The sequence below is a fragment of the Tursiops truncatus genome, chromosome 9 (genome assembly GCF_011762595.2).
Source record: "Tursiops truncatus isolate mTurTru1 chromosome 9, mTurTru1.mat.Y, whole genome shotgun sequence".
NCBI lineage: Eukaryota > Metazoa > Chordata > Mammalia > Artiodactyla > Delphinidae > Tursiops > Tursiops truncatus.
Genome location: NC_047042.1, coordinates 74,353,813 through 74,497,991, shown reverse-complemented (window position 1 = coordinate 74,497,991; position 144,179 = coordinate 74,353,813).

Here is a 144,179-nt window from a genome sequence, read left to right as displayed (position 1 = left end):
TATAAGGATGGTATCTTAAGCCAATAAATTGGTGGTGTAATAAGATTATAAGAAAAGGAAGAGAGCACTCTCCCCCCACCCTCTCTCTCTCTCTTTACTATATGAGGACCCAACAAAAAGGCAGCCACCTACAAGGCAGGAAAGAACCTTCATCAGGAACCGTATCAGCCAGCACCCTGGTCTTGGGCTTCTAGCCTCCAGAATTGTGAGAAAATTAATTTATGTTGTTTTACCTAGTCTATTATACTTTGTTATGGCAGCCTGACCTGACTGATACATACTTTATTGAGTTCCTGGCACTGTCCTAGATGTGTTATGGCCATTACCTCACTTAACCTCATGCCAGTGGTAACAAGTATTTTCTCTACATTGTTAACAATCAAGAAATTGATGGTCTGAGAAATAATGTTTTGAATTACTCATAGATTTGTTTGGCTCCAGTGATCTTTGTATATAATATAACAACCACTCAGCAAATGAAGGATTCAGGTTGGAAACAATTAAAATACATTAAAAGGAAAAGAGGACCCATTGCACTAAACCTCCTGGACAGGGGAGACTTGCAGGCTTAGTAACCCAGGATTAATTAAATATTTCTCTTCATTATTTGGATGCATTGCATGACATAATCTCCTCCAACTCCCTCCCCCAATTATTATATTGTAATATAAGTACAAAAGCCTATGTATAGCATTTTAATCATAAATATAGAAAAGTTTATCTGAATACTCCAGATCATGCTATTTTTAGATGGATTGTAAGCTTACTGTGGACAAAGACAGAATTTCATTTTTATTTGTAGCTATCATAATTTTCGTTCTAATCCCATGAATAAAGAATGCTGTTAGTAAGTAGTAAATCTAGTGTTTTTGGCATAGTAATGAAAGGAGTTGGGTTTATTTTTACTGAGTGCCTCTGGGAGACATCAGATTGGATAATTATTTTTAAATAGAAATAAACTTTGTCCTGTATTGTTTGTTTTATTTTTTGGGCCACGTGACGTGGCATGTGGGGTCCTAGTTTCCTGACCAAGGATTGAACCCTTGCCCCCTGCAGTGGAAGTGTGGAGTCTTAACCACAGGAACTCCAGGGAAGTCCCAGATTGGATAATTGACATGTTAGCATAGTGTACTATTTGAAAAATGTCCTATCTTCCTTTAAAATTATTTTTTGATTGATGAATTATCTCAAGTTTGACATATTTGTGTTAGATTTCTAGCTCCAGAACTTACTGTGTAGTCCTGGGCAAGTTACTTAAAAGCCTCTGTTTTGTGATCTGTAAAATGGGGAAAAAATGTATTCATAAAGACTGATATAATATTTAAATAATGTATAAAAGTTGTTTAGCACAGGGCTTAGTAACTATTACTCAATATTGTTTGTTTTACTATGTCGTTGTGGTTATAGCCTAGAATTTCTCAAATCAGAGTGCCCACAAGTGGATTTAACAATTGGATTTAGTTCTTTCAAGATGCACAGCATCGTAAACATACATTTGATACAATTAGATATTTTACATTCATCCACTCATCAAACTAATCAGGACATCTATTTTGATACATTTTAAGGATCAAACAGAACTCTATCCTAAGATTCCAGCTTAGATTTTAAAAGGTTTGGATTATGCAAAATACAAGACTAAAATATACAGATTATAATTGATTTGTTAGTGAGATCTTAGAGAAATTTATTTAAGTGGAAAAACATTGACAATTTTTTCAAGTAACTTTTGAACAAGATCCATGACAGTGAACATGTACTAGTCATGTTGTACTCCTTTTGTTCAAGGTGCATTTGAGGATACCACTTCCCCAGAGGATGATCACCCTGCATTCTTTTCTCCATGAGGTTATAGGTACAAATTAATGCACATGGCCATAGCTGCTTCTTTTCTACAACAATATGTACTGAAACAAAATATTAGTGTTAGTTCAAAATATTGAGTTAAATAAAAAATACTTGGCAGAAAAAATAAATCATTTGACAGTTTAGAATTTGTAGGGGTTTTTTTTAAAGTAGCAAAACTGTTAAAGGTAGGGAGAGTTTATTAAGCATAGAAACATAAACTCTTGATGACATCTCATTGGTACCCATTTAATTTTTTCTATATCCAGAGGATGTCTCCGTGAGTACTCCTCCATTATTCACCAGAAAAAAAGTGCTTCATAAAAGCTGTCAAAATCAATTAGAGTTTGTCCACTCTGGGGGGCCAATGAGGCAGAGAACTAACCTCCAACTAATTTCCAAAGTCATTTACCAGCTGATGGCTTAGTACATTTTCTGCCACAGGCACCAGGCACTTTGGAACATTTGCAAAATGCATGCTGTAGAGAGCAGGAAATGTATCTTCTGGGTCATGATAGATCCATGAGCAATGTTTGTTTATTTTACACTCATCAAGTCACCTGAGGTCCAGGAAATATACAATTTAATTTTACTATTAAATAATTTATTATTAAATAAAGTCAATAAGGAATTCTGTGCTCTCTAATGCAAACTAAAAAATTTCCAGTCACTTTGTTAAATTATTCTGAAGGGCACAATGCAGATAGAGCATTAATATGAGTCCAAAGAAGATATACAGATTGCCAACAAACACATGAAAGAATGCTCAACATCATTAATCATTAGAGAAATGCAAATCAAAACTACAATGAGGTATCACCTCGCACCAGTCAGAATGGCCATCATCAAAAAATCTACAAACAATAAATGCTGGAGAGGGTGTGGAGAAAAGGGAACCCTCTTGCACTACTGGTGGGAATGTAAATTGATACAGCCACTATGGAGAACAGTATGGAGGTTCCTTAAAAAACTACAAATAGAACTACCATATGACCCAGCAATCCCACTACTGGACATATACCCTGAAAAAACCATAATTCAAAAAGATTCATGTACCAAAATGTTCATTGCAGCTCTATTTACAATAGCCAGGACATGGGAGCAACCTAAGTGTCCATCAACAGATGAATGGATAAAGAAGATGTGGCACATATATACAATGGAATATTACTCAGCCATAAAAAGAAACAAAATTGAATTATTTATAGTGAGGTGGATGGACCTAGAGTCTGTCATACAGAGTGAAGTAAGTCAGAAAGAGAAAAGCAAATACTGTATGCTAACACATATATATGGAATCTAAAAAAAAAAAACGGTCATGAAGAACCTAGGGGCAAGAATAAAGACACAGACCTACTATAGAATGGACTTGAGGATATGGGGATGGGGAAGGGTAAGCTGTGACAAAGTGAGAGAGTGGCATGGACATATATACACTACCAAACGTAAAATAGTGGGAAGCAGCCGCATAGCACAGGAAGATCAGCTCGGTGCTTTGTGACCACCTAGAGGAGTGGGATAGGGAGGGTGGGAGGGAGGGAGACGCAAGAGGGAAGAGATATGGGAACATATGTATATATATAACTGATTCACTTTGTTATAAAGCAGAAACTAACAAAAAAATAATGAGTTCAGATGAATTTTATCTTGAATTCCTTTTATAATAACCAGGAACCAACTCCAGATATTATGACTTCTACCGATGATGATACCTCTTATAATAATCAATTGCTTAAAGTAAAAATAAAGTCATAATGACCTAATAGATACCGTGGTCTAATTACCTTCCAGGTTCTAAATTATTGGAATAGCTATTACAAACATATTAACTCTCCATGGGCACACTCTCTAGTTGTCTAAAGATTTAGTCAAAATCTAACTATTTTATATATTTACAGACTAGTTTATATCATTTGAGAGTCTGATTTGGACATTACTCTAAAATTTGGAAATTTTTAAATTATATATTTAAGCATGTATATGTGGTTAATAAGTATCACTTTATAAAAGCATTAACTGAATATGAGATAAGCTAGGAAGAAAATTTCTCCAAAGGTGTCAGGATAACAGGATGAGAAAATGTATCCATGTGCTCAGCATCAACACGTCTAAGAAAATCCTCCTTATGCATTCTGCCAGACAGATAAATTAATCTACATCAGCCTCTAAGAAAGATAACCTAATAAAGATTCAGTGTGAAAGGAAATTGACATTGGGCTGGGGAAAAGAACAAATGAAGTATTTATTAGGATTTATTCAGACTAGCATTTCCAATACTGGTTGATCAAATGAGACTTTAAATTTCCACATTTTCAAAAGACTGAAAACATTTAATAGCATTTGTTTTGTTTTGCTACTGCAGAGTCTAACCATGTATAATGTTTCCTAATTCAGTCTTGATAATATTTATCTTATTAATTCAAAGGCCTTTGGTTTATAATCATTATGTTATACATATAGAAAGAGCTCTCAAGACAGTCACAACATCAGATAAATCAGATAAATATATTCAGAGGGCTGGTGATGCACTTCTGAAGATTTTGATACTGAGGCCTTCTCAAACCAGGATAACTAGCAGCTTGACAGAAGAATCTAGTATAAACTAAAATACAAAATCTCTGTACTTTTTCACATAAACAGGAAATACCAAAAGAAATTCTAGTTTTCAATGGATTACTTTGACATATATCTCCCCCCCATATCCTATCAATAGGGATTCATTGCCTCCAGTTAGAGGGTTATTTTATAAAATAGTTGAGAAATATTATTAAGAGAAGCAAAACTACCAGGATTCTCATTTAACAGTTTTTAAAGAGGGAATTTTCTGTGTTGTTTTAAAATGTGTATATCATCGTAAATAAAAATGATATACTCACACAATGTTCTCCTCTTATAAATTACATACATATACAACCACACACATTGTCATGTGATTATTATCAAAACCTAAGTAAATCAAGCACCGTCTTGCTTATTCAGATCTTCTCTTTGAAAATATCAGTGAATTAAATCCAGCAAATGAAGCAGATGGCATAAATAAGCTGCTTATACCAATACATAGCATGTGCAAAAGATTAATTGAACTGCCTCATCATGAATTATATATATGTGTGTGAATTTATATATATATGTATATATAGACTGATATATATTTAGAACTAAATGATGTTATTCCCATAGTTTAGTGTGATGACATTAATTATAATAATAATTCTAACACTACTAAAAATAAACCATGAAACCATGAATCTATTAAAACAATTAAATCTTATTTAACCCCTCATGGTATTGGAAATGCCATTTAAATGGGCTTTAAAAATTGAAGAGTCACCTTAATCTAAAGATGATGGCATTCTGCTGGTTGGTGTTCTGTGCAAAGGCCATTGAAGGTTGCAGGCTCCGGATACTTTTTCAAAAATGATTTACCCAGAAAAATATACAACAATTTCAAAACGGCACTAAAGAACTAGTGATACAGTTGGCTGGCTCTTATTCTCAAACATACGAAATCAGATTAGAGCTGGTTTCGTGTCAGCTTTTGATGATGTTTCACAACTGAACTCTCAGCACCACTGAGAGATGCCCTATTTCCAAGATCCCATATTATGAATTCCACTTTCTGACCCCAATATCTTTTTTCTTGTGGGCTTTGGACGCAGGTAGATGGGGGTTAAAATTCTGACTGTCATAATAAATCATCACCTTGGACAAATTACAGAATTTCTCTGATGATAAATTTAAATTGATTCTCAGATTTTTTGTAAAAATTAGAAAATAAATTATACGTGAAATTGCCCTCCAAATAGATAACATTCAACAAATGCTCTTTCATTTTCTTCTAGAACTCTTCACCCTGATAATTAACAATAATCCTTTCTTACTGTCCTTTTTCCCTTGAGTGCCTGACCACATGTGGACTCCATAGTCAATCATTTGAACTTCATTCTCACTTTAGATTTAATTTTTTTAAAACTCTTTTCTTTGGTATCCGTCTCTTGTTAAACCTATATTAATCCAGCAATTGTTTTTAGGTTTTGAAACTGCACCTATTACTGGCACACTTAGCACAACCAGAGGAGATCACGTACCATCATGTTAATTACATATGCTATTCAATATCTTTTCCAAAATTGAGGCTTATGTTTCAGAATTGCTAATGGATATTACAGTAATGTTTCAGATGTACCTCAAACTCCCAGTGTCCAAATAAAATCTTTTTTGCATATCTTTTCTTTTTTTTCCAAATTCATTGAGATATAAATGACATATAACATTGTATCAGTTTAAGGTGTACAACATATTTAATATGTGTATATATTGTGAAATGATTACCATAATAATTTTAGCTGACATCTGTTACCTCACATAGTTACAAATTTTTTTCTTGTGATGAAAACTTGTAAGACCTACTTTCTTAGCAACTTTCAAATATTGTTAACTATAGTCACCATGCTGTGCATTACATCTCCAGAACTTATTCATAACACAAAGTTTGTATTTTTTGACAACCTTCACCCATTTCACCCACCCCTCCCATCTCCCAACTCTGGCAATCACCCATCTGTTCTGTTTCTATGACTTTGTTTTTTCTTTTAGATTCCACATATAAGTGAGATCTTGATCATTTTTTGTCTGATATTTTTCACTTAGCATAATTCCTTCAAGGCCCATCCATGCTGTTGTAAATGACAGGATTTCCTTCTTTTTTATGGATATATATATATGTATAAAACATTCTCTTTATCCATTCATCCATCCATGGACACTTAGGTTGTTTCCATGTCTTGGCTACTGTAAATAATGTTGCAATGGGGGTGCTGATATTTCTTCAAGATAGTGATTTCATTTCCTTTGAATATATGCCCAGAAGTGTAATTGCTGGATCATATAGTAGTTCTATTTTTTAATTTCCTGAGGAACCACTGTTTTCCATAGTGGTTGCACCAATTTGCTTTCCCACTAATAATGCACATTTGCATTTTCCTGATGATTAGTGATGTTGAGCACCTTTTCATGTACCTCTTGGCTCATTTGTATGTCTTCTTTGGAAAAATGTCTATTCAGATCCTCTGCTCATTTTTTTAATCAGATTGTTTTTTGCCATTGAGTTGTATGAGTTCTTTATATATTTTGGATATTAACCCCTTGTAAGATATATGATTTGCAAATATTTTCTTGCATTCAGTAGGTTCCCTTTTCATTTTGTTGATAGTTTCCTTTGCTGTGCAGAAGTTTTTTAGCTTAGTGTAGTCCTACTTATTTATTTTCACTTTTGACACCTTTGCTTTTGGTGTCAAATCCAAAAATCATTCCAAGACCAATGTTAAGGAACTTATGCCCTATATTTTCTTCTAGCAGCTTAATGGTTTTATTTCTTATGTTTAAGCCTTTAATCCATTTTGAGTCGATTTTTGTGGAGAGTGTAAGAAGGGGTCCAGTTTCATTCCCTTGCATGTGGCTATCCAGTTTTCCCAACACCATTTATTAAAGAGACTCTTCTTTCCCTATTGTATATTCTTGACTCCTTTGTCATAAGTTAATTGATCATATATGTGCAAGTTTATTTCTGGGCTTTCAATTCTGTTCCATTGATCTATATGTCTGGTTTTATGATAATAGCCTCCTGTTTTGATTACTATAGCTTTGTAATATAGTTTGAAATCAGGGCATGTGATGTCTCCAGCTTTGTTCTTCTTTCTCAAGATTGCTCTGGCTATTCAAGATCTTTTGTGGTTCCATACAAATTTTAGCATTGTTTTTTCTATTTCTGTGGAAAATCCCAGTGAGATTTTGATAGGGATTGCATGCATCTATATATTTTGGGGGTAGTATGGACATTGAAATGATATTAATTATTCCATTTCATGTGAATTAGATATCTTTCCATTTATTTGTGTCTTCAGTTAAAATCTTATTACCTGTTTCTCAAATTTGCTGTGTTTGTCATTCTTCCAGTGTTCAAGCTTGAATAAATGAACTGATCTACTATCCTGATTGATGATCTTGAGTAGATTTAACTACTTCCAAAATTATTAGCCCCATTACAGTTCTCAGTTTGTACCTGAGGCAGAACAATACATAAACAAACAAAATGAAAACTCAGTTGTGAAGTTAGTTGTCTAATCATGTCTCCCTTAAAGTTATCCAAGAAGATAATTTCCCAGTTTTCATCCTGGGTCTCGGCATTATTCCCTATTTTTTTAAAATGTATTTTCTTATTTATTAAGCCCTATACCATCTTCTTCTTATAAATCTCTCTATTTAAAATCAAGCTTTAATTTTGATGTCCAATCTGAGCTCTAATCAATGATCCCTGAAATGATGAGAACACCACCAAATTTTGTGACTCTCCTTCTGATATTGGAGACATGTTCATTTAACTATATGTTGTCTGACGTCTAACCTTATCATCACATTTCCATTCTCACAAAATCCTAATGGTGGTACATGTCAGGTTTTACCCTAAAACTGTCTTAACATATATAAACTATCTCATCTTCCTGACCAAAATATGGGAAAACAAATCTTATAGTTATTGATGTTTAAAAGTAGTATGAGGGGATCATGTCCAAGTATTTGTTTTGGATCTTTTCTCCCACAATTAAGAAATATAAAACTGGACAAATGCATGGAGCACCTCTTCTCATACAATGAACAATGGGCAGCAAAAGACTATTATCTTTGAAAGAAGGTAAACATAAGAGGTAAGCCCCACAGTTACTTTAGTTTTTTCCTGGTAGAACTTTCCAGATCATAGCACAGGGAAGAATAAACCAAACATACTGGGACAACTGGATAGAAACATGCAAAAGAATGAAGTTAGACCTTTATTTCACACAATATAAAAACATTAGCTAAAAATGGATCAAATATCTAAATGAAAGAACTGAAACTATAAAACCGTTGGAAGAAAACATAGGGCTAAATCTTCAAAACCTTGATTTGGCAAAAAAATTCTTAAGTATGACACCAAAAGCCTGATTCAAAAATCACCATCAATCAACAGTGAAATTATGTGAGAAAATAAGCCCTAATTTTAAAACCACTTTTAGATGCATATTATTTTTCTTGAAATTAAAAGCATCATAACTGAAACTGAAGACTATGATGAAAAGACTGTGAATACCATTGTAAAGTACCTGTGGTAGACAGAATTCTCAAATGGCCCCCAGCATTCCTGGCCCTGCTATCCAAACCTTTGTGTCATCACCTCCCCTTGGGTGCAGGTAAAACTGACTTGCTTCTTACCAATGAAATATGGTGAAAGGGATCAGATAGTTACACCTCTGAGTGTATTATGTTGTATGAAACTCTGTCTTTAGCAGATTGAAAAGAGATTTCCTGTTAACCTTGAAGACACGAACTGCCATGTTGTGAAGGCCATGTGATGTGAAGTAGGGGAAGCCTCTAGGAACTGCAGACCTCATGCTTCAATCGCAAGGAAGTGAATGCTGCAGACAAGTACCTTGGAAAAGGGCCAACCCTGAACCTCAGACAAAATGCCAGTCCTGGACAGCACTTTCAGCCAGGTGAGATTGACTGTGAGCAGAAGACACAGTTAACCTATACCTGGACTCCTACATAGGAAACAGTAAGACAACAAATAGGTGTTTCAAGCCTCAAAGTTTGTGGTAATTTGTTATGCAGCTTTAGAAAGCTAAAACAATACCCCAAGGGAAACAAGCTCTCCAGATAAAATAAATTGGTCACATATTTTCTAGTAAATATTTTGAGGTCATTATTAACTGTCCCCATGAGTTCTTAATTTTCTCATTAAATATTGGTATATACATGCTTAAAAATATCCAACTTAAACATTTAACCTTAGCTTCATTATTATAATACTGCTTATTAAACCATCCCTTGGGCTTTAAACTGCTCTAAAATGCAGACTTCTTCAAAGGATGCACTTTATCTCAATTTTTTTCATTAATAGCTTATCAGTATGTCAAACTTGACTCTGCTACTTTTCAATATTAATTTAGTGATGAAATTTAAATTGTTTGTCTAAGAATGAATTAAATTACCAAGTCAATTGTGTTTATAAACCCAAACATAATGGTACCCTAAAAACATCTGAGAAAATGATCTCCCAATGGGAATTTATACTTCTGTATACTACTATACACTCAGAAGGATGACAAGAGTACAAGAAAGGGAAGGAAAAAGGAAATGGGGAAGGAATGAAGAAAGGGAGAGAAGAGGAAGGATAGCAATGGTATTCATATTTTTATAACCCCCATAGGGCTAAATTTAGAGAAGGGCACAGAATAGCTTGTTAGTAAATATATGTTGCATGATAATTTAAAATAAATGTTCAATTAGCACTCAGATGAGGAAAGTCCTGGAGTTGGGGAAAGAAAGATAAATTTTTCACATAAATGTGTGTGGTTGAGTGTTAGTGTGTGTTTGTGGATGCGTGTGTGTGTGTGCGTGCATGTAACTCTAGAGGAATGGTCTTTAGGGGAAAGACACCAAGAACTCTAAGTGCTGTTTAGCTGGACAAAAATGGATATAATTGAGGTAAATTTTCATTTCATTTGTACCTCTTTTGTTTTTTAAAGGACAGTATTGTTTTTGTTCATTGATTTTTCACATATAATTGAGTCATGTTGACATGTTAAGAGTTACCTCATTATACTCAATGATAGTTTTCTCTTAAACTATATGGTCACCTGAACCTTAGTGCTTACTATAATGCTAATAGCAATTTTCTTTTGAATTTCTAATTTTTCTGAATCATATCAGATTCTGGTCATGATGCCTTGGCGTCTAAAATGTACAATAACTTCATAAGAGAAAATAGATAAAGCTTATAAAGCTTTTGAATCATCTACTATTAGGCTTAAAGTTAAATGATTTTTATCACTCTTAGAAATCAGTGACCTAGTCAGAATGAAAAACTACCTTTCCTTTGGAAGATGTCAGAAACTGGTTAAAGGAACTTACAGAAGAACTCTAAAGAAAATAATTTGAAGACGGAAGGAGACAGATTTTCTTAGAAATACCATGGCCATGTAATTTTTTAAAACTGTTAAATTTATGAAATAACACGTCAGTATAACAAATCATGTTGGTAATTTTATAGCACTTTTGAGTGCTATAAAATGCCTTTGATATACCTGAGGTTTGAATTCTAAAAAAATCTTATATTTCTGAATCATTGGTTGAATTTTTTGAGCTCTTTCAATACTAGGAGGCGCAAAGATCTATGAGAATCCACTAGAAACTGAACCAAGAGACCACACTCGAAAGAAATGTTATTTTCTTTGTAAAAATAAGTGACGATAGGAAGGTGAAGAAAACAGAATAGAATTTTCTTTTTTGCATGTTTTCAGTCAACAGGTACTAAAAGAATAGAACAAACCTTTCCAAAATGCTAGTAGCTAAGCGTACACCATAGTCCTGGTGCCCAAATTCCATTCAAACTGGAAATTCTAAGGAAGTGAAAGGCCATGTATCAACACTCAGGAAGCTGAAAACCATGAGCCATATTTAAGTTCATATAAAAATACTCACAATGTGCATGAATATATATTATCAGATAGCATTTCTAATGATGCCTACTCCTCTCAAAAACATCATTACACAAATAATGGACATGTTGCTTGTAATTTGTTGTTACCTAGAAAAATTTACTTTCTTATTCCAATTGGAGGATAGCAAAACCCCTAGAGGCACTAGACTGTGTGATTCCTAGCTGACCATCTGCTAGAGATGGACACTTGCTGCTTCTATCACCCAATATGACTTGTGCATGTACCTCTTACAGATCCATTAACACTATATTTGCAGTTGTAGTTTATATATCATCTCTATTTGTCTCTAAGCCCGGTTGGGGACATTTCTTATTCTCATTCCTTTTAGGGTACCCTAGCACCTTTACAAGGCCAGGCACACAATAAGCACCAATAAAAATATATTGAATAAATATTAACAACTTTCAGGACTAAACCCAGCTCAGTCTCACTTTCTGTAAAGTTATGTCCCACCTTTGAATGTATCCTACCTTTAATATTTAGTTCAGGACAAACTATATAGGAAGGTAATCTTTTCTCAGATTTGCTTGCTGTTACCAACATTCACACACTATTTCTTTTCTGTAATTGTTTTTATCACTCAGCTATTAAGAAAGAGCCCAAGGTAACTTGAGTTACCATAAGGACTTAGAGAATTGAAAAGGTGATTTGCTTCAGCCACCATCCAGAGTCTCATAGGTCCTTCATTCATGAAGCAGCTTCCTTAGACTGCTATCGAAAGTCATTTAGGCTACGTATCATTTCATATTGCTATCTTTAATATGTGCAAAGTCAAGGTAGCGCTACCTAGAGCAGCCCTATCCAATATATATAAATATATAAAAATTTATATTTATTTTGAGCCACATATGCAATTAAGAAAATTTCAATAGCTCCATTAATAAGGTAAAAAGTAACAGGTGAAATTAATATTAATAATGTTTTAATTACTCAATATATGATATTTGAACATGGAATTTCTTTAAAGAAAATATTAATGAGATAGTATAAATGACACTATTTAAAGTCAGAACTAGAATATTCTGCAAGTGTTGGTCACTGTACTCTAGAATGTTTTCAAGATTTGATTTATCCAATGGCAGTTTTGATATTTCCTATTCAAGCTGCTTTAAGCAACAACAGTGAATCAAACTCATTGAGCTGTTTCCATCAGTCTATTCTGCTCTTGGAAAAGTCATATATGCCTCTTCACCTTTCCCATACATCTAATGTTATGAAAGAGAAAAATCAACAACCCATTAGCTCAAACCTTCATTAAAATGTTGCAACACAAGAATAGGTCCAAGATCAGTGTCCTGAAGGGAGCAAATAGCTCAAAGATTTCATAAGATAGATTGAGGAAAGTCAGTTAAAGTTCAGTTTGCTCTAAAAATTAGGCCCTGCTCATATTCTCAGAAAGTATGGAGAATCTTATGCTTCCTGTCCTTATGCATGGATCATGGGATGGAAAGTATGACTAAGGTCATGGTTTAGCAAACATTGCTTGAACAATTTAGTCTCAGTAAGGGATGGAAGGAGAAGAAGTGGGAGGATAGTAGGAACTACAAGGGTCACGGTGGCTTTCAAGATCATTCTTAGTCCTTCCTTGAGGCCAGCATTGGCTTCAAGGTAAACATATTGAGGTCAAATTTCAGAGTCCAGATTTTTACCACTAGCTGATGTTTCTGAGTCTGAAGAACTAATAAGCGTTGAGTGCATTCAATAATTCCTCCTCTGACCTTTTGTTTTATATAGTGATTCAGTTCTCATTTGGGATGGCAGTTACACAGAAGCATTTAAGACTGGAAAGAATACAACATAGGGCTGGGATGGAAAATAAGTAGAATCATTAATAACCAATGAAATGCTCTGCTTAGCTCTCCAACTATTTTCCCTATTTCTATTAAGGAAAAGAAGTCTCATATCCTAAATTCTATCTGAATCCTCCCTCTGGATGACCCAGAAAGTGGTACAGAGGCCAGGTCTCCACTTTCTTAAAAATAAATCTCTTCTGTTGTATCTTTTATCTTATCAGTCAGATTTTGTGAAAACATCAAAGATTAATCTGTGGAAATCAAGGCGTTAGTATTAAGGGGAAAAAATCTTAACTTTTCATTTTTTAAAATTAACAATCTGCTAACTAAGAAAAAGTTTTAAAATATAATAGTAACCCAAAGAGGAAGTGTATGACAATTAGTAGTTCCCAGAAGTGGAGGTCTTGGTTCTGGAATCTTGGGCCAAAGCTATTTATACCTGGAAATCTACTGCTTGATGTGAGATTCTTGGAAAAGCTTTCTCCTGCCTCAACCCTTCTGCTTTGGAAAAATCATGTGAGATTCTCAGCTTCAGATCTCCAGATAGTGACAGCATCCTATTATGGGAGCATATATTTTTTGAATTAGGAAGCATGGATCCAGAGATCTATGCCTTGTAAATTTCCTACTGTATCAGCAGTTAATAATATCTGAAGTGGTTCCAACAAATTTCAAGACCAGTCTCATGTTGGTGTTGCTTCAAGTAAAACAGGGTTCTGGGCTGAAGGTCATGGAGAGATTCCTGTGATTTCTCTTTAGGAAAAGCCAGCTATGCCTTCTGATTATAAACTTGGGTATATTGCATCAGTCAGTTATGGGAGGTGTAATTCCAAATCCCACAGGGTGACCTGTGATTTGTTCATAATATGATAAGTTATGATTTCTTGTGGATGAAAATGATAGCTTTTAAAAGCTGAAGGTAGGGGGCTTCCCTCGTGGCGCAGTGGTTGAGAGTCCACCTGCCGATGCAGGGGACACGGGTTCGTTCCCCGGTCCGGGAAGATCCCACATGCAGCGGAGCAGCTAGGCCCGTGAGCCATGGCCGCTGAGCCTGCGTGTCTGGAGCCTGTGCTCCGCAACGGGAGAGGCCACAACAGTGAGAGGCCCGCGTATCGCAAAAAAAAAAAAAAAAAAAAATGCTGAAGGTAGTACTTTGGCCATCACTTTTATACTTCTTCAGATAATTTCACAAGATTTACTTTTAGGGTACCATCTTTTTCTTTCAATTTTCCCCTGACAACTGGGGAAGATAAAGACAATATATTTATTTACTTATATTCATAGTATATTCATATTTACAATATAGTTATGTGAGTATAATATCTAATTATATTCAATATATGTATATCAATGTGGAGAGAGAGAGAAGGGGAGAAAGGGAGAGAGGGAGAGAGTGAACACATCTGAGAATGCTGAGAATGAACAACTTAAAAATGTCATAGATGGTTTATTTAGACATTTGTCATGTTATTTACTAATACTTTGGTATTATAGATATCAAATCTGTAGTTAATATTTGTATATATTCATCCTTCCTAATCTCTATGTTCTGGATGGACATGCCATTAAATGCCTTCCTAAGATAAGAAATAGATTGTAATCCATAATATCTAAGATATTTTAGTGCTTCAGATTAAATGTAACTGAAAGTCAGTAAGGGAGAGTATTATTATTATTATTATTATTATTATTGCGGTACGCGGGCCTCTCACTGCCGCGGCCTCTCCCGTTGCGGAGCACAGGCTCCGGACTCATAGGCCCAGCGGCCATGGCCCACGGGCCCAGCTGCTCCGCAGCATGCAGAATCCTCCCGGACCGGGGCACGAACCCACGTCCCCCACACCGGCAGGCGGACTCCCAACCACTGCGCCACCAGGGAAGCCCAGGGAGAGTATTATTAATGAGTTATATTTTGTAAAAAAGAATAGAATCACTCATAATTATGCAGCAGGTGACTCTCAAATATATGTACCATAATTAAAACCTGAGTATGTTTTCTGTATATTTGCAGTGGGGATTAAATCGTAGATTACACTTAAGTGGGTGATTCTATTTAAAATTTTAATTCAGTTTTAATTTTTATTTAACTTATGGAGGCTGTCCTCTTTATAACAAAAATAGGACTGAAAAGACACACTATCCTTTTTATTATATGTAGGAACAGAAACAGATTCACTTAATTTAATCTATTCCGTATTTCATTTCAAAATACAGATATGTCTAGGTGGCAGGATCAGAGGTCAGAGCTGAGGTAAGTATATCTAATGGTCTCACAGTCATTCACAATAGTGCCAAAGCAGTTTTGAATATTTTGAGTCTCCCTGTACATTAGTCTGCACTTAACTACTATTCTCAAGGTATATCATAATAAAATGCAAATTAATAAGTGTTTATTCAAGAAAAAGGCAGAACCACAAGTCAATGTCATCTTGACAAAGTTGCTGTGGTTTTTATTGTTGGTTTATAAACTTCAGTTTCCAAAAAGAGAGTATGTGTCAGTAATATGATGGTTATTACATACTAGGGTAAATGTACAATACTATAAATATAGATTCAAAGGAATGGCTCTAGTTAGCAGATCTGTTTACTGAGATGCTCAGATCTGATCCAGGGTATCACTGGGAGTACTTGGGATACCTGTCCTCTCTATTCTCCTCTTAGTTGAAGACTTTACTAACTTCTCCAGGAAAACCACTTTAACCCTTCCTTCCCAATCAAAGCACAATAACACTTTGTGTATATATAGATATTGATACAGATATAGATATAGATAGATATTTTAATGTATATATATCTATTATAATCTGTTAGCCTATAGGGAAGCCCACCTTTCTCCTTCTACCAGTCTTCCTTTGTTCTACCCCCAAATAAGAATATTATTTACGCAATTATTCAAGTACTATGATTTGCCTTTAGTGTGGGTTTAGTCTCTTAGGAGACTTGCACTTTTCCTAGAAGACTAGAGCAATGGGAAAGCTTGGGAAGACCCAACATTTTTCTTGTCTGTCTGTTGAGTTCCTTCCTTCTACGCTGTCCAAGAAGTGAGCAAGCTGAGACCCAGCCTCCTTCCTCAGAGCTCTAATGTCTGGGGCAAATGCCAAAAACCAGCTCTGCAAAGGTGTGGAGCAAAACCCTCGCTGAGTCTTCTGTTTTTGCAGTTACAGTGTCTTTATGGATTGTGAGCACTTCTTTCACAAATCTTTTCTCACCAACATAGTTGGAAACATAACGAGCTAAAGTCCAGGTGTATGTTCAGAAAGAAACTGGCAAAAAAAAAAATCTTACTTACTTTGATTCTCAAGTCGCTGTCATCAGAAAGAGAAGTTTCTGTGTGGACCAGTCATGCCAGTGTTGAAATAGAGGTTTTAAGACAAAGCGTCAAGTAGAAACAGTCTTTTTTGTTTCTTTCTTTTTTTGTTTGTTAACCACATCCTTTGTCCATTTATCTCCTTTGAGGCCCTAGATAAGTAATAAGTGGCTTATTAAGAATAACATTCGAAGTTTCAGAAATCTGAGTTCTGGATCCTATCTTTTGATGTCTTCACACTCCCAGATATGTGTTTGTCATATCATGATTACTTTTTCATAAGTTTGTCTTCTCCATCAAAGTAAACTCTTTGAAGTCATGGGACATTTGTTATTCACATTCTCTTTGCAGGTTACTTTATTGCCTAGCAGGCACTTGATGTTTGCTGAATAAAAGATCAAAAAATTGACAAAAGTACTATAGGACAGGCCACTCAGGCAACCTGGAGAGCATTTGACAGATGGAATTCAAAAACTACTACTTGAACGTTCAACTCACATAAAAATATGCTTTGAAAAATAAAATGCTTGGAAATTAATTGTTGAAGTCAATTTGGTTTGTAAAGTATTGACATAACAGGCTTAGTGTAGTATCAGTTTCTTCCTACTTTTAATTACAGCAAAATACTTCATGTAAGATAATTAACTACTGAAGATCACATGCAAATTTCTTTATCGGTTCCTTAAAGTCTTCTATCTAGCTACATCTCTCTAGTTCTGTGGGCACAAGTTATGGATCTTCTTTCAGAAAATGTTTACCAAAGATGATAGATCTATACCTAATATCTTATTTTTTAGATGTAAGTCACAGGGGTCCCAGAAATCAATGTTTCTTTCATCATTGTCTTATATAATATTGAGAGATACACTCAAGCATCATTCTAGGCAAATAAAATTTAGGATATAAAGTGAATATTAAGACGAGTGGTTCTAAAATATTACAGCTTTAGCAGTTTGCAAAAGACGATTTCTGAAAAGCTTTGTGAAAATGCAAAATTGAATAATTTCTCAGTTTGTTTACTTCACCTTTTCTTTTGGTAATATTGATTGTTTTGTATGTTTGTCCTTTGCAGTTTTAATTCATTTAGTGAAAATAATATTTATCTCTAAGACATCATTTTCTATTCAGAGTCATTATGTGAACAAGAATATGAATTTGGCATAAATAGAAGTGAGAACTGCATTTTAACCAGAAACAAAAGTGATGCTTTGCCCACCTGAAAAGCAAAGTAGCTATTGCAAGCCGTAAGGAAAAAGAGGCTTAACTGTCACAGCATTCACCTAATTCTTATTCAATAACAAGAATCTCATTTTTTTATATTCAGTGAAAGAGTCTGCACTGATGTTTTAAAACATGGTATCTGATATTACTCTCATTTGTTTTGTCCCTTCAGCTGTAAGAGAATCAATAAACAACAGGCATAATATTAACATTTTAGGTTGTATGTAAAGTGATTATTCAGCTGGCCTAGATCTGTAAGTCCGGGTGGTGATTTCGCAATTAGTGTGTTGTGATGTTTCTAAACACTGATTCCTTTATTAAACACTGGTTCAGTTAAGCACTACTATGTTGGATTGATTCTAAAATGCCTTGTTCCAGCTTGGAACAGTGGATGGGACTGTGAGTTTGTTGTCATTTTAATTTAATCTCACACCCTGGCAATTAGCCCCACATAGCAATCTTAATCATGTTCCAAAACAACTTTGTTAATAGTTTATTTCAGTAAAATGCACTTTAAGGCAAGAGGAATTGCACTGCTAACCTACAAGGTCTATATTGTACTTTTCTTTAAAGACTTGACCAAGTTCATATGGCACTCATTAACTATTTTCCATTTCTTTCTTCTCTTTTAGATTTCTAATCTATTTGGGAAAGCTATTATATTAGCAACTGCCTTCTAAGACCAATATACAGATCCTGAAATTACTTCTGATATTCTCCAAGTCTTGATCTTCATAAAATATATAATTGCTGAACTCTATTTTATCATGTAAAAGCTATTATGTCACATAATTTAATAAGGATAAATGGAGTAACAATATAAACACCTGCCTACAATAGACATTATTTATCAAACATTAACTCCTATTAATGCTTTTTGTTCTGAAACTTTAATTTTTACTCATTCCAAACCTCCTTCTGAAGGAAAATCAAATGCAGTAAGCTCAGGCACAAGAATGTTTTATTTAGGTTAAGAGGCTCATGTTTCAATCCTTTCAATACGTAACATGCAATGAAAGCATGAATAGAACTAGGTCCTGACACACTTTTGGTGTTTCCTTTCCAGGTTCAGTGTCCTGTCTAGATTTAGATGGAGAAGGAGAGGAGGAGGAGGAAGCAGAATGTCAGAGGTCAGATGACCACAATCACCTAAAATCCAACCATCTGTCACTTCTACATTGTGTGTGTGTGTGTGTGTGTGTGTGTGTGTGTGTGTAGTGATTATGCACACAGCTCATGTCTGAGTTTGCATGTTTAAGGTTTGAAGGCAGGGTCTTGCGCAGAGGTAAAAAAAATATGGGACAAATACCCTTCCATTTATATGAGATATCACACTTGTGAGAATACTGTTTTTCTCTAACTTAAGTGCATGATCCCCACAACCATTTGAAAAAAATGTGGAACTACCCGGTATAAGTAGAAAAGGAGGAGCATATTTGGAGCTTAGCATTCATTCCTGCAGAATAAAACAAGACATGCCTGGCTCTCAAACTAGTCAGTTACCTAGTATAATTCTGTTTAGCTACATCAGACGTAATAGCAACATGTGTAATGTTGAAATGCACCTAAATACATTTTATGAGGCTTGAACAGTGGGACACAAATTTATCATTATACACAATTCTTTGCTACCTGAACTCAATCAAGACCACTAAAGTTCCATAACTTAATCTCTTCCAGGCTGTAAATAGAAAGTGTCTTGAAAATACACATGCACGTTTTAATATATTTTTCTAACACAAATACTGTATTACAGAAGATTTTGTTTCAAAAATGAAAGGATGCTCAACTCTGAAAATAATTTGTAGTTAAAAATTCAAATCTTAACCCAAGTTTATTTATATTGGCACTTGTCTGTGTTCACGTTTTATTACCCAACAGTTTCTTAAGAGGATTTAGAGTGCTCCAAATAATCTCAAATTTCAGTAGTTTCTGCAATTATTTTTTAAATTTTTATAAATTGAACTTGTTTTCTGTAGAGAAAATGAATAGCTAACTTGAAAGCCTTTTAAAATTATTCTCCTTTATCATATGAATTTTACTTTTAATAAGTTCAACCTTGTTTTCAAAAGTTAATTTCAGATATTTCTGTTATTTAGAAATCGTTTGAGTCTTTTATGTTTTAAGATTAGTATGCATATCCTAGAAACTAAGAGTACATTTGGTATGCCAATTGAAAGTTGTGTTTACAATGCACTCATATATGTTAATAAAAGCTTACACATCTTGCTTACAGTACCAAAAAGTTGCAAGAACTGAACAATGGAATAAAATACTTAGAAACATTAATAAATAAACAGTTCAAAGGGCTTGGGAATAATGAGAGAGCCCCTGAATAATACGGAGATAAGACCAGTGCAAATGTGCAGGAGGATAGTTCTGCAGATATGGAGATGTCACACTGAGCTTGAGCTGTTCTGTCATCGCACTTCTCTTCATTCCCCTCAGCCAGGCTTCCTATTGATCCCCTTCTCTAGTCAGGTGTCTACTTGCAGCCTGTTTCCAATAACGATCCTCTTTGCTTTCAAGACCTCCTACTCTAAGAATAAAAAGGAAAAAGAAAGCATACACCTGCTTGTAACAGATTTTCCAAATCTATAATCAAATTCAGTGTATCTTTGAAATCGAACGGAAATTTTAAAAATAAAACAATATTTGTCTGTCTTTTTTCCTACTTACAAGATTAGCCTGAATCTATTATATTATTTCTATTATTTCAGTTCCTGTGCTTGGTATAGGAGAGAAAGCTTGAACTTTTAGCCATGAATTAAGTTCTAATTCTAGAATTTTAAGTTACTATTTTGATGGGCACTCAAATGCCTTAGTATTCCCATATGGAAAGCAGGGAGAGTAATATTCCCTCATAAAATGATACTAAAATGTAATATATGGCTGTATGCAAAATACCTGGAAAGTATTTGGTCTTTGTACTGGGTTGAATTGTGTCCCCCCAAAAGATATGTTCAAGTCTTAACCCCCAGTACTGGCGAATGTGATCTTATTTGCAAATAAAATGTTGGCAAATGCAATTAAGTTAAGGATCTCAGAATGAGATCATCCTGAATTTAGGGTGGAACCTAAATCCAATCACCATCACCGGTGTACTTACAAGAGAAAAGAGAGGGAAATATGATACACACAGGGAAGAACACCCCATAAAGAACATAAAGATGGAGGCATAGATTGTAATTATGAAGCCCCAAGCTGAGGAACATCAGGGGTTTCTGGTGGCCACCTCAAATTAGAAGAGAAGTTTGGAAGGGATTCTCCCTCAGATCCTCAAGAAGGTATCAATACTGTCAACACCTTGACTGTGGACTATGAGAGAACAAATTTCTGTTTCTTATACTGTCTAGTTTCTGATTATTTGTTACAACAGCCATCGGAAACTAAAAGTCTTCAAAATTGATTCTAGTTCTTTTGTTTTACTATGAACTTGTATATTTTCAAGGGTGAGATCTATTCAGTGTGCACCAATATGGCTGTATCGGTTAAGTGTGGCTGGCATTGCTTTGTTTAGTGCTCAGCTTGGTAAGATTTGGCCTGTGCCATAACTAGTACATATTTTGAATATTATTCCTCTCTATTTATTTGACTGATTCATCCAGAGCACTGAAAAAGTACCGACTGATGGGTATAGAGATGAATTTAGAAGGAGGAGAGGAATGCAACGAATTGTGGAAGGCAGAGGATGAGGTCTAACCAGGGTTATATTTTGCCTGGTAAGACAGGACATACTACAAGTCTTCAGGTAAGAACAGAAATGTATGTAAGCCCGAATAGCATCTCCCTGAAAACAAAAAGTATTAATATTAAGCATGCCAAAGGGAGACGTAAGAACAAGAGTATCTCTTAAGGTTTTTTCCTAAGGTAATATATGACCAAAATTCTGTGACCTTTTGGCTAGACTCCAGCTACTCTAAGGCAGCTTCATACAACATGCATAATTAGCTTGGCAGACTCAGACAGTGTTCTAGGTATTTATGGGAAGTGGAAAGTGGACAAGACATTTCTTGTCCTCAAGGATTTTACAGTCTAATTAGAACAGTGAGATATATACACTAGAAAATGTTACAGCAAGCAATAACAAGTTATACATGTCATCTAAGAGTTAGTGACAGAAATCAATTACTGATTTCATTGTTCATCATGGATATAGACCAAGAGCTTGCTGTAGGCTATAGATACCGAAATGCACCCATGTAATGCATATGGCATTTCCTTTGCAGATTGGTATATTACTAAACACTCTCCCCAAAAACATACCTCTGGAAAATTAGACAAGAGCTGCTTGTTGATAGTAACATTTTATATCTAGCTGGATAGTATTGAATAGTTTTTTTAAAAACTTAAATAACTGAGATTTCCTATTGAAAAACACAATTTTTCCCCTAATGAAATCTGTTTATTTATTGACTATTCCTACTTTAGGAACTGAAGATAGAATTTTATATTTAAAATCATTTCTGTTTTGCTTTCTTGCTTTATTAAAATGTAAGATTAAAAAATAATATATAGAAGAAATAGACATGATTTCCTATAAGTACAGTTTATTGCCTCTCTTTTTGCTTCTCTTTAAGAACTAATTACCTAAATGGTACTTATTTAAACATATTCTTGCTCCATACAGTAAAAGGGAACAGAAGCAATATTTTTTAATATAAAAAAGGAGCTATTATCCACACTGAAAAAAGTAGGGGAGCAAAGGGAAAAATAACAATTGTCTTAGTTCAGCTGCTATAACAATTTACTAAAGACTAAGTGCCTTATAAATAACAGAAATTTATTTCTTACAGTTCTCGAGGCTGGAAGTCTGAGATCAGGGTGACATGAATTCTCTGGTGAGAGCACATTTCCTGTTAATAGAAGGTTGTTTTCTCATTGTACCCTTACTTGGCAGAGAGCAAAGAGAAACAAGCTCTCCCTTGACTCTTTTAAGGACACTACTCCCACTCATGAGGCCTCTACTCTTATGACTTAATCTAATCTGAATTATCTCCTAAAGGCCCAACCTCCCAATATCATCACATTGGTGGGGGCAGGGTTTCAACATGTGAATTTGGGGGGGACGCAAACATTCATCCATAACGGTAATGCTCTGTAAAATAAGTTTTTAAAGTAAAATTTATTACTGAGTGGAAAATTCTCTGAATATAAAGCAGATACATCTTTGTATCTTTGATTATTTTTATGTCATGAAAAATAATTGGAAACAGTTACGTTTTCAGTTATGTTTTAAAACTAGAAAATATGCTCCAAAATATATGTGTCTCTGTGAAACAGATAAATATTAGAAATTTGTAATAATTTTCTCTACACACTCCTATTTAAATGTATATGGAAAAGGAAAAAACATACAAAAAATAAGAAAAAGAAATACAACTGTATTCTGCTCTGGTCTTAGTTAGGTCTGAGTCCAATTTTCAGTGCCTTCCATGTGAGACCAATCTAATTTGGCAAAATTGATTCCTAGGCACTTTAGGCAAGAGTCTCTTTATTGGGGATATTAATTAAAATGAGAAAATTGTATAGACCATCTCTTTAATTCCATCTTCTCCAACAGTCTTGAGATGCTGTGCACTCCATTGATGAAAGCTGCTAGTCTGTGGATCGTTTTCCATCTAAAACAGCATCTTTCATGGACCAAACATTCTAAAACAGATTCCAGGAATACAGTTTTCTGTGGCACCAACAGTTATTCATCCACTGATAATATCCAATAACAGAATTTGTCTCAGTGTATTCTGTGCAAAACAAACAAACACTGCTTGAGTACTCTGTGACGTGACCAAGAGGCTCAAGATTTCCCCCTTTCTATAGAGGCTGGGACAGGGAAGAGTCTGATGTCCCAGCTATACTAAATGCCATTCTTTAATAATTATTTATTACCCTGAAGATCCTCCTTGTGAATACTCCTGACCCTTGTTCAGACTAGTGATTCCCAGCATAAACACAATATTAGAATCACTTCTGGAGTTTCTAAACCTCCCAAGATACAAGCTATACCCCAAATCAATTAAAGCAAAATCTTGGGAGTTAGATCCAGGCATCAGTTAAATTTTAAAACTTCGAGACAGAGGGAGACCTTCAAGATGGTGGACATGGAGATCACCTTCCTCCTCACAAATACATCAGAATACATATACATGTGGAACAACTCTGACAGAGCACCTACTGAACGCTGTCAGAAGACCTCAGACTTCCCAAAAGGCAAGAAACTCCCCATGTACCTGGGTAAGGCAAAAAAAAACAAAACAAAAAAAAACAGAGACAAAAGCACAGGGACAGGACCTGCACCTCTGGGAGGGAGCGTGAAGGAGGAAAAGTTTCCACATACTAGGAAGCCCCTTCACTGGTGGAGATGGGGGGTGACGTGGGGGAAGCTTCAGAGCCATGGAGGAAAGAGCAGCAACAGGGGTGCAGAGAGCAAAGTGGGGAGATCCCACACAGAGGATCGATGCTGACCTGCACTCACCAGCCCGAGAGGCTTGTCCGCTCACCTGCCGGGATGGGTGGGGCTGGGAGCTGAGGCTTGGGCTTTGGAGGTCAGATCCCAGGGAGAGGACTGGGGTTGGCTGCGTGAACACAGCCTGAAGGGGGCTAGTGCAACACAGCTAGCCAGGAGGGAGTCCAGGAAAGAGTCTGGACCTGCCTAAGTGGAAAGAGACCATTGTTTCGGTCTCTTTCTCTGTGCGAGGAGAGGGGATTCAGAGCACTGCCTAAACAAGCTCCAAAGATGGGCCCGGGCTATCAGCGTGGACACCAGAGATGGGCATGAGATGCTAAGGCTGCTGCTACAGCCACCAAGAAGCCTGTGTGCACGCACAGGTTACTATCCACACCTCGCCTCATGGGAGCCTGTGCAGTCTGCCACTGCCAGGGTCCCGTGATCCAGGGACAACTTCCCTGGGAGAACACACAGCACGCCTCAGGCTATTGCAACATCACACCAGCCTCTGCCGCCACAGGCTCTCCCCGCATTTCGTACCCTTCCCTCCCCTGCTCCCCTCAGCATGAGTGAGCCAGAGCCCCCTAATCAGCTGCTCCTTTAACCCTCTCCTGTCTGGGTGAAGAACAGACGCCCTCAGGCAACCTACAAGCAGAGGCGGGACCAAATCCAAAGCTGAGACCTGGGAGCTGTGCAAACAAAGAAGAGAAAGGGTAATCTCTCCCAGCAGCCTCAGGAGCAGCCGATTAAATCTCTACAATCAAGTTGATGTACCCTGCATCTGTGAAATACCTGAATAGACAATGAATCATCCCAAAATTGAGGTGGTGGACTTTGGGAGCAACTGTAGACTTAGGGTTTGCTTTCTGCATCTAATTTGCTTCTAGTTTTATGTTTATATTAGTTTAGCATTTAGAGCTTATTATCATTGGTAGGTTTGTTTATTGATTTGTTTCCTCTCTTCCTTTTATATATATATATATATATATATATATATATATATATATATATATATTTGTTCCTTTTCCTTTTGCTATTTTTGTGAGTGTGTATCTATATGCTTCTTTGTGTGATTTTGTCTGTATAGCTTTGCTTTTACCATTTCTCCTAGGGTTCTGTCTGTCCGGTTCATTTTTTTTTTTTTTTTGTATAGTTTTTAGCGCTTGTTATCATTGGTGGATTTTTTTTTTTTTTGGTTGCTCTCTTCTTTCTTTCTTTTCATTTTATTACTTTATATTTTTAATAATATTTTTTATTTTAATAACTTTGTTTATTTAATTTATTTTTTTTCTTTCTTTCCTTCTTTCTTTTTCTCACTTCTGAGAGCCATGTGGCTGACAGAGTCTTGGTGCTCCAGCAGGGTGTCAGGCTTGAGCCACTGAGTGGGAGAGCTGAGTTCAGGACGTGGGTCGACCAGAGACCTTCTGGCCCCATGTAATAACAAACAGCAAGAGCTCTCCAAGAGATCCCCAACTCAATGCTAAGACCCAGCTCCACTCAATGACCAGCAAGCTCCAGTGCTAGACAACCTATGCCAAACAACTAGCAAGACAGGACCACAACCACACAAATTCTCAGAAAGGCTGCCAAAAATCATAAGTTCACAGACACCCCAAGACACACCACCAGATGCGGTCCTGCCCACCAGAAAGACAAGACCCAGAGTCATCCACTAGAACATAGGCACCACTCCCCTCAACCAGGAAACCTACACAAGCCACTGAAGCAACCTTACCCACTGGGGGCAGACACCAAAAACAATGGGAACTAAGAACATGCAGCTTGCGAAAGGAGACCCCAAACACAGTAAGCTAAGCAAAATGAGAAGACAGAGAAATACACAGTAGATGAAAGAACAAGGTAAAAACCCACCAGACCAAACAAATGAAGAGGAAATAGGCAATATACCTGAAAAAGAATTCAGAGTAATGATAGTAAAGATGATCCAACATTTTGGCAATAGAATGGAGAAAATACAAGAAACTTTTAACAAGGACATAGAAGAACTAAAGACCAAACAAACAATGATGAACAAAACAATAACTGAAATTAAGAATTCTCTAGGAGGAACCAACAGCAGAATAACTGAGGCAGAAGAATGGATAAGTGACCTGAAAGATAAAATAGTGGAAATAACTACCACAGAGCAGAATAAAGAAAAAAGAATTAAAAGAATTGAGGAAAGTCTCAGAGACCTATGGGACATTAAATCCACCATCATTCAAACTATATGGGTCCCAGAAGAAGAAGAGAAAAAAGGAAGGGAATGAGAAAATATTTCAAGAGATTATAGTTGAAAACTTCCCTAACATGGGAAAGGAAATAGTCAATCAAGTCCAGTAAGCACAGAGAGTCCCAAACAGGAAAAATCCAAGAAAAAACATGCCAAGACATATATTAATCAAAGTATCAAAAATTAAATTCAAAGAAAAACTATAATAAGCAGCAAGAGAAAAGCAACAACATACAAGAGAAACCCCAAAACCCTATAAGGTTAACAGCTGATCTTTTAGCAGAAACTTTGCAAGCCAGAAGGCAGTGGCAGGACATATTTAAAGTGATGAAAGGGAAAAACTTCAACTAAGATCTCATTCTTAGAGGATCTACCCGGCAAGGATCTCATTCAGATTCGATGGAGAAATTAAAACCTTCACAGACAAGCAAACGCTAAGAGAATTCAGCACCACCAAACCAGCTTTACAACAAATGCTAAAGGAACTTCTCTAGGCAGGAAACACAAGAGAAGGAAAAGACCTACAATAACAAACCCAAAACCATTAAGAAAATGGTAATAGGAACATACATATCAATAACTACCTTAAATGTAAATGGATTAAATGCTCCCACCAAAAGAGATAGACTGGCTGAATGTATACAAAAACAAGACCCGTATATATGCTGCCTACAAGATAGCCACTTCAGACCTAGAGACACATACAGACTGAAAGTGAGGGGATGGAAAAATATATTCCATGCAAATGGAAATCAAAAGAAAGCTGAGTAGCAATTCTCATATCAGACAAAATACACTTTAAAGTAAAGACTTTTACAAGAGACAAAGAAGGACACTGCATAATGATCAAGGGTTCAATCCAAGAAGAAGATATAACAATTGTAAATATTTCTGCACCCAACATAGGAGCACCTCAATACATAAGGCAAATGCTAACAGCCATAAAAGGGGAAATCAACAGTACCAAAATAATAGTAGGGGACTTTAACACCCCACTTTCACCAATGGACAGATCGTCCAAAATGGAAATAAATAAGCAAACACAAGCTTTAAATGGCACATTAAACAAAATGGACTTAATTGGTATTTTTAGGAATTCCATCCAAAAACAACAGAATACACTTTCTTCTCAAGTGCTCATGGAATATTTTCCAGGATAGACCATATCTTGGTTCACATATCAGGCCTTGGTAAATTTAAGAAAATTGAAATCATATCAAGTATATTTTCTGACCACAGTGCTATGAGACTAGATATCAATTACAGGAAAAACATTTGTACTAATACAAACACAAGGAGGCTAAACAATATGCTACTAAACAACCAACAGATCACTGAAGAAATCAAAGAGGAAATGAGAAAATACTGACAAACAAATGACAATGAAAACACGACAACCCCAAACCTAAGGGATGCAGCAAAAGCAATTCTAAGAGGGAAGTTTATAGCAATACAATCCTACCTCAAGACACAAGAAACATCTCAAATAAACAACCTAACTTTACACCTAAAGCAATTAGAGAAAGAAGAACAAAAAAACCCCAAAGTTAGCAGAAGGAAAGAAATCATAAAGATCAGATCAGAAATAAAGGAAACGATAGCAAAGATCAATAAAACTAAAAGCTGGTTCTTTGAGAAGATAAACAAAATTGATAAACCATTAGCCAGACTCATCAAGAAAAAAAGGGAGGAGACTCAAATCAATAGAATTAGAAATGAAAAAGGAGAAGTAACAACGAACACTGCAGAAATACAAAGGATCATGAGAGATTACTACAAGCAACTATATGCCAATAAAATGGACAACCTGGAAGAAATGGACAAAATCTTAGAAATGCATAACCTTCCAAGACTGAACCAGGAAGAAATGGAAAGTATGAACAGACTACTCACAAGCCCTGAAATTGAAACTGTGATTAAAAATCTTCAAACAAACAAAAGCCCAGGACCAGATGGCTTCACAGGCGAATTATATCAAACATTTAGAGAAGAGCTAGCACTTATCCTTCTCAAACTCTTCCAAGATATAGCACAGGGAGGAACACTCCCAAACTCATGCTATGAGGCCACCATCACCCTGATACCAAAACCTGACAAAGATGTCACAAAGAAAACTACAGGCCAATATCACTGATGAACATAGATGCAAAAATCCTCAACTAACTACTAGCAAACAGAATCCAACAGCACATTAAAAGGATCATGCACCATGATCAAGTGGGGTTTATCCCAGGAATGCAAGGATTCTTCAATATACGCAAATCAATCAATGTGATACACCATATTAACAAATTGAAGGAGAAAAACCATATGATCATCTCAATAGATGCAGAGAAAGCTTTTGACAAAATTCAACACACATTTACAAGAAAAACCCTCCAGAAAATAGGCATAGAGGGAACTTTCCTCAACATAATAAAGGCCATATATGACAAACCCACAGCCAACATCGTCCTCAATGGTGAAAAACTGAAACCATTTCCACTAAGTTCAGGAACAAGACAAGGTTACCCACTCTCACCACTCTTATTCAACATAGTTTTTGAAGTTTTAGTCACAACAATCAGATAAGAAAAAGAAATAAAATAATCCAAATCGGAAAAGAAGAAGTAAAGCTGTCACTGTTTGCAGATGACATGATACTATACATAGAGAATCCTAAAGATGCTACTAGAAAACTACTAGAGCTAATCAATGAATTTGGTAAAGTAGCAGGTTATAAAATTAATGCACAGACATCTCTTGTATTCCTATACACTAATGATGAAAAATCTGAAAGTGAAATTAAGAAAACGCTCCCATTTACCATTGCAACAAAAAGAATAAATTATCTAGGAATAAACCTACCTAAGGAGACAAAAGACCTATATGCAGAAGACTGTAAGACACTGATGAAAGAAATTAAAAATGATACAAATAGATGGAGAGATATACCATGTTCTTAGATTGGAAGAATCAACATTGTGAAAATGACTATACTACCCAAAGCAATCTACAGATTCAATGCACTGCCTATCAAACTACCACTGGTGTTTTTCTCAGAACTAGAACAAAAAATTTCACAATTTGCATTGAAACACAAAAGACCCCGAATAGCCAAAGCAATATTGAGAAAGAAAAATGGAGCTGGAGGAATCAAGCTCCCTGACTTCAGACTATACTACAAGGCTACAGTAATCAAGACAGTATGGTACTGGCACAAAAACAGAAATATAGGTCAATGGAACTGAATAGAAAGCCCAGAGATAAACCCACGCACATATGGTCACCTTATCTTTGATAAAGGAGGACAGAATATACAGTGGAGAAAAGACAGCCTCTTCAATAAGTGGTCCTGGGAAAACTGGACAGCTACAAGTAAAAGAATGAAATTAGAACATTTCCTAACATCACACACACAAATAAACTCAAAATGGATTAAAGACCTAAATGTAAGGCCAGACACTATCACACTCTTAGAGGAAAACATAGGAAGAACACTCTATGACATGAATCACAGCAAGATCCTTTTGACCCACCTCCTAGAGAAATGGAAATAAAAACAAAAATAAACAAATGGGACCTAATGAAACTTAATAGCTTTTGCACAGCAAAGGAAACCATAAACAAGACGAAAAGACAACCCTCAGAATGGGAGAAAATATTTGCAAATGAAGCAACAGACAAAGGATTAATCTCCAAAATTTACAAGCAGCTCATGCAGCTCAATATCAAAGAAACAAACAACCCAATCCAAAAACAGGCAGAAGATCTAAATAGACATTTCTCCAAAGAAGATATTCAGATTGCCATCAAACACATGAAAGTATGCTCAACATCATTAATCATTAGAGAAATACAAATCAAAAATAGAACTACCATTCGTCCCAGCAATCCCACTACTGGGCATATACCCTGAGAAAACCATAATTCAAAAAGAGTCATGTACCAAAATGTTCATTGCAGCTCTATTTACAATAGCCAGGACATGATAGCAACCTAAGTGTCCATTGATAGATGAATGGATAAAGAAGACATGGCACATATATACAATGGAATATTACTCAGCCATAAAAAGAAATGAAATTGAGTTATTTGTAGTGAGGTGGGTGGACCTAGAGATAGATATCTGTGCTCAACCTCTGATATAGAACCACAATTGTTCCTTTAATATTAGTTTATTTGCATTTATTACTTTAATCATTCTTTATTGTAAATCATGACTACTAAACATCATGAGATTATATCTGTATCAATCAGTTAATTCAAAAGTGCGACATTTAGTAAACCAAAGAGGTATGATTTAAATGAATAAAAAACAGTCTGGGGCTTCCCTGGTGGCTCAGTGGTTGAGAGTCCGCCTGCCGATGCAGGGGACACGGGTTCATGCCCCGGTCCGGGAAGATCCCACATGACGCGGAGCAGCTAGGCCCGTGAGCCATGGCCGCTGAGCCTGCGTGTCCGGAGCCTGTGCTCCACACCAGGAGAGGCCACAACAGTGAGAGGCCCGCGTACCACAAAAAAAACCGAAACAAAACAAAAACAGTCTGGCATGTCTCTGATATGTCTCATGTTTTGACTTATCGAACTGTTTTTTAATTTCAGTTTGTATAATGTTCTTCAGAAATGTATTTCCCTCTAGTTGAAAGCTTGAAATCCAATCTAATTGTCTTATTGTTAGTTAGCTTCACATTCAAGATATTGAGCAGGTTTCTTGATACTAATTACTCTTAACATCCACAATTCAATAAATACAAAAAGGATCTGGACCCATATTTTCTTCTTTTCTCATGATTTAATATTTTTGGAAAAATGGACTATAATTTATTAGGAATAATCTCTAACCCTTTGAAATCCTAGGTATTATTTCATTATATAGTCTATTTCTTCCTTTAAATCATTATTTTCTATTATCCCATGGATTAAATTCTGTAGTCTCTGAAGCAAAATGTCTCTTTGGTACATTTTAAGAAATTTTTCCAGTGTGTTCATTTTCTCAAAAAGCTACTCAGTTGAAGTCATTAAACATATCTTCTTCTTACCACTAAGGTTATTTTCTTATTAATGACCTATATGGGAGGCATGACCTTTAGGGGAAACTTGGAGACATCATTTCATTATAAGCTTCTCATTAAATTATCTGGTTTGCCAATAGTTTATTTAATTAATGCATTTTTTACATTCTGAATGTTACAATGAATTAGGAAAGTATCAGAAAAAAGTACCAACTACTAATATTTTGTAATAAGCCAAATTGTAACTATGTAGTCATCACTATCCGTACTCACTATCATGTTTAATAGCAAAAAAAAATTGCTAAGTAACTCTTATAGAGAAGATATCTGTCCCCTATGAGTCAATTTTACAAAGACTTTTGAAGGCACAATAGCCTGAAATGTTAAAAATTTTAGCAGCTTTATTTTGGTGCCAATTCTGAGTAGAATGGAGGTACAAGCCATTTTCAAACCTAGGTGTCATTCTTTTATACTACTGGCTTTAGAATTCAAATATCAGAACATCTCATTAGCCTAATAGTACTGTAAACTTATTAAGTTTTTATACATTAGTTTTTCTTAACTGATCTTCCTAGACATGTTCTTTGAGAAAAAATATAAAATTATTTTACTGCTTTGTAGCTCATTTTCAACCATTATTGCTAAGATGGATCATTTTATATTCACCTTTCAAACCTGGGCTTTAGAAATTCAACAGTTAATCTAGTGCAATTTATGAATGCAAAAGTGAGGCTATCATCTTGGTTATTGGTAGCTGTGGTTAAAATTTTCACCAATGAGTGATACATTGGTCAGGTTTTCCAATAATGGAATTATAAGTTCAAAAAATATATAAAACTACTTAAAGAATACTTTGTACAATGTGCTATGAAAGAGCCTAAATCCTAACAATAAGACTAGAATTGAGAGAGCTCATATTAAGAGATTAAGTAGGACTGTTCTTGACTTCTTCCCGCATGGCTGTGAAGGCTCTGTGTCAATATTCCACCTACATTGCTTAAGTGGTTAATTAGAGAGCTATAGAAATATAAAATAAAAGAATAACCTTCAGTTTTCCCTGGAGAATATATTGACTTTTTCTAGGCTTTAAGCTCACTTTATTCTTGTTAATATTTAATTCATACAGCAAATGAACAAAAAGGTAAAGCTTTCAGATTTGTCAAACATCGTTGAGCATTGCATAATGAAAAGGAAACCTGACTTGGTTACTTTCTCTGGTTTTCATATTGAACTAAGTCAATTTCAGAGCAGCCACCACGGCTTTTTCGATTTGTGAAAAGGTGAGGCAAACATCTTACCAGTTATATTTGCTATGCCTTTCATAGTTCATATATATCTGTGATCATAATCTCAAATTATTTTCTTTTAATAACTGTACCAAGAGACAGATATATTTGAATAGTAAGATGTTAGAAGAATATTCAAAATACCTGCAACAACAAGAATCACACAATTAACTAGTTGGGTTGTGCTCACTGAAAGAGAATCCCTAAACTTCAGAATATCTTTTTCTAAAATAGGCATAATGCCATGTTCTTATTCAAAGAAAAGAGCAATGACTAAATTTTTTGGAACATTTTGAACTGTAATGAAAAAGTGAAGATGATTATTTTCTTTTCCACAGTATCTTATGTCTCCCAAACATTATAGATATTGAGAATTTAAATAAATGTGTTCATAAGAACCTGTCTTTTCTTGAACTGATCGGCCACTATTAAATAGTGTGGGTATGGCAGGAGCCGGCCCCATCCATGAGGAAGTATCTGTGGTGCCTATGACTTAAGAAGTGAGAAAAGGAATCAAGTATTTAATGAGACGTTAATCTGGGTTGATTTTTCTTGTCAGGTGTATTTTCTGTATTGAATAATTAATTGCAGAGAAAAATATCTGTGAGATAGAGAATGACTTTCTTTAATAGATGATGACACTGAGTCTCTGAGGCTCCTATGATCTACCATAGCATAAGAGGCAGAGTTGAAAGTTGACCCAAGTTCTCTTTATTCCAAAACTATATTGCCCAAAACTCGATCTTGAAATAAAAATTGATTAATTAAATATTAAATAAATGGCCATAATGTAACTATGGAGGATGATTTAGAGGGATAACTTAATTTAAAGAAAGTCTATTTTATTTCTTCTTTGCTCATTCCCATGGTTCATCCTACTATTTGATACTGGGCTGTAAAAATGGAAAGAGAAAAAAGCTTTTTTCATTGGGTAAAGTAAATTTACAAGCAAACACCAATGACACTAGCTGCTGTTTTTCCTACTTCCTAAGTGTTCATAGGTGAAAGATCTTCAGGATGTGGATTGAACAGAACTGGACTCATTTTCAGGTATTTGGCTTTGACTTTATAGAGGAATCCTCAGAGAGAAGCCACATACATTAGGGGAAGAATCCCTGCCCAAAGCTCAGCCCTTCCATCCTTTGGAACCTGGGCAAAGATTCCCTTGTCCCTGCCTCCAAAGCTAATTCCTTCAGAAATCAGAGTGAGTGTGAGAGGTGCTAAAAGGGCTGATATTTCTTTAGGCAACCAGAGACAAGTTTTGACAATACTACACATCACAATAACTCCTTGTCAGATTTTGCCAACAGTACAAAATTATTACAGTTCCACTGTACAGTTAGCAACTCCATGCTCTTCTGGTCTATTATCACTTATCACCTACCAAAATGCCAACTAGTCTTCCAACTGTCTAGTAACGAATCACCAATGCTTCTCTGTGGTTCCCCTCTCTGATTAATTCCCCACTGTTAGCCACTTTTTGGACTCTCCTAACTACTCTCTGGAAACCTCTTATGTCTTCAACTTCTCGACTGAAAACTTTTCAACCCTGGGGAAAATTGAAACTTGATTCCCCATCTACAGTACTCCTCTACCTCCCATGTCAGTGCTATTGAACAGTCCTGTGAATATTTCCCCCTGTACATGGGTGCTTTGTCACAGTAGCCATGGTATTCCACTCCTTTCCTAGTCCCATGAAGATACAGAATATCTTGTAGAACATTAAATCAGGCTGGAGAAATGCACTTAAACATGGCAACAGGCAGCCCTAGGAATCTACATCATTCATCTTTGAGTTCCTAATAGGTAATTTCCCATGTACTTCTGGAAGGTTTTTTTTTTTTTTTTTTTTTTTTGCTTGCCAGTCCAAACAACATAACACATGGCTATGCCACATTTCCTGAGCTGTTACATTATCATTTAAGCACCTGGCTGATACTGGAATGAGTATAATTTTCTAAATTCTAGGGAAACAACTTTGATTCTGTTTGAGTGAATATTTTCCTCTAGTCTAATCATTATTACTGGGGTGAAATAGACTATCATTTTGCACATATAGTTGTATGTTCAAACTGAGTTTGCACAGAGTGAAAAGACAATCTCCAGATGGTGAAGCTAGACAGATATATTTAAGCATATCAGTACTGAATGAGCATAGAGTAGTTATCTAGATTTGTATCTCAATTTTTCACATAGTCTATTTCTCAAGAGATAATCCTACTTCCTACTTCACTGGTAAATGAAGCTTTGTCCTCTCTTGCATATAAACGCTTTTCCATGTGTTGCTGTGATATGGAAACAATTCTTCAACAAACAAAAAATTTGGATAGGTTGCAAATTGAGCTTATGATTTGAGCATCACTTTGATATCAAATCTGATGAAAATAACACAAAACAAATGAAATGCAGTAAAATGCCTCCAATGACCAAAAATGCAAAGTAGAAAATAAAGTATTAATCTCTTTGAAACAATTAAATTTTTTCCTTCCCTTTTCAGAGCTCAAATACCAGCTTCAATATATAGGTTTACAATTTCTGTTGTTTACTAAATTCCCACCTTTGTACTATATCCCATTTCCTCTAACCTACACAGGACACTACTCAAGCAATATATCGCCCCACTCCACTCTTCACATCATCTATTTTTTCTTCTATACTGGATTGTCCCAGATGTTTATTTCTCCTATCTTAAAATAAAACAGATAATAAAAGAAGTATTTTTAGCCCCACTTTCCCTTCTAGGCACTAGCCCATAGCAAAATTCTTCAAAACAGTTATTTATAATCACTGTTTCTAATTATTCTCCTCCCATTCTCTCTGAAACTTATCACTCTACTAACAGCAATCTTAGCAGCTGTTTCCCATACTGTTATCACTGATGGTAAATTTTCAGTCTTCATCTTACCCATCCATCAGTGCCACTTAATACAAGGGATGTTCATTCAGTCCCTCAGTCACTTGGTTTCCTTGACACTTCACTCTCCTGGTCTTTCTCCTACCCCACTAACGTTCCTTCTCATGTTCTTCTGCTAGATCTACTTTATCCTCCAGCCACATATCATATAATGTCACTGGTTCATTTCTCAGCCCTCATCTCTATCTACAGTTACTCCTTTGATGATTTTATCCTGTCTGTGGCTTTAAATACCATCTATATAATTACAACTTTCAGATTTATGATTCTATCCAGGACCTCTCCTAACAAATCAGACTCAGATATGCAAACCATCTGCACAAAATATCTACTTGGATATCTACTAGGCAGCTGCACAAAATATCTACTTGGATATCTACTAGATATGCAAACCAGCTGCACAAAATATCTACTTGGATATCTAACTTGTGCAAAACCAATCTTCTGATTTCTACTCTCTCCAAAAAAACCTGTTGCTTTTCAAGTTTTCCCCCTCTCAGTTAATTTCAACTCCATTGCTCTAGTTTAAAGCCTTTTATTTATATACCCCATGTACAGTATTTCACAAAATTCTGTCAGTTCTACTTTCAGAACATTCAAATTCTGACAACTTCTCACCACTCCATTGTTTCCAGCCTTATCTGAGCCTCTAACAGCTCTTACTTGAATTCCTATATTCCCTCCTGACCAATTTTCTGATTCCAGCCCTGTCCCCTACTGTCTATTTTTAACCAAGCAGTAGGAGGGATCATTTTAAAACAAAATTCAGATCATCACACTTCCCTGCTCAAAACTTTCCAGTGGGTTCATGCCTCACTCAAAATAAAAGTCATTGTCAATTGCCCACCGAGCCAGTAGCCTGTTCCCTCTCTGACCTCACTTCCTCTTACTTTCTTAGAATTTCTTATCCCTTTTCCCTGTTTTGTTTCTCCCCATATCAATTTTCAAGTGATGCATTATATATTTTGCTTATTAATTTTCAGTCTTTCCTACTCTAGTATATTAATTCCATGAGGACAGATATTTTTGTGAATACTTCTCCCTGCTGTATCCCCAGCACTCAGAGTAGTTGGCACATAGCAAATCTAAAAATATTTTCTGTGTGATGAAAAATGTATTGAATGTATCTTCACTGTATGGAAAGCCTGGAAACTCTGCTAATTTCCTCCTGAGTTCCCTTTCTTACCATTAGTCACTACCAGAAACTTTGAGTAAGACTCTACTACTCTGGAGCTAATGAATGAAATAAGACAATTGTCCCTTTACCTTGCTGTGATATCCCTTCAGTAGCTCCATAATTACCACCCACGTAAAACAGATGAAGAGATTTTGTGGTTATTTTAGAAAGAAATTGGAGGAAAAGTAAAAGTTCATTGTCATTTATTAATTTGTTCTATAACTGTTAATTATCTGGAATTTCCCTTGAGTCTCAAAGACATTGCTACTAGGTATTTCAACTCTGTACAAGGAAATAGTCACCCTTGAGTTCTACATGTAGCTCACTTCCTTGGCCTTCAGGTTTTATCTCCCCTCAAAACTACTTTTTATTAAATATCCCTCCAAATCATCACAGCTCTCCCAAGCAATTTAATTCTCCATGATTTTAACCACCCTCCCTGCCACCTTCCCAAATGCACCATGGAAAATCCTAAGTACCTTTAAGTCCAAGTAGAATCCCCTTAAGGATTCACAGCTATTTTGTAAGGCCAGTGCAGCCAGAATCTTGCAATATGTGTATTTTATTGGGGAAGGGTGGCCGAAGTAGAGTGGAACAGATGAATTCCTCTTGGTTATATTTCTTTTATGATATTTTTATCTTTGTAAATTTAGTTGTATGTTCAACTATTGCATCTATTAAAAATTAAATATATGAACATCTTCATAAAGAGAAATTAATTTCCACAAGTATCTCAATCTAAATACATGTTGGAAAAATAATTCTTTCCTCAAATAGCAATTTGGTGTAATGTCTATCACTATTCAAACAGGCTATCTTTTTAAAAGAAACTGACAAAGTAATACCGAAATGTATTTGCAGGAATTCAAAGGTAGATAAAGCTAAAATGAGTATTATTTTTTTAAAAAAAGAGAAAAAGGGATTTTTTCTTCCTAATTTAAAAATGTACTTCATAAAGATACTGTTTAAAACAGTGTGGTACTAGCCTGCAAAAGAACATATTATACTCTGATTCATAATTAATATCCCAGAAAAGACCCTAATATGTAGGACAATCTAGTGTAATAAACATAAAATTTCAATAGCATGAAAATTGGATTACAATAAATTGTCCCCAAATCATTAGCTAGCTATTGAAAGAAAATTCATCTGCAAACTCATGCCTATACAATTTCCAAATATAAAGATATAATAGAAAGGAAAAACTTTTTAAGAAAACATTGATCAGAAATGTTGTTTGAAATACCTTCTAAACATGACACAAAAGTCAGAAAAAAAATCACCATTTGAAGTGCAGTGTCATGAGAAATACATTTTGGAAATCTGAATAATTTTTATAATACTAACAAGCAATATACATTTCTAAATATAAGAATGATTTGTCTTTGTACATAAGCTAAAGAGCCTGGAGCTGGAAAGCTACTGCTAGGAGTTTTATTCTCACGGGTCCTTTTCTTATTTTATTCCTCCACCAGCCCTAACTTAAAAGGGCACAGTACGAATCTTGGCAGCTTTGCATGCTCTGTCTAGTGTTCCTGAGATGCCATCTGGCACAGGAATCCTGACTACAGACAAAGCTTAATGACCATCCTAGCTGACAGCTATTATGGATGCAACTTTGCTACTCCTGCCCGATCTATATGCAGTTCTAACCAGAAGGATGACATTCACAGATCTCAACAGAGTTTTATGTTGCTCTCAATTCCAAAAGCTTTTTAAGAATGTGATATTTAGCAAGAGTAAGCAGACTGGTTAACAAAGGTGGGACATGTCCTCATACATAATGAACTAGTCAGTAAAAAGCACAGGCACAATGCAGACCTCCACGTTCCTGTTCTGAGCTGCCCTGCTGCAGGACTCTCTTACTGAAAGTTAAGAACAATTCCTTTGCTCATAATTCAAATCCAGAAGCCAGCATTACTTTGAACTTCAAACAAAATAAAGATATGTGCCATCTCAGACAAGAAAATATCTATGTGAATTTCTTACGCAAGCTAAGAATTACATAGGGCAAAAAATAAAAAGGAAACCAAAGAAAGCTGGAATAAGACTGAGCAATTTATAGCACAATTGCATAGTGAAATGGTGAGAACCACAGAAGTTATACTCGGATTCTAATTTTTACTAAAATAGCTACCCATAACAATGTATTCACAGTCCAGGTACATCGGAGAACTTATATATGACCTATATGAGCATAAACTCAGAAATCTCATTAGAAGGAAATCATTAAAGCCTCTTTGTAAACCACATCAGAAGGACTATTTTATGTTTTGGAGCACTTCATTTCCATGGAAAAAACCTATTTTGTTTCTGATTTTAAGACACCAACCCAACTGCATCAATAAGTTATCTTTATTTGTAGAACTTTGCCCTTAGCTAAAAAATCAGCAGGAGAACAAAGAGAAATAGTATATTTAGTCCCTATCTTCTATCACCATATTGCACGCAAAATCATATTTAAATATTTATATAGTATCAAAATAGTACATTGAAATTTTGTATAAAGAACTGACTCCTTTTGCATAAGACATATGGTATGCTTTTATATAAAAATGGTTCTTTCATTCTTTCAGGGGAGGGCTTTCTATACACTATGTATGTGCTCGGTGCTGGGCATACTAAGTTGGGAAAAACAAACAGCAAAGAGACATTGACTGTTGCCTCAAGGAACACATTGTTAGGGAGACGTGTACTCTGAACATTTCCTAATAAATTTGACTAAATAAACATATTGAATTGTCCATCTTCTCTGGTCTCATTATATTTTGACTAATGCTGTAACTTTTTAAGATTGCTGACTGACAAACCTATAGCTTTGGTCAAAAAATAGGACATGGCCAGAGAAGATGGATATTCTTTGGTCAATAGAAGGAATTATGTTTAGGCATTTATGATATACCAACATTCAACTTCAATTAGATTATACTTCTGAAAAGACCCACAAGGAGAGAAGGGAAGATCTCTTACTGATGGAGACTTAAGGTAGGCTCATCTTGTTGGAAACAATAATCCAAATCATATGAATGCTCCCACTGCCATCATTTAATTTAAAAGCAATGTACGTTGCTAAAAATTCACAAAGCAGGGAACAGTCCATGGCCACTCTAAGAAATTATTGAGTGTTGAAATGGCTTGCATGAAACTAGAAAGTGACTTTGGAGGTGGCGCTTACTCTCTATCTCTACGTGACCCCTTTCTTTCTGGCCTCAAGCAATATATTGTAAGCCCCTGGAAGACGTATACGTAATAGATCAAAACATGTCAAAACATAATAATTACTAAATATTAATTATAACCTTGTTCAGAAACACACAGATTCTATATTTTGCAAATCAACCTGTGTAAGGATATTCATAATTTATTGTTTAACTCTCTTGCATATTACTTTACCTTTATTTCTATGTTTTCATAGATTTATCTATCATTTCCATGTTTGTGTATATACATGTGATGTGTATGTAAATTCTGTTTAATGTCATGTTTTGAATGCGAAGTAGTAAGGATTCTCACTTTTTTGCCAATGGGTATAGAAATTTAAGATTGTAAAAGCTATTTTTTCATGGAAAATTATTATAAAAGTATTATGGAAATATCTCAAATACATTATAGGTATTTTTGCTTTCTTAAATAATGCATTCTGAAGGCAGTGTACTTTAAAAAAAAATAGTGGTTATTGATCTGTACTTCTCTTAATTAACTCTATTTGTTAATAATACGGGATGCCTCAGCAGCATTGTATCAGCAGCCTCCTAAGTCTTTAGTCTGCTGTGTTTCTCCCTATGCCAAAATTTCTTTATAAAACCGTAAAGTGATTGTTCGTGAAATCGATTCACCATTTATCCATTTAAAACAAACAAACAAAAAATTAAAACTCTTATTTTTTAACATTGACTAAAGAATAAAGTCCACATTTCTTATAAGATGTGCAAGACCCTTAAGAGTCTAACTCCAACCTCTCAATTTTTATTTTCCATTAGTCTTTCAATGATGCCTCAGATCCTAGCTACATTAAATGCCTCACTTTACTAAATGCATTTCATTATAGCAAATATTTATTGAACATTTGTTTTTAAAAACAGAAGCAACTCCACTAACCTTTTATACATCCCATCTACTTTGCTTTGTTGACCTGATACAAATAGACTGCCAGATATTTCTTCAGCAAAGATGGGTTTATTTGGGATCAACAGAGAATTGTATTTGGGGTCTGCAACAATGGTGACCCATGTACAAGTATCTGACATGGCAAAGGAAGAAGAACTCTTACGGAGAGGAAGAGGAAGTTGGTAGGGCTATATAAACAGAGTCCATGGCTTTTCACTGGCTGAGTCCTTGCTAGGAAAGAAGACAAGTTTTTCTCCTTTATGTTGGGCTCTGCTGTGGTCACAGGGTGTGAAAGCTCCCCATTCTGGCCTCCCAACTTTATTTAATTGAGGTTTCTGTGTTTAAATTTTTCACAGCTCAGAATGCTTTTTTCCACCATTCACACACTGGGCAACACCCACGTGATTTTTATGACCCAGTATGACTGTCCACTGTCTTGCTCAGCTCCCTCCTCTGATATCCCACAGCACTTTCCCTGTTTATTTGATTATAACTGTTCATTTATATGTCTGTATCCTTGTGAGGGAGGAGTGACTCTTCTGCTACCAAATATAACTCTTGTTTTCATATTTTATTTGCACTTAAGCTGAGGGAAAAGACAATTCTCATACGTTGCCATTTGGATCTCTGAAAGTGAAATCATTCATGGTGTCCATCAAATGAAGAAACGGCATGTGTTTCAGAATGTAAACCCAAACTAAGAACCCTCTAAGTAAACCTTTGGGAAAAAAAACAAACAAAAGCAAAAAATAAAACAAACAAACAGAAAAACCTCATCTCTTGATCTTTTCATAATCATTTTGCATATTACTAGCCGATTGCTTCTGCCTAAGACCTTGTGTGGTAGGTCTTTCCATGAGGAGAGTGAAAGGGAGCTAAGAAATAAAGCAACAAGTTCCTGAAATCCTTCAGGGCTAAAAGAGAACCAACCCAGATGGTAACTGAATTAATATGAGGCTTCAAACTGTGAGACAAAATTAATTATGGAAGATCAGGAATGTGTCTTTTTAAATAGTTTTTTAAGGTATGATCCATACCATAAAATATTCACCCATTTTATATGTACACTACAATGATTTTAGTAACAGAGTTGTACACCCATCACCACAATCCAGTTTTAGAATATTAGCATCACCCCCAAAATATATTTTCTGACCATTTGTGGCCAATCCCTGCTCACATCCCTAGTGCCAGAAAACCACTGATTTATTTTCTGTGTATGGATTTGCCTTTTCTGGACATTCTATACAAATGGAATCATAAAATATCTCATCTTTTTCTTCTGGCTTCTTTCACTTGGCACAATGTTTGTTTCATTTATATTGCAGCATGTATCAGTAGTTTACTCCTTTTTAATTGCTAAATAGTATCCCATTGTATGATATACCACATTTTGTTTATCCATTTACCAAATGATGGACATTTTGTTCCCAGTTTGGGGTTATTATGAATAATGCTGCTATGTATAGTCATGTAGATGTTGCTGTGTGAACATATATTTTCATTTCTATCAGGTAGATTCCTAGGAATAGGATTGCTTGTCATATGGTAAATTTATTTTTAACTTTTTTATAAAGCAGATAAAATATTTTCCAAAATATCTGTAACATTTTAAATTTCCACTAGCAGTGTATGAATTCCTGTTTCTCCACATCCTCAACAGCACTTGTCTTGCTGATTGTATCAGTTTTAGTGGGTGAAGATTCTCATTGTAGTTTTTTTTTTTTAATAAATTTATTTATTTATTTACGGCTGTGTTTGGTCTTTGTTGTTGCATGTGGGCTTTCTCTAGTTGCGGGGAGTGGGGACTACTCTTGGTTAGGGTATGCGGGCTTCTCATTGCAGTGTCTTCTCTTGTTGCGGAGCACGGGCTCTAGGCATGCAGGCTTCAGTAGTTGTGGTGCGAAGGCTCAGTAGTTGTGGCACACGGGCTTAGTTGCTCCGCAGCATGGGGGATCTTCCCAGACCAGGGCTCGAACCCGTGTCCCCTGCATTGGCAGGCAGATTCTTTTTTTTTTTTGACATCTTTATTGGAATATAATTGCTCTACAATGGTGTGTTAGTTTCTGCTTTATAACAAAGTGAATCAGCCATACATATACATATATACCCATATCTCCTCCCTCTTGCTTCTCCCTCCCACCCTCCCTATCCCACCCCTCTAGGTGGTCACAAAGCACTGAGTTGATCTCCCTGTGCTACGTGGCTGCTTCCCACTAGCTATTGATTTTACATTTGGTAGTGTATATGAGTCCATGCTACTCTCTCACTTCGTCCCAGCTTACCCTTCCCCCTTCCATGTCCTCAAGTCCATTCTCTACATCTGTGTCTTTATTCCTGTCCTGCCCCTAGGCTCTTCAGAACCATTTTTTTTGTTTGTTTGTTTAGATTCCATATATATATGTGTTAGCATTACAGTATTTGTTTTTCTCTTTCTGACTTACTCTGTATGACAGACTCTAGGTCCATCCACTTCAATACAAATAACTCAATTTCTTTTCTTTCTATGGCTTAGTAATATTCCATTGTTTATATGTGGCAGGCAGATTCTTAATCACTGCACCACCAGGGAAGCCTCATTGTAGTTTTAATTTACATTTCCCTAATGATTAACATTTTAAAAATATCCTTAGTAGCCTTTCTTATATCTTCTTTGGTGAAAATTCTATTAAAATAGAATTTTTAATTGGTGTAAGAATTCTTTGTATACCCTGGATAAAAGACCCTTACAAGACATATGATATAAAAATATGTTCTCCCACCCTGGTCTTGTCTTCTCTCTCTCCTTTTTTTCTCATGGTATTTGTTGAAGTACAAGTGTTATAATTTTTATGAAGTCCAATTTATTAGAAAATCTATCTCTCAGAAATCTCCCAGAACTATTCCACCCTTTAGAAGTCAAAGCACAGTTATATAAGTTTCTTGAGACAGAGGGCAGTACATTAAATGACAGTTTACACAATCCATATCTGCAAATACAAAGTAGTGGGTCATCGTGACTCCTTACAAGATCAAGAAGGTATGTTATCTTTCAAGGGGTTGTCTTGATGCTAGGAGAAAGTTGCTCTTTATGGTTGAGCAAGTATTTCTGCTGATGAGGAGGTTTGGTCTATGTATAATGCAGATATACACTGCACAGTAGAGAGGAGAGAGGCGGCTAAAGGACAGAGAAAATTTATGTTTAAGTTTTTCTTGTCTTGCCGAAAACTACGAATACTTTTTCACTCTGCCCAGTGTCATTCGAACTAATAGAACAAGACCGAGTTCGGTTCCGAAGCAAAGGAAAACTTTATTCTTTGAATCAGAGAATGGAGACCTATGAGCTCAGCTCTAGAGAACATGCTCTCCCCAGCCGGCCGTGGGCGGGGCCGCTTTACTGCGTTCTTGTGAGAGACGGGGGAGGGAGGGGGGAGTGTTCTCTAGGGTCTGGCGCAGGTGCACCATTCACAGCTCGGGGCGTGGCTTCAAATCGCAGTGCCGAGCGCGCGGCGTCTCTGCACACGGCCCGCCGCCGCCATCTTGAATCACTGCGTCAGGCGCGCGGCTTCTGCGCACACGCGCGTAGCTGAGGTGTCAGCGCAGTCTTTTCGCATGGGAGCTTTGGTGAGGAGTGCCGGGTGCGAGCCCTCGAGTGAAACTAGACTAAACACAGAAGAAAAGAAAAAAAAAAAGGTTAGACTTTATTTTCTTACCCATATTCTATTTCTATTTCCTGGGAATTGTTAATGGGCTTTGCCAGTGGCAAAATGATCAAACCTGAGGAGAGGATCGTGGTAATCTCTGATTTATAGCTCCTCACCAAACGACAAGTTTTGTCCTAGGAATGTCTTTTGGACTAAATATATGTGTTTATTCTTCATGTTCTTTCCCAAGTAGTCCTTAATTAATATTTAGAAAAGACTTTTTAAAACCCCAGTTTGTCTCAGCTGTACCAAGAGACCAAGTGAGGGGGGCTTTTTTTTACCTACTTGAGCCAGAGCTGTATTCTGGAAGCATTTTGTGGAGGAAGCAGATTGTGAGAAACACAAGGAGATAAAATTTGAGAGACTGAATTAGAGTCACTGACCAGGAGCCTTTCCCCATCCTGAGATTCTACTTTCTAAACCACCAGTTGAGGAGTCTGACTTCTGCTTTCCTACACGTGGTGGAAATCCATTGTAATTTCTTAATTTTGATTCCTCAAGGATATGCATTAGGTCTATTTGGGCTTAGTCATTGTGTTGTTCTGGCCCTTTTTCCAGTGCCTGTCACATGATAGCCTCTTAAGAAAAGATTGTTAAATGAATTCATCTGTAATTAATCTCCAATCTGTATATCTGATCTACTCTTCTTTATAAACAGATTCTCAAGGGCTATTGAGGCAGGTAGCCAGAACATTAGTGTACCACAAAGGGGTAATATTTTTAAATTACTTTTAGTTAGTTACTTATTGATTTTATTTTAAATCGCCCTGCACTGTGATTTGGAGCCAAGCTCCGAGGTCTGAACAGTGCAGCTGCGCCAGACAACCCCCCCCCCCCAAAATAAGTAACTATTTATTTATGTCTTTATTCTTAGTGTCAGAGTGTAATTTGTCCTTTTTTTTCTTCTTAATCTGCTGTTAGGAAACTTCCTTTTAAGAATAGAACTCCCTTTGTAATGTATTCTTAATTTGGAAACGCTGGTGTCATTCTTTTATAGGAAGCAGTTAAAATGAAGCAAACTTAAAAATATCAGTTTGGCTATTTAGAAGTTTTTCCCTGATCTCAAAGTTTAGTCTGAGTCATTAAAATTGCCAAGTAAACACTATTGCAGTTAGTGAGATTTGATTAAGCATTAGTGGTTGAAGGTAAGTATTTAATATACGCTTCATTCAGGAAGTTCTATATTATTTAAAAGGTTAAATATCAGTGGTGATAGTTGGAGTCATCTCGTGTTTCCTCCTCTACCTTGTACACAAGTCCTTAACTGAATAAGGCTATTCTATATGCTCTTGATAGAGTGAAATGATTCACTCTATCTGAATGCCAAAGATAGAGATTCTTAAAAATATGTTAACATGAGAAAGTCAACATAATTACTCTTCATGCTGATTCAACTACGAAGATGTATGGTTTAATATTTGCTTTATACATATTCTTACTTCTCATAACTGATAGTTGATGCCTGTATACATTAGACTGTTCGCTCATCAGATAGACTGGGTTTGTTAAATTTGCATGTGTCGTTGCTAATCCATGTGAAACACATGCCACCATATATCAGGTTACTTACTGAAGCTGGAAAAGTATCCATTTGAGAAAAGAATCCTAGAGCATTATTTGAGCAGTATTTGTCTCTCCTCAATGGAGTTGTTTTATTTCTACAATTTTATTTGTTTCCTTTTTTTCTGCTTTTGGTAATTTAAAATGTTTATGACATTTTAGCTGATGCAACGTGAAATGCCATTTTCTGTAATCCATAAATGATTATTTTAGGCTCTGAGCCAGATGTTAATTTCTTGGGCATAACAGTAAAATCCAGCCCAGCTCTTTATGTACAGTTTATTTTATCTTCTTGCAAAAAGTCTGACTGGAACAGCTGTGCCCAGTTCTATTCTCAAAATGAACATTAGTTGCTACTCCATCTCTGTGTGCCTATGCAAAGTGAAGAGGGGCATTTGAATTTGGAATGATTTACTTTGCCAGGTTCAAGTTAAATGTTAGCTTATTGGAGAAGGAATTAAAATAGATTTAGGGGACCAGCTCTTTACTGCTTCATTCACGTGTAGAGAATATTCAACATTATCAACACCAGCAATGGAATACACACTTCTGCTCTTACATTTCAGAATCTTTGCTATTGAAAAGTCCCAGCTAAAAGTTGCACTTTTCACACTCTGGCTCATTTTCACACCTTCAGCAACCAGAAAAGCATATTCAAAGTACTGCAGTCAGCTGCTGGCTTATGTGAATCTAATATAATTTTGATGAGAAGCCTTTGTCTTTGCCCCAGTCGTCCTTTTTTGACACAAAAAGTAGTTTCACCATTTCACAATTCTAACATCAGTAAATGTTAGTAGATGTTGACTTGCTCTGTGAGCATAACACTTGTCAGATGTTTTTCTGAGGACGATGGAAAAGTATTCAAGTAAATGATGATGTAAATGACATTCTTAAACTTGTGTTTCTCCTGAACAGCATTTCTAAAGCCTATTGGCTTACTGATGTTCAATGTGGCCTTTAAGGGATTGTTGTTAAATGGTTTGGTAAATCACTCATATTTCAAGTTTTCTAAATCTTTCAATAGGCCTCTACTCCTGCTATCTTCATCTTAATTTTGTAGTTATGTATTTTTTCCCTAGAAAAATAAATGAATCTATTTTATATCTTAATAGAACCACTAATCGTACCAATAAAGCAATAATTTTGTTAGAGATTTATAAACGAATACCAAAACCATTCTTTGTAGTCATCCTCATAGTATACTATTCTTCTTACAGAACATATGAGAGGGATAAGAAACTATAAAACCCATGCCAATAACGTCACACTCTGTCTCAAATACGTTCAGAATAGTAAAATAATATCAATGTACTTTCTGGAATTGAATCTGTATTTAATGATGCAGGAGTTAGGGATCCTTAGATGTCTGATTTGAAATGCTAGGCCATAAGCAGTGTTGAAATTAAACTTTGAAATAGCTCTGTTATCAATGACAACTTACAGCAGCATTACTGATATGGATATATTATATATTATTGAAATATTTATTATGCCAGTGGATGGGATTTTCATTCCTAATGTTTTGATTGCAGTGAGAATGGTAATCTTACAGTTCTCCCTTTGGGTACGGTAAATTTCTTTCAAGTGAAACAGAATCAATCATAGATTGAATATAAACTGGGAATATTTTAATCACTACAGAAAGAAGCATTTTTTGACACTAAAGTTTCTTATCTCCCTACCCCACTTCAGCTGTTTGTTTTTTTTTAAATTTTCCACTTGTTAATGTTAGTATACACCATGATTATTTTCTTGCATTAGGGACAGCTCTAATCCTGTTGATAATTTGCATTCTAGCCAGTGGGAAATCTGTTCTCTGGGTGCTAAAGAAAGGAATTATGAACTATGGTGCTAAAGAAAGGAATTATGAGCTATGTCCACAGTTATTTCCTTTTAAGTCAAATGAGCATCTTTTCATTAAAGGAGTAATGAAAAACAAATTTAAGATTGTATATAATTGTTGAAATATCAAAATACACACACAAACACAATCTCATATATACACTTATTAATTGTATTAGTTGACTCTTATGTAGCCCAAGACATTCATTCATTCATTCACCCATCCCTTCAACATGCATTATACATTTATAGTGCAGGTGGTATGTTGGGCGCTTTTAACCAAGTTGAACACATGCCCTTTCCATTAAATGATATTTTCACTCATTGGCACGTGTCATGAGGGTATACACAGATAAATACCATCTAGATAGCACATATAGATGAATATCATTTTTTATTTTTAACCAAAAGATATATAGTCTATGGAACAATATTTTAGGTAGTTAAACAGTACAAAATTTTTCCAAAGCTGATTCCACAATAAGTAACAGTAATATGCAGATGAAAGTATTGAATACAGATGTAACATTTAATTAGATAAAAATTCCAGTTTGAATGGGGATGCCTGTGCTACAGTGGAAATAAGAGTGAGTGGTAAGTTGTGGTGGCTAAGAACATGGTTCTGAACTTATCCTACCAGGGATAGAACCCAGGTATTTATTGGCTGGGACCTTGGGAAATTATGAAGCTTTTGGGTCTTCGTCTGTTAACTTGCATAATGGGGATGATTATTATAACTAGCTCTGTAGGGTTATGTAAAATTGAAAGTCAACATGCAAGCAAATCCTTTAGCATAGTACCTGGCCTAGAGCAAATCCTTGGCAAATGTTAGCCATTATTGTTATTACAAATTTATAAATATAAAAATTTATTGACTTAGCAACCTTTAAAACTTTTTGTTTAGTTATTACTGAATACACAGATATTGAACCTTAGCATTTTAAGGATCAGGAAATATGACCACCATATGTCAAATAGATATATGTTATGAAATGGCAAATGGCCAATTAAATTAGACCTAAAGGAACATTTTTTAAAAGACAAGATGTTGTAGTTATTGATTTCAATATAAGTGACTGACCATGGAGATTTATTTCTTTGCTTTCCATGTATTATAATTACATTTCCATTAGAAAATGTCTAAGGAGAATAGTTAAAGATAACCCCTAGAATACCAGGAGTTATTTTATCTTGAAATGGCATTTTAATTATTTGTTTTTAATGCTTGTGTTGACTTATGTGGAGCTATTACTATAAATAGGTTCCAAGTAACATCAGGAGATGTTACTCCTGAGAACATCAGGAGAGCAGAATGTTTCCAGCAATTGGGAGATGAACATATTGTACGTTCTGTACATTCTCCTTTTGTTTTTATTAGCACTTAATAGCTCTTTACTACATATCTACGTTCCTGACCTCAAGAGCACAGATCAATAAAGTCATAATAGGCTTTGCAGGTCCAAATTTGATTATTTACATGTAGCATAAGTATGTAGATTTACAATTTTTGATAACTTGTTCCATAAAAGACTTAGGGAGAGAACATATAATCACAGCAATATAACTAGCAAGGTATTAGAATAGGACTCAGTTTTGACTGAAGCATGAGAAAATAAATGCAAGGTACCTAAGTGAGTATATGAAAATCACTTCTCTGCATACACAAATTTTACAAAGAAAAAAGTTCAGAGAAATTGTTCTTTGCATCTCTATCAAGAAGCAGGCCTGGGATGTGGCCCATGGAAACTTAGAGGGTAAGAAAAGTGTTGGCTAACTAGCTTTCATGGTAAGAGGGTTGAGAGTGGATGCTGTATTGACACTTACCAAATTCCTGGAGATTATTAACTCATGGGGCTTGTTTCCCATGGACCAGACACATCCATATGGAGTGTGTGGTAATCTTGGCTCTCATCTCTTAGGACCCCTGGTAATTGATAGCAGTCCTCAACATAAAGATGATTTTCTGTGGATTGAAAAAGGAGTCACCAAATACTTCCACTTACATCATTGCAACTGAGAAGAGAGGGGTCCAGCAGGGAACCCTGAACAGCCACCAATAGTGCACTAAACGGCAGGGTATCAGCTTTAACCACCTTCTAGACCCACCCAGGGATGTGAGCTCTAGCATCTGCCAAACAAGAGAAAAAGAAACCATACTCAAGACAGAATTGCCCTATCTCCCCTACCTCTCCACTTTTCTCTGCTTAGATTCTGGGGGGAAATGAAATTGCCTCCAGCAAATGGAGGAAGATGATTCTCAGAAAATGATGTTTCCTGTGTAAACAAGCATAATTGTATTTGTCTTTTCTTTATGTTCCCTTGAGATATTTGTTAATCTAAGAATATATCTATGGAGTAAGAACATCATTTTTTTGATGATTGTTATTTTTTCATTTAAGATGTGGTGAGAATTTGAGATGCAGAGGTATTATGAGAATGATGGTAAAGAAGCTTAGGTTCTTCTTTATTACAAATATAATTTGAAGTCTTAAGAGATGTAAAAGCTTCTGTTTTCTCAAAAAGTAATCTGAGGTTACATTAAAAAACCTTGTAAGCTGGACTACTTAACAATATTCATGGGGTTTATTTATACAGTATTATAACATGAAGCTAAACGGTTGTAAATATACTATTTGCATATCTAGTCAGATGTGGTTATTTCCATGACAGATAAATACACTTTTGCCACTTGCTAGAACAATTGTAAAAATATAATAAATATGCACATTAGGATTTCCAAGGATATATTTTTCTTCATAGCAGATTTAGGACACATGAAAATAAAGCTTTAATGGTGCATGGTAGAGTATTAAAATTACTGCAGAGTGCCTGCTCTTACTAATGTAAGCCAGAAACTTGAACCATATGCTAAGCCATTGGTTCCCTAACTTGCCTATATGCCTCAGTAAAAGTAAAATACAAAAAAAAAAAAAAAAAAAAAAAGAAGAAAAGAAAAAAGAAACAAGTGAATGTCTCTGTTTCACCCCCAGAGATTATGACTTAATTGGCCTGGGGTAGAGACTGTGATTTAACTGGTCTGGGGTGGGGATTGAGCTTTGAAATTTTTAAAAGATTCCAAAGTGATGCTAATGTGCAAAAAACTTTGGGAACCTCTGAACTAAGCAATCATTCTTGTTTTACAATGTTTGCACTCACATGCAGCAAGAACAATTTCCTAGTCATTAGTGAAACTGCTAATTCTGTAATGAAACAAAACTAAAGCTCCATTCCTTTCTGTAAACAGAATTATTAGGCCACTTCCAGAAAGCTCTACAGTAAGGTTTAATGTTGCATGGACTTGCTCTGTTAAAGATTCCTTAAAAGGGAGCTTTATATTTATTATGATATGAATAGTTTACTAAGTATTATGTCTAATTCAAAGATTTTAGCAAAATTTTGCTTAAAACCTGCTCATATCTAAATACAATAAGACTACTTTATCCCAGCTATCAGAAAATCGAAACTGCATTGCATAAAAAACAGTGTCCCGAGAAAGACAATAATTTATATATCTACCTCATTTATTCATACAATCATTTATTAATTCACTCATTCTTATATTCATGTTTTAGATTATTATATTTTCAGCTTTTAATCAGTGACCATTATGTGTCAGGTCTCGTGCAAAATGGAAGAAAAAAGAGATAAAAAACAGTATTGTTTCTTTAATTTTTTGGAAATTCCATTATCATTCTGTTATCCTTTGGCATAGTTATTTTATTTATTATAAATTATCCAAAGGAAATAATCAGAGATGATCACAAAGTATATATACATGAATGTTATTCAACACACAAACTATGGCAGACATTTCAGGAAAGGCCAATTTGAAATTTATAGTAAATCCACATTCAGGGATTGGGGCTGGTTTACACTTTTCATTTTCTTTTTTATTTTTCCAGCTTTATTAAGATATAATTGACATACAACATTGTATAAATTTAAGGTGTACAACATGATGCTTTGATAAATATTTATAATATGAAATGATTACTATAGTAAGGTTAGTTAACACCTCCATCACCTCTCATAACTATCATTGTGTGTATGTGTTGTGAGAACATTTAACATCTACTTTCTTAGCAAGCGCTTTTAATTTTCAGTAGTCCATAACTATTCAAGTATTGGGAGAACTCTGTGGGTTTTTAAGAACACTAACTTACAATTTGAATTATATATTATATGTCAGGCTTGTGATAAATGGTCTATGTTAAATATCTGCTACTAATCTTCACCACATCTCAATTACGTAGGTTATTTTTAGCCTCATTTTATATTTAAGAAAATTGAGGAACAGAGAGGTAAAATAACTTGTCCAATGTCATACCTATTAAATGGCTGAGCTTAGTATTAAAAGCCCAATGCATATACTCTTGGCTATTGAAGAGTAGCAGGCCATATAACTTAATAGATACTAGAGATAAAATTTCATTTTATATACTAAATGCTTCATTACAGGGGGATAATACATAATTTCTGCTATCTTTTTCCCTCATTTCTCTCTTCCTACTTTTTTGTATTTTATGTAATGAATACAGATTAAATTCATAATCAGGAAAACAAACATATATGCAAAGGTAGTTGTACCCTCCAGGAGTTTCCCATACATCTTAGGAGCAGGAAATCTCCCTCTCTTTTCAGGCCTGCCTCAGGCTGGGCATTTGCAGTAGGGGAGATGGTGCTTTCTATCCTCTCTCTCAGACCTCATCTCCAGTCATTAGCAACCAGTGTGCTCCTTGCTAGGTTCAGAACCTAAGGAGGAAGGAGAAGTAAGAGGATAGGATGCTCCTATGTAGCTGGCTAGTTTCACTTCCTTGGGCCTTACATATATTTTAAGTGGCCTCCCTGGATGGGCCTGTTAGGTGAGAGAAGCCTATTTGTTTGTGCTCTTCATATATTTCTTGTTGGGCCTTCTCTTCAATGCTTCCTTGAGGTGGGCAGAAGCGCCTCTAATTTGGGTGCCTTTGGGGGCTTCTTCCACAGCTACTGGGCATCAAGTGTGAGACTCAGGCGTTTCTGCTGAGGCCCCTCTCTCCCCACTGGACCCTTGTTAAACAATAATCAGTATCAAGGCTGCAAAGAACAAAGAGCTTTATTTGGGGTCCTAAGAATGCAATTCGGGAGACAGATTCAGGTAAAACTAAAAGTGTTCCAGGGAAGAGAATGAGTTAGGGGCTTATAAAGGCAAGAACCACAAGGTTGTTAAAGTTGTCTGGCAAGAATTATGATCGATTCTGACAAAGAAGGGAAATATTTGTCCTTAAGGGATAGGTTGTCACAAATTATTTTAGTGTAAGGGTTTTATAAATATCTTGAGTTTCTGAAATGTTGTCAGGTGTTCTGAATACCTGCTTTAAGACAACGTGGTCAAAGGTCACATTCCACTGAGCCGAGATGTACATAAATTATACTTTCTCCCTGGCTTCTCAGCTCCAATTTAGCTGTTAGCAATACCGACTCCATTGTAATTGTCCTTTCACACCCTATAGGACAGGACAATTGACCAACCCCACATGGATTTTTCTCTCTTGACATCTAATCAGCAGGAAATATTCACCCATCCCTTGTCCCAGCAGATTTTAGGCAAGCAGGCTTATTTCAGTTATAAGGGTAAATATACATATAAACAGAAAGAAATAATAATAATTTTCCCTGGTGCCGAAAGAGAAATAGACCCTACCTCTTTTTCTTTCAGAATATTTTTTTTAGAAAAGTTGTAATTGTAAATTCTTTTTCTGTCCCTTTGAGATGTATGCAAATTATTTTTAAAGACTAAATAAGCCAGCTTTAGAACCTAGAAATGTCTTTCTCAAGGACCTGGGGGCTATCTCTTTGATACATAATCGAGGAAGATAGCACCTCTATCTCCCAGTGGCAGGATAGTGCCACCTAGCACCAAGTTGCAAAACTAACTTCTGTCATAAAGATATGAAAGTTTACTTTTCTTTTGGATAAAGCCAACTAGCTAACACAGAGGGTTACCCCAATTATCAGGTGGAATATAGGGTGAACTATGTGTGATGAATGTTGCTGTCAAGTCCTCACATTTGAGGACTAGTTATTGTTTATCTTCACATCATGTGTGCAATGCGTTGTATCTCATTGGCTATGTGAAAAGTTGAGATTCCTTTCTGTCTTTGCAGCCTCTTTAGTGGATTGCCTTAATGGGCTTCATTAAATTCTGGTTTAATCTTTATTCAATAACAGAATTGTTTTATTTTCTCTTTTGTGGAAAGGATTTCTGGGCTGGGAGGATATTTTGTTTTTAATTATATTTCCCTAACTCAGTCCAGCAGCCCTCATTCTCTGGTTCCACCACTGAAGCAGGTAGTCTATCCTTCCCTTGCCTCTGGAAGTCCTCAGTCCACTGTCTGTTTTCTTTTCCTAAGTTAGGCACCTAACCTTGGCATTTTCCATAGGTTACTTCCTCTTCCCCTTCCCTAAAAAGGAAGGATAGGGACTATGATTAGGGTAACAACTTTCTCTAAAGCAATTTATTCACCAGTCACTTCTTTTCATGGTCCCTGACCCCTTCTTAACAAATTTCATTGGTTTTATGGGTCTACCAGGATAAAGGAAAGAATTTCTTGGAAACTTAATTCTGTACATGGAAGTGAAGGATTCGGTCACTTTGGTATTCTGACATTTATACTGTGGAAAGCTTATTCAAATGTGGGGAGAGAAGTGTTGTATTCAAACATTCTGTTCCAATTACAATACCTGCAATAGTAAAATATGCATGATACTTAGGCAATATAGAAAAAAGAATTATTTAATTTGCCTGGACATGAACTACAGGCTTTAATAGTATTAAGTTCTCTTCAGAGGAGTATTTTTCTCTTACTGTTTAGCTTGGTTTGTTATGTGAACCTTATGCCATGTTCTCTTTAGTAGCAACATACTCAAACGAACAGCTCTCTCTCTCATACACACACACACACACACACACACACACACACACACACACTCATTCACTTTGGACTTTCATACTCATCATTACTAGTGTACTTATAAACTGAATTAATTTTTAAAATATATCATGATTGACTCCCAACAGCCAAGGCATATTAATTATAATTATTTTGGTGTAATAATGGTTATCATTTAAAATACTTCAATCATAGACAGGGTGATATCAGGTAAATAAAAGTTCAAATTAGAATTTAGGAATTCTCCAATCTGAAATTCACTGTCCAGAGTAGTCACATACATTTTAATCTGAAATGTCACTCTAGAGACAGCTACAAGCCTTGGCTATCTTTAACTTGATCAACACAAGAGGTTTAGCTCTTTTGCATAACTATAATTGGTTTTCATTTGTAAAATTAATGGTTTATTAGCTAATTATTGTTAGATATGGGTCCTTATTGGTGTAATTAATAATATTGGAAATACATTGTCTAGACAAAGGATTTTTGGAGACTTCCTTCTAATTTGCATTAATAGGCATAAGAATTTAGCCAGTCTAATTAATATATGTTCTATACACTGAGGCATTGCTCTCTAGGCTTGATTGCAAACAAACCAGTTCAGATGAGGCTTGGTCTCCCTTTTATGCAACTTGAATATTGTAGAATTTGCTCTAAGCAAAAGAAAGGAAAGAGGATTTTCTGAGCTCATAAAAGTTATGTGACTGATGAATTCTTGGGGGAATTTGGTGGGAGAGCTTGCTTGTGCCTAATTAGTTTCAGGTTACTGGGAATAACCGTCTATTGCCTACCTCATACTCTTGGAGATCTGCATCACAAAACTATTTCAAACCAGTTCAGTGCAGCCAGTGGGAGATGGAGTAATAGGGATCACAAAGAGGAGAGTATATGGAAGCAGAAGATGCATATTGAAAAATGAGTAGTAATTTTCCAAGTGTGAGGGGAAATATTTCATCTGGGTAATATTATGATATTGTCCCAAGGTGAAAAACAGTATGGCTTATTCGTTCTGCTGCTTATTCATTTATTGGCTGAAACTTTGGAGTTTTAGGGTAGAAAAATAGGCGAAAGTAAGACTATAAAGGGATCTGTATGATCTACGGAAGTGCTTTTCAAACTTTTTAAAACACAATTCATAGTAAAATACTTTTTATATTATACAAGCATAAACACAAAAAATTAAAATTTCACCAAATATTGCATCTTACTAGGTAATACATACTAACACATTTTAACCTATTCTTTTTAGTATATTTCATTTTATTTTATTTAAAATGCTGGTTTTGAACAAGTAAATTGCTTTTCTGACACATCATTGGATCACTTTTCACAGTGTGAAAACTCTACCCAGAGGAAGCTCTGCCCTGTAGGAAACTGGGAGCTACTAAGATATTTTAAGCAAGCGTTTGTGATGACTGGAAAGATTGTTGTTTTGGTAGTATAGAGAATGGATTAGAGATGTGAGACTGGAGGTGGAGAAGAGTGCTAGAAGATTATCCCCATAGTCCTAACAAGAGATTGTGAGTACAGAAACTGGGCATTAGCTTGTGGATTGGGGGCAGGAAAGATTTGAGAGATAAATAGATAGAATTAGCAGGATTTGGTCACTGATGCTATGTGGATGTTTGGTGTTGATGAGGGAGGTGGAATGACAGAAAAGATTCAAGAGTATTTTCTAGACCAATGGATTAGATAACATGTTTGCTATATAGGAGGGATTCACAAAAATACAGTATACAAGAGAGCCACAGTTTAGTTTTATTTATTTTCTAATAAGAGAAGCTTACCATATTCTGTTGTTCTCAGTGTGACTTGAAATATTCCATGATTCTGTAGTTTTTTTAATAGAACATATCTTAGGAAGTATACTGGCTATTTAGACCTTAACAGTTGTCTGATCCAGTGGATCCCAAATCTGGTGTTTCTTTAAACCGAGTCCCTCTGGGAGGAGCATTCAAGAGCATGTGCTGTTTAACAAGCTCCCCAGTGGATCTTGCAACAGTTCTATTGCTGGAATGTGGCTATCGCTGCTTTTTATTTTAAGTATGAGAAAACTGTGTTTCTGTAGTATATAGTGATTTCTAAAATTCTCACTGTTTAGATGCTTATCTGGAACTAAAATCCACCCAGTTTAGTGCTTTTCTCCATGTCAATGCTTTCCTTAAAACACTCATACTTTATTATTTACTGATGACTTTGCCTTATACTTTTAAATATAGACTGCCTGGCAATTTCACCTTAAAATATTTCTGTACTTTCACATTTTCAATCTTCCTTCAATTCTGTCAGTAAGATGTGCCCTTCTTTATTGCTAAGTCTCCTCTCGAGCTGTTTTTTATGGCTCTCGCTGACCCTTTTTTCTTCGCAGATCAATGTGTTGTTCCGTTTGCTTTCTAAGATCAATATTTTTCAGATGCTCTACCAGCATGTGCTCTTTGTAGATACTTCCTTTGACTAGCTATATTACCCCCACTTCTTTGTTGTTAGAAACTGCTCTTCTATATTGAGTTGGTTAGGGTAGAAAATGAAATGATCTTTAATTTTGGATAAAAGGCATATAAAACTCATCTTACCAGCTTTAGCTTTATTTATTTATTTATTTGTTTGTTTATTTATTTATTAAAAAGCCCATCCTTCCTAGGGAATTAAACACCAGTAAAGATATGATCACCAACAATCTAAAATATTAAAGAGAAGTACTACTGAGCCTTATGTTTGTTAAAAAATCACAGTGTGTGTGTGCATGTGTGGAGAGATACTTATTTCACTCTATTTGGAATTTCTATTTATTAGAGTAATATATAAAATAAAAACTAAAATAGAGTAAGGATTTAAGTTATGAGTACTTTAGTGATGCCTGTATAATGCACACTGTGGTATCTGGTGAATTTAATTTATCAACAAAGGTCAATAAAGCACTCTGTCTTACGTTTTAATTTTGAAATAGTGAGGGAAGGGTAGTGATGATCTGGAAGATAAGAGTGAAATATGAGTGTTGTAAAGTGAAACCTGTCTAGTTCTGTGATCTTAGCTTTTACAAATTAACTTTATAAAAGCCAATTATAGAACTACCTGACTATCAAATCTCTTATTCAAATACTTCTGTCAAGTTCTTTATATCTATAGGCAGTACCTCAATAGACCAGATCTTTTCAAGAACAATACCAAAATTTAGTAGGTAGAGTCGAAAGAGCCCAATTTAAAATTGTCTCCTAAATGTATACTTTATTTATTAAATAATAAATCATATTCTATTACCCTGTAGCCTATTTTTGAAAAATTAGAATTTTTTCATTTGTATGCATTGATAAGAGCAAAAGATTTGCAAGAAACAGATATTGGTTGAATATTGGATCTGTCATTTACTACCAATATAACTGTTTTTTGTTTTTTTTTGGTTAAAAGTAAATAAAACATTTGTTTAACAGAGCTGTTGTTGGATTTATGGATTATTCATGCAAAGTAATGAGGATGTTGCACTCACACATTAGGTGCTAAATAAAATAGTGTTGTTTATAAATGACTATTTCCCCAAAGTTGGAGTGACATCCCTTTAAGGGTCAAAATGTTAACATTTTAAAAACATTTTATTGAAAATCTTTCTATAAAGACTGAAGAGTTTTCTGACACTGTAAAGTGTGTAACAGAATGGAAACGTTATTTTTAAACAGGACCTACAAACGCAGGGTTCCTTAAAGTTGTTTCAGAGACCATGACTGGAAGGACAAGGGGGTGATTGCATGGGTGACATGCTTCAACCCAGTACAGTTGTTATGGCTGCTTATATATGAGAGTTACTTCTAAGATTTTCTGAAAATATTAGTTTCTGCTGCTCAAAAATGCACAAAAAATCAAATAAATATTGATATACTCTTTCCCCAAAACTTTTCTTTGAAACACTTTATACCTACAGCAAGGTTGAAGAGTAGTATAATAAACACCCATATATCTTCATCTAGGTTAATCAGTTATTAACATTTTGTCACATATTCTTTATATTTCAGTTTGCTTGTCTCTCTTCCTCTGTTCTATTTCTGTAGATGATAGATAGATAGATAGATGATAGATAGATAAAAGGAATCTTCTCTCCTTCTGAACCATTGTGACAACTCACCCCCTAAATATTTCAGCATTTGTCTCCCAAGAACAGTATAATACCATTCTTCTACATAAGCCTAAGCCCAATATAATGATCATATTTAAGAAATTTTATAGATAACATATTGTAATCTATATTTATAATGACTGTACTCAAAATTTTCTCAATTTTCTCAGTAATGTCCATTGAAGTCGTATTCGAAAATTCAGAATATTGTATTTAGCTGTCATATCTGAAGCCATTCCTCAGCCTTTTTTGGCTGCCTTCATTACATTCACGTCTTTTTTTAAGAATTCAGGCCAGTCATTTCACAGAATGAGTCTCAAATCAGAACTCTTTGTTTCCTTCTGATTAGATTGAGATTTTTTTAAATGTTGGCAAAAATGCTCCTAATATCAGTTTTATCCCATTATCAGTGATTATAAGTTTAATCACTTGGTTAAGGTGATATACACCATATTTCTCCATTATAAAGGCATCTTTGCCAATCTATTTAACGTGTAATCTGTGGGGTGATACTCCGAGGCTTTGTGAATATCCCATTCTCAGTATCGTTTAGCCAATGGTTTCAGTATCCATCTGCCATTCCTTCTATATTAATTAGTTATCCACCTTCCATAAAGATTTTTCCCTTTTTGCCTCATGGTTTAATTTATTTTTAACAAATTACCCATGTGGACTACTGTACACATTTTAATTCATTATGTTAAAATCCATTATTGTCATAATTCATTTTCATGCTAAAATTGGCCCACATTGAACCAATGAAAGTTCTTCAAGCTGTCACCTCTGTTTTTTAAGAGTTTCCTTACTTTCTTTTTTTTTTTGCAGTACGCGGGCCTCTCACTGTTGTGGCCTCTCCCGTTGCGGAGCACAGGCTCTGGACGCGCAGGCTCGGCGGCCATGGCTCACGGGCCCAGCTGCTCCGCAGCATGTGGGATCTTCCCAGACCGGGGCACGAACCTGTGTCCCCTGCATCGGCAGGCGGACTCTCAACCACTGCGCCACCAGGGAAGCCCAGCGTTTCCTTACTTTCTGAAGTAAGTTGCATACCAAACTTATGACATAAAAGTAGAATCCAGGCTTACTTTTCCTTTTCTGCCCCCACCCCGGAATCAGCCTTTTCTCCAAGGACCTGGTTCACTTTACCTGAGAACGATTTTTAGAAGCCAAGCTTCGGGGCTCTGGATTTGCTTGTTGCTACTTGGGTGTCATTGCCCCTAGGCCCTCTCAGCAGATATTAATTCCTATATGTACACATACACATATATATGATCATTTTTGTATATAGCTAGTAAGCTAAATATGAGTGCATATTGATATTTTTGACTCTAATCAATACCACAAATTTTATTTTAGCCTCTCTTCTTGCTTTCCTGTAACTTCCCCGACAGTAAGAAATCTGGCTTCCAACATTTACCATTCATTTACGTATTTGTTCAACCCTCGTATACTTGTAAAGCAGTTCAGAATTGTTAACTCCTACCCCCATAAGAAACAAATTTGCCCTCTGCTGTACAGTGTTTATGTATAATTTCTTTAGTTTTTACACTGACAGTTTCTAGTCAAAACACCATTTTATAAAGTTAATTAGGTCAGCTCCTTTTTGACCCCAGCCACTTAAGTGCAGTTATGTTATACATTTGTAAAATTGTTAAATTTGTCAAACTTGGCATTTCATTCAGGGATCCCTTGACATCTGATTGATTTGTTATTGTTGTTCTAGTTTGCATAAAGTTCATTCTTTTGTAATGTACAGTGGGTTTTGACAAATGTACAGTGTTCACTACCACAGTACCATACAAATTAGTTCCTTCACCCTAAAATTCCCTTGTTCATTCGCTTTGTTGACAACCACCCTACCTATTCCTCCAGTCTCTGGCAACTACTGATATCTTCTGTCCCTATAGATATGCTTGTTCAGAAACATCATATGAATGAAATCTCAATATGTAGCCTTTTGGTCTAGCTTCTTTCTCTTAGCAAAATACCTTTAAGATTCACCTATGTGCTGCATGAATCAATGGCCCCTTCCTTTTTATTGTTGAAGAGTATTCCATTGTGTGGATGTACCACAGTTTGTTTATTCATTCCCCTATTGAAACTATTGAAGGACATCTTGGTTGCTTTCTCTTTTGTTTTGTGTGTGTGTGTGTGTGTATACACACACACACACACACACACACACACACAGAGTGACTAAAGCTGAAACAAACATTAGCATACAGGCTTTCGTGTGGACATAGTTTACAATTTACTTGGGTAAACAACTAGGAGTGTGACTGTGTGATTGCTGGGTCATGTGCTAAGGTTTAACTTTAGAAGAAACTGCAAAACTCTCTCCCAAAGTGGAAGACAGCAATGAATGAGAGTACCTGTTGCTTCCCTATTGGTTTTTGTAGGTTTATTTTGTATCCTGGTACATTACCAAATTATTTTTTCTTTGTGTATATGAGCTAGTCAGGAAGTTTTAGGTATATGGTCGTATCACCTGCAAATATAACTAATTTCACTCTTTTTCCAGTTATTATGCCTTTTACTGATTTCTCTTTAATTATAGCAGCTAATATCGCCAAAAAATGTTCAGTAGCAGTTGAGATCATGAGTGTGTTGCCATTTCCTTCACCTTAGTTGGATTGTCTCTAGTGTTTCTCCAATAAATAATTGTGAATGTGTATGTGTATGTGTCTGTGTTTGTGTGTAAGCATCCAGCAGTTCCTATTTCACTAATCATTTTTATCAGAAATTGACATTGGATCTTGTCAGGATCCCTCTCCATTTAATCATGATACATATTTTCCTAATATAGACAGTGAATTTGGTTTGTTTTTATTTTCTTTAGAAATTTTCAGGATTTTTCCATGGATATTTTTAGTGAGGCTACTCTGTCAATTTTTGGTGCTTTCATTTTCTGGTTTAATTAGCAATTCTATATTGTTTTCACAGAATTTATTTTAAAGTTTTTCATTGTTTTATATCTGGGATATAACATTGAAATTATCTGATCTCTTAAGTTTAATTGAATTTTCCTATGAAATTATCTGGGTGTATTGTGTTATTGTTGTTGTTGTTGATAGTTTTTTCTCCCTTTCTTTTTCTTGTGAGATAGTTATTTAATAGCTTTAATGATTTTTATGATTTACAATCCCTATGCTTCTTTAAGAAATTGTTGGAAACTCTCATCAAATACAATTAATTAAAAAGTTTTTTTCCAATTCATCTGAATTCTAGATTTCCCTGATCTTTCCTAGGCAGTCTCAAGTGGCTCATTCACCGTGTCTGAATTGCTGTTGGCTGTGGCCTTCATTTTCAGCCCTTTATTATTCACTCTTTATTATTTGTATAGATGTTCATTTTAACCAATTTAAAACTCCCTTTAATTTAAGTACTCATCATTGCTATTACTAAGGAGAGCAGCTTTCTTCCAATGAGTGTAAAAAAGTGTTCATTAAAGGAAATGGCTGCATAATTCTACAATGTTTTGTCTCTTCAGTTATGAAATTTCCTTTCCTGGCTGTGCTAACTGTGTTTGCATTCTCTCTGCTGGCTGCTATAAATCGAGGGGTACTTTAAATTCATGTTGATGGAAAAGTCATTTCCTGGTCAGAGTCTCAGTTTAAATTTTTTAAAAATCCATTTCATAGCAGCATGACATTCCTGTGTCTGTTTATGCTATTAAAACTCAAAACAAGCAAACAAATCTGTTCTTCAACTGTACTAAGTCTGTTTAAAAGTATTTAACAATAATTTAATAATATATATCATCTTTTCTTCTTTTAAAGACTTCCCCAAATTCACTCCAAGTTAGTCTTGCTACTTACTGTGCCTCTATTGTTGCCATCACTAAAGAGTTCTACTCAGTTCATGGTGTTTATATTTGTATGACTGAGGCTTCCAATCAGTTTTCACACCTTGCCAGACATAAGAATGAACTGAAGAGTGGATTTCAGAAAATAATGTGTTAGACTAGGCTAGACTAGTTAACGTCTGGATGCTTCACTTTGGGGAATAATTTTGAGGAATAATCTGGGTTTATCAACAATTAATTCCATAAATCACATAATTTCCTGATTTCAAAATTTCCTGATTTGGGTTTAATGACAGAGTCTTGGCACAAGAAGAAATGTTAGGAAGGTGTTTAGAATTGGAATGGTTTCATTCTTAGCAATTACAGAGCTTCTTCTAAGGGATAATACTACATTACTCACCTCTTCCATGTTATAGATTTTGTTCAAAGCATCTAAAACCAACATGTTACATTATAGTACTATTATTTTCATTATATTATTAGGATAGAAAAAGATTTCATGATCAATTTTATCTCTTCTATATACTAATCTCTCCTACTCTACTACAAACACAAATTAGAATAACTCAGCCCTACCACCTACCCCCTACTATGGTTAACATCTTTGCCAATACTGAATAATGGTGACCTATGAAAAGATACTTCCAGGTTGTTTTATTTTCTTTTAATTTTTTTATCTTTAAGAGCAATTTCATGGCAATGTCCTCTTGCTGTAAGGATTAAGGAGCAAGGAATATATGTAAGGAATTCCATATATATAACATATATACATATGTATGTATGTATATATATACACACACAAACATAAATATATATACAATGAGAGGACAAATTATCCCCTTTGGCCCTCTCTTCCTAGTCAAGCACTAGATAACAAATAGAATGGAAAGAAAACAAGAAAAATGTTCAGTTATTTTTATATGCTCATTGAGAAATGGACAAAATTAAATGATTGCTTAAAAGAGCAAGATCATTATATCCAATGTATTTCTTATAGATTTTAGGATCCCTTAATGTCACTAAAATTATTGCAGAAATCTATGGCTTGTAGATGACTAGCTGTTTTCATTTCTATCATAGGGAATGGCAAATGTGAATTAAGAGACAGAGAACTTGGATTTTAAGTGCTTCTAGCATCCATCCTGTTGTCCTGAAATTATTGTGCACTTTGGAAATGATTTCCTCTTATGTATAACCTGTTTGTGCTAATTTATGAGTTGGCAAACTGCCACCCTTGGGCCAAACCCATACTTCTGTCCAGTTTTGTAAATAAAGTTTTATTGGAACACAGTAATGCTCATCTGTTTGAGTATTGTCTGGCTGCTTTCCCGCTACAATGGCAAAGTTGAATAATTGTAAAAGATATCACATAGCCTGCAGTATCTAAAGTATTCACTACCTAGGCTTTTATAGAAAAAGTTTGCCAACACTTGTGCTGAGTGAATATGCGTTGGTTCCCTTGTGCTTCCCTTGCTCTGTCTCTATTATCTGTTATTTTCTGGTTTAAACACTGTTTGTAGAAAATAATATTACCAAACAAGGGCCAGGCTCAGAAAGGCTTTCTGTATTTCCATTGACTGTTATATGTGAAAGTGAACAATACATTTAGTTATCTTCTTCTATGTCCTCAGCTTCAAGAGGGTGGTAGTAATGAATTGATAGATCGATAGATTGATAGATAGATATTATTTATCCATATGGATCTTCAATGTGATTTATAAATATTTTCCAATCAACTATATGTTTCAATGAATTCATGCTCCTAGGCATTGTCAGATCCTTGTTTCTTCAGGAGCTCACGCAAGTACAGCGAGTTAGGTCTATTCCATCTTTATCTTTTTTTCACCAAACCAAGCTCATTTTTATTCTATAATATTCTACCTAATTGCTCCACTAGGTGTCCAGAGTGGATCTATCCTATGTGGCAATTTATCTTCCTTGTAGGAACCCAAATAAGATATTGTACGGGAACAAATAAGGAAGGAGAAGTAGAACAGGAAAAGATTAACTGTGGAGGGGAAATGTAAAAACATATTTGGAAGACCAAGCGTGGGGGAAAGAGAATGACTAAGGAGACAGAAGAAGCTACAATCTGGTGACTAAATCAGAGGTTAGAGTTTGCAATTGAGAGATGCAAAGTGAAAAGCCATTAGTGGAACAACTGGGGAAATCTTAATAAAGTCCCTATTTTAATTAATAGTATTATACTAATGTTAATTTCTTAGTTTTGCTGAGTATACTATGTTATGTAAGATGTTATGTAAGATGTTAACATGAAGGGAAGCCGGGTGAACAATTTTTGCAACACTTCTATTAGCATAGAATCATTTCAAACTAAAATGTTTAAAAGGTATATATTCTTCATATTAAATAGCTCAGCAACTAGTAGAGAGAAACAGAAAAATTAACAGCAAACAGCAACAAAAAATAACATCATGCCAAAAATGCTCTGATAGTGGTTTTCCTCAAGGCACCATGGAAACACAAAATAGTTATTGATAACCCAAATGACAGTTTAGGAAGTGGAAGTGGATAGATATCAGGCAAGTCTTCCTGGAGAAGATATTTCCAAACTCTGTTGTAATGGATGAGTGGAAGATGTCCAGGCAAAGAAGAGGATAAAGAGTTCCAGGTTGTTGTACCACCATGTTTAATGTCATGGAAACAGGAAAAAACATGACACATTTGGGGACATTTAATAAGAATAGAAATGATTTTTAGAAGTGGAGTGGAAAGAGATGAGACAGTAGAGACTGGCAGTAATTATAATCAGCAGGGACTTGTATAGTATCTTAAATAATTCAGCTTTTAACTTGAAGAAAATAGAGTTGATCAAAGTTTAGCAGAGGTTGATATGTTCAGTTTTATGTTTTACAATGTTATGCAGAAGGCTATGTGTAGCGTGGGTTGGAAGAGATCAATAGTGGAAACTGAAAGACTAAGACTATCTTACTTTATTCGAAGTGAGCTAGAGCACTGGAGATATGATTTGAAAAGAGTAGAAGGTTTCAAACACTATTAATTAGGTGGAAATCAGCATAATTTAGTGTTGCTTGAATTTGGGTCTATTGAAACAGGGAAAACTAGAATAGACCCAGGCCATTGTTCAGAAAACTAGCTGCAGATAAGTATTAGTCATCAAGAATTAGAAAGAAAGAGGCAAGCAGATTTGGTTGGAAGATATTCATTTCCATTTTTACCTATTATTTTTAGTTGCTTTTAGAACACAGAGTCTGTTGGCATCCACCAGAGTCACTCTATATGAACTATAAATTTGGAAGTCATTGTGTGGTTGACTATATTAGTTGACTTTCTCTAGTTAGGGAAACTTTGAAGTGAAGAGAAGAAAAAATAAAAATAATACTCTGGGAAAACTAACATTTGAGTGAAGTGAAGAAAGAACAAACTGCAAAGAAAATTAAGAAAAATTTACCTCTGATTTCTAGAAAAATAAAACAAAGACAGTGGTTTGACAGCAAGTAACAGAAGGAATTTCAAGAAAAAGGGAAGGATCAAAATTCTTAAAAGTTTGGCATATCAAATAATAAAATGATTGAAAATGCCTTAGATTTAGTAATTAAAACTCATTGATATTTCATCTGTACCATTTTTTTAGATTCCATATATAAACGATATCATATGATATGTCTTTCTCTGAGTTACCTCACTCAGTATGACAGTCTCTGGGTCCATCTATGTTGCTGCAACTGGCATTATTTCATTCTTTTTTATGGCTGAGTAATATTCCATTGTATAAATGAACTTATTTACAAAACAGAAATAGAGTCACAGGTATAGAAAACAAACTTATGGTTACCAGGGGGAAAGGGGTAAGGGATAAATTGGGAGATTGGGATTGACATATACACACTACTGTATATAAAATAGATAACTATTAAAGACCTACTGTATAGCACAGGGAACTCTACTCAATACTCTGTAATGACCTATATGGTAAAAGAATCTAAAAAAAAGAGTGTGTATATATATAGATATAGATATAGATATAGATATATAGATATATATATATGTATGTATGTATAACTGATTCACTTGCTGTACCCCTAAAACTAACACAACATTGTAAATCAACTACAATAAAAATTTTTTAAAAAAATGTGAAAGGAGGAAAAAAAACCTCGATAAACTTGGGAGAGGAATTTTAAAAGCCGAAGTGGGGTCTATTGAATTGGATCAAGAAATATAGAAGAAATGACACTATTGACTTCTGTATGCAAATGATAAAATACTATTAAAGTGCCTTTTAAGATGGTGTGAATCATAAGCATGTGCATATGATGGATACAAAGTGCAAGTAGAGATAGTGGAGAAAGGAGAAAAAGAGATAACTGATGGTAGAAAAGTCCTCCGGATCTTAAAAGAAATTGAGTCCTGGGTCCAAGTGTAAATTTTACTGTTGATCAGGAGACACAACTCCTTTAATATATGAAAAAAGTAGAGAAGAAATAAATTATAGTAGAACACCTCCCTGGGCTTTGAAGAAAAACATCAAGCTAAAATGACTTAACCTGTTAGGCAACTTTAAAGGACAAGATAAATATCTGTTTTCTACAATCTCAGTAAAGTGTTTAAATTAAAAGGAAAAAACTTTAGAGTTTGAAAAGATAAAAGAGGGCTTCCCTGGTGGCGCAGTAGTTGAGAGTCCGCCTGCGGATGCAGGGGACACGGGTTCGTGCCCCGGTCTGGGAAGATCCCACATGCCGCGGAGCGGCTAGGCCCGTGAGCCATGGCCGCTGAGCCTGCGCATTCGGAGCCTGTGCTCCGCAACGGGAGAGGCCACAACAGAGAGAGGCCCGCGTACCGCAAAAAAAAAAAAAAAAAAAAAAAGAAAAGATAAAAGACGTAACAAAAGTAAATGAAAATAAGCTTGGAAATAGAATGCTCCACTGCCTGCAACACAGGAAACAAGAAAAGACAGAAGAACAATATGTCCACATTGTGAGAGAAAAGAACTGAGATCTAATAGTCCCATCCCTTCTCAGACATGTGAAGACTGAAATGTATCCTTATACTTTTCAGAAGAAATTTCTCAAATTAACTTCTCTGGGTAAATGGCCTCCCCTCAGTCATTTCATTCATGACTATTTAAAGGGCACCTTTTAAAGAGGATTTTCCTGAATACCACAGCTAACCTTGCATCACACTATCATCTTAATGGTGTGTGATTTTCTTTGTGTCATCACTTAATAATATACTATATGATTATTTGTCTATAGTTTTCACTGCTATTTCTTTATTGCCTACAACAGCATCTGAAATCTAAGTGCTCAATAAATATATAAACCAGCAGCTGAAAAATGAATTCCATGGCCTTTATTGTCTCTTACAAGAAAGAAGGAATATTATCTGGTTTAAAAACAAGAGAACGTGATGAACTTGTGGACATGAGGAAAGTGGTCCAAGTCAAAATGTTTTGGACAGTTGAAAAGTTAATTAAGGCATACTGAGAGGGATTGCTGAAGAGCATTAAATGGGTCATTTATTCATTTATTCACTTTCATTTCCTCAGTTCTTACTGTGCTAACATTATCGCTTCCCTCCTGCCCTCTCAAGGACTTGGCTCTTTGGGTCATTTGAGATTTGTGTCATTACTCTCTATTTCTTACTCATCACTCTCCCTTTCTACTGGGTGTTTCCAGCAGTCATATAAACACGCAGGAAGCAATCCCATTCTAAAAAGTGTCTCACCCTAACTCCACATCTCACTTGAACTTTTACCCATGTTTTCTGCTGGCTTTCACAGCCAAATATCTCTAGTTTATCCTATCACGATCATTCACTATTTTTTAAATGTGGAAAATGTTTTAAACTATCAAAGAGTACAGTGACTCATATAATATTCAGCTGTGCGACACCATAATTGGAATTACCAAATGTTAATATTTTGTCATATTGCTTAAGATCTTTTTTAATTCAAGGAAATAACACATAATTGATAAAACTGAAGTTTCTTTTTTATCACTTATTATCATTCCCCTCCTTATTAGAAGCAATTGTTATTATGAATTTGGTATTTATTTACCCTCTACTCAGTTTATGTTTAAATATATAATAATATTTGTTTTTAATTTATGTGAATTTAACATACTGTAGGTCTCTTTGTATAACCAGCTTTTTGTATTTAATATGTATCTGAGAAGTCCCTGTGTCGACATGTATAATTTAAGTTCATTCATTAATTACATTATATTGCTTCTTCATGTGCATATACTATTTTTACTTATCTATTTTCATACTGATAAATAACTATTTCCACTTTTCATTATATTTTATGTCGTCATTCTTATGCATTATTTTTTGCAACCTTATCTTACATCTATCATGAGTTAATATTGTAACAGCTTAAAACATCTTCCATGAGTAATTTTACTTAAGTAACTTTGTTTCCATATTCCACCAACATTATCATGTTAAGGGGTGTTTATGACAATTTGGAGGAGAAAAAGAAAGCATTGAAAGGGTGACTGGAGGAAGAGGATTCAGGATGCTCAAGGAGAACAGTTAAGAATGCAGGAGAAACTGTTATCATTCATGCCAAGGGAGTGTTTTAGGCAGAAGGACATGGTCAGCAATGTGAAACAAATGGATCCAGAATTTTAAAGGTTATTGATGGCACTACCAAGTATCATTTTAATAAAGTGATGGGATTGAAGCCATATTAAGAAAGATTATTGTAGGCTAATGAACAAATGGGAGAGAAATTGTCCTTCCAAAGAATGTGGCTGAAATACACACGCGCACACACACACACACACACACACACACACACACACACACATAGCTGAAGGAGAAGGCTGACTTAAAAACTTGCTATCTTAAAGGAAGAGAAAGGAAGTTCAAATCACAGGAAGGAGCAGCGCACACAGGAAGATTTGTTTACACTGGATGAGATCTTCTTACAAGATTAAAGAAAGATGACCAGAAATTACTTTTTGTTTTAATGTTAATTTACTTTGCAGGAAAAACAAGTCGTGAAGTGGCAAAAATGCTCACTTCAGTCTTCATCACAACAATGTTAAGTGCATAACACTGTGAATGACTATCTAGACCGATGATTTTTCTGAGTATTACTCAAACATTTTAATCTCCTTATAAAGGAACCAAACATTTTCAACATTCAAGAATTCAGTTCATTATTTAAAAATTAAAATTAAAAAAAAACACTACTCAGTGAGTAAAATTGTGAATGACACCTCCATGGTTGTAAGCATTAAACCTTAAATTTAAAGATAAAGATAAATCAAATTAAATGTTAATAAATTTGAAAGAATTGATACATACTATAAACCTGAATTAACAGAATGATTAAAGTAAAATGAAAGTCCAGATCATATGTGAGATATATAAAAAATTAAGAAATATTAAAACAAAAACACTGTTCGATATACAAAAATAATTTTATGACTAGACATATCTATATTAATAAATATAAATAGATTAAATGTTATTTTTATAGATTATAAATCAAACTTATTTCTGAAATAACAGTTGGATTGAAAAGGAAATAAAAATTAAAATATCAGAGAATATAGAAAACAATGATACTCAGACAAGTGTATATTAGAACCCATAAGAACTAGCTAAAAAATTTTCCCTGTAAGGGTAAATATGAACTAAAATTAAGAGGCTTAATTTTCCCTATTGAAAATAAGAGAAGAGACGCCCCATCTCTTCCCTTTTCCTAGATCATTTACTTTAGAGTACTCATAATTGTAAGGTCTTCATTTCTTTGAAAAGTATGTAAATCTTTTTAAAGGCTAAATAAACCTCTTACCAGCTTTACAACCCAGGACTGCCTTTCTTAAGAACCTGGGAACCATCTCTTTGAAATGTAATTGTAGGGAAGATAGTGTCCCTATATCCCAGTGCCCTTAGGAGAATAAGAGCCTAAATTTCTCTGGTGCCTAGCTGCAAAACTACCTTCTATCATAAAGGTAGTTATTTTTTCCTTCAAATAAAACCTATTAGTTAACATGGATGGTCACCTCCAATTACCAGGTGAATTTAGGATAAACTGTGTGTGACAAATGGTGCTGTCAAGTCCTTTTACTTCAGGGATAGTTATCGTTCATCCTGAGAACATGTATATAATGGATTGTATCTGCTTGGCCATATAAACAGATGAGATTTCTTTCTGTCTGCAGTATCTTTTAGCAAGTTATGTGGATGCCCACGACATTCTAGTTTAATTCTTATTCAATTATAAAATTATTTTCTTTCTCTTCTAACTTTGTGGAAAGGTTTTCTGAGTTGGGAAGAGACCTTATTTTTAATTATGTTTCCCCAACTCCAGTGGAAGATCCATTGCTTAAGTACTCAATTACAAGATTTCAAAAGAAAAATAGATTAAAAATTAAAGGTATTTGTTAATATTTTCACAATATTAGTAAATCAGAAGAAAACATAAGTATATAATCATCTTTTATTATTTTTAATAAAAATTGTCAACGGTTATTTGGAATTTGTTTTATGTTGTTATTTCCTTGCCATGCTTTTTATAGTAATAAACATGTTCTTACCATATGACCCAACAATTACATTACTGACCAAAAAAACCCTTCATTTATCCCAGAAAAATGAAAACTTATGTTCACACAAAGTCCTATACACAAATGTTTATAACAGCTATATTTGTAATTAACACCAAACTAGAAACAATCCAGTGCCCTTCAAAGGATGAATCATTAAATAATGGTGCATCCATACCATGGAATACTACTCAGCAATAAAAAGGAAAAATTTATATATGCAACAACTTCGATGGATCTCAAAGAGAATTATGCTGAATGAAAAAAGCCAATCTCAGATGATTGTAGGATCCCATTTATGCAGCAGTTTTGAAATTAAAAAGTTCTAGAAAGGGAGAACAGATTAGAGGTTGTCAGTGGTTAGGGAGGTGTGGAAAGAAGGGAGGTGGCTGTGGTTATAAAAGTAGCAAGAGGGATCCTGGTGATGGAATTGTTTGCATCTTAACTGTGTTGGTAGTCATGCGAACCTAAAAGTGATAAATTTGCATAGAGCTAAATATGCACGTGCACACACACGTAAAACTTGCAAAATCTGAATAAGGTTGAAAATATGTATCAACATCAATTTCCAGGTTGTTGTACTTTAGTTAAGTGAGATGCTACCATTGGGAAAAACTAGTTTAGGGTATCTGAAATCTATTATTTCTTAAAATGCTTGTGAACCTATAATTATCTCATTTTTTTTTCTTTAAATTGTAAAACATTTAAAGCCAGAGCAACTCAGCAAAGGACAATTGCTTTGTTTTACTTAGCAGTAGCATTCTGTATTTCTATTGCAGAAAGGAATTTTTATGGAATATTAAATCATAAATAAGCCATGCGAGAAATTATCCCCTTGGTAACACAATACACTGTGAATTCTTTTCTTGAATTCAAAGTCACAAAGTTGATGCTGTAAGCCCACCACTGCTGAGAGAAGAACATGCTTTTACTAAACACATGATGTTCCTCTAATCTAGTGAATGATCTATTGCTCACATAATCCTTGTGTAGAATTCAGTGATAAGCATGAGAGAAAAATACTAAATATTAACATTTCTGTAGAAATCATATGTCGATACATATTTACAAAAATAACACACACACAGGGTTTAGATGCTGTAACATTCCACAAAGCAGTGGTAACTGTGCACTTAGTATTTTGGAAACACTTTGACACAGTGTCACACGTTTTAAAAAATAAATGAAAAATTTTAAATGTAAATTCTAACTTTCTACAGAGATACATATTCTGAGCAAACTATAAGAAGTATTTTTCAAAGAATTGGGTATTTTCCAATGAGCTGCAAATATGAAACCAAGAATTTTTTTCCCCAAACTGCTAATTTATTTCACCCTCCCCCATTATCCACTTTGGTAGCCATAAGTTTGTTTTCTGTCTGTGAGTCTATTTCTGTTTTGTAAATAAGTTTATTTATATCATTTTTTTAGATTCTATATATAAGTGATATAATACTGTATTTGTCTTTGAATTACTTAATATGATAATCTCTAGGTCCATCTATGTTGCTGCAAATGGCATTATTTTATTCATTTTCATGGCTGAGTAATATTCATTGTATATATATATATATACCACATCTTCTTTATCCATTCAACTGTGAATGGACATTTAGGTTGCTTCTATGTCTTGGCTATTGTAAATAGTGCTGCTGTGAACATTGGGGTACGTGTATCTTTTCAAATTAGAGTTTTCTCTGGATATATGCCCAGGAGTAGGATTGCAAGATCATATAGTAACTCTATTTTTAGTTTTTTAAGGAACCTCCATACTGTTCTCCATAGTGACTGCACCAATTCACATTCCAACCAACAGTGTACTTTTTCTCCACACCCTTTCCAGCATTTATTATTTGAAGACTTTGCCTCTCACTGTTGTGGCCTCTCCCGTTGCGGAGCACAGGCTCCGGACGCGCAGGCTCAGCAGCCATGGCTCATGGGCCCAGTCGCTCCGCGGCATGTAGGATCTTCCCAGACCAGGGCACGAACCCGTGTCCCCTGCATCAGCAGGCAGACTCTCAACCACTGCACCACCAGGGAAGCCCTATTTGAAGACTTTTTAATGATGGCCATTCTGACTGGTGTGAGGTGATACCTCATTGTAGTTTTGATTTGCATTTCTCTAATGTTGAGCATCTTTTCATGTGCCTGTTGGTCATCTGTATGTCTTCTTTGGAAAAATGTCTGTTTAGGTCTTCTGCCCATTTTTTGATTGGGTTTTTTTTTTTATAGATATTGAGCTGTATGAGCTGTTTGTATACTTTGGAAATTAATCCCTTGTCAGTATCATTGTTTGCAAAGATTTTCTCCCAGTTGGTAGGTTGTCTTTTTGTTTTGTGTTTTCCCTTGCTGTGCAAAAGTGTTTCAGTTTAATTAGGTCCCATTAGTTTATTTTTGTTTTTATTTTCATTACTCTAGGAGACAGATCCAAAAAACTATTGTTGTAATTTATGTCAAAGAGTGTTATATATTTACCTCTAGGAATTTTATAGCATCCCATCTTACATTTAGATCTTTAATCCATTTTGAGTTTATTTTTGTATATGGTGTTAGAAAATGTTCTAACTTCATTCTTTTATATGTAGCTGTCCAGTTTTCCCAGCACCACTTATTGAAGAGACTTTGTCTAAATTAAAACATGAAGCTGCCCTGGAAAAAAATACTTGGCAGTTAAGTCAGTTACAGTATTACATAAAAACTTCATTGTCCATGGCCCCAATGCCATCAAGATAAGACCAAAAGAAATTTGAATGAGCCATGAAAGGAATTAGCTTTATTGGATTTGACTGCCTTAGTCTTGTGAGGGTGGGTTTGACGAGAGCAACATATACATTAGTGAATATAAAAATCATGAGTGTACTTTCTAAAGAGAGCTAGTTTTCCTTTCTAGTTTAAGTGAAGTCTATGAAATAAGGATGATGGTGGTATGAAAGATAAAAAAGTTACCATCCGAACATCCTGTAGGTGAAAAGGAATTTCTGGATCATATCATTGAAATATTTAAATTGTAACGTAGAAACTTGGTGTTTATTTGAGCATACATTTGAAAATAGAACTTATCCCACAATAATATTATTTTGTTTTATCATTATTATTCTAAAGAAACTTTAGGCTTAAGAGGACCTCAGATTTGGGCAGCTAAAATTCATGAACTAAGAGCATTGAAAAATATGACCTGGAATATAAATAAATGTATTTCCACCATAAAAAAGCACAATGATTTATAGAATTTGTATATGTGGCCCAAAGTGTTATTTCTCAAGATCATAAAGAGAAAACAGACAAAAAAGCTGGTCATGGGTCATATGCATTGATCTAGTAAGACTGTGAAAGGTGCTCAGGCACTTGAAGGATAAATACTTATTCTTAACTGAGAAGGCAAAGAAGAAATAACTTTGAGACTGAAAATTGATAGGAGAGATTATTATGGCTGCCTTGTAGAAATTCCAAATTGTTAATATCCAAGACACCTACTTTACTTTCTTTAAACCTTCTGAAGAAAAAGCGCAGATAATGGAGAGGATATTTTTCTCTCATGATTCTTAGTAGTAAAAAGAAATTATTTCTTTACTGCATTAGGGTAAATGCTCCTAATTTTAGTGAATCATTTGATCTTTGAATTCTATTTGCTTTGCAAAAAAGAAGTTTCCTGCAAAAATGTGTCTTAATGAGTCCTTCAACAAAACAAACTACACCCTAAACACTTAGATTTTCAGTGTGATTGACATTTTTCTTGCATAGAGTTCAATAGGGTCCCTGACAATGAAAACTCTTGTTTTGCCAAGTTAGTCATTTTTGAAGGACAATCGTAAAGACTTTGTTCTAAAGATAAGGGTTTGAATAATGAGCTATATACTTTACGTATTGTATATATTGGCCCCTGCCTTCAAGAAGTTTTTATTTGAGTATGCATATGAGCCTAATGCATTAAATCTTTAAAATAAAAAACAATCACAACATAGAATTATGTGCTTCATTTACTTCTGTAGGTGTGTTGTCCTACAGACATGGTCCATAAACTTGAATATGCATCAGTGTCACCAGTGTGTTTGTTAGAACACAGATTATGGAGTTCACCCCAGGGTGTCTGGCAGAGTAAATGTAAGGTGGAGCCCAAGAATTCTCATTTGTAACAATTTCCCAGATGATGCTAATACTGCCAGTCTGAGGACTACACTTTGAGAACCACTACCCTAGGGGTATTCAGAAGAGGAAAGATATCATTGTAAACTAGGACAGCTTAGCGTGTTTTGTGTAGGAGGTGGTTCTTACACTGTGATTCAAACAGATTTATACTGAATAACAATCTTATTCACTATAACATTTATTCAGACTGGTGAAGATAAATGTAATTTAGTTATTATTCTTACCTTTATTCCTTCCTGATCCTTTTTCTTCTTTTCTTCTTCTTTTGGCTGAGAACAAATAGTTTCATCAATTCCTCATTGCAGTCTTCACTTTTGTCCAAAAGAAAGGGTGTACTTGTCACAGTTGTTTAAACTGGTACTGTCCTATCCAGTCCAGACCAATTTCCCAATAACATTTCCCAGGCTATATGTATAACTCGTTTTGGACATAACTGTCTTTTCTATAAACTAATCAAACTGTTTCCACGGACCAAAGCAAACTTCATTATTGAAGCAAGGGAGACCAAGTTGGGCTACACTATAATGAATGTCATACACAGACAAACTGCGACATCAGCAATGTTTGCTCAATATTTCCAATTGCAAAAGCAACGTAAATAGTGAAATGTCAGGATAAAGGTATAACAGGATGTAGGCACACAGGCCAGATTTTCATTTTACATTATTCAATGGAAAATTTTACCCACAGGAACTCTTTTTTAACCTCAAGGAACGTTTATTTTTTCTAATTAAAATATATCATTTTTATATAAAAAGGTAGTGCTTTGTGTTCTCCTCTCCAAATTATATCTTTGATGCTCTTCCTGGAAAGGGAGAGGTGCAGGAAGATTCACTTTTTAAAAAGAACTAAGGAGTATTTTCAAAAAAACAATATACTTTTAAGATATATTTGCCAACATATTCACAGTATGTATTAAAGTATATTCACAGCAGTTATACAGGAAGATGTTGATTATATATGTTTTTTACATCACTCACATAAACATCATTTTGTGAGTGATAAAATCTTCAAACTGTGGCTCAAGTTTTACTTTATGAGTAGTGAAAGAAAAGAATCATCTCTTTGGGCCCAAACTAATGTAATAAAAACAGTCCTTCTGGACGTCAAGGGTTTGAAGTAAATTGGAGAGTGAGTGGCAGACACACAGCAGCCTCCACTGTTCACTGCCTGACCAGGCGGCTGAGCGCTCAAGAGGTATCTGTTCCAATGCACTAGCTTCCCAGAGTCTATCCAGGCCACAGTTCTCTCTTGGAGCCTTCAGCCCAGGGAGCAGGCACAGCTTTTCATCTTTCATTTTTTTTCTTCTTTCCCTTTTGCTTTTGATAAGAGCTATTTGGGTAAGGTGCTTCATTATTCATTTTCTAAGAGCAAAGGGAAAACTCCATGAACCTTAGTAATGCAGTATTAATTAAGCTGAGACTTTCCCAATCAAGAGATGTACAACCATAATTAATATATCCAATCCCAGTGTACACTAAATATAGCAAATGGACAGACTTCAAAAAAATTTTTCCCATATGTAAAGCAATATTTCTGTTACCACAATGCTTTCTATGAAAGCACATGTTTCTTAAAATCCCAATAGCTAAAGAGTCATGCTTCTATAACCGGGATAAATTTTAATTGGTTCAGAAAATCTGAGGGATACCTTACTTACAATGATTCTAGGTAGGTAAAAATTATTGCCACAACAAAAATAATTATCTTTTAATTATTTTTCAAGAGATGTGGACTTTTGAATAAACATAAAATACAGAATAGGAAAAAAAATGTTAAGTAAATTAAGAGCATGCAAACTTCAGATATTTCCAGCTCATCCTCAACCATGTCATTATGCATATTTATATAGAGCAAAATTGTAAAAAATTATATAAAGATTAAATATTAAGAGAAAATTGATATATATAGACTTGAAAGGATTTATTTCTTATAATTTCCCCATAGCATTTTCAGGTATATTTATTTTATGTGTAATTTATGTATTCTTATGACTCCAAAATCAATAATGACAAAATATTGCAATCTAATCTATCATTTTATTGGCCAATATCCTAGTAGAAATAGAACCTCAAAATTTTGAGCCTTGTCATTTTCAGTTCCACAAATGTTATATCATTAAAATACATGTGTAATGTCTCATTAAAATTTCTTCAGGAAAAATGAGAATGAGTTTTTAACCTATACACTGAACAAATCTGACAGGTTTTAAAGCTAGAATTCTTCTTAGCTGATTGATACTGAATAGCTTGCTTACACTTCATTCAACTCAAGATCTTTCTATAAACCAGTCACCTGAGATGAAAAATTTTCTCATTGTAATATACGGTGTGTTGTCTCCTCTTTAATCATTTTTCTTTTCACAAAGGTATAAATAGAAGCTTCTCAATTTAAATGTCTCCTGCACATATCTATTTGTATTAAGTATGATATAAAATAAAAATCTGTTCTTTTGTTTCTAATTTATACACACTAGAGTTCCTTTCCATGTTTTCCCCTACTAAAATTTAGAAAGGTTGTTTTTAAAACATTATAAGAATTCAAAATGCTATTTTCAGAATAGTTGTTTCTGTGTGTGGAAGATAACTTGACATTTATTTACTTATGATTTGCCCCTCGAGTTAGACTTAGAGGGAAATGATAGAAATATTGATTGTCAGCTTGTGGACCAGCTTTAATCTTTATAAGTGGCACAGGGCTGATCTCATATTTCTACAAAAAAAAATTTGTGGAATGAATCTATATACCTTTTGGAAATAAAACTTTGTAATTTACAAAAGACTAAATTTTAAAGTCACTAGGCCTAGATGAGGTAGCAATTGAAATACAGCTAGTACTGCTATATGAGCCTTTACAACTTTTTTGCCTGAGGCCCCCTATGCAAACTCATCTATTAGGAAATATCTAAAAGGAAAACAACATGATGTTTTATTTCTAGGTTAAGCATTGAGTTCAGCATAGACTTGAACACGTCTGTTAACAATATTGACATATTCCCATTTCATCCTGGAATATTAATTATAAATATACTCCTTAAGAGTATAAAAGAGATATATTTTCTCCCAGGTCCACTCATCACACAAAAAATGAAAAACTTCTCCTCCTCTATCTCCATCCTAGTCCTGGGGGATCATTAGGATTTTGTGTCCTAGAAGTCTAGACATTCCTTATACCCATGGATAACCAACAACATTTGCCCATTTTTAGGAAGAAGGATGAATCTAACAGGGGTAGGTTACCCCTCTATTAAGATATTACATCCGATGTGCCAAGATAAAAACATGAATGTGTTGTATAATGGTACTGAAGAAGGCCTCAGTCACACCTGGAAGGCACTAAGGTCTCTGAGAACTGATAGAAAGAAAGAGTTTCTACAACAAGCATGGAGATCTGAATGTGCTTCAGAGGAACACTTGGAGAGGCAGAACAACATGTGGGAGGGACATATGGATGCCTGTAAGAACTAGACAATGGGTTAGGGTTAGGCTTAAGGTTAGGGTTAGGGTTAGGGCTGTGAGTTACTGGAAGGAAGCCTCATTGGCATGGAAGAATGGAATCACCAGGAAATGAATTTACCCTGACACTGCCTTAGTTCTTCCTACAGTTACACTCCACTGACTAGAAAACCTAGCTACATTGAAGGGATATGAATTGAGGAGTAAATAAAGGTAGGAGGAAAACAAAAGAAACTGACTATCTCCTCCATTTTCAAAATTCTTTACTATCACTGAATGTCTTGGTATCCACTTTCATAGGTATATCTAAATTCAGCACAAAATTTAAGAAGCCTTGAAGGACTTATGAAAAAAGAAAGAATGTTTAAAGTGCAATGTAATTTTATTATGAAGTTTTTATATAAGATGTATAGATAAACTATGTTCAAATCATGAAAGGGGAGGTTAATTAAATAAAATATGTTTAGGTTATATGGCATAGCTCAACACATCCCTTGATACCAGAATATAACTTGGTTACAATTATCTTGAGTCATCTTAGTCAGTGGCAAGGTCAATACTCTTAAAATTTAATGTATTAAAATTTCAGCTTATGCCTGGGTTGTATAAATCTTCAAAGAGCAACAGTTAGATAAACTATAATGAGAAATCTCTGGATAGTACAAAATCATAATTTTCCATGAGCTCATTAGGGAGCTGAGGTTGTTAAGCAATGAAGTACCCTGAAATTCAAGAAGAAACAAACTCCTCTAAGAAAAGATATATAAGGCAGAACATGGATAAAGAGGGACTAGAAGCTGTAGACATGGGTAAGAAAAAACAAAACAAAACAAAACACAGCTGAAATTTTGATTAATTGGTAAAGGACAAGTATGAGCTATATGACAGTTTAGAATCCTTGAGACACCCAGACTAAAGAGGATTTCACACTCACTTGCAAGTTCTTTTCTACTGACCTACACTAGTTACCCTCAAGAAAGATTGGAGGCAGAGAAAGCCCCTGTGGTTATACGAAGATGCAAGATGGAATGAGCTGCCACTATGGGAAGTGCACAAAGCTTCACATTACTACCTGGGTCCTTCTCTTACACAGAGAAAATACTTTAAGCTTCTGAGGGATGGGCAGGAAGCATTGTCAATCTTATGATACAATGAAAGGTGAATTATTACAGGTATTATAGGGAGGAAAGCTACCTTTGGGGAGAAGCAGGTTAGGAGACTATACCAACATAATCATAGGTGTTCTACCACTGGGGGAAAGGCAGAAAACTGTGACATAAAACCTACCATAGATATAAAGTGAACTTTGGCTATGATAGGAAAGAGGGATTTGAAAGCTGAGGAAGCCTCACACCGTGTTTTCATCACAGGGCCTGTCTAATATTACTCTGGACCAGGAAAATACACTGCCTGCTCCCACCCCTCACCACCAGTGTAAGCAAGCATCAAGTGAGAAGTAACAGCAATCTGCCATGCAAGGAAAGGCAAGGGGATGGAGAAAGACTTTTTCTTTTGTACAAGAAGGTTGTATTGGCTGATAGCTTGGAATGGAGCATAAATACAGAGAAAAATTCCCCTGACCTTGAACCTCTCCATTAATAATCATAAGGCAGTGGTAGACCACTGCTGGAAGAAATTCTTGCCCTTAGTACACTATCGTTACCAAAATCAAAAACAGAACTCAAACTCACTTCTACTCCTGAATAGAGTGACTCAACCACCCACGATTAATAACCAGACAGAGGAAAAGTCATGCTCATTTAGAAGGACAAATATTATTTACCTCAGCCTCTGCTATTCTATACCCAATGATCAGCAATCAATAAAGAGTTAGATAAATAAATATGAAAATATCCAGCTTGGTCAAAGAACAAAGAAATTTATGGAACCAGAAATGGAGATGGTCCCATTGTTGTAACTGTCAGTCTGGGATTTTAAACAAACTATGGTTCTATGTTAAATGATCTAAAGGAAATAGTAGACAAATGCATAAACATATAGGCGATTTCAGGAATGAGATGAAATCTCTAAGACAGAGTCAAATGGACACAGCTAAGGAAATAATTAATTGAAGTGGGTCAGTGGAAATACCCAAACTGAAACACAAATGGAAAAGGGGAGGGTAAGAAAACAGAGCATCCAAGAGCTGTACATTACCAAGCAATCTAGCATACATTTAATTGGAGTCCCATAAAGACAAGAGAAAAAACAGGGCAGAAAAATACAGGAAAAAATTTTACAAAAATAATGAAAGATATCAAACCGTAGATTCAAGAAGGCTAAAGATCCTGAGTCAGATGAATACTAAGTACGTACACATACAAACATCATCTTTTCAAACTGCTGAATTTAAAAATAAGAGACAATCTTGAAGTCAGCCAGAGCTGGGGATGGGGGAGGGGGCACAGTACTACATACAGAAGAACAAAGAGAAGAATGGGAGTAAACTTCTCCTCAGGAGCTGTGCAACTGAGAAGCTGATGGAGTGACTTATTTTAATTACTCAGAAAAGAAAGGAAACCCCCCAACAAAAACTGTCAAGCCAGAATTCTCTAACCAGTGAAAATAACTTTACAAAATGAAGGTGACATAAAGACTTTTTCTTACAAAGTCTAAGAAAATTCACTGCCATCGCAGACACAATATGAGAAATGTTAAAGGAAACTCTTCAGGCAGAAGGAATATGGATTCAGATAGAAAAGTGGATCTTCACAAAGAAATTTTGAGCTCCGGACATGGTAAAAATGAAGCACAAACATTAAGCTATTTCTAAAGGTTTTGTTTGTTTTCTATTTTATACCCTATTGTTTTACTATATTAAGTCATGGAAAGTGTTATCTTTTAAACTTTCATGTTGTTAGCTTATAATTTACTTGCCTTATAACAGCATTTTTTAAAAAGAGAAAACCATTAGTGTCTTGATTGTACTGTGTAGAATTGGTCAAGCAAAAAAAAAAATCCTATACGTGAATCTAAGTGAGTAAACATTTCTATCTGAACTTTAGTGATTGCAAATATTATTTGGGGAAAAGTAAGACAAATAATAAAAGAATAATTATTTTACATGTAAAAAATTATACTTATCTAAGAATAATGGCCAAAGAAATACAAGGTGACTTTTTAAAAATTTTGGTATTGTCTAAGGTAAAAGAACTGCTTAATAACACCCAGAAGGATAAAATAATTTTAAAAGATGGGTGAAGAATATTTGTCAACAGTAGCATAACCTTGCTTTATTTGAAATGCAGCCAATGTACTCCTTTTGCGTGGCTCAAAGTCTGTTAGTTTAATGCTGTCCCTTAACTATCGCTCTGTAAATGATTTTTTAGCACTTGTATTTTGCATCAAAAATGGCCAAGGGGAAATAAACTTTCGTTGAACTTCCATATGTATCTCATTAAGAATTCACAGATTTTATTTGCCAAATAAAAAGCAAAATGTCATTTTCCAGAATCAAAGTGAAAATTATAGTAATAAAATGAAATTTCTCCAATCACAATTATTAGTATGTAGATTGACACTAAATACATAATGAGTTACTTATTCTCTCACACTCAAACAAAATATTGGAGAAGCATCAGAAATGAGGGCCTAAGGAGTCTATTCATTGTATTATGCTCCTCAAAATAATAGTCAAACACAACATATAAACTTTTTGTTCATTCTATGACTATCTATAAATGAAAAGTATTTAAAAAGAAGCATAAATGGTGCATAAATGGTAGTATTCCAATGTCCCAATATATAGAATGAAAGATGCCTGATAGTTTTTTCTCTTTTATTACCAATTATCCTATTCTATTCAGTCTCAAATACTAAAGGGAAGACTATCAGAAATGTGCTCTTAAACTGTGTTCTTTTTTCTTTCTGACTTGTTATCTCTTAAAGCTTGGCTTAGAATCAATTACTTTATCTACAAAGGCCGTATTCTATCATCAAAACTGCCTTACGTAAGCTCTCAGTGAGTGACTTTGCAGCTTCAGGATCATGCTTGTGAGTGCAGGACATTTGACAAAATTGGGAGCTCTGGTGCCCATGGTTTAGCTTCTATAGATCCTGCATGCATCCACCTTTTCTGAGTCGTACTCTCTCCCCAGAGTTCTATCACTTGACTTGGTTCACTCAGCTCTCCCTACCGTCACCTGCAATGGGCTTAGACTTTTAGAGAGGACTGAGGGAGGTGGTATCATCTATTATTTTCTCTGAAGCCAGCAAATACTAATAAACTAGAAGAAGCTTGGATTGGGGCAAAGCTGACTCCCTATTAGACTCTGCCAATAAGGGGTGTTAGAGAGAGACAAAAAGGCTGGAAAATGAAAATAAGTTACACATCCCTTCCTGTTTCACTTCAGATTTTCTTTTCCCTTTCTGTTCCTGTTATTGTTACTTCAGTAATGCTTCTTCACCCTGAAAGTGGCAGATAGATAGTTCCAGCAGCAGCCATTTCCCAGTACTCATAGAGTAAGACTCATGACACTCCCTCACATGTCCCAGCACCAGCCATCCAGCATCCTTCCTCAGAAATGGAATTTCAGCCCTGAAGAACCCCTCCTTCATGCTTCTAATTTTTAATCATTTCAAACTCTTCTTTTTGTTGTTAATCCCTAAGGATGCTAGATGCTTCTTGTAGTTACTAACCTCTATGATACCTTAATTTTCCCTTTCACCTTTTATATTTTTTCAATCTCTAGTTAGCAGTTCTTTATATTAAATTCTTTCTGTTAAAATAACTGATGTGGTATCTTCCTCCTCACGGGACCTGACTGGCTGATTACGATATTGGTACCAGGATGGGGAACTCAAAAAGGAGACCCTCAAAGATGGAGATTTGGTATCAGTTTGGTCATGTCTTTGGTCAGGAACAGAGAGAGTACTGAGCATCTTACAAATGAGAAAATAGGATGCAACTAATCCACAACGTGTAGTGACATCAGAATTAATTACATTATCACCTATGTTTTATGGTGATGAATCAAGCTCCCTGAGGGACTAAGTGACTGCTTCAATCAACTGTTAACTGTAGTCATGATGACCCCAAGGAGTACACTGGAGCACTTACAGGAAGAAAAAAACAATTTCAGCTCCTTAAACTGCCATCTCAAATTAGAGTCAGATAACTGTAGAGATTCGATGACAGTCCCAAAATAAGCCCTTATTCTTTGTAGCCACAGGCCTGGTCTTAATTAAAATCACACCCAAACTTTAATTGAATGGGTTGTGAAATTATAACAAGTTGAATTTGCAGCCTCGTCAATTTTCTCTCTTGTAAAGTTTAAGGCATTGCTTGGAAGAGACTGCGATTCTCGTACTAGGAAATGGTTCATTGGGATGGATACGGATAAAGCTCAGAATCTTCAAGCCTGAGTCACCCTGAGCTTCCCTTGCCAGTAAAAGTAGCCTGCTTTCTTGTTTCTGCAAATATCAGCCTTCCCTTATTTGAAGGGCCTGTAATAACCTCATCTGGTGTCTTGAAAATTGATGCTTCTCAAGACCATCTTATTGCCATCTGTCCACAGCTAGAGTCATATCACAGCAAAATCCAGGAAGGCAGGTGCAAAGTAGGACTAGGAGGAAATAGCTTATACATCAAAAAAATTGCAAGAGTTTTGTGCACTTATATTGGAAGAAATCTGGGAGTGTGATTTAGAATTAGATCTATTTCTAATAATGGATAACTAAGCCCAAAACTAACTTTTATAACTTACAGTAAATTCTATAAATGCCATATATTATTTATAATATATGCCAATAACTGGTACAAGTGGCTTGTACAGTGCTGAATTCTCTCATATATTATTGCTTTTAATTTGCCCCAATCACCAGTAAGATTGACAGCTATTATCCCCATTTTATAAAGAAACAGACTCACACAATTAGCTTATTATCTGAGGTCAAGTGGTTATTTAGTAATATAGATTGCATTAAGACCTACATCTATCTGACACATATGGTTTTTCTTCTTCCCTAAACCCTATTTTGAAGTAAAGCTTTACAATTAAGATTTATTTCTCTCATTGACACAGACAGTGCAAGGTGTCCACAAAAGGAACTTGGCGGATTAAGTTCAGAATATGGGAAAAGGTACAGGTCATGAATATCCTTTGTTAAATAGCATTTATATTTGAATATAACATATATATATTTCTATTTGATTTAAGGACTTGCTTCATTTTCTTTTATTAGAAATCAAGGTAATTTAATAATCTTGCCTGAACCCAGAATCTCTTGTTCTTATATTCAAGATATACAGTTTGTGGGGCTTCCCTGGTGGTGCAGTGGTTGAGAGTCCGCCTGCCGATGCAGGGGGCACGGGTTCGTGCCCTGGTCCGGGAGGATCCCACGTGCCGTGGAGCAGCTGGGCCCATGAGCCATGGCCGCTGAGCCTGCGCGTCTGGAGCCTGTGCTCCGCAATGGGAGAGGCCACAACAGTGAGAGGCCCGCGTACCGCAAAAAAACAAACAAACAAACAAACAAAAAAGAAAGCCAATATTTTCTATCATTTTATATTCTTATAAAAGGTACCATTATCTTTTATTTTATTTGTTTCATTCACATTCAGTGTCTTTTTTCTATCCCGTCTCATCTTACAATGAATTCTCCCCCAAATGCCATCTCGTATTGAGTAGGTGACAGCACCTGAAAACTTCATCTCTGGCCATTTCTAACGTGTCATTAGGTATTAGAGTTGGGCAGGCTCCACAATGGAGAGGAACATGGACACATCACCAGATCACCAGGCAGAAATATTGCTCCTATTTCCTCCCTTCCTCTAAAAGTACTCAGTATTTCAAAGATAAGAAAGTAGCAGAAGGATCTGATTGATCATGTACTTTGGAGTATGGCAGACTTTGGGTTCAGTTCCACTCCAGCCACTTGCACCTGTGTGGATTGGGGTCCATCACTGAAACCCTCTTGGTTTCAGTTTCCTCATATGTGCAAAAAGAATAATAATCCTTGCCCCTGAAGTTACTGGGCAGACCTGATGAGATTCAAGCAAAACCTCTAGCTAACACGGTACCTGGGAGATTTATGTACCCAGTATTAGTAATAGGCTACCTTCTGAATTAAATCAACTAGTACTCTGTCTACTGTCTAGTAGCCAAATGACTCTGTGGGGGTGTGGGAGGGTGTGGGGGGAGGAATCTGAGAGAAGGAAATGGTAGATGAAGGGAAAGATAAGAAAACTTGTATATATGGATAAGATATTTTAGGATTAGAAGATTAAATGTGTTTTCTATTAAAGCAAAATATTTAACTTTGGTTACAGAGGCTATCAAGTCTAGCCTATTAGGCATAGACTATTATCAAGTCTATGATGACATTGGAAAAAATAAAGCACAAATTTAAGGCAATTATTGCCTAATTGTGTTTCAAAATTTGGTACAAGTAAGTGAGAGAATTAGAAATCTGAAATCTAAAGTTAACTAATTAAATTATTTTCAAGTTCCTTCTGTCCATATAATTAGAGCAAAATAAAACTTTTGAATTGTAGGAAATGCATAGATTACTCACATTTAATTCATTGAAAATTGAGGGCCAATTCAGAAATATTGTGTAATTAAGTGTTTATAGAAAATATTGCTATCCTAGTCTGTTTAAAGGAAGGCACAGCAAACCAAATAGCAGAGGTTAGCATGACAGATATCATATGAATTCACTTTTACCAAAAACATTCAAAGATTGTTTATTTTAAACCATAAAATGCAGCTCATTCATCTCTCCACATATTTGCGGAAGCTTTCTGGTTCGATTAGGGAACTCAGTATGACTGTGAGGCTATTGACGGAGAGTAGCAGTAGTCCTGGCACAGTTGCATTGGCCTCTTTCCTGGTGGCCTTCTCGGAAAGAGATGCCTTTTTCTTCCCACAGCTTGGTGTCCGATCAACCACTGAGCATCTGGTACAGCAGATGGGCTCTGCCCTGTACCTGGAACAGTCACCAGTGAGTGCAATCAGTGCTTTCTCCACTTCTGCATGAATTTAGTTACATGTTCTACTTTCAAATCATTCATTCTAGGATATATTTATTGATCCCTAGATTTGTTCAAGGCTGTAGAGATTACCAAGGTGAATATAGACATAAATTCTTATCTTAAGAGCTATGTTCAATTTTACATCCAAATCTTATTTCTGATGTTTCCCTGATCAGGCTTACTTCTGATCTGGCACAGACTGGATTAATTTATGCATAATACTTTTATTTTTATATTGTGTTCCTTCTTCATGCTATATGCCCTTTCTATGTTCTTGCTTTGTTTTATAAGCTGTCCCAATCTCCATGCCTTGTTGCAACTTTGGAACTTATTTCTTTTCCTGGGTTTACTGTGGAATGGTATCAGGGATAGAGATTTATTAATCATTCCAAAGAAAACTAAGGAAAATTTTCAACACACACATGCCCTAAGTTCACCCTAAGAATGTCCAATTTGGTAAATCCAGCTGGTGTCCTGGTCTTATGCCTTCTGTCGCATTTTCATATTACCTATTCTGAAATGACCACCAGGTTATGAGTGTATCCTTTTCTTGAACTTTATTATCAAGTACCCTGGTGTGATTCTGGTAGTAACTGTGTATTTTGTTTACAGCATTGAAGGGGAAGAGGAGGTGAGGTGGAAGAAAGGATACTATGTGTAGGGTATAGCAAAACAAGATGGTATTAATATTCAGCCAAGGAATACAATTGATAGAGGCTGGCTAGATATATTCAATATACATAAAACATGACTGGACAATAAAATATCCTTACAGGCTAACATTTTGTGATCATGGATGTGCTTTCTCTTTGCTCTAAAGACAGAATCATGCAGTTCTACAGTCAGCTCCTTCAGGTTCTGCCTCAGCTTTAGCCTTTGTTACCAAATCAGATTTGTTCTGCCCAATACACAGCAAGGCAAAATGCTGAGAGGCTGAGGTTTGCAGCAGAGAGAGGGTTTATTCACAAGGCAACCAAGTGAGGAAACGGGAGAACAAGACTGAACCTCCTCAAAGGCAAGGGGCTTTAGGTATTTATGGGATAAAGAATAAAGAAGCAGCACAGTCTGAGGCATGAGGAGCATGGGGAACATGGGGAAGTTGATTGGAAAAAGGTGCAGTAATCATTCTGCACAGGCATAACTAAGCTGCAGGCCTCAGCCCATTCAAAAGTGGAGGCACTTAGCATGATCAGAGGGTGGAGTTTTCAGCCTTCTGACATCAAAATGTCACTGAGCAGACACTTTTGCATGCCCAGTTGGAGGGTTGGTGGTTCTATCCAGTCATAACTGGCTCAGCTTGAACTAGAAAAAACTGACTCCAAGTTCCTGGAAAACAACTTGGGCAAACATCTTATTGTTCAGACTACATGCCACTAGGAGGACATGCCAGTCTTTTGTAGCAAATTAAAATTACCTTGACTAATGATAGCGTGAATTGCAGATGAAATGGATTTAACTAATGACTACCCACCGTTTCACCTTGGCAAAAGTTACAGGCTTCCCAGGATAGCCGATATCCAGTGGCATCTAAAGGCCTGGTCATCTCACTGAAGCAGGATGTGGAGATGAGCATTCTTGCTTTAGAGCTCCCCACCAAGTTGGCTGAGGCTTCGTCAAGCCTGCATAGCACTTGAACTTTTTTCTCTGCACAATGAAGCTTCCCCCGCTCCTCCCTTTACAGGGGTTAGGTCCTAATAAACATCTTTTAGCATCTGCTTTCAGAGAACCTAACCTGTGACACATGCAGCAAATAGGAGTATAATATGCAGACCCCCAAAAATTAAAATGTGAGATTATTATCTTGTAATGTGAGACTCCAAGTTCCATTCAGATACTAGTATTGTTAGGAGATAGCTAGTTAGGACATAAAATTATTGTGCTTACAAGAGGTGAGAAGCAATAAACAATTCTAATATAATAAGCCATAAATACCTGGCTAAATAAACTAAGTTTCTGTAGCAAAAAAAGACAAATTGTAGTTTTGGTGGATTCCTCTTTTTCTGCATCAATCCCATTGAAGCCAGCATTTATTCTTCTCTCATGTGAGATAAGAAACTTAATCTAAAGCAAAATATTCACATATCTGCATCTACACCCATCATAGTCTCCTTCCTTCCATTTGGGATAAAAATATTCTCCTCCTATCTGTGGCCCGCCCATCAGAATCCTGTGCCCTTCCACAGTCTCTGAGACTTTATCCCATCAGTTTAGTCTTTTTTTCCTTTCTCTTCAACCTCAATCTCCTTGTTTCTAAATATGTTCAAGACTTTCCCAAAATAATTAAGTATTCATGTGCACACACATTCAAACACAACAAAAATATTGAAATAAGTCAAAATTAAAACAAAATTAAAGCTATATTTCAAAGGAACAAAACAAGATTTTCAAATATAGCCAAGCCTAGCCAAAGATATAAAACAATATATTTAATAAAATTCAAGTTGTATTTAGGTATTATTAATAATGTTTTCTAAATATTTTAATTATATTTATTTTTTATCCCCTCACTTTTCCTTTTTGTGTTTTGTTTGTAATTTATTATTAGTATTCTAGCACATATATGATATATGCATTTTATATTTTTTCTTTATTATTAGTGATACGCAATTGAAAAGTTTGGTCACTTTTGGCTTTAAAAAACATTGGTTTTATAAATCTTCCTACAATCTTTGAATGCATATAAAAGTCCCTATAAAATCTAAGATATAAAGCTACTTACTTTTCTTCCAGTCTAAAGTCATTTTACTTACTGGAAATTAACTACAAGCACAAAACGTATTCTAAAATTCCACTAAATATTTTCTTGATATAAAAGTTAAGGGGTCAAACACTATGCAGACATTGCCATTGGGGGTGAAGGACATACAGGATTTGTCTGTATTATTTCTTACAACAGCTTGTATATCTACAATTATCTTAAAATAAAAAGTTAAAAAAACTTAAAATAAAAATAAAAGTTATCAAGTTGAATTTTTTATTCTTGTAGGCAATATTTTTAGTGTCATCTAATTATGTTCATAAGATGAGAGTTTCAAGACAGTATTAACTTTTATCCTACTTTATTAATAATTTAAGGTGACATTTTTTGAATCACAAAGTTTATTTTAATGTATATGTATCACAGTACAGATTAATAGCAGAAACTATAATAAAAATTGAGTATATAGAGCAAAAATTTCAAATATTATTCATCATGCTTAACCCATAATTCCAATATCCTTGTCAGAAATAACCAATATTACCCATTTATTTGCTTTATTTAGTTAACGTCTTTTCAATATATTGTCCGGTCAGTACAGAAAAGATCAAATCTATATTTTGAACAGCTGCATGATATTCAACAGCTGCTTGAATTGGATGTCATAAATTAGTCATTTTCCTATTAATACTATTGGATTATTATTAGATGAATTATGGTTTTCTGCATGTCTCTTTGTCTAAATGTAAGTATATTTCTGTAGGAAATGAAATGGTTACATATTTGAATATTCACAGGTTTGAAGATTCTCAGATTGTCTTCAACTAGATATTAATTGAACTTTATGAAGGTGCAATTTTCCCCACAGTGTCTTTAATATAATACTAACATTTTAAGAATGATAGCCTAGTGAACAAACCATTACACTTTCTTGTTATTTTAATTTCATTTTACTGATTATAAATGGCATTTGCCATTGTTTTTATGTTCATAAGCCATTTGCATTTCTTCTTCTGTAAATTGCCTGTTCAGTTTCTTAATATTCTATTGACTTGTTTGTGGTAATTCTTTTTTTACTGTGTATATTAATCATTATATGTCTATAAGTTTCCAATTTTTTCTCTTAATTTGTCCCTGTACATTGTTGAAATATCTAGAGATAATCTAAAAATTTTCATTTCAAACTTTCGGAATTTTATTTTTATTGTTTGAAAAAATGATATAAATCATATCTTTTTTCTAATATACTTTTTGTTATAGTGTCTGTGTGTAAATTTTACTTAAAAATGTAATGTATTAGGATTTTTTTGCTATGAAAGAAAATTATAATTTTATTTTTGTTTTCCAGTTGGATGAGAGAATTATATCAATATCAGTTTGTGAATGGTAAAATTTTTTTAATTTTATATTTTTAAGGTATTAATTCCTTTTTTAAAAAATTGGAGTATAATTGCTTTACAATGTTGTGTTAGTTTCTGCTGTACAATGAAGTGAATCAGATATATCCCCTCCCTCTTGGACCTCCCTCCCACCACCCGCATCCCACCCATCTAGATCTTCACAGAGCACTGAGCTGAGCTCTCTGTGCTGCACAGCAGGTTCCCACTAGCTATCTATTTTACACATGGTAGTGTATTTATGTCAAACCTTATCTCCCAATTCATCCCACCCTCCTCGTCCCACCCTGTGTCCACATGTTCATTCTCTACATCTACATCTCTATTCCTGCTCTACAAATAGGTTCATCTGTACCATTTTTCTAGAGTCCCCATATATGCATTAATATATGATATTTGTTTTTCTCTTTCTGGCTTCACTCTGTATGACGGACTCTAGGTCCATCCACATCTCTACAAATGACCCAATTTTGTTCCTTTTTATGGCTGAGTAATATTCCATCGTATATATGTACCACATCTTCTTTATCCCTTCATCTATCATTGGACATTTAGGTTGTTTCCATGTCCTGGCTACCATAAATAGTGCTGCAATGAATATTGGGGTACATGTGTCCTTTTGAATTATGGTTTTCTCAAGGTATATGCCCAGTAGTGGGATTGCTGGGTCATACGGTAGTTCTATTTTTAGTTTTTTAAGGAACCTCCATACTGTTCTCCATAGTGGCTGTATCAATTTACATTCCCACCAACAGTGCAGGAGGGTTTCCTTTTCTCCACACCCTCTCCAGCATTTATTGTTTGTAGATTTTTTTGATGATGGCCATTCTGACTGGTGTGAGGTGATACCTCATTGTAGTTCTGATTTGCATTTCTCTAATATTTAGTGATGTTGAGCATCTTTTCATGTGCTTCTTGGCCATCTGTATGTCTTCTTTGGTGAAATGTCTATTTAAGTCGTCTGCCCATTTTTTATTTGGGTTGTTTGTTTTTTTGATATTGAGCTCCATGGGCTGTTTGTATATTTTGGAGATTAATCCTTTGTCTGTTGCTTCATTTGCAAATATTTTCTCCCATTCTGAGGGGGTCGTCTTTTTGTCTTGTTTATGGTTTCCTTTGCTGTGCAAAACCTTTTAAGTTTCATTAGGTCCCACTTATTTATTTTTGTTTTTATTTTCATTATTCTAGAATATGGGTCAAAAAAGACCATGCTGTGCTTTATGTCAAAGTGTGTTTTTCCTATGTTTTCCTCTAAGAGTTTTATAGTGTTCGGTCTTACATTAAGGTCTTTAATCCATTTTGAGTTTATTTTTGTGTATGGTGTTAGGTAGTATTCTAATTTCATTCTTTTACATGTAGCTGCCCAGTTTTCCCAGCACCACTTATTGAAGAGGCTGTCTTTTCTCCATTGTGTATTCTTGCCTTTGTCATAAATTAGGTGACCATATGTGCGTGGGTTTATCTCTGGGCTTTCTATCTTGTACCATTGATCTATATTTCTGTTTTTCTGTCAGTACCATACTGTCTTGATTACTGTAGCTTATATATCCTTATATATAAGGAACTGCTATAACTCAACAGCAAAAAGACAAAACAAAAAACCAAGCAACCCAATTTTAAAACAAGCAAAGGATTTAAATACACATTTCTCGAAAGACAACATGCAAATAGGCAGCAGGTATATGAAAAGATGCTCGACATCCCTGATCATTAGGAAAATGCAAATCAAAACCACAATGTGATATTGTCTTATACCAGTTACGATGGGTGTTATAAAATTTAAAATTGGTGACAAGTGTTGGCAAGATTGTGGAAAAATTATAACCTTTGTAACGCTGTTGTTGGGACTGTAAATAGTGCAGTCACCATGGAAAACACTATGAAGTTTCTTCAAAAAATTAAAAATAGAACTACCATGTGATCCAGCAATCCTCTTTTGGGTTATATATCCTCCAAATTTGAAATTGAATATCAAAATGATATTGGCACCCCCATGTTTATTGCAGGAGTGTTCACAATAGCCAAGAGGTGGGAACAACCAAAATGTCTATCAATAGATGAATGGCTAAAGAAAATGTGGTATACACATACAATGGAATATTCAGCCTTATAAAAGAAGGAAATCCTACTATATGAAACAAAATGAATGAAACTCGAGAACACTATGCTAAGAGAAATAAATAAGACACAGGAGGAAAAATACTACATGATACCACTTATATGAGGAACATAAAACAGTCAAATTCACAGAAACAGAGAGCAGATTTGCGGTTGAGGAGAGGGGGAAAGAACAAGTTGCTGCTCAACTGGCAAAAAGTCTCAATTTTACAAGATGAGTAAGTTCTAGAGATCTGCTGTGCAACAGTATTCTGTGCAATTTGTTGAGGGTGAATCTCGTATTAAGTGTTCTCACCACAATAAAAATAAATGCATAAGTAAAATAAATTAAAAAGAGCTGATTACTGTTAAAATGCATTGCTGCCCCTCAAAGGTAGAAAGAGGTATAGTGTCCATTTGCTACTGTGTGGTTTGCTGCCCTCTTTGTGTGATAATGCTATATCAGGGGCTCATAATTGACCTCTATTTGATGTTAGGTTGGATATTTAGCAGCAGCAATACTTAGATCAGTCTTGGTGACTGAGAGCGCATAATTTTGAGCCCAGGCATAGGCTCCATCTCTGACAACGTAACTACCCTATTCAAGTACCTATTGTAATTCACACAATTTTGTAGGAGGAAAAATTTATATTTCCTTTAGAGCATAAGCCCTGGATAAGGAAACCTAGAATTAATAGAACCAACTTCATTGCAAGCTCTGGTCCTGATCTGTTTTATTGTTACATTAGTCATGATATAAAAGGGACAGACTACCATGGTTGGCAGAGCCAGGGTTACATGCCAGCGAAATTCAGTACTTTCAGATAGAAAAATGTTCAAGAAAGAAATTCTATTTTGAAATGACCTGAATCTGTGTAACTCTAAAGGAGAAAAGCAGCAAAATGAATTAAATGCAGTCAGCAATGGGTTTTCTATTTAATGACATCAGGAAATGAACCGAATCCTTATTATTGTTTAGAATTGTGGGAAACATTTCAGATGAAATCCTTTGGAATAAGTGTCAAAGCCTTATCTTTTCCAGCTTAATACAACAGAGGTAGAAAAAAGTATGAGACATACATATCATTCCAAATCAAGTCAAAGTTCTACTTTCACAATATAGAAAAGCAGGAAAAATATTACAATGTTTCCTGAGCAAGTAGTGATATACCATTTCCTTGCTTACTATAGAGTCTACTGTAGTTTCTGAGTTTTTTAAAAAAGCACAAAAAAGTATTCTTCAGCTATACGTGGAGAAATAGACTGAAACTCTCTGAGATATTCTGGCAAAGGAGCCAATGAGAAATAAGGTAAAGTTTATTGAAAAAAATTCTACCTGGGAAAAAATTAAAATATACTGCTTTTGTAAAACAAAGGATCCTAAAATTTAATAGATAGCAAGTTAATGTAGTAATTTAGAAGACAATTAAATATTTGAAAAATGTGTCTAGCCTATTAAAAGAGTGAAAATTCTGATAAGAGAAATTTGAGCAAATTGAAATCTCAGGGGAAAGGCTATCTTTATTTCAACTCAGAATTTTAAAATGGAATCAATGTCAGAAAACAAAACAAAATTACTCTCCAGGAATATACTGAATGACAAGTGAGCAAGTTCAGTCTCAAAGGAAATTAGTGAGCAAAATTTATTTGGAGAAGTATTTATCTAAAGTAAGAAACACATTTAAGCTTTTCAAACACTGAAATGGAAAATTTTCCTTGTAAAGTTCTCTGCATTCTGTCCTTTTTTAAGGAAAAAGTAGTTTTTTTCATCAGCCTTGCCAGTAGAATTATAGATAAGATGTATCAAGCCTGAAATCTGTCAAATGTTAAAATACATGAAATATACTGGGCAAGTTGGAGATTCTATGGTTAAAGAAAAAAAAACTTATTATACTTTTCTATTGAATTTATTTTGTCTTGATAACATTCCACAAGTTGAAATTTTTAATAAAGTATTGTTTTGATAGACATAATGCCATGCTGGTGTTTAATTCTGGCCCAGATAAATATAACTGGCTAATATGTTTAGTCAGTAGAAAATTTTAAAGGCACATTCTTCTATCGTGTACTATACTTTGAGTGGCATTTTTACAATAAAGAATAATTAAGATTTTGCTCTTTATATTCATTATATTTGAAGGATATATGCCTGATACTTCAAAGACACTAAAATTATTACTCAAATTTCATACTTTACTAAATACATTTTAATAAAGCATAGGACTCAGCAGGGCCTCACATAAGGGTGGTACTGGCATGGAATCCCATCTGCCTTTTTTGGCTTCGTGTTTTCCATGGCTCCAGTTCTCTCTGGACAGAATCTGCCTTCACAGATACAGACCCTAGTGAAAGCATCTCTTTCTTCATCCTGATAATCCTAAAGGGAAATAGAACATTACTATTATTATTCTCTGTATTAGTTCATGGCTTCTGTCTGGATTTTAGTTCTTCAAACTGGCTAATTGGTTCCCAGATTTATATTTGCTCTATTTTACTACTACATGGCATGGGCTCTGTTTCCATACTGGACCCCAACAAATACACTATTTACAGAGAATCACATACAGCAAAGTAGAATAAATAATGTTTACAGTGGTGACTCTCTTTAAGAAAGCAGATGAAGAAGGAAGAGTAATCATATTAATATCCCTTTGTGACTATTAGATCAATTATTCTCACACCATCCTGAAAGCTCATCCCTGAACCATGCTCTGAAACTTATACGGGCCTTGGGTGAGATTAATGAAAGATTCTCAACCTGAGTGAATCTCTAAACCAGTTTTGAGACTGTGGTCCCACTTTCCAGGGTTTTCTCTTACCAGTTGGCATAATTCTAGATGCCAATAATCTTCTAGTGTCTGATATTTTAACTTGTAAAGGTTTACCTGCCTTTCCCCTGTCTACATTGATAACTTGGTATTATACTACCAACATGGCTTATGAAAACTGGGTTTTAATTATTTTTCATCCTTGTTTAATCACTTTTCTCTTGGATCCATTTTTTTTTTCTGGTATTATATCCCATTTGCCTGTTCTAGACCAGACCATCCAGGCTATCACTGCTTTGACTCTTTCCATAGGCAAACCCATATATAACTCTGAATACCTGCTTAGATGCCCCATCCTGATCTCTGGTCTGGATCATTTCAGTGCTTTCAAACCCCAGTTATGACATAAATCATGTATTGTTTTGTATTTCCATGTATAACATTCAAATTAAAAATAATTTAGCTAGACACTTGATGATGCAGAAATCATCTGTATGCAGAGGATGTTGCCTCAGAGGCTTTCCCAAGCTGCCTTAAGCAACCCCTAGAATTTGATAGATTTATGGGATAAACTTCATTATTTATGAACCATTTCTTAAATATAATGCTATTCATTCCAGATAAATGATCAAAACTTGTTTGATACTCTGTAAACTAAGTTCCAGGTAACACTAGTAATTTGTTTTAATTTTAGTTTGCTTATAGGATTCAAAACACATATTGTAGTTGATTTTATATTCCAGAGACAAAATTATTTGTTTATTAATTAAATGTTTACTAAGTGTTTAGTATATGACACCCTGGGAGAAGAAGCCATGATTTCTGTCATGAAAATAAGTAGTTTAATGTAATATGCATATTTTGATAGGAGTACAGAATGTCATAGTAACACATTTTCCTAGGTAAATCTGCTCCCTTTTGTATAATTTTAACCTAACAAGGTCATTAAAATTAAAAAAAAAAAAACTTTATTTCTCCACAGGCACATATTTTATGTTTGTGGAAGAAATAAGAAGGACTTCAATATTTTTAATCTTGTACTAAGCAATTCAGAAATATGCCTAAATCTGTCTACTCTGACTATCCACCATTTTATTTACATGATTCCTTTGCAATAGTCAAAACAATTACCTCTTTTTCCTAAAAAAGGCTTGATCTTTTCTATCTTGATCTCTTTATAAATATTATTATTTTATGTATGAAGCATCTCTGTATATTGAAATTCTCTCCACCATTCAATATCCATTTAAAATTCCTTTTCCATTAAAATTCCTCATATCATTTTTGCCAACAACTAACTTCATAATATTTATTCTCTCTCTTATTTCCCTTATTTTTATACCCAAAACCCTTTCTATATTCCCCATTATAATATGTAAAATGTTCCAGTCAGAAAAGGAATTAGAGAGAGAGTTATGAGAATTTTGAGGAAATCCCCCGTTCCATGGCTCTGAAAAGAACTCAGGAAAGGGGACTGAGAAGGAGCAACCAAAGAGTCCAGGGAAAAATAACAAGAGAAAGTACAATGAGAGTATGTAGGAATAAAGAAGAAAGACAATGACTGAAAAACTCATCAAATTTACATGGGTTGTAGTGGAACAATGTGTGTGTGCCAAGTGAACAAATCTTTCTGTGGCTTTAAAAGATGTGTTTAGTAGTTTATCTGTAAATAAGTCCATTGATGGAGGGAAATAAAGAGTTAAGGGAGATTTTTTGAAAACAACTTTATTGAGACATAATTTAAATACAAAAACTGCATATATTTTATGCGTGCAACATAATGAGTTTGGACCTATGCATACAACTGTGAAACCATCACCACAATCGAATAGACATATACATCACGTTCAAAGGGAAGAATTTTTTTAAGTTATATTAAATAATCATGGAATTAACCCAATTAAAATAGATGAATATAAAGAAGAAAGAAGTGATAAATGATATATAAAGTTCAGGAAAAAGTGGGAGAACTTAAAGCCTAGGTTATTCCTTTGCCTTAGCTAAAAGGAGGCATAGCTATACCAATTAAACTAATCTGAAAAGAATGACTGATGCTATAGATGTGCAAAAGATCGTCAGTTTATAGATGTGATAGTGAGAATTTGATGGAGTTGAATCTAATATCTTTAAATTTTTCTCCGTGAGGTGCACATGAAAGAAGTGGTAGGGGGTTGGATATTTAAAGGTACTGAAAAAAGTTTGAAACGATTTTGCGAACAATGAGAGTAAGAAATGACAGAGAAATGTAATAAAAACTTGGAGTAGTTGAACTAACAAGGAGTATGCTTGTGATGTCTTAAAATGTAAATAAAGCTGTTAGGAGTAATATGCAGTATGATGTAGTATTCTTGAGGGAGGGGGATGAAACAGTAATGTGCATTGCACTCAGAACTGAAGTAAATGGTATTAAAAGACTTTTCTCTAAAGCAGAATAATATCTTGGAATATTTCTTGGTGTAAACTTGCACACATGTACATACATAGTTTCCTAACACTAATTGCCCTTCCTTCAAAGAATCAGTAGCATCCATTACCTGAGGAAAACATCAAAACTAAAGGATTTTTTCTCTAGGGTATCAGTGTTTTTGATTTTCAGGAGCCCAAGCTTTTGAATATAAAAAGCTAAGAAGCTGAAAGACTGGGGAATACATACTATATTTGAAATAATGTTTTTATTATTTAGGCAGTTTGGAAGTATCTCAGACGAAAGCTACCCAAAAACACAGTGGCTTAAACAAGGTAAAAATATTTTCCACTTTCACATAAGAGACTAAGGTTGTGGTCTAGTCTAATATGGAGGCTTGGCCATGTTGATGACCCAGGTTGTTTCTCTTGTTTTCTGACATCCTCAACACACAGCCTATATCTTCAGTTCCCATAATCAAGGTCCACATTACAGCCTTTGGGAAATGAAAAATATAGGAAGTGTAAGACATGCCCATGTTTTGGAAGAAGTTGCCCATCTCACATCTGCTCACATTTCACTGGCCAGAACACATGACCACACCCAGCTGCAAGGCGGACTAGGAACTGTAGCTTTGTGGGAGGAGGGGTGTATGTTCAGAAAAGAGTGCATAGCCAGTGGTCAGTTAAAATCTGAAGATTCTATTTCTAAAGGAAGAAGAAAGTGATACATTCTACAGCAGTCTCTAATACAATATACCCCTTTGGTATATTGAAAATATACACACAGAAAATACATTCAACATTTTCACAAGACAAGACAACCAAATGACTGATCCAGTTACTACATTCATCTCAAGGTCTAAGTCCTCTGGGTTATGGGTACTCCTCTCCAGCAGATCCATATGTGATTGATGAATTAAAAATTAATAAGCATGTTATCTGCCTCCTTCTATCTCAAATAGTATAGCAGAAACAAAAAGAGTGCACTTTTTAAACTTCCATTCAGAAACAGAAAGAATGAGAAATATTGTCAGTCAATTGTAATGATAAATCCCTCTTGAAATATTGTAGTGAGAATCTTCTTTAGAACATCTGGCAGTCAGGATTGGGTCTCTGAAAGTATCTTCTTGTCCACTATCCTTCATGGCCACATATGAAGAGACATTAGATCATTGGTCCTTCTTGGTGATTACACAACTCTTGCTGGTGCAATTTGGGAATACAAAAGTTTTCCTTCAGCATTGAACAGTCACGTGTTTGTGATTTCCTTCACATAAAAAAATTCTATTAGTAGATGTCCAATAAGAAAATGAACAAGTGATAAAGTTTCCTTAATAGGTCTCATCAAGAAACCAAGTAAAGATAACACGTTGTAATGGTTCTTAAATGTCAAAAGTCTTGTCATTTATTTAGATGGGTTGATACTCCAACAAAATAGACACTTGCTTGGGGAAACTGAAGCCTTGGCAGTGAAAGCAATACATTTACTGCAGTATGTTGATGGTTTGACTATCATTGTATGTCAGAGAACAAGTGATGAGAGTTGCTCAAGAAAAGGTTGTGGTCAGAATGTCGACTCTTTTCGAGCCTCTTCATATCACTGCTTTAATTTAGGAGTACACAATAGCTTATTGTTTTCATCCCTGAGAAGCCCCAAATTATAGTTTTATCCCTCAAGATAGGTTGCAGGCTATAGGCAGTAGGAGGTCCACTTAGCAAAGTTGTATCCCTTCCTTCAAGGTAAGTAAACCTAGTAGCTTGATTTCTTCTCAGTTCTAGATGTTTAGTGAAAGTGGAAAAGAGAAACTGACACAAGCCAATATTATTAATTTTAAAACATTTCCCCATGTCTCCTAAATACAATTGGCTTCTGGCCTGACTCCCAAAATATTGCAAACAACCGTTTTATCTTGCTTCAGAATGACAAGGTTTTCCAGTTTTCTAGTACACATTATATGTTTCCTTGATGCCTTACAGTCAAATGTTAAGCCAATATATTTTAGATTTTTATTTACGTGAGTGACCCACTTTTGTTAGAATATTTTATGGTAGTTACAATAAAGACTTAGCTGTCGAGAACACAGAACACTTTAAACAGGACAGTTGTCCTATATACATAAAATTCCAGTGAAATTCCAAGGAAATGTATATATGCTTGATGATTCTAGGTACTCATAATCCTCCTAATTTGTTTCCCTGTCATTTTTAAGATACATGTTTCATCTTTTAGCATCAAGGTGTTTGCTTCTGTTCCTGGCCACATTCTATGCACAGGAGGAGAACTGGAACATGAGAGAAAAATTACCTGAAACTTAGTAACAAGGCAAAACTAAAATTTGAATGGCAAATCTTTTCTATGTTATAGAGAGGCAAAGTCCACACAAGCACTGTTTGGAGAACGTAGTTAGTTAATCTCACTATTATTAATTGATCCCAGATTTAGTGAAATTGTTTGCTAATTTGTTAATGTTTTGGCCCTGTGGACATTATTCAATTTTGTATCTAATCCAGTAATATTATTCTAACATTTTCTTTGTTAAATTGCCTTTGAAATCCGTGATTTACAGATGGCCTTTGACCATGTCATAACATACTGCTTGTTTCCTCATTAATTAATACATTAAATAAAATCCTTGGGCTTCCCTGGTGGCGCAGTGGTTGAGAGTCCACCTGCCGATGCAGGGGACATGGGTTCGTGCCCTGGTCCGGGAAGATCCCACATGCCGTGGAGCGGCTGGGCCCGTGAGCCATGGCCGCGGAGCCTGTGCTCCACAATGGGAGAGGCCACAACAGTGAGAGGCCCGCGTACCGCAAAAAAAAAAAAAAAAGTATATATATATATATATATATATATATATATATATAAATCCTTGGTACATATTTATTTTCCATTTGTCTTTTGATTGTCATGATTTTAACTTCTGAAAATTATACCATACCAAAGGCAAGCCATTCCTTTTAGTGGCACAACCTGAAAGTTGCTCATACATCTATGGTTATAACATGGTAACATAGCCACACTTAACTACAAATGAGGCTGTGAAATATAGAATTTTTTTTCTGGATGTCAAGGGGCCCAATTAAAATTCAGGGGATTTCATAGTAAAGGAAAGGGAAAGTGGATAGTGAAGGTCACCTATCAGTTTATAATTTATAAGCCATAATTGGTTTTCTTACCCTGTATGAAACAAGATTTTCCTGGGCTATTTCATAAAGAGAGATAAATCAAAGGGAAACACAGTATTAGATTCTAATGAGAGGTTCTGCTACACCCTCAGAGTTGAGTCCCAAAAATGAGGGAAATCACAGAAACCACTCAACTGGTTAGAGAGAATCTAAGAACAGAAGCACCCTGTGCCTTGATTTTTAGGTGAAGTCTTGTCATGTTAGCCCATGCTTCACATGGTGTGAGTATTATACAGCTGAAAGGACTATGTGAGGTATCTAGGCTCATGGCCCTAAGATAGACTGATCAGGAACCAGCAATCTTTTTATTACAAGGACCAGATAGTAAATTTTTTTGGCTTTGTAAACCATACTGTCACAAGCAAAAGCACTGAACTTTGCTGATGTAGCACAAAAGCAGCCATAAATTATACTCACACATCTTTGGATGTAACAAAACCTGAATATATATATATATATAGTCAATTTGAATTGAATTGTACACTGCACTTTGCCTGAAACACAAATCACAAAGATCTATTCACTTGCTAGTCACCATAATAAAGGAAAATTAGCAACCTGTATTGAGATTTTTGAGTTCTTATTTAATCAAATTCCTTTGTACTATAAGGTGCATTTTACAAATTTGTTTCTTAATAATCATCTTATTACTGCTAATTTCACTTTGAAGTTGGCTTCTTATTCACAGCTGTATTGACAGAAAGTATTAGATTTCATGTTATTATCTTCACTTATAAGCATTAATATGCCTTAGTCAAACTGCATGACTTCTATAATACAAGTCATGAGAGCATAAATATTTCTCAAGTTTTTTATTGCATATGAGTGAAAATATCACTATGATTTGCCTAGGTATTTAGGTTAGAAATATTATTGTGATAGTGCTAATTCTTACATTCTTCTCCTTTCAGATTCTCAGTAATATTGGCATTACAAATCTATGCTTTCTAGGTGAAGAGCACCTGTATGCACGGCAAACTAATTCAAGAGCTGTCAGTGATATATAGTGAGTAGCCTCCTGATTTTTATTCTAAGTATTACAAATAGAAAATAATCTTCTAAATGTTTTTTCTCCTAAAATATCCACCTATATCATTTGGTAATGTTATTCTTCTTTTAAAATAAAAGAAATCTTTTTCTAGGATAAATTTGGAATATATATGTTGTTAGGATTACAGGGTAAACTCCCCATGTAAAACCGTTAAATATCTGAGTTTTATATCTCGGAATTGTGGCTGGGACCTCAAAACCAAAGACTATTATACTTAGTGACCTAATATTCTAAAGAGAAGTGCTAGACAGAAGTTTATAGGGTTTGCTAATAGAGACAAAAATTTGCTTAAGGACTGCAGATTTGCATGTCTTTTCTTTCTACAACCAGCTCATTCCATGCTAAACACACTGGCTACTTAATGTTCCTGGAACACGCTAGTCACCATCTGGCCATAGGGTTTTGACCTTGCATTACCTTTGCCCAAAGTGTTTTTGTCTCACTCTCATCTTCTTCAAGTCTTTGTTCCAATCTCACCAGGTCATACTGCTGATTACATTCACTATTTCGTTATACTGCTCTACTTTTCCTCTTTTCTACAGTTCTTATTATCTCCTAGGATATATCATAATTTGCGTATTTCTTGTGCTTATTATCTGTTCCCTGCGTCTAGAATGTAACTTCCATAAGAACAGAGATCTCTGTCTGCTTTGTTTATGAATGCATCCTACGTATTTAAATAGTGCTTGACATAAAGCAGGTGCTCAACAATATTTTTGGCAAATAAATGAAAGAATCCTATTTAAAAAGACTTTTCTGAATAAATCTGCCATATGTTGCCAATATGTTTTGTAGTATCTATGTTTGGAAAAGTATGTATCTTACTGCTAAAAAGGAAAAAAAACCTGCAGTCACTTCATAATTTTATGAAAACAAAAAGCTAATTTTAATATTTATTTTAGGTAAATTTCCTGGCAATTATTTATTTTTTTTAATTAAGATAAATGGATGCAGATTAAGTTAAAGATCTTATATACAATAAGATAACTGAATATAATATAATAAGATCTTTAATGTAAAATGAGGAAAGCAAAAATATAGTTTCTATCTAGTCCAAGATTATATTGTTTGAGTGCAAATTAAATGTGTAGTGTCTAAAGGAAAAGGTAGTGATACCAAAATAAAAGCTTCATTTTCTTAAAAGGATAAAAACATTATAAATGCAAATTCTAAAAGGAATTATTAAAAAGATAATTGTAGGACATAGTGGATACTTTTAAAAAATTACATTATAGAAAATAAAAAATACTCTTCCTATACTAATTTGGTTTTGTTTTTGCTTTTACAGAAAATACCTGAGACCTAACATTAAATAGATCACAGTAAAGATATGTCTGTGAAAGCATAAGGAGTTTGAATTTTATAGCTCCCTGATAATGTTATTTGATAGTTTTTATTTCATTGATTCATTTTTATCAAATTTCTTATGAGAAAATTTACATACGTAAAATGTATCCATTTTAACTTTACAGTTAGAGGAGTTTTGACATATGTAAGCATGTAACCAGGGTGGCAATCAAGATTAACATTTTCATCACCCCAAAACATTTCTTCATGAACATTTGCAGTCAATTCCCCATTGCTCCCAATCCAAGGTAACTGCCCATCTCTGTCATGACAGAGGCAATATGCCTTTCAAAATCTCCTTTAAAAGGTATCAAAATTGCATAATCTTTTCTGTTTCTGACTCCTTTCACTAAGTATAATGCTTTTAGAATTGCCCATAATGTTGCATGTATCCATTCTTTTTTATTGCTGATAATTTTCCATTGTACAGATACACTAATTTATTCATTCACTCACCTCCTGCTGTATATTTGTATTTTTTTCAGTTACTATATTACAGGTACTATGAAAATATGTGTAAAAATGAGCATATGTTTTAATAGCTCTTATGTAAATGGATCATATGTTAAGTATATGTATACTATTTTAAAAAACTGCCCAACTATTTTAAAAGTGGCTATATCATTTTACATTGTCACTAGTAATATATGAAATTTCTCATTACTCTACATCTTCATCAACACTTGGTATGGTCTGTTTTGTTTGCTTGTTTATTTGTTTTAATTTTCATCATTCTAGTTGATATGTATTGGTAGGTCATTGTGGTTTTAATTTGCATTTCCCTGATAGTACTTTCTTAATGAGCATATTTCCTACACTGTCTTAATCAGAGCAGCCCACTGTTAAATAATTTATATATGATGTTTCCAGCAAGATTTCATTTAAGAATTAAAAGTTTAAAGAAAGATTCCATTGAAGGAATAAAGTTAAAGATTCCCTCTAACTGATATTTTTTGAATCCCTCTTTTCTCAGAAAGTGGCTTATGTAGTTTGGGTCTTTTTGTTCCATTTCAGCATTTTTAAATACTTGAGACAACTACAGCAAGTATTAATACAGAGGCAGGAATGGACATCTTACATCAAGTTATAAATTAAGTTTAATTTAAGGTAGTAATCCTTTTTTACTTGATATATGGTGTCCATTCCAAAGAAGGGAGGGAAAAAAATTAAAATAATTCACCATGATTAGAGATGTGACAAAGCATAAAGTGTCATTGAAATTTACCTGTTTTTATGCACCTCATTATTTATATCCAGTTTTATTACTAATTTTTAAATATTGAAATTTTTACCCCTTCACTCTGAGTTTAGCAACCAATTATAGTTTCATGGTTGTCTCATTCATTAGGGAAATGTGTTCAATAATGTCAGGAGACTGTTTAAAACCATGAAAAAGGACATAGCCAAAATCTCACAGCCAACAGAAATATTGGAGAATAAGCTGGCCTGTGACAAATGTTTGTGGAACTCTTCTATGAGTTGAATGTAAAGAGCAAAGAATTCTAGGGCATGTAATTATATTATTTTCAACAAATAGCACAAGCAAATGTTAGCAATGATCATTGCTCTGTAAATTTTTATTAGGTCTCTCTTAGCCTGGCTAATATTTCCAATCTTTAATAGCACAACTTAGAGCCAAAAAGCAGAAGTTTCCTGTTATGTGTCAAGAAGCAAGGACATTGCAGTGAATCCTCTGATACGTCCTGACGCTGCCTTGAGGACTTGGTTAAATGCATAAAAAATCATTGCAGAGAATAAATTTTTCATTAGCCACACTTGTCATTTTATGCATAAGAAACCCCATAGAGCCTTACCTATATGAAATGGCCTATCCTTGGTCTGAAGAGCAAGGAAAAAAATGTTATATAGTGCTGTCTGCTTTGACCTCTGTCTTTCAAATAAATAGTCCCTGTCTTTAAAGACAGTAGGTTAGCTTAATTTACATCTTCATAAAATAATTAGAGAACTATTGAGAAAACCATTCTTTCTAGTGAAGCAGTTAGATCCTCCTCTTGAAGAACATGGGCAAAGTCTATTATTAGATACCATTCTATGGGCCACATAAAAAGACAGATATCTTCCTATGATAAACAATGCTTAAGGCTTGGCATCTTGGATGGGGCTTAATCTTGAGCAAGCAGTGCATGGGCTTCCTGAGTGTCTCCTGTGGCTTGACCAGAGTTTATTTTGGCTGAACCTTACTTCATTAAGTCAATGTTTGATTACATATCTCTAGAACAAAATATAAGCAAAAATCCATTTTCACATGCCATTTGGCAATTTTTGGTAGAGTTCACTGATGCATTTGACAAAATGTTTTCCTCCATGGTGGAGCTGCCCATCAAAAATCTATCCTTCCAATCTATACATCCTCCATCTGGAAAAATGGTACCTATATCATTATAGAGCCTTACATTTTATTGTCTCCCCAAAATTCTATTTTATGTCAACTGAGGGGAGGTATAGCTCAAGAAATTGTTAATATAATGTCTGCATATTTCTTAGAAAACATTAATTGCAATATATAATTCATCACCCATATATAGGAGTTAAATCAAAATTGGAAAATATAAGTTACATCAGAAAATTTTCCTCTGCCTTTAAATGAGATACCCAAGAATTATCACTTCTCCATCATCTCTAATAAGTTATTTATTGGGAAGCTTACCCTAGAGAGCCCAGTATGGTTGGCAACATATAACCATAATTGTTTATCTTGGAGGCTCAGAGTTATATTTTTCCATAATTACATTTTAGGATCATTGCTGATTTTAGGAAGCTCAGTATATTCCACCCCAGATTTTAACTATCTATTTTTGGAATGAACAAGAGAAGGACTTTGTCAAAAGATAGCTAAGATTAGGTGATTACTGTGCATCAAGACAGGGTTGATTATATTAGGTGAAAATAAACCCTCAATAGAAAGGAAATACTGAGAAGAAACTTAGTTCTTAGCTGGTGGAAATGTATCTCATCGTAAACCAGACACTTTTGATGAGATGAATGGAATGTTATGTTGATAAGAATGAAATTAAGTTGATTAAATGATTATCTGGGTCTGAAAATTTGGTCATTTTTTTTTTTAGAGTCTCAAATTATCCGTGTCAAATTTAAGGAGACAACCTAAAACTGCAGGATTATTTTCTCAGTTAGCTTTTTAAATTCCTCTTTTGTAAATTCCTGAATCTTAACATGTAAAGAAAGTGATAAATCCTTATTCTTGGGGGGTTTTTCAATATAATTCTAACCTTGGTTAATTAGTATGGGTGCGCTCACTGTTATGCAGAGGTGTCTAAGAATAATGACAGCCTTCTTCTCAAACCCTTGTTAGTGTCACCTTCAGCAGGTCTAATATTAGCAATTATAGTTCATAGAGATACTTGAGGAGAACTACAGAAAGAAGCCTTAAGTCTTGCGTTGAAAGAACGTGCCTTGGTTTAAAGCAGAGGTATACAAAGGAAAGGTAGTGATTATGGATTCCCTTTGTACCTTCTTTCAGTGAGTCATTTGGTGAGATTGACTCAGAATTCTTTTTTCTTTTCCTCTAAAGTAAGAGCTGAGAAATGACTTAAAGAACTCTCCTTAAATTAATGGGTCCTTATGTTGTGATGAACAGATTGGACAATATAAAGTCATTATGTTTTATATCAAATATATTTCATTAAAAAAACTAGATTAATAATTATTTCAATTGATTTTAAGGTATTTTTCCTAAATTGTCACTGGAGCCAAACTTATCTTTATCTTAGAGTAATCAGGAAGGGAAGAAGGGAAAATATTGGGCTTGAGGTCCTCTAATCTATTCAGCACAATGATTTATATAGTAAGATAAGATTCCTCACTGCAACTAAGTGGATTACATTATTATTTTTGGAAGAATCATTTAGATCCAATGACTAGGAACAATATGTTGCAGTTTGGAACAGTACAAATATGAGATTTTAAAGCACTAGAGACCTAAGTTCAAATCCTCATTCAGCTGCCTTATGAATATTTACCTAAAGAAAAATGTCTCTGAATTAATCTGAGCAATAATTTCCTCATATGTAAACTAAGTAACAATAATATTCACCCCATAGGGTGAATATTATTGAGAGTATTAAATGAAATAGTACATATAACCCACCTTTAAGTTATTAGTCTGTTAAAAAAAAAAGATATGGTTCTGTAAACTGGCTCAGGTCTGGGAATTGATTGAGGGTCATAACTATTTCATGATTCAGGTTAATGACTTTTGTTCACTTGATCTAGAAATCCTGCACTATATATATATGTATATATAGATCAAGTAAGAATTTAGTAAATTTTACATCAATTTCACTTCCAGGAACACCATAATTAACTAGCAAACGCCACAGGTCTCTGAGAGTCAGGCTATTCTGATTGCTGCTTTGACTTTGCTGTTCATTATGGTAACCAGGCCCACCTTGCCTTTGGCAATAGAGGGTAGCCACTTGGCCTGAGGCACCCTGGGATCCAATTATCCCCAATGCCTTTAGGTTCCCAATTCAGTAGCAGCAGTTTCCACTACAAAGAGGAGCTATCACAGAGCTCTTCAAGGATGCTGTACTGAGAACATAGCTGACACTAATAATGTTATAAACATTTTATTGTCATATATAATAGTAAGAATTATTAATGAAACATGACTATTCCTATTCCAAAATAGAAATAAATATAATTATACATACAATAGATATTTTGGCACATCTTTAAAGTGCTTGTTAAAAAAGTCTGATTCTAGAGCTGCAACTTAACTGTTCTAAAACAGAGTATATGCAAGTCAGTTGCCAGAGTCTGCATTTTTAGCAAGTGTCCCATTTTATTTTTATGCATGCTAAATTTTGAGAATATTTTTTGTAGTGCATTGCTTTTCTAATATAATTACTTGGGGCAGTATTATCTTGATTTTTACAGTCCTTAGTTGTAACACTTTCAGATTTTTTTTTGTTCCGGAATTGATAAAGACAAGAATAAACTGATAATGTTTGAATCACCATATGACAGACGTAAGGCAACATCAACTAAAAAAATTAGTTATATATGTGCAAACTAGTTATATATGTGTGTATACGTACATAAATATACAATTACCAGAAACAGTATATAATGTGTGTCTTACTTATATAAGTTATAATTCTTCTAACTAGGGAATTGACTAAAGGAAACAACTCCTAATCCAAGTGAGATTCTCTTCTTCTTCCAATTCTCTGTTTCTGTGTTATCTATTGATCTGTTCTCTGCTCTGTTCTATTTATGTCAGTGTTCGTTATCTTATATTAAGCCTCTGGATTATACAGAGAAATCTTATGTTTTCATTGACAGTTTTGAATATATTCTTTGATTTCAACACCTCCAGACTGTAGTGTTAGTTTCTGGCTCAGTTTGAATAGGACACATTGAGAATTCCAAAAACATATTGCCTCCCAAAACAAGGGCAATAGAAACATAGAATATACATAGGAATAAAAAGCATACAGAAAAATGTTCTTCAAATCTTCAAGTGTACATTGAAATAAAACACTGTGTTAAAGATGAGAAACGCATCATCAGTCCTCTGGTACTGTTACTGTAGCCTTTTGTTTTATCAACTTCATATGCAAATTAAGTAACAGACTAAAATCGGTTTCAAACTGTTTGAAAAGCATGACAAAAATATGTAGTATGTTAATCTCCTTTGGAACCACAGTTATAATTACTTTCTTGCTTATCCAAAGTTTGCATTTATAAAAATGTAGATAGAAGCAGACATCAGAATTCATTATGAGGCAGTATGTTCGATTATCTCATTGCTTCTCTGTTGACTGATTGTTACAATACTAAAAATATTATTCATAGACTCACAGGCTTAGAAACATTATCTTTAGTGTATTTCAGAAACAGTTTTTAGAGCTTCTGGTTTTAGTACCACCAAGTGAGGACCTTGGAAGTTCTTACTCTCATCCTCACAACAACCAGAAGAGCTGAACAAACTGAAATCCAGTGACTTTCTTCCGACCCATTGAAGGACTGAAGTCACGGGGCAAACTATCACCCCAAAATCTGGAGAGACAAGCAAATCCAGAGTCATAGCCTAGATCTCCTTACCGGGAACAGAAGCCTCTGGAGCCACAAACTGATAGGAACACTTACAAGGTAATCTTTCTGGAGGTAAAACACTTACAAGGTAGTTGCTACAACTACCTTGTAGTTGCTCTACAAGGTAGAGCATTCTCTAAGCCGAAAGTGAGAAATTCCCAGGGGCTAGAGTCTTAGGGAGGCCTTATTCTATTGTGGGTTTTACATCCAAGAACCACACAAAGTTCTCAAGGTAAAGAGCCAGGAAAGATCCATTCATGACACTATTAGAGGGAGGAGAACTTTAAAATACATCCAGGACATTTTCTGTAACAGAAGTTTCCTTTCAAGGAGAAAAGACTAAGAGCATTTTCCCAAGAGAAGAAAGGCATTTACCACTCTCCTGCCCCTTTGAGGCTTCCTGTCCCACTTAAGTGGGGAACAAAAGCTGAGAAACACTTATAAAAGTCACAGCCCTGGGACAGAGGCCCACTGAAAGACTGAGATTGAATCATGAGATCACAGAAAGCTTCCACTTCCCCATCCTTTACCACCAAACCAAGAGGGCTTACAGCTAAAAGACCTGCAAAACACAGAATCTCTCTGAGGAGGAGTACTTAGGGAAGCCCAGAATCAACAAGGAAGATTAAAAACAAGAACATTAGAAAAATTTTAAGCCTCATAGCAACACAGATACAGCAAATATTAGACACAGCACAACTCCTAACCAGATTAGCAAATTTAAAGCTAATCTATGTCCAGCTGTCAACAACAAAAAAAATAGTTATATAATGCTATTATTGCTTTTAATTAGATCCTGTTTTTCTCTTTATAGACAAATTCAAACACATGAATCACAAGAACACATTTTAAGGAACAGTTTTATAGTAGTAACAGAAAGGAAAAATAATTTCCCTAGTACTCCTGACCCCCAACATATTTTTTATTGTATATACATTCCATTTTCAGTAAGATAAGATTTTTAGTCAGGATGATATACACAATTGCTTCATTAATTTTTAATTTGTGTGGTTGACCTTCTCATAAATCTTTACAGACTAAAAAAATGTTTTTGAAGTTTTCACGTGTTGACACAAGATTAACAAATTGCTTCTACCTTCAAAGGGAGTATGTATAAACTAGAAAGAGAAAGTCAAAGAATCTGAGCTTTAGGAAAAAACTCACCAAGTCAGCTGACAGATGTTTACTCTCATGGGGGCTTAGATCCTGGTGGTAGCTGAGCAGTCTACAGAATTGACATATATGCAAATAGTGACAAAAGTGTATTAACTCATTCAATTATTCTATTTCTCTTTTAACTAAAAGATCAACCTGAAAAACCAAAAACATAAATTAGCAGCAACCAGTGTGCGAGTGTTTATATGTCAGACGCGGGAAGAGTCAAGAGCAACTTTGATAAATATGGCATTTTGGCATTTTATGAACTAAACACTAGATTAGTTACCACAGTTTTAAAATAAAAATGTCAAATATCTGGAAAAATAACAAAGTGATGAAATTGCAAAGAATTTAATGCTCTCTGAATTAACCTTCTACAAAATCTAGCCTGTTTTCCTAATCTCATAATAAATATCCTACATCCTGAAAGGATTGAAAGAAGTAGAGAATTAACAAAAAATATAATGGAGAAAGATGTAAATTTCAGTTGAACTAGAGTTTACAGGTATATAAAATAATTACTACAGCAACACTGACAACAGCAACATTAGTTAAGATAAGTGACAGCAGGTTTGCCCAGGACAATCCTGGCTTGTTCATATTTTCCTGACTGAAATATTAGTATCATGCCATTTCACTCTAAAAATTAACCTATAAGACCCTCTGAGATTTTCCTCTCCTCACGTCTCCAGTCTCATGCTACCCTCTCTAAACTCAACTCATCCTTAACTATTCAGTACTTCCTCTGGTTTTATGAATAGCATAAATGTGGCATGAGGTTGTTTTATACCAGAAACCCTCTGCCTCCTGTTTTCTGGCCAACTCTTATTTATTTCTCAAATTACATTTGAAACATCCCTTCCTTAGGGAGGCTTTCCTTGACACTGCAGCCTAAATTAATTCATTAGCTCCTCTTTAATTGTTCTAATAACACTCATTTCCCTGTTGTAATTTTCTCACCAGTGAGGTAGTCTTTAATGCCTACCTTCTTTTCTAGATTATAAGCTCCATGAAGGCAAGATCCAAGCCTTCTTTGTGACCTCTCTTTTCCTGTTTCTTGGTAGAGTGATTGGCACAAACGAAGAGTTTACAAGTAATAATCAAATACATAGATGATTCTGTGATGGCTCCCCTAATCTTCATCATACAAATGAGGAAACTGAGGCTTAAAAAATTGATGTATAATTCTCATGGTCACATTCCTGCTAAACAACAAGCCAGATTTCAAACCCAGGCATTCATAAATTCAAAGCCCATGCTTTTGATTCTTTAAAAACAAAGAACAAATTACATGACACATTAGGCTTTGGAAAAATCACCTACTCTTTGAAAGATGTAAAATTAAATCATCTGGTAAGTTTTGGTTATAATTGGCTTTGTTTTTAAAATCAAGTTTATTGAGGTTTATTTTACGTACAATAATTTCACCAATTTAAATTATACTATTAGATAAGTTTTACAAGTATATTCAGTCATCTAACAACCAGAATCAAGGTGTCAAACACTACCAAAGACACAAAAAGTTCCCTGGTGCCCCTTTGCAGTCAATATCCAACACCCACACTTGGACCCTGGCTAACATTGATCAGTTTTGCCTTTTTCAGAATGTCATATAAATGGAATTATACATTAGGTAATATTTTGTTTTTAGCTTCTTTCACAGTTTTTGAGATTCATTCAGGTTGCATGTAGTTTATTCTTTTTAATTGTTGAAAAGTATTTCATTCATATGGGTATACAACATTTCATTTACCTATTCATCTGTTGCTAAACATATGGATTGTTTCAAAGTCTGAACAATTGTAAGTAAAGCTGCTCAAAATATTTATGAACAAACCATTATGTGGATAAATGTGTCATTTTATCTTAAATAAATACCTTGGAGTAGAATGGCTGGGTAATACAGTAAGAATATGTGTAACTTTACAAGAACTTGCAAAAAGTTTTCCAAAGTGATTACAAAATTTTACACTCCTGTAGCAAGATAAGAGATTACCAATTGCTCCACATCTATTTTTAAGTGCGATAGTTTTGGGTTTGTTGCATAAGAAGAAACTATAATAATGGTAATAGAGATTGTTGATATGTAAATTTGGTTGTGGATCTATCTCAGAGAAGTGGCCTGATCATGGTAGTACTTGAAAAGCCAATTTAGTTTTGGAATTTACATGAATTCTATGAAGAATAAAATTTTACTCTTTAACCAGGCTTACCCTACCCAGTCCATTAATTCTTTATTAAAATCTTGTTCAATTACATTTTTTTGCAACAGCTACAAAAAAAGTAAATTATTCAAATGTAATACTTTCTGCACTTAGAACTGTTATAAAACAGAAGTGTTCCTTAAGGTATACTACAGTTCAATATACCAATGGAAATATAGTATTCAAAGTCTAAGTAATTGCATTAGTTTGCTAGGGCTACCATAACAAATTACCACAAACTGAGTGGCATAAACAACAGAATTGTATTGTCTCACAGTTCAATAAGCTAGAAGTCTGAGATCAAGGTGTTAGCAAGATTAATTTTTTCTCGGGTTGTGAGGAAAGAATTTGTTCCATGTCTCCCCCATAGCTTCTGATGGCTTGCTGGCAATCTTTGGCATTCTTTGGCTTGTAGAAGTGTCACCCCAAAATCTTCCTTCATTGTCGCATAATGTTCTCCCTGTGTGCGTGCCTATCTCCAAATTTGCCCTTTTAAGGACACCAGTCATATTGTATTGGGACCCAGCCTAATAACGTCATTTTAACTTATTTACTGCTATAAAGACCCTATCTCCAAATAAAGTCACTTTCTGGGATACGGGGGATTAGGCTTCCAATGTATGAATTTTTAGGGATACAATTCAACGAATAACAGTTACAGTCATCACTCAGTATCTGTGGGGATTGGTTCCAGGACCCACGTGGATATGAAAATCTGCAGATACTCCATAACATGACATAGCAGAGTTGGCCCTCCTGAATTTGTGGGTTCCACATCCTGGATCACAATATGAGGTTGGTTGAATCTGTGGGCATGGAAACTGCCTATAGGAAGGGTCAGCTATATTTTTGATCCAATGATGACTGTGCTTACTGTCATAGTGTAAAGTAATAATTACTTGTAAATTTATAATAATGATAAGTTAAAAGATATATGCAGGCCTCTTTGAATTGCTTTTTACAAGATTTCACTTTTATGGATTTCTTTAAGACTAAGAATATTTCAGTGATAATGATGACAAAAAGTTACTAGTATGCAAAGCAAAAAGATAAAAGATAGAAAATTCTAAAAATTATAAATATAGGTTTTATTGAAGATAGGATATTATTTAATATTAGATAATAGATTATATTTTAAATACAGTAAATATCTTGTTTAGGTGTTTACTTTTGAAATAAGTTAGTAACATGAAGAAAAAGTGATATATAATTTTAATAATTTCGTACAGAGGGTTCAAATGTAGTCATGTATATCATTTTCTAGGCTTCACAGTTTTTATAAAAGTTATGGTAATAAAAATGGTATCCTGAATTTCATATAATTATAAAACAACTCACATCTAATTCTAAACTGTAGTAATTGATCCTAGAGGGAGATTTATTCTGTGGTTATGAAAGGCAATGGCATTTACAACTAGGATAAATTAAAGCAAATGAAGAGGAAAATTTTATTCTATGTAATACTTAGTTCATTATATTCTTAAATGACTATGCCAACCCAAATTCATCAGTAAGAGATCTGATGTATGCAAAAAAATGAATAAAATATATCACCAAGAAATAGCTTATGTTTCACAAGCATAGATATTGTTGTATTATAATTTATGTGCATTTCTCTTTCAACATAGTAAAGTGAACATAGTGAATACTCAAAATATTTAAAAACATAGATAAAATACAGTATTATTAAACACAATGTCTCTTGTACTTTGAGTTAGAGAATTTGGGAATATTTTATGTTGCTTTAGATAAACTTATCCCTTCAAGATTTCTGTCCCTTTTAAGAAATTATATTGTGCTTCAGTCTATTATGTGCTTATTAAAATTCCAATAATTAATTCAATGAGTTAAGTCTAATTTCTTACAATTAAAAATTTTTTGGAAAAAATTGTTACGTTAATACATTTGGATTCCAATTGTGAATACAAGATTATTACTTATAAATAGGTATATAGTAGGCAGAATAATGCCCTCTCCCCAAAATGTCTATATCCTAATCCATAGAACTTGTGAATATGTTACCTTACATGGAAAAAAGAACCTTGAAGTTATGATTAAGTTAAAGATATTAACTTATGGGGAGATTATTGTGAAATATCCAAGTGGGCCCAACGTGTAATCACAAGTGTTCTTATAGTGAAAAAAGGAGGCAGGAGCATCAAAGAAGGAAATATGACAACAGAAGCAGAAATCATGTGATACAGAGTGATAGCTGGCTTTGAAAATGCAAGAGGACCATGACACAAGGAATGCAGGAAGCCTCTAGAAGCTACAAAAGGAAGGAAACGGATTCTTCCCTAGAACCTGAAGAAAGAATGCAGCCCTGCTGAAACCTTTATTTTAGCCTCATGGGCCCATTTCAGTCTTCTGACCTCCAAAACTGTAAGATAATAAATTTGTGTTGTCTTAAGCCACTAAGTTGTGGCAATTTGCTACAGTAGCAAAAGGGGAGCAGGACAGGTAAATGTTATGATTTTAAGAAGCTAGCATAAATAATAATGATATCAACCCTTTAAAAGATTCTTATAACTAAACACATAATTACCATATAACCCAGCAATTGCAACTTTATCCCCCCAAAATAGAAACTATATTCACAAAAAAAGGTACACAAATATTTCTACCAGCCTTATTTGTAATAACAAAATACTAGAAAGAGGGCTTCCCTGGTGGCGCAGTGGTTGAGAGTCCGCCTGCCGATGCAGGGGACACGGGTTCGTGCCCCGGTCCAGGAAGATCCCACATGTCGTGGAGCAGCTAGGCCCGTGAGCCATGGCCGCTGAGCCTGCACGTCCAGAGCCTGTGCTCCACAATGTGAGAGGCCACAACAGTGAGAGGCCCGCGTACCACACACACACACACACACACACAAAACTAGAAAGAACCAAAAATTCTTTCAATGTGTGAATGATTTAAAAAAAAAAAAACTGTTACATCCATACAATAGGCTACTAATTAGCAATAAAAAGGAGTAAACGTTTGGTACACGCAACAACCTGCGTTGTCTGATGCTATTCTAAGTGTACATAGAAGAAATATTTGAGACAATTATAAAGAGGAACAAAGTTAAGTAAGTTTTCTAATATTTGACTCTAACTGGGTAATGATGATACCAGTAGAGTGTGATAAGTTATGCATATGTAGTAATACCTAGAACAACCACTAAAAAAGTTATACAAAGAGATGTACTCAAAAACACTATAAATGTATCAAAATGGAATGTAAAAAATGTTTGAGTAGCCCACAGGAAGGTGGGGAAAACGAGGGATGCAAAACAGAGAGAACAAACAGAAAACAAGAAATAAAATGGTAGGCTTAATCCCAAACACATTAGTTAACTATAGGAAATGAATATTGTGTAAATATGCCAATTAAAAGACGAAGATTGGAGAGTGGAGTAAAAAACACTGCATAACTACATACTTTTCATAGGAGACTTCGAATATAATGATGTAGGTAAGTTTAAAGTAAAAGGAAGGAAAAAAGATATATGCATTATTCATCAAAAGAAAGCAGAAGTGTCTGTATTAATATCAGATAAAATAGACTTCAGAGCAAAGGAAATTATCAGGGACTAAGAAGTATGTACATAATGAATAATAAAAGGTCAATCTACCAAGAAAAATAACAATCTTCAATGTGCATGCACCAAAGAACAGCTGCAAGATACATGAAGAAAAACATGATAAACCTGAGTGGAGAAATAGACAAATCCATAAGTAAAGTGGGAGACTCCTACAGTCCTCTCAACAATTTATATAACAACAGTATAAAATATCTGAAACATTTTATAAGGATCCAAAAACATCATCACCCAACAGAATGAAATTGACTCTTATAAGACACTTCACCCAACCACAGAAGAATACACATCTTTTCAAGCATTAACAGAACACATGCTACATTATGTTTGTAGATCAGAAGCCTCAGCATAGTAAAGTTGACAATTCTAAAAATTTTAACAATATCCCAGCAAGATATTTTGTGAATATAAGCAAGTTTATTCTAAAAATTATATGAAAAAGAAAATAAACTGGAATAGCTAAAACAATTTTTTGAAAAAGAATAAAGTGTGAGGAATCAGGCTATCAGATTTCAAGACCTATTATTAGTAACAGATAGTGTGAACATAGACATATAGATCAAAGAAACAAAAGAGAGAGCCCCAAAATGGACCTGACTGACAAAGATGCCCAACTGACTTCTGACAAACATGTAAAAGAAATTCAATTAAGGGTGCTGGAACAATCAGATATCCATAGGTGTGCAATAGATAGATTAAATAGAGAGAGAGACAGACACAGACAGACAGATGGAACCTTGACTTAAACCTTATACTTTTCAAAGAACTTAAAAGGAATCATAGATTTAATATGTAAAGCTATAAAATTTTTAGAATAAAACATAGGAGAAAATCTTTGGTGCTTAGGGCTCAATGGGCAGTTCTTAGACATGACCAAAAAACAATTCCATAAAAGAAAAAGTTGATTAATAGGACCTCATCAAAATAAAAGACTTACACTCTGTGAAAACTCTATTAAGACAACAAAAAGTCTAGCTACAGACTGGGTGAAAATATTTTCAAACCTGGGATCTGACAAAGCACTCATATTTAGGTTATATAAAGAACATTCAAAATTCAACATTAAAAGAAGCAAATGCTCCATTTATAAAATGGGAAAAAAATATGAAGAGACTTTTGACCAAAGATGATATATGTATGACAGATGAACAGGAAAAGATGGTAAACTTCTCTAGCCATTAGGGAAATGCAAATTGTGATCATGATGTAGTATCACTATACATTTGTTAGAACAGCTAAAATGAAAAAAATAGGAAAAATACCAAATGCTGGGGAGGACATAGGGAAACTTGATCTCTTGTAGGTTGCTAGTGAGAATGTAAAATAATACATCCAACACTAGAAGGTAGTTTGGCAGTGTCCCTAACTAAATATACACTAACCACATGACCCAGCAATTGTACTCCTGGGCATTTATTCCAAAGAAATAAAAACATATTTATACAAAAACCTGTACCTGATTGTTCACAGCAGCTTTATTATGTTTTTATTTTTTTCAGCTTTATTGAGATAAAATTGACAATTAAAATTATAAGAAATTTAAAGAGTACAACAGAAACTAGAAATAGCCCAGATGTTCTTAAACAGGCAAATGGTTAAAAAAATTGTGGTACCTCCATACAATGTTGTTTTGATATTATACTATAATTACGTAAGATATAAACACCAGGGGAAACTGTGATGTGTACACAGAACTCCAGAACTCCTTGTTACTATAACTCTTTGCAACTTCCCATGAATCTTTAATAAGTTAAATATGTATACACACACACATATATATATATACATATGTTCTATTTGGTTTCTTTATATTAGATACAGAGTAACTGAACTCATTTTCTGCTTGAATACAAGAAGAGGAGAGGAAGAAAAAACCAGGAGGAAGAAAAAGAGAAAGAGGAGGAAAGCCAAATAGGATTAGTATGATGCCTATTAAAAATAGCTTTACCAAGAATCTAGGAGGAGTTTATAATAGTACACTTGAAACATTTGAGCACCTGAAGTACAGCATATCAGGAAGGTTTACATACAATAAATATAAATAAATTTGTAACTCTTTCTTCTATGCATCTAATATAAGAATATGTCATTAGCAACTCACTGCCCTTTGAACTAAGTATAAACATTCATCTTTTGAAATAACCTTTCCCAGAATAAGTATGCCTCTTCTAGTGAGTCTATTTTTCTTCAACTCATTCAAATGACTGATATTATGTAGTAAATAACTGCTGTTCAAAGTAACAGAATTGCACCGAATAAACTGATAAAACAAATTAATCTATAACATGCAGTGTCAACTCTAACTTGCAATCTAGCAGCACGTTGTGTTGGGAAATCTTTATTTTGTTTGGTTTTCTTTTGTTTTCAGTATAAACCGTACCTAACTTCTGGAAGTATAATTAAGAATCTTACTTTATCGTTATTATAGAAGAAATGTTTGTTTAAAACAATAATTTAAATCTTAATCAGTTTATATATTTAGTTTAAAAACACATTAGATGGGGATTTCCCTGGTGGTCCAGTAGTTAAGACTTCGTCTTCCAATGCAGGGGATGCGGGTTTGATCCCTGGTCGGGGAGTTGAGATCCCACATGCCACACGGCCGGAAAACCAAATGTAAAACAGTAGCAGTATTGTAACAAATTCAATAAAGACTTTAAAAATGGTCCACATCAAAAAAATCTTTAAAAAACTCATTAGATGATTTTATCCTTTGAAAAATTAACATTTATTAGAATGAGTCTAAAGATTACTAATGGTAGTGTTTCAGATTTTTGAATAAGTTACTATTGAGCCAATCTTAATGTTGTCAACCAAATAATGTATACTGCTTGAAATAATCTGATATTTTTGCTTGGGGAAAAACAGTTTTTTTCACAGTAAAATTATATTTCAGTCACCTCTCTGAAATGTTTCAGATTCCACTCTTGTCAAAATAGTTGCTTTCTCTCCTAGAGAAACAACAAATCTTGTGTGAAAATTTAAGTAGATTATCTTACTGAATTGTGACTATTTTGATATTTAAATTGCATCTCATACTCAATTATTGGTGCCATGTGGCCAAGTACCTTATCTTTTTTATATTTCTATATCTAGTGCTTCAGCTATGCTTGAAGGGTAGATAATGCTCCACATGTTGTTCAGTTATTTGCATCATTAACTCAATGCTGAATTTGAGTAACAGATAGCTAAAAGATCATTTTTGAAAGGATATATTTAAAGTTAGGATGAATGTTCTTTTTGATGGGTTTGCACACATGAAATTCCTCACTTTTTAAAATGAAACTCAAGTCAAATTCTCAAAATAAATCATCTTTTGCTGACTGTTCTTTCATCCAGTTCCTCTGCAAATAACATAACACTCTGCAATAGCAAATGCTTCTACCAGGGCTTCCCTGGTTGCACAGTGGTTGAGAGTCCGCCTGCAGATGCAGGGGACGTGGGTTCCTGCCCTGGTCTGGGAAGATCCCACATGCCGCGGAGCGGCTGGTCCCGTGAGCCATGGCCGCTGAGCCTGCGCGTCCGGAGCCTGTGCTCCGCAACGGGAGAGGCCACAACAGTGAGAGGCCCGCGTACCGCAAAAAAAAAAAAAAAAAAAAAAAACGCTTCTACCAAACTAGATTTTAGTAGGTGCCATTTTCTCTATTTTATTTATTTCATCCTGTTTCACTCTCACATTTTCCCCATTATTCTTATTTCCACTACTATATTTTTAGGTACACAATAATTTTGTAGTAAAATGTTTGCTTGAGGATGTAAGATCACTGTATTCGGCAAACCATTTCTCTTTAATTGATGTGAAGGAATGCCCAGGGAAAGGATGATGAAGCCATGATCTCGGGGCTTCTACACTCTTTTCTCTCCACTCAAGGTAAATGTCACAATAATAGTTAATTTTCAGCTTTTGCTTACCACATAATAATGCATTTAATCTTCATAATATGCTTATAGATGAAGCAAGCACTGTTTCTTGAAATTTCTTGGAAATTAGAAGGAAGAGGTGGAAGGAAACCATAATTGAAGTTCCCCTGCCTGCCCTCAATTTTTCTGTGGATCTTGAGTAAAACAAGCAAACCAAAGACTGTCTTTTGGTAGCCCTGGAGATGTTTTTTAAATTGAGTAATTCAGAAATAGAAACAGAGAAATGCAAGGTAAAAAAAAGGATAATGACAATCAAGGGGACATAAGATATGAATCACCTCTTTCCAATTCATATTCAAAGGAGAAAATTGTTAAGGATTTTTAGCCTTAAAATCTGACTCTTACCTTAATCTCAGATTGGTTCTTTATGCACTTCTCCAAAATTGTGAAGAATCATATTTTACTTTGTTTAGTAACTTTTTAATGAATGGTGTGTGTGTTTATGTGCATGAAAAAGAGGGAAATGCGGAGTTAGGGATAGGAATGATAAATGATGTGGAAGTTTGAAATACTTATTAGTAATCTTGAACTCTTTATTTTATGTTATTGTTAAAGTTCAGCTAAAAATTTAGACTCTAACAGATTACTCCAAGAAATTTCTAGTCTCACAGTCTAGTACTCCACTCCAGGAAAATAAATTACATATTCATAGGTCTTTTGTATATATAGGGTATATATTACTACTGCTATACCACCAGGGAATTTGTATTAAAATACATGACTAGTACACACACACACATTATACATACAATCTTTAACATATTCAGTTAAAGAAATGCAATGTATTTGACCTATTTTAATGTGTCCTTAAATATTCATAAGAATGCTAAGGTATTCCTATCCAGAAATAATTTTCCTGTTATATGACTTCACTACTCAGATTTTTCCAGCTGTGTACTTGCATTTATCGGCCCTCATTTTCTTTAACCAAGTTGAATACATTTGAATACATCAAATTCTAACTTTCCTCTGAAGATAATTGGCAGGTATTGATTTTTCTCCTTTTAGTAACTGTCAAGAGTACACTAAGAGAATCTGAGGATCTAAAATGTCAATCTTTTTTTTTTTTTGCGGTACGCGGGCCTCTCACTGTTGTGGCCTCTCCCGTTGCGGAGCACAGGCTCTGGACGCGCAGGCTCAACGGCCATGGCTCATGGGCCCAGCCGCTCCGCGGCATGTGGGATCTTCCCGGACCGGGGCACGAACCTGTGTCCCCTGCATCGGCAGGCGGACTCTCAACCACTGCACCACCAGGGAAGCTCTAGAATGTCAATCTTAATGATTCTAGATCCAGTACGTCTAAATATTGCACTAGCAAAGCCCCACTCTTCCTTTAACAACATTAATTTCAAAATGCCATGATGTAAACACCATGGATTCAAGCCCCTTATTTAACTCAATGATAGTAATATAGAGTTCTTTACATACTTTATTTCAAAATGCTGGCTACAGAAAGGGGCAGATCATCACAATAACAACAGAAGAGGGGATCTTGAACACAGAAAACTCGTATCTACCCTGACACTTTCTCCCTTCCACTAGAAGCTTCTGTTTATGGCTGATCCAAGGAAGTCTGACATAACCAAATGTGAATAATTAAAAAGGAATAAGCATCCATTCAAACATGACAATAAGATGAAAGGTGTAAAGTGGTCACATGACTATCCTATATTTAAAAACAGCAGAAAAAAATGGTGACATGAAGCAAAGGAAATTGTCCAATGTGAATGCACAGCAATTGAAATATGAAGAACACATTTGAAATATAATTGCAACACAATCCTAAATTTGTTAAAGCAATTGCATCTATAAAGGAAGACCACAAAGTAGAAATAACAACCACAAAACCCCACAAAACCTCAAGGAAGAAATTAATGGACAGCAAACAGTAGATGATTGCCAAATAAAAGGAGAATATGCAACAAAAACTGGTGGAATCCAAGAAAAAATGGTGATAAAAATAACTTCAGAAACCAAAAGGCAAAGAGAGAGTAAAAATCATCAAAAGCACAATTAAGAACATGAAAATGCAAATGAGAAACCTATAGAAATAATAAAAGGACCAAAGAGAGAGTTCCTCCATGTAAATTTCCAAGTCACTGATTTTCCCCCAAATTATATCAGTTCTATTATTTACTCCATGTATTTTGCTCTGTTTTTATTGTCCACTAGATATTGTTCTTTTTCATATTTTGTTCTTGTTTCATATTGCTATTATTTTACTTTATTTCTTTATGTTTATCTTTAAAATGCTTAGTGATCTGTTTTAGTACTTCTATTTTGCATAGGATATATATGTATATATACACTAGTTATGTATAAGTATAAACATACACAAAGTATATATACACTATATATATATATATATATATATATGCATTGCACAAAATATGGTTTTTATTTTGAGGCTACTGGACTCTTCAGATAGCTCTATATTTTGATCTGGCATTTCCTATTTCCCTAGGGGTATCTGAACTCTGACCTATAATGTATATTAATCTGGGGCCCAGTAAGTGAGTTCAATCAAAGACAATGTGTCCCATCATTTTAAACTCTGACATGTCTTAAATCTGTCCTCCTTCCTTTCCTCTCCTTCCTCACTATTCTTTCCTTAGTTCATAATCACATAATTCCTTGTGTAAGTTTTTAAAAATACTTCCTATTGACCCACTGATCTCTCTAGCAATACATTCTACACATTATGATCAGAGTTGCTTTCCTAAATCAAAGTATATGATCTTGTTATTCCCCATGCTCAACATATCTAATGACTCTGGTGCACTATTATAAAAAGCCAAGAGCCGTGAGGATGTTGTAGTAGTTTACTCTGTCAACTCTATTAAGCTGAAAGTATGTTCCCCAGAAATAGCTCTCCCTAGTTGGCTCCAGTTTAGAGTTCTTTAAAGTTAAGTTTGTACAAAATTTGGAAGGTAAGCATGAAGTAGCAGCTAAGAGATGAGGTAACAGCCGTTCCCCTCTAAAGACATTCAGACATCCAGAAGCAGCAATGGTGTTCAGCTTGTTCTTTTTCCCCCATCCATACTTGCACTTTTCCCTGACTTCCAGCAGCAGCAGTGAAATGAGAGAACTGGTATCGATGCAGAGGGACAGTTTTTCAGACCTTCCTCCCAGCTCCCTTTGTGGTCCTGCTCTGGAAGTTGGACATACCTGACTACTCAGATTACTTTGTCAGCTCTGACTTGTCCACCCACACCAGAGCTTCAGAAGGGTTAATTAGTGACTCCTTTGTTGCCCCAGTTTCTATTTCTGGATCACTAACTCCCAAGACTCTCCTATAACCATGTACAGTCTGTTCCTACAAGAAATCTTTTAGCACATACTATGCTTAATGATTCAGCTTCCCCATTTGAAACCTAACTGAATCAGATAGCTTTTACTCCGTCTGTAATCTTGTTCCCACCGAACTTTACAACCGCAAAAATTATTCCCTACCTACACTGATTCCTTTGCAGGTATCTGAGGTCCATGGTCCTTCCTCTGCCTATAACTTTTCCTACTCCTATCTGACTGGTAAACTCCACTTATTCTTCAAGACTCATGCTTACACTTCCATGGAACATCCTAACAGTCCTTGACAGCATTATTCACTCCACTTTCTAAACTCCATTTATATTTATATATAAGCATTATCCTCTAAATATATAAATAATTATATGTATACATATATATGTCCTCTCTAAATATAAGTAATTATCTGTTATCTGTATTATATCCATTTAAAAAAAGTTTAAAACTTTTGTTCCATATATGCTTTTTCACAGAAAAAAATTTGAGAACAAAATTTACTTCCTAGTTATGGTGGTTTCACTAGTATTTAGCAGTGTCTGGCACATAGTAGGCTCTAACTACCTTTAACATACCTTTAATTTTGTTTATTAAAATAGCTATTTTAATCTAACTTTCCACTATTAAAAATGGTCTGTAATGGCTGAAGTTGATGGTAATTAATTATTTTTTAAGTGTGGCAATGTATCTGTGCATGCATTTTTAAATTCATTATTTTATACCCATTATTGTGGTTATTCCTATATGTGACTGATCTTCCCTACTAGATTATTAGCTTGTGAATGCAGCATATCAAATATAGAATCCAATACTCCAGTTCAACAGGGAAAAAATGAACATATTGTACGATTATGCATATGTCATATGGCTTAGTTCTACACACTGACACTAGGAAACTCACTCTCATAAGATTACAAACACAGTAAACCTGTGGCTGTTTAAAACTTTAAAAAATGTTTTCTTTTGTTTCCATGAAGGTATCAATTGCACAGGAAGTTAAATTATTTAGCTCTCAGGTGCAGAGTACATCTGTAGGTAGCACTTATTTGTCCTATTAGAAAAGCTTTCTCATAGGTGATTTTGTTTTCGCACATTCCTAGTAAATATTTATACTATAACTTGTACTCCATCTTTATACAAAATATGGCTGTCAAATGACATTGGATAACTCAGTACTTCAGCAGCTATGACTTGTATGTGGACAACTCACATTTTCTGTTTTGGCTCAGTGACACCATTACATTTTATTAAAATTGTTTTGACAAAAATCACACCCTTTATTTTAGGTATTCTAATCTATGCAAAAAAAGAATTATTGACACTTAATGGGGAAAGATAGTGAAAGGAGGGTTATGGGAGGGAGAGAGAAACAGAAAGAGCAAGAGAGAAAGAGTGTCCTTGCATCATTTGTTCCCTATATGTTGGCTTCAGATACCTGGGGAGCCATGAGCTTTTTTCAATGGCTGTTAATACAAATAATTAGCAAGCATTGTCTGTGTACTGTTATAACATTTCACATGGTCTTTTGAAGTATTTGAATGCTTTGACTAATCGGATTAAAATTAATTTTAAAATACTTCTATGCTACAATTTGATCTTTTTCATAATGTTTTTTTCTCAATGTACAAATGCTAAAAATAAAACTGCTGTCTTATATTCTCCCAATATGTTTCCTCATTCTCAGATTGGTTGAAACTACTGCTTTATAACACTGATATCAGTAAGTGCTACATGTTTGCCAACAGTTTACCTTTCCAGATAAAATCTATGCATCACATTCAGCGTGAGACTGGGGATTACAAGTAACAAATTATATGTGAGTTCTTAATCACCCCCTTATAATCTTATACTGTCCCAACTGCCTTAGGCTTTCATAGGAGGCAGAGGCATAAAATCTCATTAAAAAAAAAAAAAAAAAGGCCAAGCTTCTTAGACTGCGAAGAGACTTTAAATGGATTAACAGCAGAGGAGTATGTGTTCAAATTTCCTCCAAAGTGTCTTCATAAAAGACCCAGAGCAGGACTTCTAGGTACAAATACAAACATGCTGGACTGAATAGTAATTGTTTTGCTTCATTGTCCGGCATTTCTTCTAAACTCACACCCTTACTAAAAAATATTCTTTGACATGCTTTAAGTGATCAGTTTAAATGATTTAAAAAAATTTTTGCCATATCTTAGTGAATAAATGATCCTAATCAATGCAAAATGTTTTTACAGTGATTTGCATTGTAAATAAAATGCAATGTTTGTTCTTCCAATATTCTTCTCTGGCTATGGCTCAGCTTATTAATTTATACCAATGGGGATTTACCCAGGAATAACTATGAGAGCTTAGCCCATCTTTCTGTTAATATGCACATTTTCCTTTACAGGAATTATCCTATGATCTTTCCTAATTTTTTAGAAGTCATGAAGCTAAGAAGAACTCATAATTTTATACATAACTTGTGATTATTTGACTTTGGTTCTCACCCTATGACAAAATCTAGGTTTAAAAAAAAATAAAATGATGAACATTTAAAATCTTTGTGTTACTAGAAGTCAAATCATTTTTTATTCTAAGTTGTTAATTGGAATAAAGATTTCAGCCCTATATCACTTAGCAGATATTTTCATGTACTAACACCTTTATAAAGCCTGAACTAATAACACCTAAGAACAGAAGTCATGATTAGAATTTGGCCAATATACTTTACTATCATGGATGTTACACTTATTTTGACTATTATCTTCAACAGATTCATGAAACACTGTTGTAGTTACATTGCTGCAACAGAGATTAAAGGGGTTGGAGGGTTATACAGAAGCTGGGGCTCTTGAGTACAGGGTACACTGTAAAGCATTAAATGGTAGTGACTGAATAAGGTAAGGTCTCTCTCTGTGTGTGTGTGTGTGTGTGTGTGTGTGTGTGTGTGTGTGTGTGTGTAGATTTCATTCTATGATTGAAAGAGTTTGTTGAATGCTTCCTAGACTACTTTGATTCAAAATTCAATGTATAACTAAATCTTACTTCCTCTTCCTCTTGTCACTGGCAAGTACCATTCTATTCTCTGCTTTTATGAGTTTGACTATTTTAGATTTGTCACATAAGAGGAATCATTTAGTATTCACTTCACAAAAAACAAAGACAAATAAATGAACAACTACAGAAGGACATAAGGAAACGTTTTGGAGGAGATTGTGTGATGGTCTCATGAGTGCATGTATATGTTCAAAGCTATCAAGTTGTATACATTAAATACGGGCAGTTTTTGTAATCAAGTATAACTCAATAAAGCTAAAATATATATTATATATTATAATATATATAATATATATTTATATGTTTTATACTGTCTGCTTGGCAGACAGTACCTAGATTTTTGTTCCCACATATATTCTACCACTCTAGGTAGTCTAATGCTCCTTCCTCAATATGCTTATTTTATTTTTTGAAGTATAAACCCCCCACATCTGCCCAGGATTCCCTTAGATCAAATGGAACTACATTTCTAGGTTAAGTCAGAGATGGTGATGATTTATTTGCAAAGATTTTATCTCAGAAAAATTTAAAGTTTTGCTTCAGGCTTTCAGTAAAAAAATGGCATGCAAATCAGAAGAAAAAAAACAACTTTATATTGTAATCATATACTAAAATACTTCATCCTTGACTCCAATCTAGACATGTAGAAGTTTAGGCAATTGTTAGATATTCAATCTCTCTCTCTTTCACTCTCTCTTTCTCTCTCTCTCTCTATATATATATGAAATGCTTTAATATGTAAAAACTTTATAAATAATAACTAAACTGACATGTTAAGTATGATTAACTTCATTTTTATACAATTATTATTGCAACTTTATCATTGAATTTAGGAAGTGAATTAACAAGACTTAGATTATTTTAATTCATATGGTAAATTAGTACTAATTTTTCTATTGCCAATATTCGGAACAAAAACAAATTAATCTGCAATAACATTTGGCAGGGTGCAAGCATGCCGAGTTCACTCATTAAATTTTGCTTTTATAAAAATGACATAAAATATAATTAATGACAAGCCCACTTCATTGGTATATTCCATCATCAAGAGATATTGCTATACTTAAAATTCTGTTCTGGATGTCAGCATAGTGTCAAGTTATATAAATTTCCCCTACTTGCCATGTTCACTTTTAAAGTAGTTATTGACACAGAGGGAGGACACTGAGTGATTTGACACAGCACAGGAAGCCTTTATTTGTTATCTTGAAATGGTTCTCATGCCTTGGACATAACTGGAGGTTTATGATTGGATGACAGAACTGTCAAGTCCATTACAAAACCTGCCAAGGAAACACACAATTCATACTGTTTTCCTTGTTTCATTTATTTATGTAACAATTCAATTTTATAACAATATTAAGTCCTGTCAGGCTTGAAGACAATCGTTGGAACTCTCTGGTTGTTAAAGGCACTTAACCTTTGGCCTCCCAATTTATTTTAGTACCCCAGGTGTACTGGAAATCCAGAAGAGGAAAGAGCTGGAAATATTTGAATGCTGGAATGAGAGGATTTGTAAAATGGAAAAGAGAATGAAATATTACCTATGTAGAGAGATTTATTAGGATGCATGTGTTCATAGTTATAAATGCTGAACAATTTAAATATCAAATAGGAAGTCATGGGAACCCACAAGTTTTAGAATGGTACATTTCTAATATCCTGGAGAATTTATTAGAATTTCCACTTAATCATCTGTTGGCAGATTTACAAGCAGATTTTGTTTGCCAACAAACTTTTCTACCTCGTTGACGATACAAAGATACAAAGGAAAAAATGTTCCCAGGCAAAGTATTTCAGTATATAGAAAGAAGAAAAAAACATATTTACCCAATTTAAGAATGTCATACAAAATACATTTATATATAATAAATACAAAATATACAAAATATATTTATATATCACAGTTTTTTAACAAATAGAAATTGGAAGTAGTATTTTGGTGAGACTAGAGTTCAGGATATGTGTGTATGCATTGGGGAGAAAGAATATAGCAGAATAAGTACAGGGATGAGAAACTTAGATTCTTGATTTAACATTTTTTATATTGACATTTGAAAACTGAAACAGAAGTAACACGTGATTCATAGAGACTAAGCTAGTTGGTGTCAGGTATCCTGTCTATTAATCGATTTCTCTTTCCATTTTCCTACATCTGAATTTAAAGTTTTAACAACTGGAACTGATTTGGTGTGTTTTTGGTAATAATTAATAATTTTATTATTTAGTGGATTTTATTTCAATAGCTACTTATACTAGGCAATATAATTTGGGATAAAATTAAGTACAGAAATTAAACTAATATGCTATTATTCTCTTTCATGTTAAAATACAGAGAGAAAAGTCCTGCTTTCAATTAGGATTTAGAAAGCTACAAGAGAAACCACTCATATGCTAACATGAAGATAATCTACAAAATCATAACTTTTCTTGAGCGCATCAGAGATATGAGATCACAAGTCAGCCGGGTGAAGTGAATTCCAAAGTGCACCTCTCCAAGGAAGAAGAAGGCACGTAAACCATTTCACCTTTGGCAGGCACAAGAAGAGATAAGAGCCATAAAAGCAGGTAAGAAGAAAATAGGCAAAATTGTAATATAATCTTTAAGACTGAGTGTGGGCAGTGTGACTGTTTAGAATTCCTGAGAGTTCCAGACAAAGGGATAGAACTCATGCACTTGGAAGCTCTTTTCCAGATAATAGAGCATACACAAATCATCTATTTATGGACATATCAGAGATAATCTTTAGAATAATGGTGATTTCTATGTTCAAGTAAGTAGGTGGCAAGATGGAGAATTTTACTAGATAACTCTCTAAAATATAAATCAAAAAGAAACTTTAGAATTTAAAATTGCAAATATTGTAAGTAAGATGTCAATAGATGAGTTTAACAGCAGAATGAGCACAGCGTACAGGTTAAAGAATTAGAAGATCGATAGAAAATATCCAGACAGAATTAGAATCATGGAGAACAAAAATGATGGAAAATTCAGAAAAGAATGTAATATTATCTATCTGTCTATCTATCTATCTATCTATCTATCTATCTATATATCTATATTCATTCCTCAGAGGGGTTAGAGACAGAATGGAAAAGTTTGACCTAGAGTTTTTCAAAACTGAGCTAGAATTTTTCAAAACTGAAATAGGATATGAACCACAGACTCAGCAGATTTATCCTGCTAGGACTCAGGCAGAATAAATGCATTATCTTCCTCTTGCACATCATAGTAAAACTAATGAAAATCAAAACAAAGAGAAAATACTTAAGTAGCCAGAGGAAAAAGGTGTTATCCTCAAAGGAATAGCAATAAGGCTACAGCTGACTTTATAAAGAAGATATAGAAGCCTCCGGAAAATGGAATAACTTCTTTAAAATGTTAAAAGAAATCAGCTGTCAACATACATTGCTATTTCTTTCAAAAGATTCTTCTAATTAAAGATGAAATAAAGGAATTATCAGACCATCAAAATGAGAGATTTTATCATATTTTTTCCTGAACTAAACTAAATACCAAATGAAGTTCTTCAGGTTAATATAGAGTTATTCCAGATAAAATATGGTAATATAGGAAAGCAGAAAGGTGATAAATGTAGATAAATATAAATAAATATTGACTATACAAAAGCAATAACAGTAAATCTAGTAGGGGATAAATATATATAAACTAATGTGCAAGGCAATAATAATACAAAATTTGGGAAAGTAGTAAGAAGAATTAAAGGGTTCTGAAGCAGTACTGTCCAATAGAACTGCCAACATTATGTAAATATTCTATTGTGAGGTGTCCAATAGGGCAGACTCGAGCCACTGGTGCCTATTAAGCACTAGTAATGTGGCTAATACAACTAAGAAACTGAATTTTTTATTTTATTTGAGTTCAATTCATATTAATTGGCTACATGTGTCTAGTGGCTACCGTATTGAACATTAAAGTTCTAAAGATATTTGCATTGCCTGGGAAGGGGTAAAGTACTAATTCACACTAAGTTGTTAAAAAAAAAAAAAAAAGTGAAGGTGTAAGTTTTACTCTTAACCACTAAATAAATAGTAAAAGAATTAATAACTAACAGACTAATAGAAGGTAAAGAATTCAATAATTTAAAAAAGTGTTTAATCTAAAAAGGTCAGTTATGAGAGACAAGGGAACAGAAAACTTAATAATACATAAAATAAATTGCAACATGGTAGGTATAAATCTTAATATTTCAATAATTACATTAACTTTAAATTCACTAAATACTCCAAATTGCAGACTCTCTTATCTGGTCTAGTACTGAAATGGTCTATGTATATGTAGTTTTTCTAAATTTTGTTTAACTCAGAAGTCTTACTGTGAGATTCCCATGGTATTCACAACCACAAGAACTATCTTTTCCCTTTAAACTCCAAAACTGGATCTTCTGCCATATTTTTATAATGTTTTATTGATAAATCACCTTCATTAATGTATACATATATGTATATAGGATATATTTGATTATTCAAATGAAGAAGAGAAGGAAGGGAGAAAGGGAGGGAGAGGGAGGGAGGAAGGAAGGAAACAACAAATCATGGCTGCCTGCATAATGAGAATGCTTCTAATTGTGGTGTTAATCTTGATTCTTTGATTAACTATTTATGCCTGTCAGATTCCCAGGCCCAAACCTAAGTCTTATTTTGAGAACCAACACATTGTTTCTTAAATTTTTTTAATAGATGTTTCATCAATACATCAGAGCAAAGCAAATTACACCTATTGAGTGCCCAGAGTGGGAGGAAAAAAATGAAAATTTACCCCTCCATGTGTCAGATGGAGGTATTTTTTACAGTCACCTTCCTTATGATACTCTACATTAAGGCCAACTATTTTTTTGCCGTGGCTACTTTAAAAATCATTTATAATCACACATCTGTTCATATCATTCCCTCATAGAAAGTAGCGCACGGGTTTTAAACTTAAGTTTGAAAGTTCTAAAGTGGTCAAACAGCTAATTAATTTTACAGGAAGATAGCAGTTGTTCTGTGGGTTATATTTTCTGTTGTATGTTAAAGCCGGATAGAAGCCAATCCTCTTAAAGCACTAAAAAGGCCAATTTTTGTTAAAGGCAAAACTACGTAATTACCACTTAAATGCTGGAGAAATATAGGAAAGAATTCTTCCACCATCATCAAATTTATATCTCTATTAAAGATGCTAACTTTTCATTTTGTCTTTACATTTGCAAAATAATTAGGCTTTGCCTTTAGGAGTCAACAATTCAAAATCTTTAAGAATGGTACCAATTTCCGTTGATGTAACAATCTTCTATGCACTTGTCAGAAGGCAAGAAGTATGTAATCTTGTGAAGAACTTAAAAGATAAAAGAAAACAATTCACAGTAGGGAAGTTTCAGCAATTAAGTTTGACCTAAAGAATTGAATGCACATCTGACTAGAGGTTGCTATGCAAGCAATGATTCAAATTGTCACTGATTTATTATATTCATCTTTACTATGAAGGAGGATTGCACAAGGAAGGTAATTGATTATTTCATAATCTTCTTTTAATCAGTAGAGCAACTTAAACTCGTACAATATTACCACTTTGTGGTTTATTCGATTTTATGTTGATCTATCCTTTCCTCTACTGCGTATGTAGGTTTAAACACACACACACAAACAAACATACACACACACAGCTTTGAAAAAGTTGATTTGCTGCGTGTCACTCAAGCAACATAGTAGCAGAATTTAATTTCACATCCATGTCTCCATGCCTTTTAATTTCCTTCTTCCAACATTCCATAAATTTATCCTTATATTAATTTTCTCTCAGTGCAAACTCATAGGAGTAATTAGAGTATTTACTATTTTATTTTGATTCAATAATTCATAAACCATGTCTCATTATATTGTATATGTAGAGTCATATACCTTCTGGGAATAAATGACTGACTTTCTCAAGGATATGAAGCCAGGTCTAATATCTTCTTTTCAATTTGTGTTTTTTATACCATACTATACTATTTTCCTTTAAGAGTAATGAATTATAAATCAGCAGATAAACCAAGCAATTTTATAAGGTAAAAATAATTTTAATAACTTTTTCTTTTGTCAATTTTCTGAGAATTTGCCCAGGTTTCTAGTTTTGGTATGAAATAAGAAATCACAATCAATAGGAAATTAAAAGAAAGAAAAAAGAAAAGAATAACAATTATATAAGGGCAAAAAGTCATAATAATCAATACCATGGTTATATATCACATAGTATAAAATTATACTTAATATTTGTGAGTGGAAAATTAAACTAAGGCGAAGTCATAAAATATTATTGATATTCATATGACCCAAACAATTTAAATAGTTGAAGGTCAAAAGCTGGTAAAGTATCTGAACACATTCCAATGATTAAATTTCACAGACTTTTTTTTACCTTTGCTACTATTAGAACATTACAATTTTAAAAAACAATGTCTTTCCATTTAGAAGGAAAACTGTAAAGACATACATGCTCTTTTTGTAAAATAATTTAAATCCTCTTAACAAATGATACATAGAGTAAATATTTTAGAACTGTTACTTTGTTAGTTAGGGCCTTCTTAGAAGCAGATGTCAAAATGGGGTCATATGTGCAAGAGATTTATTGGCAAAACACCAGTAAAAAATAAGGAGCACGGAGCCCAGGAAGGCAAGGAAGGCCTTAAGATCCCTCTACAGATCTAACCTCTAAGGGGGAGAGAAAGGAAGGAGGATCGTCTGGATAGACTCTCAGTTTTAAGAAAGTTTCAGCCAGGCTATGGGAAGTCCTTGAGCCAAAGATGCTCATTAGAGGTTTCCCAAATTTCCCATCAACATATAAGAAAAACTTTTTGTTTCCATGGAAAACTATACTTATTTATAGCTCATCCTTCCATCAGATCTGATTCTGTGTGGGCTTATACTCTGTAAATTGTAGATCACTGACAGCAATGCAAAATAATTATTGTCTCTAAATGCAAATAAATATTTGGAGTGGAGAGATAACCCTTCCCCAGTTGAGGAAAATAAACAGTTCTGTCTCCATTTGCACATTCATTTCAATATAAATTTGTCTATTCTTTGATTTCTCCTTTGAAGCAGTTATAACATCAACCTGATTTCCTTATTATAAGCTAATTACAGTTTTTAACACGTGTTTACTTGAGAGTAATGATTTCCTCCTTTAATTTCTTTTTCTTTTAAGTCGTTAGAGATTTTCCACCATGCTGTCCAGTGGTTTCCCTTAACAGAGTCTGGTAAACTCTGTCAATAGAGAAGAATAGTTCATGGGCAGTTAAAGCCCAAGCACATCTTTTCTTGTCTCCCAGAGATAAATTCAAAGCATCATTAGAACTTTGCTGACTTTTTCTCCTTTTAATTTTCTTCTCTATACTTCTGTGTTTTGTTCTTGCTTTTGTTGTTTTGGCTCACTTTGTGGAGAGAGTTGTTTTACTTGAAAAGCTATTATTGTCAAGACCCACAAAATACATCAACTGCTTCTTCTGCTTGACAGTTCTTCAGATATTTTAAGATGCAATGGTGTCTCTGCTTGATATGTTCTCCTGAGCCTTCATAGCATCTTTAACTTGTTCCTCACACAGACCCTCCAAACTACTGGGTGAATAATGGTTTTCAATCATTTCTCTCAGTGGAGCATTTACAACTACATTTAATGCACCATCTCTAGAATGATAAACACAAATTCACAGTAGAAGAGTAAGTTTCCTATATCTGGACACCAAATCACTACAAACGCAGTTGAATGTGTTGGGGGTTTTTGTTTGGTTTTGTTTTTGTTTTGTTTTGTTTTGAGCAACATATCTACTTACTTCCTCACTTTCATCAGAACTAGTAGCCAAATATAACTTCCTCCTGCCAATCCAAACCTCACATCATTCTGAAATTATGTATATTTTTGAAAATAGAAATATAAAATATTACATACAGTCCTCCTGCATTTCATCTCTTTGATTTCAGCTAATCATTATAGCTCTTATGAGCTCCACACTCTTGGCATACAGGACGTCTTCACATTTGGAAACACACAATAGTGTCCTCTGCCCCAAGATCTTCATATTCACTGTTCTCTTAGCCCTAAAGACCCTTTCCAACACCACCCCACCCAACACACACTTGCGTAACTCCCTTCAACTAGCTTGTTAACTTTTACTTATTCTTTACCTCTGACTCTAAAGATAACCCTGGAGGGCCCCAGTGAACACTCAGAATGGGTTACTAACAGTTCTTTGCTCTCCTTACACACTGAAGCCCTCATCTGTAACACTGAGTTGACATCTGTGTCTCACACCAAGCAGAGAGCTCTGCAAGTACGAGTGCCATGTTGTTTTCTCCCCTGTTGCAGCCCAGGCAGCCAGCAGAAGGTCTGATACCCAGTAGGCACTCAGTAAGTAACTACTGAGTGAGAGTCAATGTGACTTTTTTTTTTACTATGCAGTATGTCAGCTCTATCTGTTGTCATTCATCCATCTCTCTAATAACCATTAAGGTAATAAAGAATTTCAAATAGACAATGGTATTCTAGAACATTTCATTAACATTTTTAGACAATATAGTAGCTATGCTATGAATCTTCTTACTTGTTCTACTTTCTCTAGATGGATTTCATAACACACTGTCAAAAGTGATCATAAAATTATAATATACTATATCTATAATATTTTTCTTAGTAGTATTGCTTAAAAGCACATGAATCTATGGAATGGGATATAGTGAAAAGAACATAAATTACAGGATCAGTTAAACTTTTACTGGCTACATAATCTTAGAATAATTATTATATTTTTTTAATCTATTAGGAGAAAATTACTAAAACACATATAATAGATTCTTTTAGGAATTAAATAAAATATTAATAGGTCTCACCACCCCCATCACCTCTCTGCCCAAACTCAGTATTAACAAGACCATTTAGTTTAAAATTTTGCCCTGAAAAATTTTAAAGTATGAATATTAAAATTACCATCCTATAATTTCCAGAAACAACCATTTTAAAAATTAGAAATATGTTACCCCTCTCCAGAATTCTGATTCCTCTCCCAACTTCTTTGATACCTGAAAGATTACAAACATAGATACAACTTCAGCAAGGTTTTCAGCACCACAAAAATAATTTGCCTCTATCTGGGACTTTGAATCTACTTAAAAACAGTGAATGGCCCTCATATTTTCAGTCCTGTCTTTCATGAATGGTCTTGTCCTTCAAGTTTGAAGACTGATCTATTTAAAAGAGAAAAGAACAAAAGAAAAGAAGAAGTTGTGCAGTTCAGCTTGCTATTTTTAATCTTTTTATATTAGATTATGTTCCCCAACCATTTGCCCCATCCTTCCTTTGTTCATTTTATTACTTCTAAATCTGCAGACACATTCTGTTGCGTTTAGCATTTAGCATTTTTCAAAATCCCCAATTTTGTTCTTCAGGTTTCCTGAGGCTATTCTTAGAGATACACAAAAATATTAAAATATTTATCAACATTTATATGTTCCCTTTTTAAAATTTGAACATTTTCTTTCACAATTTGAGCTTAACGAAATGATCTCTAGACTAACGTGATATCTTTAGATGATACTTTTTTCTATCTCTGAAATTTTTCACAACTGCAGAGTTTGTATTTTTTTAGCAACATTCCATTCTTCAGCTCTGTTTTCTTCTAGAATGTCTAATACTACACTATTTTGCATAAATATTTAGTATTTTTTAAATTGCTTATTGAAATGTAATATATACCCAAAAAGTACAGAAATCATAAATGTATGACTCAATGAATTCTTACCAAGTGAATACATCCATATAACCAATAGCAATTCAGAAAGAAGGACATTTCAGGAATCCAAAATGCCTTTATTCAGTCATTCCCTGATTTTCCTCCTACAAAAAGTAACTGTTTTCCTGACTTCTAATGCCTTAGATTAGCTTTTGTGTTTTGTACTTTATATAAATAGATCATATACCATGTTCTCTTTTGTTTTTGGCTTCTTTTGCTCAGCCTATAGGTAAGATTTATTCATAGTGTGGTACAATAATTCATTCACTTTCATTGTTGTGTAGTATTCCACTGTATAAATATACCAATCATATTTATCCATTCTATCATCAGTAGACATTTTAAGTTGTTTCCAGCTTGGGGCCATATGCATTTCTTGTGGGGAAAATATGGATGAATTTCTGTTGGGACTATACCTAGCAGAGAAATTGCTAGATCATAGGTTATTCATATATTCAGATTTAATAGATCTGTCAAACTGTTTTTCAAAATAGCTGAACAAATTCACACACCTACCTGCAGTATAGACTTGTGCTAGCATGATATATCTTTCTCAGTCCCTTTACTTCTAAGCTAATATAGTCTCTATATTTAAAATGGGTTTCTTGCACACCACATAGAGTTAGGTCTTGTTTTGTTTTTTATTTTTAATTGACTCTGACAGTCTCCACCTTTTAATTGGTATACTTAGATCATTCACATTTAAAGTGATTCTTGATATATGTGGTTTAATAGCAGCCAGATTTGTAACTATTATCCATTTGTTGCCCTTGTTCTGTGTTGTTTTTTGTGTCTTCTCTTTCTGCCTTTTCTCATTTTAATTGAGCATTTTATGTAATTCCATTTTCCTCTCCTCTCTTAGCATATCAATTATATTTCTTTTTTTAAAAAAAATTATTTATTTATTTTGGGCTGTGTCGGGTCTTCGTTTCTGTGTGAGGGCTTTCTCTAGTTGTGGCAAGCAGGGGCCACTCTTCATCGTGGTGCGCAGGCCTCTCAGTATCGCGGCCTCTTGTTGAGGAGCACAGGCTCCAGACGCACAGGCTCAGTAGTTGTGGCTGATGGGCCTAGTTGCTCCGTGGCGTGTGGGATCTTCCCAGACCAGGGCTCCAACCTGTGTCCCCTGCATTAGCAGGCAGAGTCTCAACCACTGCGCCACCAAGGAAGCCCCTATATTTCTTTTTTTTTTAATTTTGTGGTTGTCCTAGAGTTTCCAAATATGCATTTATGACTAATGTAAATCCAGTTTCAAATAACACTCTACCACTTCATAGATAGTGTAAGTACTTTATAACAGAGTGTTCACAATTCCTCCCTTCTGTCTGAGGTGACATTTGATGACAGGTTGAAATCATATTTGGGTAATCAGAGTTCAGGCATACAAAATGGAGTTGGGTGGCCATTGAGGACCTGGTTTCAGATGTGTCCCTGTACCACTGAGAGCTTGAACTTTCTGTTAACTATACCAAACCGAAGGACACAAGCCATTTTGAAGCAACATCTTCTAGCTGCAACCTTGTGGTCTCAAGATTCTTCCTTCTTGTAACTATGCAACCATTGTGGATTCCAACCAATCCCTGCTTAACAAGCACCCTTACTTCTTGCCTTCAAGTTATAATTCTTGATTAAAAAAAAAAACTCCTGGAACTAAATGTGTCCTTGCAATTTTTGCCTTTATAAACCTTTATCCATTTTGTAGTCCAGCAAAACACAATTCATGTGCTTCTTGAATCTGTGTCTCTAGACTACAGTCCTAACAAAGCCCAGATAAATGCTTCTTTATTTCAGTTGTCTCCATTTCTGAAATTTTGGTTAACGCATTGATGTCATTCATTTCGTTTATTCACAAACTCTAATCATCACTATAATCATTGTTATTATTAGTTTGCACAAACTGTTTTCCATTAGATCAAACATAAGAAAAAAAAGGTTATATTTTATTTTCATTTATTTCTTCTCTAACACATTTCCTTTCTTTATGTAGATCTGTTTGTGACCTATATAAGTCTTTTCTCTGAATAAATTTTATTTCTTGCAAGGCAGGTTTATTGACCACAAAGTCCCTCAATTTTTTTTTTCTAAAAAGTTATTTTTTCTCTACTTTTGAAGGATAATTTCACTGGAATTCTAGGTTGGTAGTTTTTTCTTTCAACACTTCCAAATGTTTTTGGTGATCTGAGGCTACGTTACTTCTATGTCTTCTCTGAAAAATAATAATCAGATAACTTCATGAATACATTTTCCTAATATATACAGAATAATTGCTGACATATATTGGATAATGATTTTGTGCCAGACTCTCTTCTGTGTGCTTCATGCATACCTGCTCATTAATCCTCACAACAATCCTGTGAGGTAGATATTATTGCAGGTGCAGAAATTAAAGCCTTTTAAGTAACTTGCCATGTATCACCTAGGTATCAAGTGACAAACTACCTTGCTATGCTGCCTCCTGATTCAAACTATCCTGGTATGTTTGACTATATCAAATACACAGCTAGTGTGGTCCTTTTAAAAATTGTCTTTCCATTGCTAAAATGTCTTTAATAATATTGCTGTATATTGTCCCACCACTGCAGTCTTTTCAAATAACAACCTGAAAACCCTAGCAACGGTTCAGGTCTTGCACTGTTCTTTTAGAAATTCTTCTCCTGCTCTCACATAGGGTACTAAATCCTTCAGCTGAGGTCATTCTAATGTAACTAAATGAAAATCCACTGACTATTTAGAAGCAGCAGTTTGTTAATATGATTAGGAGTTTGTCTTTCTCCCACTCAGATTCAGTCAAGTCAATATTCCCTGAACTGAAAGATGTTTAACTACCAGCAAAGCCTGGACTCATGGCTGGCACAGACTGCCTGAGCAATGAGATGGCAGAGAGGGGAATATTCACTGGAAGGTTTCTCCACATGCTCGACAGCTATGCCACTTAAAGTGTGCTCTGGGGACTAGCAGAATCAGCATCACCTGGATGCAGAATCCCAGTCTTCACCCAGACCTTTTGAATCCTCTTTTATCAAGATCCCCAAGTAATTTGAATGCTCATTAAATTTTGAGAAGTACTGCTCTATTGACCATACCCGAAGTGGTTCTTTAGAGGTCCTCTGGAGCATTGAACACTGTCAGCATTTGCTTTAAGAAAATGGGTAAGTTATAATAGTTGTCACCAAACTTTTTGATCATGTACCACAATTAACATTTTTTAGCATAAATGATTAATTTCTGAATATTCTTTATAAATTAGATATATGTATTAGTATAATAATGTATTTTGCACATTATAAATATATGCACAAAGCAGAAATGGAAAAGGATGAGATAAAGATAAAATAATAAACAATATTTTTTAATAATAAAAATAAATATTGTTTATTGTAGAAAACTTGCAGAACATAGGAAAGACAAATGTAAATGTATACCTCATTCATAGTCCCACCACTCAGGGATGCCACTGTGAACATTGCCTGGTTTATACATACAAACAATATTTTAAATGGTTAATAATATCACTAAAATATTTAACTTTTATTAAAATTATTGATAATTAATATGCTATATATTACAAGTATTTATATTTATTATAAGATATTAATAATAGTATGATAAATATATTCAGAATTTTAAAAATTATTTAACATTGTGATGCATTCATTTAAAGGTATAATTCTAAATTCAGATTATTTCTATACTTAATTTTAATGACTATTATATCAATATATACAATATACAAAATATAAATGTGGTAAAAATCATTTAAAATGATAGTAGATGTAAATCTGTCTCTATCTCAAAGCATCTTATTTTGAGCAGTTATTGTAAAATTACATTATTAGTATATCTAGGATATAATGTGGCTAATGAAAAACACTGCTTGGAAGAGAAGTGTGAAATCTGCCTTTTACATTTTGTTTGTGTGTTTTTGCACTATTGGTATTATCCTTAGTGGGATGACTATTCATATGAAATCTTTGAAGTCACTTGTTGATTTGCTATATCTGTAAATCTACCTAGTAGAGCATCTGTAAGCTGTGATATATGCACGATGTTGAAACCAAGTGAACAAGTGTGGGCTCCACCCCACCTCCTGCTGGGAGCTCCTGCTCTTTCATTCCAGTTTACCTCACACAGTATGTGAGACACATAATCTTCTGTAACATGTACCCAGTGGGTTTAACAGTGTGCCTTCATACATATTAAAGTTGTGGGGTATTTCTTAAGTTCTCTTTAAAAAATACGTATATATGAAAACTCTGATAAATTATTTTACCTTCCAATACATATCCATTTTGGATACTTAGATGAAGCCTCCAAATGCTAGAAGGTAAGAAAGGCAAGAAGGACTGAGCCAAACCAATATGGGAGAGGGGAGTGGGACAGTTTGTGTAAGCCCCAGGAACGTGGAGCACCTCAGGTAAAGAATTGAAGCAAGGGAAGTAGTCAAGAGTCATAACTCAAAAACAACAAGTATACAGGAAGTCCAGTCCCATTCCATTTGGGAAGAAACCTCTCAGGAAACAAGATTGATAAGAATGGAATGGGAAGTAGCCTGTAGTCAACAGGCGGCAGTACAGACAGACAGGGAGAAGAATAGGAAAATCTCCAGAACCTAAAAGATATTTGAAAAGGCCCAGCAGTTTGAGCTCCTTACAGGGGCAAATGGAGAAGCTGCTATATAATACTATCTGTGAAAACACTGAGTCTCATTTCTCATGCAGAGAGCAAATTAAATAAGTACGTTCTATGTTAATTAGCAATGCAACGTTCAAATCAGTCAACAGATAAAAAGAGTTTATTGGACATCTGTGAGATAGAACTACTGTAGTCCTGTCTTTCCTCTAAAAACCTCAAACTGATTAGGGAGAAAAAAACACACATACAGAGAAACTGAAATAACAAACATGTCACGATATAATAATACTTACAATTCATCAAGCATCTGTCATGTGCCAGGAAGAGTGTTAGGTGCTTTACAACATAATCAAATATATAGCAACTCAGTGAGTTTCACGCTATTAGGTTTATATTATAGTTAAGCAGAGCCCAGAGAGGTTAAGCAGCCCGCTCAAGGCCTTATCTACACAGACATGAACTGACAAAACTGATATGTGAATCCAAGAAGCAGACTAAGCCTTTGCTCATAAACATCAAGTTCCATGGGCTACCAATATAAAAATTAGCCCCTAAATAAGTGACATAGAAAGCAAGAGCTGTAAAAATTGTGATGTGTGAAAATTTTTCATAGATGATATATTGAACAGTTAGAAGCTGGTGGTCAATTTCAGGTTTACTGTGAACCCCTGGATTCAATGACTCTACCTTACTTTGCTTCCCAATGTGAACAAGGATAAAGTTAATGATGTATGACTAATGCTATCATAAATTTCCAGCCACTACTGAGCTACTTGCAAGCTACTTGTCACTATACACTGAGTTTACTCACCCCAACTCCCTGTCTTATTATCCACCACAAACTATTTCTTTATGACTTTGTGCTTCACCATGAGCGAAACACAGCAAACGCAAACAAATTCATGAAGTTCCCCTCTGTACTCCAGGTGGTTAATGTGTGCCAGGTTTGAGAAATTCCATAAATTTATGAGTGCCTGTTGCTAAATATCTGCTTAATCTTACTCCCACAGAATGACCTTGAGAGTTTCATCTCAACACTGGTCATAATTTACATGGTATTAAATCAAAGAGAAAGAAGTTTTCATCCCACCAATTATAGTTTATGCTCATGAAACCCAATTATAAACAAAACTAAATTATGAATGCAACATCTCTAGAATAAAAAGGCCAAATGTAATGGGATGTTTGTACCTTGTGTAGTATCGGTTTTAGTGCTTTAGCTCAATAGCATTACTCGGTTAGGTTTTAAGAAACTAGATTTAATAGTACTATTTTCAAAGATGTCTCTAGAGGCACTCCAGATATGTGAGATATTTCATCCAGTTTTAAAACTGCAATTTTGACAAATGAGGATAATTTAGAAGAAGTAAAGGAAAAACTCTTCAAATTATATGATAATAAATAATAATAAAAATATGATAATAAAAATCAGTAATTAAATGCTGATTAGTCCGGAAAAGAAAACACGGATGGAAGAAGCCTTCTTCAAACATTTGCATGTCACTTTCCTTCACTTCAGTCTGCATGCAAATCATTATCCATTTCGAGGTTCAAGCTTGCCTTTTGTGTTGATCTTCCTACTCCTGTCTACAACTGTTCTAATCAGAGGCCTTCTCTTTGAAGGCTTTCTTAACATTCAGCCTCACCCATGAGAGTCATGGGTCCCTTTGTGCAACTTAAGAACTGTAGGTGTACTTCCATCATACCATCGATCACATTGGCTATGACTGCTTATTTGACTTGCTCACTTTTCAGGGTAGAGATTTTTAATATCCATTTCTACATTTAGGATCTGATACAAACTTTGCTCATTAGATATGTGGTAGATGAATGCACAGATGAATAAGTGAATGCATGAATTCATAAGGAAGGAAAAGTGGACTTGCACTCCGTTGCTCTCATGTGTCCTTCAGCCAATAAGTGGAAAGATAAGATTACCACATTTAGCAAATAAAAATATAGGATGCCCAGTTAAATCTGAACCTCAAATAAACAAGAAATAATTTTAGTATAACTATGTACCAAATATTGCATGGGCATTTTATCTGGCAACCCTAAAAATATAAAGACATAGATTCCAGCTCACTATAAGAAAACAAACAAAAAAAACCGGCTTCTAGAAACATGGTTAGTATAGAGAACTTTTCAAGAAAGCAAGCTGCCAGACCCTCTTGTTTGAGCGTGAGACGAATGTCAGAGGAGCTCTGGATATATCTTTGCATTGGGTGAACCCTTTCATGTCCCCTTCTTATTAAGCAGTATATTTTTGACAAAATTTGCATACAAATATACCTAGGCATTGAGAGTGAATATATTCCACTAGCAAATTTCACATTTAAGTCATTCTTTTAACAGCAAAACCCTACTCACCACACACCTGTCAGTTTCTTTTTGAAGACTAACAATATACAGTGCATTGCTGATATATTTTACTTAAGTTTAGGTTCAGGTTGACCAAACTACTTAATTCTAATTCCACCTCTGTCCTAAGGGGTGTCCTAAGGTGGATTATTTTAACTTTGTGCCATAGCTATGAAATACAAATTCCATTACCTGCCTCACTAGGTACCCTATGGGTTGATGGGTTCAGTACAGTCAAGAAGTGCATTGCTATGAAAAACAAAGTTATCAGTATTATTACAGTACAGCTAGTTC